At 41.4% G+C, this 144179-nt stretch overlaps 1 protein-coding gene across 1 annotated transcript; it reads right to left on the minus strand.

The window, feature by feature from the left end:
* Positions 1 to 38129: 38129 nt before the first annotated feature.
* LOC124553231 lies at positions 38130 to 82245 on the minus strand. Its single transcript, XM_047127121.1, has 5 exons — positions 82233 to 82245; positions 77100 to 77326; positions 59954 to 60095; positions 40355 to 40482; positions 38130 to 38323 (listed from the first exon to the last, which is right to left on the minus strand). Exons 1-5 carry the CDS (start codon positions 82243 to 82245, stop codon positions 38285 to 38287), a joined length of 549 nt encoding a protein of 182 aa, XP_046983077.1. The 3' UTR covers positions 38130 to 38284.
* Positions 82246 to 144179: the final 61934 nt, after the last annotated feature.

The raw sequence follows: 144179 nt of genomic DNA on the forward strand, positions 1-144179 counted from the left end.
GGCAGTAGCAGTGTTCATTTAGGAGAGGACCGAAGTAGCTGATCGTCAAGTCAATCATGAGATGCCCAGTGACTTCACCAATGTCTGTTTATTTTCCTTTACATTCAAAATAATTTTAGAATAAGGGTTTTATGTGCCCATTGGGGCACCTGTTGAGACATACGTTTTATCGTTATGAATTAGCAGGGCCAGTAACATAGGAAGAATTACCATTACTGAAGGAGTGGCGGTGGTGCATGGCAGTAGCTGTTAGCACGCACCAAGGCGTCGTGGCAGTCGCTGCTGGAGTACTCGTTGTTCTTCTTGCTAGTAAATTTGGATTAAAGTCAAAGTACACAAAATTTCGATTTTTTTAAAAAAAATGTATGTAACGTGAAACGAACTACTGAGACAAACTAATGAATCCATGGACCCTATATGTCAGCAAGGGCTGTTCAAGCTGGTGGTGGCTCTGTAAAGGTGTGGGGCGTGTGCAGTTGGAATGATGTGGGATCCCTGATGAGTCTAGATACAACTCTGACAGGTGGCATATACATAAGTATCTTGTCTGTTCATCTGCATCCATTCATGTCCATTGTGCATTCTGACAGACTTGAGCAAATCCAGTAGGACAGTGCGACATTCCTGAAGGTCATTGACATGTCCAAAAAAACAGATACCATCTTAGATAAGGCATACTGGCCAATAATATTCTTCAATGAGGATGCACTCGCATTGCTCAAACTCTTACTGAAATCAGTAGATCGATTGCTGCAAGTAATGAGTATAGTGGGCAGGGTCACTACAAATGTAGTGTGTGGACAGTAAGTGGGAATTGTGGGTCTCACGGGGAGCATCCCAGAGATAAGTTCCTGTAGTCGCATTATCGTCTGTGTCCACGATGGTTGTCAGATAGAGTGTCTGCCACGTAAGCAGGAGATCCCGGGTACAAGTACTGGTCACAGCACACGTTTCCAACTGTCCCCATTGATATTTATCAACACCTGCAAGCAGCTAATGGTCAGGATTTCATTGTAATCTCATTCTATGAGAGCTGCAAGATCAGCAGTGGTATCTGTTCTTTTGGACAGACACCATCTTCACATACTCATATTTTATACATAGGTTTATTGTGGTGGGAAAGGATGATGGAAATCCGAAAACAATGCATGATTTCATTGATGATGCCTACAGAAATCTCACAGAAGTAGAGACTGTGTCAGTACATATCATTCCCTACTATTTGTATCAGTGATGAAATGTTTAATTAATGTCAGTTAAAAAAACTGAAGAACTTGTACTCATAGTAGAGTGTTCTTTCATTATTAGTGTTACTAGAGAGCATCAACATCAATTAAAGGGTGCAAGTGGGTAGTAAGGAGTTCAGTCTGTCTTCTGCATCTGACTTCAAATGTAAAGCAATCTTTTCCATCACACTTGATGTCATTGGTCCGAGACACACAAATCATTTCTCTGTGATATTTTCCTGTTAGAGGCCATTGTGCTTGGACGTACAGTCCACTCCAATTTCATTGAAAACCTAGATTCTCAAAATCCATGCTTTGACACAAGTAAGTTGTTTGGCATGCCAAATATGGAAGAAGGCTGGTACTGACAATGGTCTGATCAATTGTTCTAAGGAGACTTGATGGTGACGAATTTGGGGAGAGGGATGCCTGTGATGTAATGGAATAGGTTATTCCCCACACGCAATCAGAGGACACCATTATCTGCAGGAAAGAAGTGAGATTATAATTTTCACAGAAGAAGTGTAAGGAAAAGCCCAGTCTGCCAGTGTAGGTCTTCATTTTCTAGTGCATTAACGGATTTGACATGGTTACTTTATGGGGTGGCCATATACCCTTCCAGATGGCACCCCATTACATGTGGAAGGGGATATATTTACTCAAATGTCTGCGTGTACTGTCGCTGATGTGTAAGTGAGCGAAAGTCTTCAAAATTATCGCGAAACGTGTAAGACTGAGATGTGACGTGTGTACTGCCTCGTATTCACCTATTGGGTTGGGGAAAACCGGCAGAAACTAGATCAAGACTGGCTGACACGTCGGGATACTATCCGCCAGGCGGTCGTGCACCAAGCGAATTTAATCTTGGGCAGCTGCACCTTCCCTTCCCAGAAGCGGCACTTTAACATCCATAGGTATGTGGGTAGGTAATTTGCCAGTGTAGTAGTCATCAATACTGATTGACTATGGAAGTCAACTTAGTCATGCTAGCAGTGGCACAAGAAGTGGGAAAGTCAACAAAAGACACAATAAATAATGCGATTTTCATTGATTATTTTCGCTATGGATGCCTTAGATAACCTTTTTACTCGTTAGAGGAAATTAGAGTTTCTAGAGGCTTTGTAAAATGCGCAAAGGCTACAAAAATCTTAAAGAATTGTCGTCTTTGTGCGAAGAATAGCTGCCTCAGAGATCAATGTGTAGTTCATAGTTCCGTCTTGTAGCGATGGAACCATTGTTATAGACATCCTTATGACTGCATTAAGGATGTGTCCTAGTGAACTTTATAGATGACAAATTGTAAACAGTGATACGAAAACTATAGAACGTACATGTAATGCTGCACTCCATGAACTGCAAAACTGGTGTCAAAGACCTGTCACTGTTAAAGTAGTTCAAAATTGCATCGACATTGAACAATCAACAACCTCAGTAACTTACGCCACCACCTCAATTCCCTCATAAATAGCCACCCACTGTTCCTGCACCCATAATCACTCGTCGTTCTGCGTCCCCTCAAATCTTTTACTAGTCGTAACTAGCTTTATTACCTTGCCATCCCCAAATGCTCCTGCGCCATCACCATTACCTACATCACCATGACTGTTATCACCTGTATCACTAGCACCATTGCTGGTGCCAGCTATTCCAATCCTATTCGCCAGTACTGAGCTAACATAGCAACTGTAAGGAACTCCTGTTAATGTCCCTACCTACAATCAGCTAATGCCACTTATTATCCCATAAATCCCATCCATGCAGCTACAGAACCACTAGCAAAATAGAACAGATAACCATCATCCTCATTTAAAAAAAGAAATCCAATCCAAAAATGACTGATCTGAATTCATGGATATGAAATCGGCATTCCTTTCAAATATCGACACCCAGTCTATCAACCGCTACCTTTCGATTCATCTCCCCATACAATTACACCTTCATGCTTTCCCACTCACATTCACTCTCTGCAGACCTCCTGTCTTCCGTTCCCACAGCAACCTCACATCCTGTCCCCATTTTTTCCCAGAAACAGCGATCTCCACATCATCTACATAAGAAATTTATGCTGAAATGGGTATCATATATTCGTGACATGGTGCAATGTGTCACAAGTCGTACAGTGTAGGCAGAAGTACATGTGGCAGTATCAGTGTGACGTCTTCCTTACATGGCATGGTGTCACTCAACTGCAAACAATGTCCTCTCTTATCAATGGCCAGGCAAGGTTCCACTGTATATAGTAGCACGAAATTCCCTTTTTTGTGACTGCCTAAAACAATTCAGCCAGAAGCTCTGTTGTGTCGACAGACTCTCTGAAGTCGTGGTTGTCAACGTCAATCTCGGAGAGAGGGGCATAGTAGATTGGCAGATCGGTGGTGGTTCTCGATAGTTGTTTGCTAAAATGGGTTGAACATTGCATTTAAACGACTTATCATAAGACTGGTGGGATAGTGTGGTTGCATAGGTGGGTCAGAACTAATCAAAAATTTAATCTGAGTCTAATTTAAGCAGGAGATCCCAGGTTCGAGTCCTGGTCGAGGCACACATTTTCAGCTGTCCTCATCGAGGTATCTGAACAACACCTGTCGGCAGATGAGGGCTTCAATTAATTATCATTTAATTTAAGAATTTCAGGAGTGAACAATATGCTTTACAGTACACGGAATGTTGTGATCACCACGCTATGGTCGGAAACCAGAGGAATGAATAAAAGACACCCTTTGAGAAAGAGTAACTGTGTGCTCTTTAGCACAAACTAGTTAAGGATTTTCTCTGATAATGACCACTACAGGGATACTTTTGCATGAGGTGATGCCCGAGTACTTCCACTGCCGCAGAGACACATGTTTAGAAGAATCAAGTTGAAGATTTTTCAGAAAACAATCGTTAGATGTGATGGACACACATATCTCCAACGATAAACAGTGTCTGTACAGGTACTCTGTTAAAACCAGAATTTGAGACCTATCTTGTTAACACAAGGGGAGTGCTTCATATGGCACCCCTTGGATTGATGGATGGGTTTTATACTGCTTCAACTCTGCATGATTGGACTGAACAGTGAACCGTGTTTGTGGATGAGGGGCGCTGAAGTAGGTTTTCAGCACAACGGTAAATTTATGACAGTGATAATATGTGGAACAGTGTCAGTGATTATATTTACTGTGACAATTACTAGGTGTTGTAAAGAGCACAGTGTATGATATATAACATTTGTAACTAGTGGAATGCAAAGAAAAAACTAAGATACTGACATTTAGTAAAATTTTGTGACAGTGAGTGATAGTATGTGTTGTCATAACTGTTGATAAGGCATGTGTAAAGGATAGTGATATTGGACGTAAAATCAGAGACTGACATGAAGAGCAAACAGCAGTGAGACTTCGCTACAGTGCCAATATATCGCTTTGTAGACCGACATGGCTAAGGAGCAGGTAGCCACCAGCAACAAAACGATGTGGACAGTGGAGCAGTTTTGTGGATGACAGAGTTGTAATGCAGTCTGAGCAGATGACCCTTTCCACAATAGGAGGTAGCCACTGGAAACCCAAAGTACCAGGCCACTCAGCACACGCAGCTTCAAGGATGGCTTTGCGTAGGAAAGTATGACACGTTGTCTGGTCCTACCACTTCAAACGGCCCAGCAGCTTAGTGTGGTGACAAACTATGGCAGCAGTGCAGATCAAGCACACATGTGCAGCGAGTAGTAAACAGATTCGGTTTAGCTGTAAGAAGTCAGTAACATTTTAAACAAGGGTGATAGTATGAAAGCTGTGATGTTAAAAATTTGAGAGGTACGTTGCTCTGCTAACAGAATAAGTGACGGGGATGAAATTTCATCACGTTGACATGAGGAACTGTCGGAATCAAATGACGGCAGCTCGTTACTGCAAAGCAGTTCAGGGCTAACGGAAGGTAGTTTCCTGATGCACACCATTCAAGTGCAGTCACAAGGCCATGTGTCTGACATGCGTGCACCAAGTGTGACTCGCCGCACTACATCAGCAGAAACAGTACCTGCTGACAGTGATGACAAATCGTCCAGTGTAAGCACTGATCTTGAAAATGGTGTAATGAGGCTCCTCAGGGATTGTGTCATAAAACTGACAATTCTAATAACTATTATAAACAAGCTAGTGAGAAGACAAATAAAATTTGGAAAGGCAAATCAAAAAATCGATGGCACAAATGCTTAAATTGGCGAGATCTAATATGAGACTTGCTTACAGACCTCATTTAAGGAATGGGATGAGAGGCAAAATTTAGTATTTGAGGCTGTAAAGGAAAATATTACGTAAGATTAGAGAGTGTTTGAGGCATACAAGCCTACAATAGCTTGTATAAATCTAATGTGGTGTAGTTACCGAATGAAGTTCACTTAGAAATTTCAGTTTGGCTTGTAGACACTGCATCAGCATTTCGTAGGAAATGACCAAAAACTGGTGGCTTTAGAAGTTAACGATGTTCAGTTAATTAAAAAACAAATGAAAAACGAGAACTGTCACATTTCACATAAGTAGCAGTGATTCACTGGATAAATTGTATGCAAATCTCTTTCTAGTATAAGAGATCTATTTGAAATCATACGTAATGGGGTTGCAGGCGAACTGTCTTTTGATCTAAGATTGCGGTGAAATAGAGATTAGGTAAGTTGAGGATATGGATTTGATAGCTATTTTCGCCAACCATCGTTAGGTAGCTATCTAAGGCATCCTGAAAAGCGAAGCATTCTGCACTTATGGAATAATGTAGAATTACTTGAAATTAAATTTACCTGACTCAGTCAAAAATTACACATGTCACACCACATGGAAAGACCAATGGAGACAGGAGGGTGATGGGTGACGTATCAGGTTCGTATGCAGTCCGATCATGTACATTAACAACTAAGGGATTGCAGAAATTAAAATTCTTGAAGGTACCAAGGAGAGTAAAACAGAAATGGTCCAAGAAAATAATGTGGGTTAACACATACGGAAACGAAACCAATCACCCATTTGAAAAGAACACAGACATCGTAAATACGTGTATGGAGATTGAATAAAGAAGTCTGCTAAATACAGGGAGGACACTAGTAATGTCTCATGTGACTGTGTTGCAAAAGAGGTATATTTCATGAATGTCGATCGTTTCAACAAGCCAAGAATGGATGCATTGAAAGATAAGTCGCTAAACATTGGCAATTCAGAAAATGATATTTATGAGAGAAGGGAGAAGTATAAATCAGATTATAAAGAAAGGACAAACGAGAAACCAAAGTAAAGTCTAAGTTACAGCGATCTGATACTTGATGAAGATAAAATGGATATATTTGATGAGAAAATGTATATATTAGAAACTAGTGATAAGTACAAAATTTAAACTGATCGCTGTAGTCGATAATAAGTAACCTCAGGGGACTCACAACTGTTCTGCAGCTATGAAATTCGCCATTATAGGGCCCATAGCTACGGTGGTGCTGTCTAGTTTATATCACAGTTCTGCGCTACTGCTAACTCTCCTATCAAAAGTACTCTTTAATTGTGGATCTAAGGGGGCTGAAGTAGAAGTAAGTGTGAAACTCAATTATGGAGTAAAAGACAATGTCGAGGAAAGAAAAACGAGATAGATTGAGTGTCAGCATTAAAAAATATCTCTGGCGCTGTGCAGCTATACAGAACATGCGGATAAGGAGCATAAGGGCTCAATTTCATGTTTGGTAATCTCTCCATTTAGGGTTTTTGTATGACAATGCGTTCTTCAAATATCCTGTCAATCTTTAAAGCATAAACCTAAATTCTTTTAACTATACCTAATAACAAAAATGCTAAACAAGTGGAAGTTATAGAACTCATGAACATAAAATGGATCAAGAGACACAATAGTCTTTGACAGGTGCATAGATGTGAAAATGTAAAGTCACATGGGTGGATAAGATGTACTCAGAAACATGCAAAATATATCCTGTAGTAATAACGACACAGCCCCTAAGAAATCACTACTACCCTATGGAGACGTAATTTACACTAAAGTTTGATTAGTATACAGAAATAAACGCGAAAGAATAAAGATTAGAAGTTAGGAGGCAAAAGAACAGGTAAGTGAAAAACGTTATAAGGCTAATAGATATCTGCGTAAATAAGTCAAAAAAGTAGGACTTGGGAGGAAACCAGCTGGAGCAGGCAGTTCAGATCATTAAAGTGTATAAAGGAGTCGAAAGTAACAGAACACTAAATAGCGGGAACAACTTGCAGTGGACTACAGATTAATAAGAAATGTGAAGGTGAAGGAAGTGAGAGAATATCCAATAATATAGACAACTGGCACCTGTTTAAAACGAATTCATTTTGTAGGTGTTCAGGTAAGCCTCGCCACCTCCCAAGTTAGTAAGAGGATATTGGGTAGGAGGAGTCATTCCCCATGTTGGTGTTGCAGTGGTCTTCAGTCTCAAGACTGGTTTGATGCATCTCTCTATGCTATTCTATCCTTTGCTAGCCTCTTCATGCCCGAGTAACTACTGCAACCTACACCGCTCTGAATCTGCTTGCTGAATTCATTCCTTAGTCTCCCTCTATGACTTTTATCCATCACGCTTCCTTCCAGTACTAAATTGGTGATCCCTTTATGCCTCAGAACGTGTCCTGCCAATCGATCACTTCTTCTAGTCAAGTTGTGCCACAGACTCCTCTTCTCCCCACTTCTGTTCAGTACTTCCTCTTTAGTTATGTGATCTACCCTACCTAACAATCACCTAACAATCACCACCCATATCTTTCTGAGTTGTCGTACACTATTTCCTTGCTCACTTTGATTAACCCTTCTACACCTGCATTATCGTTGTGGAGCTGTATATCCACAGCAGTTACCATGTTGACTGTAACTGGGGACAAATGATCTACATCCTTTCAGGAGGCGTAGCCCACCTCCTCAACTCTCCTATCACTGAATTGATTCTTCTGTCTACCTCCTCAGACGCATAACTGCAGGTATCCTTTATCTGATGGAAAGTGATGACGAGTTCATGCAAAAGTCAACCCTTATTCTCATTCCACGTCATATCCACCCCACAATAACCCACGTAAAATAATTGTAGAACAGTACCATAAAATCTAGGAGGTTTACGGGAAAGCTTGTACAAATTCAAATCAGAAGATACCTTGTCACTCTCCATATCCTGAAGGTATATCCGATACTAATTCCTTCCTGCAGCAAAGTTCAACCAAAGCCACTATCGCACACACACACACACACACACACACACACACACACACACACACACTCATCCCAGCTATCAGCCCCATTTGAATTCTCCATACTACTTGATCTCTTGAAATATTCAAAGAATCTCATAGGTACTACTGTTCCTTCTTCCTCACCAATGGCTTGAACACACTAACTCGCCACTGGGAATTAGATGCCACAGCAATATACTTCATACAAAAAGACGCCTGGACTGACGACAGACAAGCTCTGAGTATACCAACTATAAACTAAAGTACTGGCAAGCTTTCTATTGACTTATCAGCCATGATCCACTTAACATTACCGTCTCTTTCTCAACAATCAACCCCTGACTGACAGTCTAACAAGGACCCTCTTGAGTCCAAGATCACAACTTCAGTCTTTACTAAAGCTAATTTGAAAGCACTGTGTTAACAATTCTGACAGGAAGAACATTAGCTGCTAAAGACTCACCATGTGCATCAGGAGGGCGACAGAAAATAAGTGTCCAGGAGGTGCACAGATCATACTTCTATGGCACATATGTATTATACTTCACAGACAGACATCGTCGATATTCAAGACATGTTAAAAGCAAACCATGGAACTGCACTATGAACCCCAAATGAAAAATAGTGCGTCATAGTCATCAAAGAGGTGCCAACCATCAAGGTCCAAGGCGAACTTATTTGGGGTTACAAACCGTAAAGGACGTCCAACTGCATATCCACTCTTAAAGAGTGGGTGGTGAAAACAGATGGAATGTGATTCATCCACCCTAATGCAGAACAGCTCGCCGAAGAGCTTATTGTGAAACTGAAATCCTTGAAGACATAGCTCCTGAGAGTGCTATAATATGGTTTATAGGCGTGCAGAAAGCAAACATCCACAGGTTGAATTTGCACACTGGTTCCAGCAGGTGTGAAATGCAATGTCACACAATTTTTGGGAGGAATAGTTTGCTCTAAAGGAGCATGATTTTTATCTGGAGACGAGGAATCAAGCAAAAACAAGTTATATGGACCAGCGATTGGCCCAAACCACTGCTCTTAACATAGCTGTAGTTTTCTTACGTCACTATTCCGTTCTTGCTTGCTGTGACATAAATATATGTGACTGCCCTTGCAAGAGCACACACACGAAAAAGAGTCGTAGAAAGCCGAGCACCTTCAGCTTCTCGCAGCACAATAAATAATTTTATAGCCGATTTACCATCAAGTTAAGCAATCGGTATAATCGTATACTAATGTATTGAGGCATTGATTTTACTCTGACTCAACTCACACAACTCTCTTGGTACCTCTTATTTCCTGGATTCCTCTTAAATGCATTTCTTCCCCAAACAAATTCCTTACTGAAGGATAGAATAATCATCTACAAATTTTGGGGTCGATTCCACAGTTTACTGTGCATATCAAGTGGACACTCCGTTTGAAATGTCGTTATCTTATGCCTTCCAATTCTATAGCACTGTTTCAAGTTATGCTACCGTCTACTACGTCCCTTGAAATCACTGTAATCTACGTCACACACAATTTGATTTGCATAACGTAGTAGGTAACTATCATGCACATCCCATAAATCTTATCAAGAATCCTTGAAACGCGCGGACATCAGTTTTTGTAAAAAGTGCTTCTTGTTCTACCCTGAATATTTGTCCTTTTTCTTATGCAGAACACGGTCATACTGCTGTGGAATTATTCGAAATCTATTCATAGTTGCGTTATTCCTATGCTACGGATGATCTTCCATGTATGTTATTATGTTTAATACCCGCTCCTTGGACAACGATTGGTCTTTACTACGTTTCACTGGAGCCGGGATTTCTTACTCCCTGCCCTACAAGTATGATGAACTACATAGCTGGGACTTGTTTCAGCATCAGTTTCACTTGTTTAGAACATATTATCACCATTGCACTCGTTATTTATACCAGCTGTACAGTCAAACGTATACGATGCCACACATCCCACTGAATCATCTTGCAGAAACCTTAATATTTCATCTGCCACTTCTTTCTCACTCTGCAAAAATCCCTGTGTTTCTTTCTGAGTGAAGTGTTGTTGTAGATATATTCCAATGTTTGTTTCTTTACTGTTGCCATTGCTCTCCTTCATATCAGCACCACTAGCATTGTAGCACTATTGCGAGTTACTCGTTGACTAAGCAGTTCAGTTATGTTCCATAGCCACATGTCATACTCGCAGCTGGAGACCTCCAGTCCCACCCCTGTTGCCATTGGCAGTCAATATTGTAGTTGCATGATAGACAATATGTGGGGAGTCGAATGCCATAAACATCATTGGCCTTTTGCCACCTCGCACTCAAAGGGGTCGTCGTAAGTAAAGTTAAACTTTTCGGCCTCTACCTCTAAGACACACTCACCATCTTCGACAATCCTAAGTTGGCCACCCCGTGACCCCACATGCCCAGTGGTGCAGAGGCATATACGTTGTACCTCTCACTTCTCTCTTCCAGTGTTTATGCACTGTGCTATGAGCGGATTTAAAACTGCACGTCACAGTGTAAGACATGAAAACCAGGACCAATTACCACCCCACACCCTCCTGTCGACACCTCTTCATCTTTTGTTTCATTATTATCGCTGGTTAGCCCTTAGATTAATATAACTTTTGTACGCTCTTCTTTCCCTAATTGGTGCCATCATTTAGGCTAGACGTGGAAATACACGTTATTAACATGATTTTCCTCGATTAGACATATTGTTTTAGCCCTGTTTGACCTCTATACTAGGTTCATGTGTCAAGTACCACAAATTTTCCGAAGTTCTCACTGTTTCCATAAATTATGTAGACTTACGTAGTATCTGGCAGCAACGGTATTTGACTATTGTCAACTTGTCACATTTTCTGCTTAATCATCAATAAAATTATCGCAGCTGTTTACGTAACTGTAAAAAATTCGTACGAGGGGAAGGAATGGAATAAAAATTCATGAATCGTAATGAGTTCGACAGAAGTTACAAAGTATACACCCACTTGCTTTTACCTAAGTCCCAGGTCTGTTCTTGTGTTCTTCCACTTTGTAGTACGCCACCTGCTCGCTGACGGATTGCACATCATGAACCCAGCCGCTTAATTTCGTATGCAGCATGTCTCTCAGATGTTTCATGCTCTTAATCCATCCGTGGCGTTGCAGATCATTTGAGTGGATACCCCGAGACACACAGAAGGAGGTTCAAATTACTTACAATATTCACAATTAGCAGCCAACTTTAAGTTACACTTCTAGGTGCGACTATTGCATTATGCTTAAATTAATGCCAGCTTATGACTAAATATTCCGTTTTGTACAACATATTATAACATTAATGCAGAATGGGTTCTATTGATGTCTTATCAAACACACGATTCTCAACCTACAAAGTCAGTTGAGAGAATTGCAGTTATTCATACACAATGGAATCGAATTAATGTGCCCACTGCCTACGTTCGACGTTAACAGACACTAGCAATGGATGTGTATGGGTGGTTATAGATAAACTTTCCCTAAACAGATTATAAAATAGGAACTAAGTACCATAAGAGTATGAAACTTGGTAGCATTAATGTCCAGAATGCGGGGTGCATGATTTCCTTGCGTCACAGCACCACTGTCCAGTTCCAACTATGGCCACCAGGTGTGATCAGTCATCATGATTCATAGTCTCATACACCTGATTAGTCGCAGTGCAGTTGTTGAAGTGTCAAAATAAGCTTGGACAAAAGGAGCAGGGCATTATTGGTGAAGCTCTATTGTCAAAACAACAATAATGCTGTAGCTGCACTTTGAAAATATCGCCAGCTGAAAGGATTATGGAAGGATCCTCTTTCGCCACCTGCTGTGTGGTGCGTGATGAGGGAGTATGAATCAACTGAAGAACTGGGCGTCGCTCCAGGAAGTGGCTGACAACCGGTTGCACCAAAGGTGGTTGAAGAAATCGCTGTTGCAATGGCAGTCAAGGCTGCGAGCAACTCCCAATCGTCTGGCAGTGTGCAGACTATGCCACACCAGTTAAACATCCAACCAGCCAAGGTGGCCGAGCGGTTCTAGGCGCTACAGTCTGGAACCGCGCGACCACTACAGTCGCAGGTTCGAATCCTGCCTCAGGCATCGATGTGTGTGATGTACTTAGGTTAGGTAGGTTTAAGTAGTTCTAGGGGACTGATGACCTCAGAAGTTAAGTCCCATAGTGCTCAGAGACATTTGAACCAATTAAACATCCCATGGCCACAGTACAGAAGGGATTTCGAACCGTTTTCAACTGGTATCCATACAAGATACGTATCACACTGCAGCTTCCACCACAGAACACACATCGATGTGTTGACTTCTCTCTCCACTTTCTTGCAAGTATTGAAGTTAGTGAGAGCCATCCTATGGGACTATCCTATGGACAGACGTATCTCATTTTTCTCTGATGCGTGAGGTGAACATACAGAATAGCCGAGTGTGGGGATCTTCACCTCCAGTCATTGTGCATCATGTTTCTCTGTATGGTGAAAGTGTCGCCGTATGGTGTGGCTTCACGGCTATATTCATCATTCGTCCATTCTTTTTTGAACACGTTGGTGCTCAAGGACCAAAGATATGCAGTGTGGCTGGCCAGCACTACTGTGATACGCTTCGCCAGAATGTCATACCCGCCCTACAGGAGAGAGACGCATTGAACTCAACAGGTTGCTTGCAAGAGGGGGCCCCCGCCACACATCGCTCTTGATGCACGTGCTTCTCCGTAAAACATTTGGAAACGATCCAATTATCAGCCGATCGTTTCCAAATGCATGGCTGGCACAATCACCTCTTCTCACTCCCCGTGATTTCTGGCTGTGGGGCTACCTGAACGACAGGGAACATTCACACATCAGCAGATCTGAAGCGCAATATGTCAAGAGGTAGCCATCATACCTACAAACATGCTTTGTTCTGCTGTGTAGAATGAGATCCTGCGCCTTCAGATTCTTTTGGACACTGATGTCTTTCTTTATTTCTTTCGCTACTGCCTTTATCCCACATTTGGCGCAGGGTTGGCAGGGTTAAATACGGATTTGGCTTCGTTAAGGGGTGCCCAGATGCCCCTCCTGTCGCCACCCTATACCCCCCCGGGACAGAATTAGTGGACCCCAGCTCTCTGCATCTAGTGTAAATCGTGAAATGGTGTGAACTTGTTTCAAATGTCCGCGAGTCGTGTAACTGCGGCGGGACGTGGTGACCAGCCCAGTATTCACCTAGTAGGATGTGGGAAACCGCCTAAAAACCACATCCAGGCTGGCCATCACACTGGCCACCGTCGTTAATCCGCCAGGCAGATTCGATCCGGACCGGCGAGCCTACCCGAGTCCAGGAAGCAGCGCGTTAGAGCTCTCGGCTATCCTAGTGGGTCACGTTTTTTTTGGAGAAGTAATGATATGTAATGGTATGATGTACCTTAGCTGCAAATTAAAAGTGTTTCAATTGAACTGATTCTGCATTATTATTCTTCCCCATGTCCTTGACATTAATGCTACCAAATTTGGTACTCGTGTGGTAATCAGTTTCTGTGTTAATTTGTTAAATAGGGAAAGTACAATTATAATCATCCAGTACAAAGAGCGTCAGGTGCACGCAGACAGCAGTGGATTTAAGACCAAGGGTGGAAGCAACTTTGGTGAACAAAGTACATAGATGACAATGTGGAGATCAGTGTGCGCATATATGCATGCAACTGTTGAGCAATTGACTGCTGAGATGAACCAGTGGTCGACCAACAGTGTCTCCTCAATGATTGTTCAGCAAGCATTGCTGTGTATGAGCCACCAGAGCAGGCACCTCGTTCGACCATCTTCTCTGCTGTCCACTGGCAGTGATAGCTGGAATGTGCATACCAGTTCCACAACTGTACCTCCTTTTACTGGAAAAAAGTGACCTTTTCGAATGAATCACATCTAATGCAGCAGTGGGCAGATGGCCATTGGGATGTACAGCATGAAATGACTGAAAGCAAACACCCTGCAATAATCATCAGAAGGGTTAAGGTTGAAGGAGGGAACATAAAGGTTCAGAGAAAGTAATCTTGGCGTTCCCTGGGTGATATCCTCGTTCTGAAAAGAACAACAGATCCACACAAGGATTGCATCTATCCTTGGGAACCACATCCGTCCATATATGTAGGTTGTTTTTTCTCAGTAAAATTCCATCTACCAGCAAGACAATACAACGTGTCACACAGCTGGCAGTAAGTGTGCCTGGTTCAGAAAGCATGAGGAAGAGTTCATCGTTCTCTTCTGTACACAGAATTTAAACCCGATCGAGAGTCTGTAGGAACACCCCGATTGGGCTGTTCATGCCACGGATCCTCAACCAAGAAACTTGGAACAGCTGGCCATGTCACTATAGTCTGCCTGGCTATACATCCCAGTTGGTATCTTCCAGAGCAGCATTGACTCTCTGCCTGCACGTTCTGGAGCAGATATTCACAGTACCTATTTCTGGAAGTGTCATTACAAGCTCATAGCAATATATTGGGAAGTGATAGGTTCTATGAGTGCCTGTTTCGTCAAATTCCAAGATTTTTTATTATTTCGTCAAATTCACACTAGAGTCGAAACGTGTCATGACTGTTTGTGTAGGTAATGATGGGCAACAACCACGCCATCTCACAAAAATCGTCTGAATTTCTTGTGCTCATATTAAATGTCGGATTGACTATAGAAATTGTAGTATTAACCTGATGTATCTATAGTAGCTGCTGAAAATTTCCGTTTGTTCCCCAGCATTTGACGTTCAATGGCCTATTTCTTAATAGGTCTCGAATCTTTCAGATTTGAAGGCATGCAGATCATTTTCAGATCACACAAGTCTCAGATTCGAAAAATTGAGTCCATCCCAATGGTTGTTGATAAGATTACAACAGAAGTTGCTGTCATTAGTAGACAGCATACTTTTTGTCTGTGCCCCATATTCTATCTGCAAACAACTGAATTCCAAATCTATTCCATACAGACATCTGTATTTCGAAAAAGTAAGAGAAACTGAATTACATAAATATAAATAAATAAAATACCATAATCAATTTTATTTTAGTACAAAAATAAATAAAGATATCAGAGTAATCATAGCTTTTAGCTGAATACAAGAAAAAACGAAAACCAGTAAATCAAAATATTTTAAGCTAATTGGATACCTAATACATGATAAAAATTTAATTTTTTCGGATGAAATTTTAAAAATATAAATGTGTTTCTCATTTTTAGTTTTTGTAATACATTACTTTGAAACATATAAGAATAAAAATTAACAATTAATATTCTATTCTGAAAGATACAAAAATTAAAAATCGTTGAACATTCTTCTTCACAAAAGGTATCATTAGTAACTCTGTCATTAAAATTAGCACATAATTCAATAGTTGTTTCTCTGTGTTGCCATAATATTTCTTCTTTGAGTCATGTTTAAAACATTAACAGGATAATTTGTAATGAAATTATGTATATTTATATCAATATCTCCTTTTAATTATGTTATTCATTTAAAATAATGTAATGAATTGTATGGTTTTAAAAAATTATTTGAATAATCTAAGTTCCATATTTCTTGGGGAAAGATGTAGTCATCCACTTTTTTAAATAAATATTATGTAATTCAACATTATCAAATGAGGAAGAGTCAACTAGTTAATTATTTTTCCTCTTTGCTTGAAAGCAAAAAAATTAAAATAAGTTAAGTGATACTCTCCCAAATTATTACTAATTATATCTATTTCAAAATTATTTTTATTGCTCTATTCAGTGACTTCCGTAGTTTGTAATTCAAAGAAATATATTGGTATTTTATGTTTCTTAATCTTTCCAGTTCTAAATAAAGTTCATAATTGCAAAGACACTTAACAATAGGTACTTTAATCTCTATATTTTCAATAAAATTATTCCTTTGTTTGGTCATGTATCTTTTATCAAAGCCCTAACATTATTTATATCAGACCATCCACGAGTAGCTTAATTTTACCTTGATCTAAAAGTTATAATTACAGTTAACTCTCCTTCCCGTATTACATCTTTATAATATTATTAAAAAAACCATCGATTCTTATGGATAAAGTGCTTCATTTTCTTTACTTTTTATTCTACCATTATTAAGTTATAGTCTTTCCATACAAATTTTACTAGAAACAGACGAACTTCAATTTAATAAAAACAATGAAGAAATAAAAGGATGTTCTATTCTTCATAAAATATTAATCCCCCCTTTTTATTTACAAAATCAAATAATGTTGCAACAAAGTTACCAATTTTTATTAGATTTTCCATTACATGTAGGATAATCTGATCCATCAGAATCAATGATTTTAAAATTCATATGCAATTCAGCAAGGCCAGGATGAACCGAGCATTGTCTACACTCATATAAATTTCTACATCTCTCTCAGGAATATTAAATTACTTTTAGTTTTCTCATTCACTAGAAAAAAATGAAACTAAAAGCTTTCAGTTCTGTTCATTTACAAAGATTAAAATTTGTTACAAATTGTACTACAACTTCATTTCAATGATTCCAAAACCAAGCTATTTAATAAAAATTTATCATCTTTTTTATAACTTTATCAATTTGATGTGCATTAGATTATTTTGTTTTCTTTTAGTCCTTGTACATAAAAATTTCCTTTCACTTCTCCACTAAAATCTCTTAATTTGTATGTGACTAGATTAGAACAAATAACACTTAAATTTCCAAAATTTCTATTGTCCAGATAAGCTGTGTAGCCTATGCCAAAAATTTCTTTTAATATATTTATTGTTACTTTATCAGCTATTTGATATTTTGGCTTAGGATCTTCATAATTTGATGTAAAAACAGTCTGCAATAAAAAATTTCATCTTCTTACGTGTTTGCATGTTTTGGCTTCACTTCTATTGTTGATGTTTTGTATTATTACATTTATCAATTAATTTAGAGAATAACTCAGTCGATTTATAACTTTCTTGCAAGTAAAGTTTTCCCACTTCTTTCTTTTAATATATGTTAAAAATGATGTAATTTCTCCAGCTGTATTATGTTGTTGGTTTTATTGGCAACTAGTTTCAAAGTTGTTACATCATCTAGAAGCCCATACTTGTTGCCATTAACCGTATGTGTCTAACACTAGTAGTCAGTGGTGAGATAGGCCTGTTCCATGCAGAAAACAGGTAGTCTTCCTTTTAATGTTCTAGTACCTCTTTCAACAAAAGACAGTTTTAATTCTGTAGAAGTTGGACAGTGACTGATTTTAAATTTTTCAAAACTTCTTGAAAATCTTAGTTACAAAATTCATTACTGTCATCTGTTTGTAAATTTCTTTGACATCAGTCCTTTGAAAATTTTTCAAAAGTTTCTGAAATATTTTTAGTAGTTTTGTCTGTCACTGCGATGCCACAGGCATATTTTGAAGAAACTTCAATAACATTTAATAAATATTCTGTATCAAAACTTGATAGTGATTGACTAGCTTTTATTATTTTTTAAAAATATTTTTAATCCTATTCCTTTCTTTCCATTGCAAAATTATGTCTTTTAGTGTGTTGAAAACTTTATATTTTTCTTTTTTATTTATAGTTACTATACTAGCAGTAACTAAAAATGGTAGCACAAGCAACAGTATTGGTAAAAACCCAACTTCATGTTTTGTTAATCCAGAAATTGTTCTTTTCTAATAAGATGTTCAATAATTTTTTCCACCATTGGAATACTCAACATTATAAGGAAATTTTCAGCAAATTTTTTATCTTTGTACTATGTAATTGTTCATTATTTAGTTCAATTCTAATTGCATTAGTCTCAGTCTTACCACTTGGCAGCAAACGATAATGAATTGTAAAATTATTCATTTAAGTAGACCAAAATTTTAAAAACTTTTTGTTTATTGAATACAATTAAAATTATATAATAAAAAATTGTAAGTACGATTTAATGAGATATTTAAAATCTATCAAATTCTTGTGAATATTTATTGTAATATATTACTGAATGTTATTAATTTTTTCAAATTTTGATTGACAAATTTATGAAATTATTTTATTGAAAATAAATAAAAGTTAAACAAAATGGTTAGGAATGTTTAAAGACATTTAATTGAATGTCATAAAAAATTTATAAGCCCAGACACAATCATCATGGCCTGTCGCTAATTTTCGTTTCTCTGAGTGTTGTTGCTGCTAATTTTTCGCAAAATTATGTATCTTTGGCTTATATTCTTTTATTTTTTACAGTTAACTGATGCTCTATATCTACTTCATGTCTTGCTCCTAATTTTTTTTTCTTTGTTAAATATCATTCCTTTTAAAAGCTACATCTAATGGATCTTTTCCCTTATCACCTCTAGCTAATCTTTTTTCTAATTTTGTGTATAGATCACAATAATTATACCCATTAAGATGCATTTCAAAAGCTAATTTATTAATAAAAATATCAACTAACACTTTTCCATATTTCTCTGGATTCTAAGTTAAGTGAGGTAATTTATTCAAAAATCTACTTAAATAATGTTCATCTTTTGAATTATTAATAATAAAATCATTAAATTTATTTCATGTTATTTCAACTTTTTTATTATAAGAAATTGTATTATCAGCTAATACTTCTCCATTAATTACCTAGTCAATCAGTACATATACAATATGTACAACAACCAAGAGGGAATAATAAGAGTGGACAATGAAGAATGAAGTGCTAGTATTAAGAAGGGTGTAAGACAAGGCTGTAGCCATTCGCCCCTACTCTTCAATCTGTACATCGAGGAAGCAATGATGGAAATAAAAGAAAGGTTCTGGAGTGGAATTAAAATACAAGATGAAAGGATATCAATGATACGATTCGCTGATAACATTGTTATCCTGAGTGAAAGTGAAGAAGAATTAAATGATCTGCTGAACACAATGAACAGTCTAATGAGTACACAGTATGGTATGAGAGTATATCGGAGAAAGACGAAGGTAATGAGAAGTAGTAGAAATGAGAACAGCGAGAAACTTAACCTCAGGATTGATGGTCACGAAGTCAATGAAGTTAAGGAATTCTGCTACCTAGGCAGTAGAATAACCAATGACGGACAGAGCAAGGACGACATCAAAAGCAGACTCGCTACGGCAAAAAAGGCATTTCTGGCCAAGAGAAGTCTACTAATATCAAATACTGGCCTTAATTGGAGGAAGAAATGTCTGAGGATGTACTTCTGGAGTACAGCATTGTAAGTAGTGAAACATGGACTGTGGGAAAACAAGAACAGAAGAGAATCGAAGCATTTGAGATGTGGTGCTATAGACGAATGTTGTAAATTAGGTGGACTGATAAGGTAAGGAATGAGGAGGTTCTATGCAGAATCGGAGAGGAAAGGAATATGTGGAAAACACTGATAAGGAGAGGGGACAGGATGATAGGACATCTGCTAAGACGAGAGGGAATGACTTCCATGGTACTGGTGGGAGCTGTAGAGGGCAAAAACTCTAGAGGAAGACAGAGATTGGAATACATGAAGCAAATAACTGAGGATGTAGGTTGCAAGTGCTACTCTGAGATGAAGAGGTTAGCACAGGAAAGGAATTAGTGGCAGGCTGCATCAAACCAGTCATTAGACTGATGACCAAAAAAAAGTCTATCAGTTAATTGACATATGTAGTTAACCCATATACACTTGATTGGTTTTTCTGTAAACTTTTTAATTAAAGCTTGACCAATTTTTTCATCTAGATGTGAATGTGAATTCAAATCTACTGGTTATTTTTGCAAAAATTAACATAAACAATTCCTTCCTTTAGATATTTCTATATGCTTCACGCTGCTCTCCAATAATAAATTGGTGATCCCTTGATGCCTCAGATCATGTTCCCTCTTCAAGTTAATTTGTGCCACAAACTTCTCTTCTCCCCAATACTATTCACTACCTCCTCATTAGTTACGTGATCAATCCATATGATATTCATCATTCTTCTATAGCACCATATTTCGAAAGCTTCTATTGCCTTCTTGTCTAAACTATTTATTATCCATGTTTTTCCTCCATACATGGATACTCTCCATACCAATACTTTCAGAAACGACTTCATCACACTGAAATCTATATCCGATGTTAACAAATTTCTTCAGGAACGTTTTCCTTGCCATTGCCTGTCTACATTTTATATCCATTCGACTTCGACCATTATCAGTTACTTTGCTCCCCAAATATAAAAACTCGTCTACTACATGAAGCATCTCATTTACTAATCTAATACCTCAGCATCACATGATAAAATTCAACTTATTCGACTATATTCCATTATTTTTGTTTCTCTTTTGTTCATGTTCACCTTATATCCTCCCTTCAAGACTCCCCATTCCATTCAACTGCTCTTTCAGGTCTTTTGTTGTCTCAGACAGAATTACAATGTCATCGGCAAACCTGAAAGTTTTTATTTCTTCTCCATGATTTTAATTCCTACTCCAAATTTTTCTTTTGTTTCCTTTACTGCTAGCTCAACATACAGATTGAACAACATCGTGCGGGGGCTACAACCCTGTTTCACTCCATTTCCAACAACTGTTCCTTTTCATACCCCTCGACCCTTAGAACTGCCATCTGGCTTCTGTACAAACTGTAAATTGCCTTTCGGTCCATGTATTTCACCCTGCCCCCTTCAGAATTTGAATGAGAGTATTCCAGTCAACATTGTCAAAAGCTTTCACTAACTCTACAAATGCTACGAAAGTAGGTTTGCCTTTCATTAATCTAGCTTCTAAGATAAGTCGTAGGGTCAGTATTGCATTCCATGTTCCAGCATTTCTATAAATTCGAAACTCATGTTCTGCAAGGTCGTCTTCTACCAGTTTGTTAAACTGATAGTTGCGTAATTTTCGAATCTGTCAACACCTGCTTTCTTTGGGATTTGAATTAGTATATTCTTCTGGAGGTGTGAGTGCATTTCACCTGTCTCAAACATGTTGCTCACCAGATGGTAGAGTTTAGTCAGGGCTGATTCTCCCAAGGCTATTAGTAGTTCTAATGGAATATTGTCTACTCCTGGGGACTTGTTACGACTTAGGTCTTTCAGTGCACTGTCAAACTCTTCACACAGTATCACATTTTCCATTTCACCTTCTTCTATGCGCTCCTCCATTTCCATAATATTGTCCTCAAGTACATCGCACTTATATAGACCCTCTCTATACTCCTTCCATTTTTATGCTTTCCCTTCTTTGCGTAGAACTGGGTTTCCATCTGAGTTCTTGATATTCATGCAAGTGGCCCTCTATCCTCCAAAGGTCTATTCAATTTTCCTGTAGGCAGTATACATCTTACCCCTAGTGACACATGCCTCTACGTCTTTACATTTGTCCTATAGCCATCCATGCTTAAGCGTTTTACACTTCCTGTCGATCTCATTTTTGAGACCATTGTATTCCTTTTTACCTGCTTCATTTATTCAATTTTGTGTTTTCTCCTTTCATCAATTACATTCAACTTTTTTTCTGTTACCCTAGAATATCTACTAGCCTTCGTCCTTATACATACATGATCCTCTGCTTACTTCACTATTTCATCTCTCAAAGCTACCCATTCTTCTTCTACTGTCTTTCTGTCCCCCATTCTTGTCAATCTTTCCCTAATGCTTTCTCTAAAACTCTCTACAACCTCTGAATGTTTCAGTTTACCTAATTCCAATCTTCTTAAATTCCCTCCTTTTTGCAGTTTATTCAGTTTTAATCTACAGTTCTTAAACAACAGATTGTGGTCAGAGTCCACATCCGCCACCGGAAATAACTTACAACTTAAAACCTGGTCCTAAATCTGAAACCTTCCAAGAACTCCAGGCCTCTTGCATGTATACAACCTTCTTTCATGATTCTTGAACCAAGTGTTAGCTATGATTAAGTTATGCTCTGTGCAAAATTCTACCAGGTGGCTTCCTCTTTGATTCCTTATCCCCATTCCATATTCGCTTACTACTTTTCCTTCTCTCCCTTTTCCTGCTATCAATTTCCAGTCACCCATGGCTATTATATTTTCGTCTCCCTTCTCTATCTGGGTAATTTCTTTTATCTCATCATACATTTCATCGACCTCTTCATCATCTGTGGACCTAGTTGGCATATAAAACTTGTACTATTGTGGCCGATGTGGGCTTCATGTCTATCTTTTCTACAATAATGCGTTCACTATGCTATTCATAGTAGCTTAGTGCACTCCAATTTTTTATTCATTATTAAACCTACTCCTGCATTACCCCTATTAGATTTATAACCCTGTATTCACCTGACCAGAAGTCTTGTTCCTCCTGCCACCGAAATTCACTTATTCTCACTATATCTAACTTAAATCTATTCATTACACTTTTTAAATTTTCCAACCTAGCTGTCAAATTAATGGATTCCAAGCTCTGATCCACAGAACACCAGGTTTCTTTCTCCTGATAACGACGTTCTCCTGAGTAGTCTCCTCCCGAACATCGATAATGGGACTATTTTCCTCCAGACTATTTTACCCAAGAGGACGCCATCATAAGCTGCATGCTCTCGGGAAAAATTACGGCTGTAGTTTCCCCTTGCTTTCAGCCATTTGCTGTACCAGCACAGCATGACCGTTTTGGTTAATGTTACAAGGCCAGATCAGTCAATCAATAAGACTGTTGCCCCTGCAACTGCTGTAAAAGCTGCTGTCCCTCTTCAGAAACCACACGTTTGTTTGGCCTCTCAACAGATAACACTCCATTTAGGTTTCACATATGGTATAACTATCTGTATCACTGAGGCATGCAAGTCTCCCCACCAACGGCAAGGTCCATGGTTAAGGGGGGAATTACAATTCACCTTGATTACTTAGTATATCCTCATACATTAACAAAAGAACTGCATAAAATGTTTGACTTATATAATCCACTGTTATGTATTTTAATTTTAGGTTCCATCAATGAATTTGTTGCTTTGTATGTTTCATCATCAACTGTTAATTTATCACTATCAAATTTTACTGGTAATTTACCAGCAAATTTAAATATAATAACAGGTCTTAATCCAAAACTGTACCTTCAATATGGTTGTATATAGAATATTTCTTTTGCTTCCATTTTTTTTACCGTTTGATGATCATTTGTCATGTTTTAACTTTTTTATCTTTAATCTATTTTCCATATTTATTCAATAAATTTAGTATTTCTGATTCACTTGAAGTATCATATTTTTTTATTACTAGTGTATCTTTAAATTCATCTGCAGAATGTAGTTGATGATAAGGAACAATTAGTTTTTCAACTTCTGTATTTTCTTCAGTTGCTTTCAATACTTTATCACCAACGTCTTTAATTACATGAATAACAGGTGATCTCGTTTTTTTATATTTTTTATATTCAGTTTTAGATTCTTTTTTTCCATTTTTTAAAATCCTCTCTTAATTGTTCTTTTAAGGGGAGACCGAAGGCAAGTGGGCTTGAAAAATTCGATTCTTATATTTTAGAATTTTTGAAATGCGTTATCTTTCCTGTGTGAAACAGTTTTTGTTTTATATAAATCCGAATATTTTTTCGTGAGATAAGAATGTTTTCCTGACACTATGGGCAATCTGGCATTTAAATGCCACACCTTCCTTTTTGTTCCATGCAGAGATAATGCACAGCATTCTTTCACTCCGTGTGTATTATTTCATGCTTCTATTTTTTTATCGCTTCAATGTTTCCTACTCTGTATCTACTATCGATACTCGTTTTTCCGATCGTGTCTGTTATTGTTTTCGAGTTTTAGTGGTTGTACTTAGTGAAGTTTGTTGCGAGGGAAATACGTGTTGATTTGTATTTTCTTGGGTTCTGCTCATTGTCATAAAAATGCCATGAATAAGGAAATTCTCACCTAAATTAAAATTGAGAGGAAATAAATACGTAACGATAAATGAGGTTAGTGGGTCAAAGGACCCAAGAATGTTAGGCATAAAAAAAATCAGCACCTCAAGAAAGAAACTGCAGTCTCTTCATGGCATTTCCTCTCAGTCAGCTAGTGGAAGAGAACGTTCATTTGGAAATATTAGGGTGAACCATAGCATGCGCTGTGATTTCATTTCCTAAAATACTGTGCGCAGAATATGTGGTGCTGACGTATCTTTGGGTGAGAATCAGCGTCTTTGTAAAGGGATTGTGTCAAACCTGACATTGAGTTGTATAAAACGTGGTGCAGTTCCTACAACAATGTCATCAAAAATGGCAAATAATAATTTATATGAGAACAAGATAAGGCTAGTTCATGGTATCAGATATATGGTAAAGGGATTGAGGCAGGCAAACTCTTTTGGGTGTTACTTGACATTCCAAATCCTCCTGCAAAATGTATGACTTACAATAATGTTATCGGTACTGCTGTTGCCGAAGTTTGTGAGATCTCAATGAAGAAAGCAGCTGAAGAAGCACTCAAGGAAAGTGATGACAGTGAAAGTGGTGATATTTGTGCATGTTTTGATGGCAGCTGGCAGAAACGTGAACACACTTCATTATATAGTGTAGTGACAGCTACAATAATTTGATACTGTCGAGGTAATTGATGTAGAGATTGTAAGCAAGTACTGTAAAACTTGGGGCAGTGGAACTGAGAAAGAGGACGAACATTACTGTCATATTAATTATACTGGTCCAAGTGGAGGGATGGAAGTAGCAGGAGTTCTCAGGCTTTTTAATCGTTCAGTGACAAACAGAGGAGTCAGCTACATGTAGTATTTAGGGGATGGTGACAGCAAGTCTTCTGACTGAGTATGTGCTGAACAACCCTATGGTTCAAATGTCACAATTTCTAAATTAGAGTGCATTGGGTATGTCCAGAAGAGAATGGGGCCCATGTTGAGAAGATTATTGAAAGAAAAGTCAAAAATATTATTGGAAGATGGTAAGAAGATAGGTGGTAAACGTCGCCTGACGAATGTTGACATAGATAGATTACAGAATTATTATGGCTTGGCCATAAGAAGAAATGTAGGGCGTTTACAAAAAATGAAAAAAGCTATATAGGCTACCTTTTTCCATAAGTTTTCCACAAATGAAAATCCAGTGCACACTCTTTGCCTGAATTATTCTGGCACTTAATGCAAGTACAGAAGAAGTGCCAGATATGACCACAAACATACTTTACCTGCAACAGTAATGAATGAAATTAATTGTCGTCATGGGAAAATCCAAAATTTAAATGCATGTGTGACATTTGGAACTAGTTACCAAAAACTGTATTTGTTCAACTTACAGCCTTCAGATTTGGTGCTTATGATGCTATTTTATGCTTCAGTGATGATGTAATTAGAGAACTGGATGGTTTGGAATTATTGAGTATAAAATCTAGTGGATATACTGCAAAATCCTTGGTGCAAATAGATAAAGACAGAATCTACAAAGTAGATATTGCTAATTTAAAATGAACAAAAGAAGCCAGACAGAAAAAAGAGAGATCAAGAGAAGAAAAGAAGATCAGTATGATTCAGATAATGCTCGTTGTGGTGCAGGAAAATATTAGTGGTGAATAATTCTGATTAATAACTATACTAGAATTGCAATATTAAACTTTAAATGGATTTTTCTCAAAACCACATTTTTTTACTTTCAGGTACCATTATTTGATAAACTAATGGGGTTAGAAACATGGAATTTGGTCAATTTGTACTGCAGAAGATAATAAGTTATTACAAGTAAATTGAGTACCGCCAAATAATCGAAAATTCTTTTATAATAATTAATGTACAAAAAAAGTTAAATTTTACAACTAAATGAATGATTTTTTTCTCCAAAACCATAAGAGATATGAAGTTCATTTTACTTGTAAATTTAGGTATATATGTTATATACAGGGTGAATCACCTAAAATTACCGCTGGATATATTTCGTAAACCACATCAAATACTGACGAATCGATTCCACAGACCGAACTTGAGGAGAGAAGCTAGTGAAATTTCTTAATACAAACCATAAAATACTGCACGGAATTATGTTTTTTTAACACAAACCTACGTCTTTTAAAATGAAACCCTGTTAGTTTTGTTAGCAATCTGAACATATAAACAAATACGTAATCAGTGCCGTTTGTTGCATTGTAAAATGTTAATTACATCCGGAGATATTGTAACCTAAAGTTCGATCGTGTGAATCGGAGAGCACCGAATTACGTAGGGATCCAAAGGGAATTGTGATGGACCTTAGGTGCAGAAGCGACTGGAACAGCACATTACGTCCACATGCTAACACCTTTTTATTGGTCTTTTTCACTGACGCACATGTACATTACCATGAGAGGTGAGGTACACATACACACGTGGTTTCCGTTTTCAATTACGGAGTGGAATAGTGTGTGTCCCGCATGTCAGGCCAATAGATGTTCAATGTGGTGGCCATCATTTGCTGCACGCAATTGCAATCTCCGGCGTAATGAATGTCGTACACGCCACAGTATATCTGATGTAATGTCGCCGCAGGCTGCCATAATACGTTGTTTCATATCCTCTGGGGTTGTAGGCACATCACGGTACACATTCTCCTTTAATGTACCCCACAGAAAGAAGTAACGCCCATCGAACATCCTCTCAAGGGTCAGCGTAGTGTTAATTGAGGAATGTGCAGGTGCACCATCATGCTCATACCACATACCTCGACGCGTTTCCAGTGGGACATTTTCGAGCAATGTTGGCAGATCATTCTGTAGAAATGCGATGTATGTTGCAGCTGTTTGGGCCCCTGCAATGAAGTGAGGACCAATTAGGTGGTCGCCAATGATTCCACACCATACATTTACAGTCCACGGGCGCTGTCGCTCTACCTGTCTGAGCCAGCGAGGATTGTCCACAGACCAGTAATGCATGTTCCGTAGATTCACTGACCTGTGGTTTGTGAAACCCGCTTCATCGGTAAACAGGTAGAACTGCAACGCATTCTCTGTTAATGCCCATTGACAGAATTGCACTCGATGATTAAAGTCATCACCATGTAATTGCTCATGTAGCGACACATGAAATGGGTGAAAGCGGTGACGATGCAGTATGCGCATGACACTACTTTGACTCAGTCCACTGGCCCTCGCAATGTCCCGTGCACTCATGTGTGGGTTCATGGCAACAGCAGCTAACACACCAACTGCACCCGCTTCTCCTGTGACGGGCCTGTTACGGTCCCGTTTGCGTGCTACGACCATACCTGTTGCATACAGTTGGCGGTAGATGTTTTGCAATGTGCGGCACGTTGGATGCTCTCTGTCCAGGTACCATTCTACATACACCCTGCAGGCTTCAGCTGCATTTCGTCGACACTCGCCATAGATGAGTATCATATCCACCTTTTCAGAGTTCGAATACACCATGGTCACAGTTCCTACAACACTACACTGTCACAGACGTCTGGTAACATGGTGTACTACAGTTGGTCTGCATGCGGAGGCGAATGCAGAATGACAATAGCAGCAAGCGCTACATGCAGACACTGCGACAGCTAGACCAAACCACAACAGTGCAGTACAGCCACACTCGTAAATACGGTCGTCATCGTAAACATGTCCCTGCCGATGATGCTCGCCGACCGTGGCCCGTGTTTGTTACAACACGCAACTGAACGTCGGAGATTTCAAGTGTCAACTTTAGGTTACAATATCTCCGGATGTAATTAACATTTTACAATGCAACAAACGGCACTGATTACGTATTTGTTTATATGTTCAAATTTGCTAACAAAACTAACGTGGTTTCATTTAAAAAAACCTAGGTTTGTGTTAAAAAACATACTTCCGTGCATTTTTGTATGGTTTGCATCAAACAATTACACTAGCCCCTCTCCTCACGTCTGTGGAATCGGTTGGTCAGTATTTGATGTGGCTTACGAAATATATCCGGCGGTAACGTTAGGTGACTCACCCTGTATATGCAGTAAAAATTTCATTGTTTTATCACTTATAGTTCTTTTGAAAAATGTACCTATTCAAAGGGTAAAATAGGGAAAACGATAAAATAGGGATAAAATTGCTTCCGTCTTCCCTTAATAACAGGTTAATCTTTTTTTTATATTTTTCATATTCAATTATAGATAGTGTTTTTGAATTTTTTTAGTTTGATATCTAAATTGTTCCTTTATCTTCCTATTCCGTTTAGCTGCTTTAATAATCTTTGAGTCATATTTTTTTAAACATTTAATAGTGATAAACCATCAATAATTTGTTTTTTAACATTTTATGTCTAAAAATAATATTGCTCTTAAAAGTTAAAGAAAATTTAAAATTATTTAAAAATTAGCAATAAAATGTAATTTGTGTTGTGAATACAAAATGCAAATAGACAATGATGTTGAGGTATATCGGCATCAAACCCCAAATTATAGGATTACTGTAGAAAAAGTTATTCTCAAAACTTTAATAATGTGAAATAAGAAGTTTTAACAAAAACTGTTGATTTTCAAGTTTCAGTACTGGTTGGACATTAAACACAGTTTTTTTTTATTTATGAATTTGGCCAGCTATGGACCGCATACAACTTAAGACTTATGGTGTTTCTTTTTCTTCCGTTCTTCCCAGTACTTCTACATTTTCTCGCCAACTGCTCGTCTCTGCTCATTTGTCCACACTCTCTTGGGTCGAGGTTTTAGCGCATCTTCTTCATAGTTTGCGTTTTCTATAAGTAGCCTGAAGTTATTCCTGTGACGTATTATTTCTTCTGTAACACCTATTTTGTTGGCGTCTTTCTTTACTGCTTCCATCCATCCTATAGTTTTTTTTTCAGCTTACTAACGTAATTAAAATTTTTCTTTGTAATCCGTGTGTCTTCCATTCCTTTTAAATGTCCATTAAATTTTAGCCGTCTCTTCCTCATTGTTCTGTGATCTTTTCTGTATTTTTGTATAGGTCTTCATTTCTCCTTTTAATCCATCTATTTTCCTTGTTTTTCTCAGGACCTAGAATTTTTCTTAATATTTTTCTCTCTCTTTTTTCTAGTTCTCTTAATTCGAGTTTGTTATTCAATGTTAGGCATTCTGATCCGTATGTTTCTTGTGTCCTAATAACTGAATTATAATGTTTAATCTTTGCTTGTATGGATTTTGATTTCTTATTGTAGTAGTTTTGTGTTAATTTATATGCAAATTCCAACTTTTTTTATTCTTTCTTTATTTGATGTGTTATCCAGTCCATTGGCTTGGATCCACTCCACCAGGTGTTTGAATCTATCAACTCTTTTAATTTTCCCATACTTTGTCTTCATAAACTTCTCTGTATTATGTTTGTGTTCTATATACTCGGTTTTTTTGTAGGATATTTTTAGCCCAGTCTTTTCAGCAATCTCGTGTAACATATCAAGCATAACTCCATGTATGTTTTCCATTTTCTTTTTTAATTGTAGTGTCAAGAAAATTTATTTGATTTTCTTTTTCTTTTTCAAGTGTGAATTTTATGTTCTTATCAGCTTTGTTTATTTCTGAATGGAGTTCATGAACTCCATTCAGAAATAAACAAAGCTCATAAGAACATAAAATTCACACTTGAAAAAGAAAAAGAACATCAAATAAATTTTCTTGACATTACAATTAAAAAAGAAAATGGAAAACATACATTTAACATCTTTATAAAACCAACAACCAAAGACACAATAATACATTCCACATCCAACAACCCCCAAAGCCAGAAACTTGCAGCACTAAGACACATGTTACATAGATTAAACAGAATCCCGCTCAGCAAGAGAAACTATGAACAAGAAATGAACACGATCATACAAATAGCTAGGAACAACGGGTATGACACACATGTGGTACACAGGCTCAATCAAAAAATAAAAACACAAATAAAAAACAAACACAACATTTCCACAATACAAAAGAACTCACAAGCTGAAAACTTACAAACACACTCAACAAACACACACAATGACAACACCACACAGAAAAGAACCAGATGGTACACCATGACCTACACACATAAACTAACACACAGAGTTGCAAACATCCTAAAGAGACAGGGCTTCAAAATAGCATATAAGCCTGGGCAAACCCTTCAATCACACCTAAGCCAGCCAGCTACCAAGAGGGACAAATTCCAACAATCAGGAATATATAAACTTGAATGTCAAAGTTGTGATGCAGTATACATAGGCATGACATGCAGGAATTTTGAAACAAGATACAAAGAACATATCAGATGTTGGAAGTATGAAACAAACCATCCCACATTTGCAGAGCATTTAAAACACTACAACCATCATCCTACAAACATGGAACAAGAAATGAAAATAATGAGAATAAGCAACCATGACAAACATCTTATACAAATGCAAGAAAACTACCACATCCAGAAAGCCATAGCAGAAAACAAACATGTGATAAATGAACAAACACACATCGGCACAGGCTCCCTACTACACTTAATAAAGGAAATGATAACATAATATATATAACACCAAAATACAGACACACACACACACACACACACACACACACACACACACACACACACACACACACACACACAGCCCAAAAAAAAAATTCGTAACACCAAAATACAGACAGACACACACACACAGCACAAAAAAATACATAGCACACCAAAACACACACATACACAGGACAAAAACAAAAATAACTAACTAAATACAATAAAATTAAATGAAATTAAATTAATACCACACCAAAACACACACACATACACACACACACACACACACACACACACACAAACGCACACACAAATGCATACACAAACAGACCACAGATACTTCAATATTTACACTCATAAGTTTGGCAGTAATATTCGATCTTTGGCAAAAACATTTGACAGTCGGCAACAGAAACCAAAACATTGCATTAAAACATGCGTTCAGTGCATAGTGCTGTGGAATGTGGAAAAAACAGCAAACTGGCGCTCATAGGAAGAAGAACAACGCCAAAAATGCAACAGGAGCGTAATATGTGAGAAACTGTCTACGCAAGCTGTAAGTACAGTTCAAAACATTAATACTTAATAGGAAATACCAACCACCAGAACTGTTTATAACCTATAGGCACAGTGACAAAAATGTAAATAAAATAGCTAACATATGTACATATTCCAGGCCACTGATGATGCCTTGCAGAAAATAAAGGCGAAACGCGTATGGCACTAAAATTGTGTTTTATTCAGTTGCTATCAGGCGGTCCATAAGTGAAACTTATCAGTATACCGTAGTATTAATTCTTGATGTTGTATCTGTGAGCGTTCGTTCAACAAGTCTTCTGGTGTTTTCATCTAGCCCTGATTCATAAAGTATCTGGGATAGTGTTTGTCTGTCAACTGAGTCGTAGGCCTTCTTGAAGTCTACGAAAGTAACTACTGTATTTTTATTTTGTATAGCTCTCACTCTCAAAATTGTTTTTAAATTAAGAATCTGTTCTGCACATGATCTACCTTTTCTAAATCCTGCTTGATAATCTCCTATATTAGGTCCGCTTGTTCCTCTATTCTATTTAAAAGTGCTTTAGAAAGTATTTTGTATGTCACTGGTAACAAGGATATGCCCCTGTAGTTGTTGGTGTCTGTTTTATCTCCTTTTTTATGGAGAGGGTGGATCAGTGCTTGTTTCGAGTCACTGGGTATGATTCCTCTTTTCCAAATGTCTTTAATTACTTTGTGAATTTTCTGACATGCGGATAAGCCCCCTAGTTTCCACATTTCTGCCACTATCCCATCCTCACCTGGTGCTTTGTTATTCTTAAGTGCTTTGATAATCTTTTCTATTTCTTCTACTGTAGGTCGTTCCAACGGTTGGTTTTCATGTTGTGGTGTTTGAAATTGTAACCTGTCATTACGCTCCTCACAATTTAATAGATTTTCAAAGTATTCAGCTAAGATTTGGCAGTTCTCTTTATTGCTTAAAACCATTTTTCCATTTTTATCTTTAAAATGTAAACTTGGTGACTGGAATCTTGTTAAAACTTCTCTGAAAGTGTTATAGAAGTCTCTAGTGTTCTTCCTTTTGCAATCAGAATCCATTTCTTCTAATCTGTCTTTGTCATATTTTCTTTTCACTGATCTGATGATTTTTGCTGTATTTTTCCTTTCTTCTTTATACTCTTCCCAGTATTCGTGTTTCTTATTACTGTTCCATTTTTTCCATGCCTTTTGTCGATTGTCAATTGCTTCATCACACAGCTCGTCCTACCATCTGTGTTTTGGTATTCTTCGTGGCTGTCCCATTTCTTTAAGTGACACTATCATTGTTTCTTTAATTTCATCCCAATTATCCATTTTTCTTGTGTTTAGTATATGACAGAATTTGTCCTGCTTTTGCAGGAGAAATTTAGTGTTTGCTCTTGGAAATCTTCTTGGTTTTGGTTTAGGTTTGTTTGGTTGTAACATGGTCTTTATTTCTGTCAGATAATGATCTGAGTCTATGTCTACGCCCTTCCTCAGTCTGACATCCAAGATTTCCTTGTAGTTGCGAGTTGTTATTGCCACATGGTCCAACTGATATCCACCTTGACTTGGATTAGGTGATATCCACGTTTTTTTTCTTTCTTGCAAGTTTCCTGAAACATGTCGACATTAATTTTAGATTAAACTGTCTACAAAAATCTGTGAGTCTTTCCCCATTTCTGTTGGTTCTTGCATGTGCTGGATAATCTCCAACTACTGATTTAAATTTTATTTCTTTGCCAACTTGTGCATTAAAGTCTCCCACTAAAATTTTTATATGTTCTCTTGGTAATATGGATGTTTCGTGTTCAAGCATTTCCTAAAAATCTTCCACTTTGTTAACATTTGTTCCGTTATGTTGGTTAATAGGTGCATGTGCATTTATAATAGTGTAGCATTTATTGCCTGACTTGATCGTCAGGAATGAAATTCGTTCTGATGGGGAGCTAAAATTAGTTATTGATTCCATAAGTTGCTGTTTGACCATAAATGCGGTCCCTAATATAGTCGTATTACTGGAATTTTTGATGGCTGGTTTTCCTTTGTAGATCCTGTATCCACCTGATTCAAATGCATTTTCATCCAGATACCTTGTTTCTTGAAGAGCTAATATAAGTGTGTTGTGTTGATTGAGAGTGTCCGTTAGATGTTTTAGTTTTCCAACTTTCATAAGTGTGTTGATATTCAGAGTCCCCAGTAGATGTTTTTTCTTGGGTCTTATCTTTGAAGAAGTACTAGGAAGCTCCAACCCTTCCTTACATGATGTTCTAGGCTCTCCAGAATCCAAAGGCCTAGTTGCACCGCCGTGAATAGCGATGGAAGATTGATTACTTCCTGGAATAGTTTTCATTTTGAAATTTACTGTCATGTCTTACGTTAAAGTTTGGTTTGGGGAAAGTTAGTTGATCCTCTTGATGATAAAAATTCAAGCATTTAGCTTAGAATTATAAGTGAGGCCGCCACTAACATGTGGGACAGCCGCCTTTTGCAGCCGCCCACTGTGGGTCAGATGCTACAGTCTGGTGCTTTTATACGAAAGCTTGCCTCTTCCGCCAGTTCCGCCGTTCTGATGATCTTCATCGCCACCTTCACTGCCGTTGAGGTCTTCACCATTTCCCTGGCAAGGAACCCTCACGAGGTACTATCACCTGGGCCAGGTGAACCAAGGTTTTTAATGAGGTGTTACTCCTCCCTCTCCTCCTTTTTCAACTGGGCTTGGGACCGGCTTTGGCGGAGTTTAAACACAGTTTATGGAATACAGATATCAATAAATAGTTATATTCATTATGAGACTCATCTTATGCGAAATTACCAGAAAATTCTATGCTCTTGCAGATTTTCCAGTTCAATTAAGAATATAAGTACTCTGTGTGGTGTAGTTTTCACACCCACACATTTGGACCCACAAACAGTCAAATAAAGTGTGTTCACAAATATCTACATTGTTTGAAGTCTTGGAAGATTAACTAGGGTGATGAACTGTGTGGCTTATGTGCATATGCAAATAAACCTCTTGTCAGGCACTGTCATACCCAGACACTAAGGAGGGGAAATACACAACTTTTACTTAACGCTATTGGCCTCCAACCTAATGACAGCTGCCTTTGTTTTCTTATCTAGCAAGTGGGTGTGGAGGCATGCTATCACCATGTGTGTGTGATGACTGATAGGTGAACTGGTTAGAGAAGGCAGGAATATCTGCATTTTGGGCTGTCTTACTTGATATACCTGTTTTGAAATTTCCTTCAAATTTTAATAGGTTATTTGTCAAGTTAACCAATTTATTCTCTACAAACTCATAATGTGTAGTTCTGACATACAGATGAATATGGCTCAGTATATATAGGTTATACTTTTACATACATACATGAACCTCTTCACCTATCCCAGGGAGTAAGGATGTATCCTGCATAGTACAACCATAAGAAATACTCATCATAACTCTTCCTAATAATTTCTTCAGCCCTCACAGGTGTTCTGATGCATGAGTTGTGTAAACAATTATTCACACCACCTGAGACACTTATTACATTCACAATGCAATGCATGATCATGTTAGCCCCAGCCCCCCTCACACACAAGATTTTTATATATATATATATATATATATATATATATATATATATATATATATATATATATATGTGTGTGTGTGTGTGTGTGTGTGTGTGTGTATTTTCATTTTAATTCAAGACTTGAAATATCTCGAAAATCACGAATCAAATTAAAAAAGCTATAGTTCCAAATGTTTGTGTTGGAGGAGGACGTCCAACAAGAGCACACTGACCAGTGACTCCATCTTGTGCGTCGGTGGTAAGGGCAACTTTGAAATATCCAATGGGAACCACTATTTTTATTGTGGATTACTATGGTGTGACAAAATCTAAATATGCTTTTTCTCATGCATTTTCTTTATTTCACCAGGGGTGGCACTGTAATTGGAGGAATAGAAATGGGTGTACAACTGTAATTTACACTATACTACAGAATGACCCACGAATATCTTATGGCCTATGGGACCCTGTCCCCAAACTGTGAGGATACGATAGGTCAGTATTTTATAATTTATAATTGAAAACCTTACTGGCAACGTTACATTCCTCCAACATATCGAACAGGTGTAATCTCGATGCGTCATTGTGGATGTGGCTCGAGGCGAATGGTGATGTACTTTTCAAATTAGAATAAGTGTTCAGACGTAGTACTGTCAACTTCAATACACTTAGTGATTCATTTTTCTAATAGCTGTACACAGGGCAGAAGCATATCTGCGGGAAAGTCAGCACAGGTGTTTCTGATGTGGTCGGCTATGTCTAACTTGCTAGTACACCTTATCTTTTAAATATCCCCACAGAAAGAAATCTGGTGACGTGATATCCGGCGACCTAGCGGGTCAATTAATAGGACCACTTATGCCAATCCTTCGACCAGTGTAAACACGGTCTAATACCTCCCATGCTTCAGTGAGACATCTATAAGATTCTGCACTGGCTGTGCCAGAGAACTATCTTCCCTTTTAGCAGACGTTTGTCTTACATCGCAGGAGCAATGAAGGCTACCTAGCGACTAGGAAAACAGAGCAGGCTGCAGGCTGCAGAACAGATCCACATAATTACAGACCTGTACCGTTGGGGACAGTTCTAATAAAATAAATTTTGTGCTCACGTATTATAACGTTTCTGGGGAACGAAATACGTCTCCATAAAAGTGAACATGGATTCCGCAAACAGAGATCTTGCGAAATTGAATTCACTCTGTTCCTCCAGGAGATCCATAGCGCTGTACACAACGGCTGTCAGGTTGATTCCGTGTTCGTTGACTTCAGGAAGGAATTTGACACCATCCTGCACTGCTGTTTGGTGAAAAAATACGAGTATACCGAGTACTGCACCAGATTTGCGATTGGATACAGTACTTCCTAACATGTAGAACTCAACATGGTTCAAAGACCGGACTATTATTATTTCAAGTGTTCATCTGGTAGAAACCATTGGAAGCTCATCAAGACTGTTTGCAGATGATATATTTGTCCATAAGAAAGTAGCAACAGAAGAAGACAGTATCGATTTGCAGAATGATCTGCAGAGGATTCATGAATGGCGCTTTCTCTGGTAGCTGACCATGAACGTAGGTAAATGTAAGATACATACACAGAAAAAGAAATCCACTACTGTACAAATATACTATTGATGTCTAATTGCTCTAATCGCTGGAAACAGTGTGTACCATAAAATATGTAGGAGTAACTATTGAGAGCGACCTTAGGTGTAATGACCACATAAAACAAGTAGTAGGAGAAGCAGATGCCAAACGAAGATTCCGAGGAAGGATCTTCACGAAATATAAGGAAGTGGATTAAAACGCGTTTGTTCCACCGAGTCTTGAGTACCGTTTATCAATCTGGGATCCTTTACACTTAGGACTGATAGAAGAGATAGAGAAGATTCAGTGAAGAGCGACGCGTTGCGGCACAATATCCTTCAGTCCACGGGAGAGCGTTACAGAGATACTCAACAAACTCCATTGTCAGACGCAACAAGAGAGGCGTTGTGCGTCAAGGACAGGTTTTCTATTGAAATTTCGAGATACCACTTTCCGTGAAGAGTGTGAAAACATGTTAGTCCCTCCCTCGTACGTCTTGATAAATGACATCGACGAGATATTTCGAGGGATTAGAGCTAAGGGAGCGACTTACCGACAATCATTCTTTCCACGCGCCATTCGCGAGTTAAACAGATAAGGAAGGAAGGAAGGAGGTACGTTACTGGCACCGGAAGTAACCTCCACCACACACTGTTAGGTGGTTTCCGGAGTGTGACGTAGATGCAGATGAAGAGCAGAGGTATTTGAGCTCGAAAGAGGCATACAGACAGTAGTTTGTCCTCGCTCTCCTTGCTAGTGGAACAGAATGAGGAATGCCTAACAATTGAATTCTCCATCCAGCAGCGTATGGCTGCTTGCAGATGTGTAAATAGATGTTGATCTAGAACAAGAAACGTATTTGCAGTAACTAATGGAAAGTGGATATTGCGCATCTTTTGTTACAAACACGCTGATATGGGGCAACGAAACTTGCGTTGCAGCCATTTATCCCATGGGGCTGGTGCCCCAACATTCGTAGTAGAGGTACAGCTACGCGGAGTCTGCTGGCAAGTGTCCAGCTGCCACTTGAGGCGAGCGCTGGTGCCTCAGTAGAGAGCGTACTTCTCTTGGGAGGCAATCTGATCAGGTTTATATTCCTCTTTCACTAACATGTTCGACTTGTCACAAGTGATCATAGAGAGCACTGAAAGGAAAGCGTTGTCGGAAAAGTCATCGAAAGGGTCGTCTGTGATACAGGTTACACAGGCAGGAGGTTCAGCATGGTAATCTGTATGCAGATTCAGAAGATGGTTACCTACCAAAGACATCGTAATTTCCTGCGAATGAATACACTGCCGGAAATGGAAGATGTAGCACCATAGAGCACCACTCAAATACTGACAACGTTTTGAGGAAACGTTCGTCACATAGCAAATATTAAATAACTACAATTTCATTCCATTTACAACTAACACCCATCCTCATCAACAGTGTCAGGTATGACTCCGATAGACACGAATATAATCTTGCATTCCTTGCGACATGGAGACAAAAAGCCTCCGATTATCATCCTCATGGATTTTAGCTCCGTCTAAACTTCATGCTCTGTCAGTTTATGAAGATTGTTGTCTGGAAACTGTTGCGAAAGTGCACATCTCCTAATCACATTCCAGGCATATCCTGTGTGATACATAAAAGAACCTGCAGGCCAGTCAAACATTGTCTGTTCGTCAATGTATTTATGATTTGAACTGCAATGTGGAGATTTGCTTTATTCAGTTGTGATGTACTTTTTTGTACCCTGCTCATGAGGGGTTTAACAACAAGGTTTGCGATTACCAGATCAGTCCTGTTACCACACACAATAGCATCCCGAGCCACTGGCATGCATCTCGAAGATCGCTGCTTCCTGTGGCCCCTTACACAGGGTGGCATCCATCCGACCGCCACAGAAAGATCTGAGAGCAGAACACCAAAAAATTGCACTATACAACTTTGTACACAATGAAAAGGAGGGTTGGGCTATAGAGATAGCAGCAACTGTCGTTTTTGGAAAGCTGTGGAGGAGCAGAAATGCTTAGCAAACAGTAAATGGAAGGTTTACTTATATTTCTGCAAGCAAAGGAAGACCGATTACAAATAATGCTATCACAATGTCAACCAGCATGAGGCTCAGACAAAGATATGGTAGCATACTGGCTAGAGGCACAAGCTGGCTGAGTTGCCGCCGCTGGCTGTCCCACATTGCGGCAGCAGAGGGTACTCGTGGTGCAGAGTCACTGGACATGTGGCTTAATGGGCGCGCGCCACTGGGACTGTGAGATGCAGAGCGAGCGCTGTGAGTGCCTAATGCGAACCTGCAATTCCTTTCAAATGGCTCTGAGCTCTATGGGACTTAACGTCTGAGGTCATCAGTACCCCAGAACGTAGAACTAATTAAACCTAACTAACCTAAGGACATCACACACATCCATGCCCGAGGCAGGATTCGAAGCTGCGACCGTAGCGGTCGATCGGTTCCAGACTGAAGCACCTAGAAGCGCTCGCCCTTTGCGGCCGGCTGCAATTCCTTTCCCAACAACTCAGTGCACATACGGTGGCATCGATATGTGGTACCACAACATGACACAAAGTCCCAGCTGACTCTCGTTCTACACAATGCAAGTCTCTGTCATATGATGGCAGTGGAAATGACACAAGGCATTTAGAGATAACTTAGCTTCCAGTAATCTGTTCCCAATGATTTGTTGGCAGTAGTGTATCTGTAACCTCCACCTGAATTTCCTGTGTACTCATCGACATATTTCTCAAAGTCACTAGAACATTCCTACAACGTTGTTGGAAGGAGAATTATCCCACTACAGCCGACTACTGTCTGTGCCATCTGTCGGTATGATGTTCCATGTCCTTCATACTCAATCTACTATAGTTGTCAACAGGTTGCATGTACACGTCCACTGAGCACGAGTGTTACTCCCCTCCATGTGGAAAGTTCGAGTAACATTACACGAACCCATTCCGTGCTGAAAAATTCAAAATACACTGCAGTGACAAAAGTCATGGGATACTTCCTATCGTGTAGCGCCTCCTTCGCCTGACGTAGTACAGCAACTTGACGTGGAATGAACTAACCAAGTCTTTAAAAGATCCCTGCTGAAACATTCAGTCACGCTGCCCCTATCCGTCAATAACTGCGAAAGTGTTGTCAGTGCCGGATATTGTGCTCTAATTGACCATTCTATTATGCCCAATAAACGTTGAATGGCATTCATGCGGGTTGATGTGGGTGACCCAACCATAGGCTCGAATTTTTCACAATGTTCTTCAGATAAATCGCAAACAATTGTGACCTGGTGGCATGGCCCATTATCTTCCATAGAAATTTCATCGTTGTTGGGGAACATGAAGTCCATTAACGGCTGCAAATTATCTCCAGGTAGCCAAACATAAGCATTTCCAGTGAATGATCGGTTCAGTTGTATGGGATTCCATGTAAACACAACCCACCCCATCACCAAGCTACCACCAGCCCTACTGAAATCGGGACTCAGCTGACTAGGCCACGGTTTTCCAGTCCTCTAGGCCACAACCGATATGATCACGAGCCGAGGAGAGTCTCTGTAGGTCTCACTGTTAGCAAAGCCACTCACGTCGGTCGTCTGCTGCCATGACACACTAAAGCAAATTGCGCAGCACTCATCTAATAGATACGTTCGTCATACGCCCCGCTTTGCATTCTGCCGTTATTTCACGCAGTGCTGGTTGTCTGTCAGCAGTGACAGCTGTAATAAAACGCCGCTGCTGTCGACCGTCAAGTGAAGGGTGTCAGCCACTGCGTCGTCTCTGGTGAGAGGCAATCCCTTAAATTTCGTATTCTCGGCACTGTCTCACAGTCTTTATACTGTGGATAGCAGGATATTGAATTGGTGCATGTCACTTTCTCATACCACATACATATCTCTAAAAAGAGAAAAGCAAACTCTACTTACCATGTGTTCGAAAGCGAGGGGGACGAGCAGCTGAGAGAAATGTTTCACACCCAGTGAGAGCAGCTGCGCCGAGTCCCGCCAGTAGTCAGAGAGGTGCTCCAAGAAGACCGGTATCTCGGCCTGGAATTCTGGACAAGAAGACAGACGACAAAGTGGTGAAGAAGTCAGTGGATCAGATTTCTATGCAAGCACAACATTCGCTTTATGCATTCACGAGGATAAAGAGGATATGAAAGTAGAATTTACTAAATATATATACACTGTCAGACTACAGTCACACTACAGTATGGACACCTTTTTCGAACCCAAGCGATACACAAGTAGTATATCTATGCCTGTAGCATATGTTGATGGAAATGCCATCTCTTTGTAAGCTTACTTTTAGCATTTTAAACACTGGCGTCACCAGCACTAAATTCCCGTGGGAGGCCGTGGGGCGGGGGGTAGTGGGGTGGGGAGGAAGGGGGACCAAATAGGCAGGGTTACATCACAAAAGACACTAAATGGGAGATCTCCTTGAAGAAAGTACAAAAACTAGGAGCTAAAATCATGTTTTGGAGCGTTGCTAAGGTCTCAGACCATATAAACTGACGAAAGAAAAACAAAAAAAAACGCAACACCAAGAAAGAATTGTGTGACATAAACGAAAGTAGGAGTGTTTCTATATCTTAATGATGGCGCCTATTTCAATTTCGCGCCAGTCGCCTATGACGATACAAATTACATTTATTTAAATACACACTGTAACGGTTGTGATGGTCAGTTACCTTTGAGACTGGATGTGGCAGATTGACGTTAGTCAAGAATATCTTCAAGGCGACAGACACACTACTATCAACACCTCACTGAGTTTGTAATAGGGCAATGGGAACCTGGATGTTCCTTTGTGATATTGCAGAAAGACTTGACAGGTAGGTAGGTAGCCACTGTACACGACTGCTGGCCACGGTGGGCACGAGGATGCACGGTCTCGAGAAGACTGTGATCCGGACGACCACGTGGCTCTATGGAGAGGGAAAACCATCGTGTTCAGCAGATGGCTGAAGGAAAGTGAGCAGCAGTTGGAACAACGGAAACTCAATGACCTGTTACAAACTGGTTACTTCAAGGACTGCTCCGAGCAAAATTCCCTGTACTGTGCCCTATCCTCACCCCAAACCACCGCCATTTGCGACTTCAGTGCTGACAAGAGAGAGCTGACTGGGGACAGGGTGAAGATCTGTCGTGTTTTCTGATGAGAGTTGGTTCTGCCTCGGTGCCAGTGACGGCCGTGTGTCATTTGGAAGGAGGCCAGTCAGAGGCAGCTTGTCTGTGTGCTACACACATTCAGCCTACACCTGGAGTTATGGTAGGAGGTGCGATTTCGTATAACAGCAGGAACATCCTCGTGGTTATCACATGCCTCTGACGCAAATTTGTACGTCAGTCTGATGACTCGACCTGTTGTACTGCCATTCACGAACAGCATCCTAAAGGGTGTTTTCCAACAGGATAACGCTCGCTGTAGTGACCCCAACATGCTCTACAGAGTGTCGACATGTTGCTTGTTGCTGTTCGACCATCAGATTTCCGATCGAGCACGTATGAGACATCATCAGACGACGATTCCAGTGTCATCCACCTCAAGCGTTAACCGTCCCTGTATTGAGTGACCACGTGCAACAGGCACGAAACTCCATACGACAAACTGAAATCTGGCACCTCTACAACACAACGGATGCTCGTTTGCATGCCTGCATTCTAAATTTCGGGAGTTACACGTTTACAAATGTGCCAGCATTTCACATTTGGAATGGCTTTCGCCATGCTTGCATTAAGCTGAGATCTACCAGCGCTAATCATCTAAATATGGTACCTAGACATATATATTCCCGAAATTTAGTTAGTCTACATTAATTTCGTTTTTGTGTTGCAATTTTTTCCGTCACTTTATTTCAGTAGCTTTTTAAACTTCTACAGCTCTCCAATTTAAGCCCAGATTCAAACTTGTTTTGCTATTACCTAGTATAAAAACATATATGATATTAACATATGCACTTTTGAGGCTGTGCGTATGAGTAAAGTGTATTACCTCCTGAACCAACGAGAAAACCATTTCAGAGTTTACCATTTTTCAAAGCAAATAAAAGATTCGTTCGTCCACGATTTCGTCTCAGTAAGAGGTGGAGACCACATTTTTAAATACTGTATTAGTTTCATTATTAAAACCAGCTTAAGAAAGTGAAAATAACCCGTCAGAAAAGACAATGTACTTCATAGTTTCAAGTACAGACCTATGCATTAAAAGCATGGAGATCGCTGAAGACCTGTTATTTTACAAGAATATCTTTTTTCTGTGTAAGACGGACGAAGCTGCAATATGTAAAGCGCTAGTTTATTATAAACTTTCTTCTAGGGAACATTCAAGGAATGATAATATGTACAAATGTAATTTTCAATACGTTGTCTTTCAGTCACTTTAAAAATAAATTCCTACAAGCTTGGTAGTCATTCCCTTGCCTTTCAGGAAAGGAAGTAGCAATCAGTTGCTTGTAACACTCTTCATAGCAATTGCTTTTGACACAAGCAGTAACTACATCATTATTATTATACAAACATCAGGCTGTAAATGATTGTTGCATGGAATTCAGCTGGGTGCCTCCTTGCCACCCCTTCGAAAAAGCTTTCAGCAAAACCAATCAGTTTCACGTTCATCTACCCTCATCATTCACCCCACGTAGTCATACTAACACAGCTCGAAATATTTTCTTTTTATTGCATAATATAAGAGGATTTGCTTACTGACACGTTAGTCAATCCTACAAACCATTACTAATCACTGCATAAGAGCTTTCGATATGTGTAATTCGTTAGAGTTTGGAAATATTCGTTCAACGACGTCATTCTTTCTTTGTCAGCTAACAAGGAGACGTCTACAGCGGTGTCATGGACTTTCAGAAATCTTCTCTACGGTGATAACATGCTGTGCAGTGTAACGGTGAAGCTACAGGCGTCAAGTGCTGGCGTTGGTGGAGAGGCTTGCGTGACTCAGCGATACAGGTAGCCGCACCATAGGTGCAACCGCAACAGAGGGGTATCTGCTGAGAGTCCCCTCCTGAAGAGGGGTTACCAGCATATTAACCCATTTTATTCCACTGTTCCATTTTTGGAACAAAAGTACGTAATTTTTTTGTGTACAGTGATTTTAGTTTCTGGTAAGTTTGTTGCACTGCTGGCCTTCTACATGCTCCTTGCTTTTACACAAAACTGCCGGTTGCACTGCGAGCATCTGTGTAGGAACAGTGTTGGTGCTGTAGTAATTGCTATTCATGGAAAAATGGCTACAAGGAAAGGGCAAGTAAGTTTTACTATATTTGACAGTGATTACGACATTATAGTTTATAAATATGACGTATAAATACAATAATGATAGTCTGTGTGTGTTTTATTTGTTCATATCTGTTCTCAACAATGGGTTATAATGCATTACAGCTGAGTGTTACATTTTTGGAAAAGTAGGATTGAGTGGTTGCATTGAAATAACAGTAAAACACTTGCATTTTAGGTTGACTGCCGATGAAATTATAGCATTATTGGAAGACGATATTGATTTTGGTGATGCAGATTTGTACATAAATTCCCCTGATGACCCACGGCGGTCAGATGAAGATTCAGGTGACGAGTGTGAAATTGATATAAATCATAGTGGCAACCAGCTAGAATCTGTTGCAGAAGCAAAACTTGCAAAGTATTGTGAATGGGAAATTGTTACCCCAGAGGTAAATATTAGACAGTACTATGAATTGAAGACTTTGATTAGGAAATACGCTTATTAGAATCTTCTACGTTATTTATCTGTAACTATTTAAATATTCTTTATAGTTTCTAGAAAGTTGATGTTTTATTTTACAGGTAGGTCATAGGGAGTCTAATGAGCCATCATGTTCAGCTTCTGGTGCTGCCCATGTTGATAGTGTTCTGAGTCCCGAATGTTCTACATCAAATACTGTTCCTGTTACTGGCAGAAGAAAGAGGGCTGCTACTGCTACTTTCAAAAGTACAGCTCATGAGAATCACCTGCCCATCCAGTGCGAAATCCGAAAGCCTTACATAAAAGGGTGCTCAATGATGTACGCTATGATGGACAAGATCATCTGATTGTACCACTAGGCAAACAACTAAGATGTGGCCAGTGCAAGAAGAACACAGCAAAACAATGTAAGAAATGTAAAATTCCTTAGCATGCAAATTGTTTTGAGCAGTTGCATACAAACTGAAGTTGAAACTGAACTCAGTAAAACACAGTTTAATTTTGTTTATTTCTTATTTGGTTATACATCCACATTTTGGATAATCTGTAAATGAGCTGTATCAATTATGTAGTGAAAAAAATAAACGTAAATATGAAAAATTTACATACGTTTCTCACAGTTCACACTGTTCCATTTCGGGAACGTCAATTTTTTTATACTAAATATGTTTTTAAAATCATGAAAGTGGTATTTATGGTTTATCTACACTGGAAACATAAGATTTAAATAGGAATTCGTAAGAGATTTGAATGGAAAACCTTCTTGGGATCAAACAGATTAAGTAGTTGCAGGGGCAACAGTCTGGATGATTCACTGATTTGGCCTTGTAACATTACTGAAAATGGCCTTGCTGTTCTGGTACTGCGAATGGCTGAAAGCAAGGGAAAACTACAGCTGTAATTTTTCCTCTGTGAATGCAGCTTTACTGTATGGTTAAATGATGGTGGCGACCTCTTGGATAAAATATTCCGGAGGTAAAATAGTCCCCCATTTGGATCTCCAGGCTGGGACTACTCAGTAGGATGTCGTTATGAGGAGAAAGAAAACGCATTCTGCGGATTGGAGCGTGGAATGTCAGATCCCTTAATCGAGCAGGCACGTTATAAAATTTAAAGAGGGAAATGGATAGGTCGAAGTTAGATATAGTGGAAATTAGTGAAGTTCTGTGGCAGGAGGAACTTTTGGTCAGGTGGATACAGGAGTATAAATACAATAAAATACGTGTAATGACTAGGTTTAATAATAATGTATAAAAATAGGAGTACAGTTAATCTATTATGAACAACATAGTGAACGCATTATTGTAGCCAAGATAGACACGAAGCCCATGCCTATGACAGTAGTACAAGTTTATATACCAAATAGCTGAGCAGATGACGAAGAAATTGAAGAGATGTATGATGACATAAGAGATATGATTCAGATAGTGAGGGGACACGATAATTTAATAGTCATGGGAGACTAGAATTAGATAGTAGGAGAAGGAAGAGAAGGAAAAATATTGTAAGTCAATTTGGAATGTGGTGAAGGAATGAAAGAGGAAGCCGCCTGGTAGAATTTTGCACAGAGCATGACTTGATCATAGCTAACAATTGGTTCAAGAATCATGGAAGAAGGTTGTACATGTGGGAGAGGCCTGGAGACACTGGAAGATTTCAGATAGATCATACAATGGTAAGAGAGAGATTTAGTAACCAGATTTTAAATTGTAAGACATTTCCAGTGGCAGATGTGGACTTTGACCACAATCTATGGGTTATGCACTATAGATTAAAACTGAAGAAACAGCAAAAAGGTGGAAATTTAAGAGGTTGGTACCTGGATAAATTGAAAGAACCAAAGGTTGTAGAGAGTTTCAGAGACAGCATTAGGGAACGATTGACAAGAATGGGGGAAAGAAATACAGTACAAGATAAAATGAGTAGCTCTGAGAGAGGAAATAGTGTAGGCAGCAGCAGATGAAATAGGTAAAAAGACGAGGGCTAGTAGACATCCTTGGTTAACAGATGAGATATCGATTTTAACTGATGAAAGGAGAAAATGCAGTAAATGAAGCAGCCGAAAAGGAATACAAACGTCTCAAAAATGAGATCAAAGGGAAGTGCAAAATGGCAAAGCAGGGATGACTAGAGGACAAATGTAAGGATGAAGAGGCATATATCACTAGGGATAAGATACGAGGCCTGTTCAGAAAGTAAGCTCCGATTGATTGCCAAATTGAAACCACAGTGAACATCAGAAATGTTTTACTTGTAACAATTAGCTACACCTTTCAGCTACTTCTCTACGTAGTCGCCGTTCTGACTTAGACTTTTGTCATAGCGTTGTACCAACTTTTCAATAGCCTCATCATAGAAGGCAGCCGCCAGTGCTTTCCGCCAATTCTCCACGCTGGCCTACACCTCGTTGTCTGTGTCAAAATGTTGTCTTCAAAGACAGCGGTTCATGTGACCAGAGATGAAACTCAGGGGGAGACAATTGCGGACTGTATTGTGGGTAATCTAACATTTCCATTTGAAAACGATGCAGGAGCATCTTCATTCCCCCTGCAGAATGCGGCTGAGAATTGTCGTGAAGACGAAACAGCACGACAGTTAAGTAATGTTAGCTGCATAGCTTCAGGCGAAATTTCTCACCAGGCCCTCGTACTTGGCGGCAGACACTATTTTCTAGACATCTTTACGCACTCACTGCGAGCTCAGAAATGAGAAGAGCGACGTGATGCTAACTGGGGTTATACTAGAGACACTACCCAACACATCTGTGCAAAGCTTTATCGGATTTTTATAGTCGTTTCCATTTCGCGACCGATCGGAGCTTACTTTCTGAACGCCCCTCGTGGATGCTGCCTAAAGGTAAATTAAAGAGACCTTTGGAGAAAGGAGCACCACTTGTATGAATACCAAGAGCTCAGATGGAAGGAGTATATAGAGGATCTATATAAGTGCGGTGTACTGGAGGGTAATGTTATTGAAATGGAAGAGGACGTAGGTGAAGATGAAATGGGAGGTTATACTGTGTGAAGAATTTGACAGGAGACTAGAAGGTATAAGTCGAAACAAGGTCCTGGCAGTATACAGCATTCCATTAACTCCTTAAAGCCTTGGGAGAGCTGGCCCTGACAAAACTCTACCAGCTGGTGAGCAAGATGTATCAGACAGGTGAAATACCCTCAGACTTCAAGAAAAATATAATAATTCCAATCCCAAAGAAAGCAGGTGTTGACAAGTGTGAAAATCATCGAACTATCAGTTTAACAAGTCACAGCTGCAAAATACTAACACGAATTCTTTACAGACGAATGGAAAAACTGGTAGAAGCCAGCGTTGGGGAAGATCAGTTAGGATTCCGTAGAATTGATGGAACACGTGAGGCAATACTGACCCTATGACTTATCTTAGAAAATAGATTAAGGAAAGGCAAACCTACTTTTTCAGCATTTGTAGACACAGGGAAGACTTTTGACATTGTGGGTGGTATACTCTCTTTCAAATTCTGAAGATGGCAGGGGCCAAATACAGGGAACGAAAGGCTATTTACAATTTGTACAAAAACCAGATGGCCGTTATAAGAGTCGAGGGACATGAAAGGGAAGCAGTGGTTGGGAAGGGAGTGAGACATGGTTGTAGCCTATCCCCTTTGTTATTCAATCTGTATATTGAGCAAACAGTAAAGGAAACAAAAGAAAACTCTGGAGTAGCAATTAAAATCCATGGAGAAGAAATAAAACCGTTGATGATTGCCAATGACATTGTAATTCTGTCAGAGACAGCAGAGGACCAGGAAGAGCAGTTGAATGCAATGGACAGTGTCTTGAAAGAACGATATAAGATGAACATCAACAAAAGCAAAACGAGGATAATGGAATGCATAATTAAATCAGGTGATGCCGAGGGAATTAGATTAGTAAATGAGAAGCTTAAAGTAATAGATGAGTTGCTGTTTTATTAGCGAAATATTTGATGATGGTCGATAGAGAAAGTATATAAAATGTAGACTGACAATGGCCAGGAATGCGTTCCTGAAGCAGCGAAATTTGTTAACATCGAGCATTGATTTAAGCGTCAGGAAGTGTTTTCTGAAAGTATTTGTACAGAGTGTAGCCATGCATGGAAGTGAAACATGGACGATAAATGTTTTATACAAGAAGAGGCTTTTGAAATGGTGGTACAAAATAATGCTGAAAACTAGATGGATAGATCACGTAACTAATGAAGATGTACTGAACAGAAATGCCGAGAAGAGGAGCAAGATGACTAGAAGAAGGGATCGGTTGGTAGAACACGTTCTGAGGCATCGAGGGATCACCAAGTTAGTATTGGAGGGCAGGGTGGAGGGTAAAAATCGTAGAGGGAGACCAAAAGGTAAGTACAGTAAGCAGATTCAGAAGGATGTAGGTTGCAGTAGCTACTTGGAGATGAAGAAGCTTGTGCAGGATAGAGTAACATGGAGAGCTGCATCAAACCAGTCTCTGGACTGAAGACCACAACAACAACAACACATCAACATTTACAATTTGTCTCATTCTTTGTCTTTTTTACGTTCTTTTTCCAACTGGAATCATTTCGCAAGTGTTTTCATTATTTTTATTTATCACTCATAATGTTTAAACATTTGAAACAACGGATGAATCGTTTAAAAACAAAAGACGAAATAGTCTCTTTACACAGGCTGTGCATTTGTGCCAAAAATGTATATTTCTATTTAAGATGTTCCTTATTTGGATGGTTCATGTCATACAAACATTTAAAAAATTTATTCTTTTTCCAACTGGGATCATTTCGCAAGTGTTTTCATTATTTTTATTTATCACTCATAATGTTTAAACATTTGAAACAACGGATGAATCGTTTAAAAACAAAAGACGAAATAGTCTCTTTACACTGGCTGTGCATTTGTGCCAAAAATGTATATTTCTATTTAAGATGTTCTTTCTTTGGATGGCTCATGTCATAAAAACATTTAAAAAATTTATTCTTATTCCACTAGGGACTAAGTAACGCAGATGGTGATTTAAACAAAAGAAGGGATTATAAATAAAACGAAATCTAAGCCAAATGTGGAATGGAAATAATGAATGCAATAACATGGAGAGAAACGTAGAATGATAAAGAAGAAGAATTTGAGTCGAAATTAATACACAAAAATAATAAAATGAAATGTAAATACACTCCTGGAAATTGAAATAAGAACACCGTGAATTCATTGTCCCAGGAAGGGAAAATTTTATTGACACATTCCTGGGGTCAGATACATCACATGATCACACTGACAGAACCACAGGCACATAGACACAGGCAACAGAGCATGCACAATGTCGGCACTAGTACGGTGTATATCCACCTTTCGCAGCAATGCAGGCTGCTATTCTCCCATGGAGACGATCGTAGAGATGCTGGATGTAGTCCTGTGGAACGGCTTGCCATGCCATTTCCACCTGGCGCCTCAGTTGGACCAGCGTTCGTGCTGGACGTGCAGACCGCGTGAGACGACGCTTCATCCAGTCCCAAACATGCTCAATGGGGGACAGATCCGGAGATCTTGCTGGCCAGGGTAGTTGACTTACACCTTCTAGAGCACGTTGGGTGGCATGGGATACATGCGGACGTGCATTGTCCTGTTGGAACAGCAAGTTCCCTTGCCGGTCTAGGAATGGTAGAACGATGGGTTCGTTGACGGTTTGGATGTACCGTGCACTATTCAGTGTCCCCTCGACGATCACCAGTGGTGTACGGCCAGTGTAGGAGATCGCTCCCCACACCATGATGCCGGTGTTGGCCCTGTGTGCCTCGGTCGTATGCAGTCCGGATTGTGGCGCTCACCTGCACGGCGCCAAACACGCATACGACCATCATTGGCACCAAGGCAGAAGCGACTCTCATCGCTGAAGACGACACGTCTCCATTCGTCCCTCCATTCACGCCTGTCGCGACACCACTGGAGGCGGGCTGCGCGATGTTGGGGCGTGAGCGGAAGACGGCCTAACGGTGTGCGGGACCGTAGCCCAGCATCATGGAGACGGTTGCGAATAGTCCTCGCTGATACCCCAGGAGCAACAGTGTCCCTAATTTGCTGGGACGTGGCGGTGCGGTCCCCTACGGCACTGTGTAGGATCCTACAGTCTTGGCGTGCATCCGTGCGTCGCTGCGGTCCGGTCCCAGGTCGGCTGGCACGTGCACCTTCCGCCGACCAATGGCGACAACATCGATGTACTGTGGAGACCTCACGCCCCACGTGTTGAGCAATTCGGCGGTACGTCCACCCGACCTCCCGCATGCCCACTATACGCCCTCGCTCAAAGTCCGTCAACTGCACATACGGTTCAGGTCCACGCTGTCGCGGCATGCTACCAGTGTTAAAGACTGCGATGGAGCTCCGTATGCCACGGCAAACTGGCTGACACTGACGGCGGAGGTGCACAAATGCTGCGCAGCTAGCGCCATTCGACGGCCAACACCGCGGTTCCTGGTGTGTCCGCTGTGCCGTGCGTGTGATCATTGCTTGTACAGCCCTCTCGCAGTGTCCGGAGCAAGTATGGTGGGTCTGACACACCGGTGTCAATGTGTTCTTTTTTCCATTTCCAGGAGTGTAAATTCCAAGTTCAAAACGCATCAGAATAAGTGAGAGCAATTTTAAAAATATATTGATTAAAATGATGTTACAAAGGAATGGAAATAAAGAAATAGAACCCAATTAATTTGGCAAAAATAATGATTAAAAGTCATTTCAAAAAACGTTTAAAAATAAAAAAAATGTTATCTACCTGACTAGTTCTGAACTCTTAATTTCCTACATGTGAGGCCTGTATCTTAACAAATACGCTGTGCAACCAGTCTGTTTAAAAGTGTCTTCTTTAAAGTTGAAGATTATTAGGCGAAATTCCGAATTGTTTTCGTCGGTTACTCGTAAATGAATGCCTGTGATGGTGAATGGCTGCAGCGTCTGAAACTTGAGATCTTGACGTATATCACTGTGTAAATGATTTCAGAAAGTCGATCCCATCGCTGGGGATCTCTCCTCGTGAGACTCAAAAACTTGAAATTGCTTTTGAAGAAACCTTTGCCGACATGTCCCCATTGTCGCCCCCTCTCCCCACAATCGGTGGTGACACCCATGATTTTAAATAAAGAAAAATTAATTTTCCCAGCAGTTGAAAACTATGATGCGATAGGATGACATAAATTCATACCAACTTCCAGCCAAAAATACGTATGAAATGCCATATTATATATTTTAAGCATGGCAATAAGTTCTTCAAGAGGACATTTGGAGCGCGTTTATGATGATGGACACTAGTTCCGAATAAACCGAATGTTTAACACCTTAATACCGATTAATGATAAACATTTGCGCAAAGTTAAGCAAAAATGTAACTGGTGTTTTACGGTAACATTTTCCATTTGCGACACTGTATGTCCACATAGTGGCGAAACGTTCACTCTAACTCCTTCTATCACTGATCAGTTAATCGCTTCTCGAGATTCAGTTCTTTCCATGCTGGTGCCTAGCCGTTCTATTAGTTTGCAGTAAATTAGATTTGGTACAAAAGTGTAAGTCGCACAGTGTATGGGTATGCTGGGCCTCTTTCATTACATTATACGTATGTTCTAGATCACTTTCTTTACATCATGTGACCCACGCCATAATCTAAGATAGCGGCAGCCACGCCCCCTTGTCTATCAAGTGACAACCCACGCCCTTTCCCCCGCTTCTCCCCTCCCACCACCGTCTCATCAGCCTCTCCAAACAGCCACACCGTGGTATTAAAATCAAGCATAATGATGTCACTAAGTTCAAAGTTGTGCAGTACAGAATTACGTAACATTAACTTGAACGGGCACCAATGTGAGATACGGGCATCATTTGCTTGACAGTAATACTTCGTTCACAAACACACACATTTCTCTGTATTTAATAACTCTATTGTGTAAATCACGCGCAAAAATGGTGTCAAGCTGCATTATTTCCATAACTTTCGACTGAAGTCAAAGTTAGTTAAGTAAGACATTTTTGTACACAAACACTCGAACTATCTCTCTCTCTCTCTCTCTCTCTCTCTCTCTCTGTCTCTCTCCAGTGCCATAATCATGCCTAAATAGTTTCAACTTGGTCTAACTTGGTCTAACTTGACCCGGCTCATAATGCAGAATATACATCTTACGTAAAATATCATGCTAAGCAGACAAACTCACAAATAGACAGTCTGAATTACTAGAAGATTGTAATTAATTAGACATGTACTTGATCTAAGTTACAATACACAAGCAGACCATCTTTCCTGTTTACACCTAACACGACCATGGAAGCTGTGAGAGATGATACATCACCAAAGATGATTCAATATTTCTAAGTAAAATCGTTGATGATATTATTTATGATTTATCGAGTACAAAAACACATGCAGGTGATTTATAATCAATATGTATTGGAGAAGTAAGTGCATAATATGTGTGTCCCTGAAACTCATAAACGAGTCCCAGTACAATTAAGGGAGTTGTATGGTGCGGCAGTTATCCATCCCCCGTCCATGAAGGTTCCCATTTTTACCTGAAGGGCATGCTTTTGAAGATACATTGAAGAACCAATAAAAGCTGGTACACCTGCCTAATGTCATGTAGAGCCCCCGCGAGCACGCAGAAGTGCGACAACACGTCGTGGTACAGACTCGACTACTGTCTGAAGTGGTGCTGGAGAGAACTGACACCATGAATCCTGTAGGGCTGTCCATAAATCCGTAACAGTACGAGGGGATGGAGATCTCTTCTGAGTAGCACGTTGCAAGGCATCCCAGATATGCTCAACAACATTCATGACTGGAGACTTTGGTGGTCAGAGTAAGTGTTTAACCTCAGAAGAGCATTCCTGCAGCCACTCCGTAGCAATTCTGGACGTGTAGGATGTCGCATTGTCCTGGTGGAATTGTCCAAGTCCGTTGGAATGCAGAATGGGCACGAATGGATGCAAGTGATCAAACAGGATGCTTAAGCACGTGTCACCTGTCACAGCCGCATCTAGACGTATCAGGGGTCACGTATCACTCCAGCTGCACACGCCCCACATCGTCACAGAGGCTCCACCAGCTTGAACAGTCCACTGTTGACAGGCAGGGTCAATGAATTCATGGGGTCGTCTCCTACCCGTACACGTCCATCCGCTCGATACAATTTGAAACAGGACTCTTCCGACCAGGCATCATGTTTCCAGTCATCAACAGTCCAATGTCGGTGTTGACAGGACCAGGCGAGGGGTAAGGCTTTATGTTGTGCGGTTATCGTCTCCGAAAGCCCATCTAACAACTGCACCAGGCACTTGTTGTCTTATGAAGGCGCTCCCGACCGGAGCGCCGTATTCTGATTGTTTACATATATCTGCATTTGAATACGTGAGCCTATACCAGTTTCTTTGGCGCTTCAGTGTAGCTCATAATAAGTTGAGCCACACTATAATAGAATTACAAATATTAGGAGCCATTGTGTACTGAACATAAAATTCAGTCTGTGTATCTAGTTTCATGTAAACAGTGAGAAGAGCTTAGGCAAGTGTTAGTCAAGCATAACAATGTGTTTTCAAATGTATGGAAACATATTACTAACGCAATTTAAATGTAAGAAGTTGGAAATATTTTTCAAGAAACCATGTCCAATGACGACCAGTTGCCAAGAACCTCTTAAAAAACGATTCAACGAACGTTAGACTGAAGAACACTGGAACACGCAATACATATTTTCAAAAATCCACTGGCAGTAGCACTGAAATGTGATAGAATTGTAAGGCTGGTACTGAATGCTCATAGTTTAAACAAAATTTAATGAGGGACAGCGCACAAAATACACAAAGTTATTGCAATAATTCTGAGGAGCTACTTGTTTCACATGAATGGTTGGATATAATTTGTGGTTACTGGAATTTTCCATTGGCAAAAAGACTGAAGAAATTATGTGTCCCGTATATATAATGGATTTTCTCATAGGTATAGAGTATTTCCCTCTGTCTGTAATATATCGGTCTTTGCCATTTTAAGATCTATGGCGCTGTTACAGAGACAGGAAGCATTAGGGCAAGTGACATTTTAAGTAGACAACATGAAGTTGCATGTCCTACTTGGGAAGAGTATTTTAGTTTTCTGGACAATGTATGAGATGAAGTAGGACAAGGTGGCACAAAACTGAATTAAGAAAGTATGGCATGCACTAAGAACCAATTGTATTTCTTGCTCCATGTATTTAACGGAGAACGTATTTTAGCAAAACCATCCAGGTTCTCAGTGACTGAGCTGTTTGAAACGTCAAAGAAAAGGCAACAACGTAAAGCCATGTTTGACTTGTTTATGTCTTATGTTTTGTAGGAGTCATTCAACGCTCCTTACACACATCAATTGTTAAAAGCGGATAGCCCCTGGGTTCAGACTGAAGAACATCAGCCCACATTTTAAAAGCTAAAAAATCATTTCGTAAATAACCCGCTGCTGAATCACTCACATTTTGAGAAGACTTCTTTTATTTTATTGAACTCTGGTGCATATGGTAAAAGAGTGTAGGTGTTTAAAATAAAAAGAAGGGGATACTGAAGTGCGTAAGATGATAGCTTTTACCACTTAATCACTGCAATCAGTGGAGCATAATAAAGGAGTATCAGAGCTAGACGCACTGGCCATCGTATTTGGAATGAAGAAATCTGAGCATTCTTTGTTGAATCACCAAGTAATAATATGCAATGATTTTAAAGCGCTAACATTTTTGCAAACTTGTCAGCTAAAACATACCAGGTGAGCAATGTTCCTGCAACAGTTCGATCATGAAATTAAAAACATGTGAAGAAAGCGTACTTTGGCGGCCAACAGGTTGACAGAGTAACTTTAGAAAATATGCGTTTTGAGTTAAATAGAAGATTAGTAAATAGCATGTGCAAGGGAATATGCAATCCCTTGAACACAGTGGAATTATTAGCAGTAGATCATTTTCGACCTACGTCTAGTTCTAGAGGAGCGTGCTTTGGTCTACTTCAGTGGATTCAGTAAATACATTAAGCTATTTCCAGACAGAAGAGCTAATGCCACAACATCGACAGAAAAGCTGGGTGACAACAATTTTGTTGATTTAGGTAGGCCTGAGAATGTTGTGGTGAGTAATGGTAAACGGTTTCCAAAAAATGGTTCAAATGGCTCTGAGCACTATGGGGCTTAACTGCTGTGGCCATCAGTCCCCTAGAACTTAGAACTACTGAAACCTAACTAACCTAAGGACATCACACACATACATGACCGAGGCAGGATTCGAACCTGCGACCGTAGCGGTCGCGCGGTTCCAGACTGTAACGCCTAGGAACGCTCGGCCACTCTGGTCAGCGGTAAACGGTTTGATGCTAAAAAATTGAAGAAATGTTGTCAGGATAGGATACATTATTATCTTAGGATTTTCCCTTGGATAAATATGAGTGATAAGGTTATAGGGGACTTAGCAGAAGATTTGGAGGAAACATTCAACATGGGGTTATAATATTAAGTATTTAGAAGGTATCATTAACAACCACAAGCCTGATGCAACAGTATTTTCATCATACAAATTAATATGTAACCATAAACCAGAGCTGTCTGACTTTCTTGTTTTATTCGATTTCTCATTAGGCAACAATCAAGCACAAGAAAGAGTAAACATAGGGGAAAGAATGTTAGATGCGAAATGGTGATATGATATAAAATCTGTAACCCCATCTAATTTCAAAGTAGGATAACTGGTACTAGTAAAGACTAATGAATAAAGCAGAATGGAACAAACTAAAATGGATATACAGGTATATCATCAACCATTCAGAATTGTACGAAACCTCACTTGAATATCTCTCGAATATCTGAAATTTTGTAAGGAATTGAGACTCAGGAACATTACAGCCCTGAAATAAATTGTAAATAACACTAACTAAGAGTCTGTTGGGAAGGTACTGCTGCATCGTAGTTACACTGCTTGGCGAACTAAGAGGCCTGAACAGGATGGAACTTTATTTCCAAATTCAAGTATCGTACTTCGGTTTATCTTTAGTTCTTATTAATTATGTGTTATTTGTCTTTATTTTTGACTATCTTGACAAGAATGGCGCAGCTGAAACAATTAGCTCATACTGACCACTTTGAATCAAGACAGAAATCTGAAACGAGAGTTTGCATCTGAGAACATCGTAAACAAATATATATACATTTATATCTGATGTAGATAGTAGAGAATGTGATGTGTATGGAGACACAGAGCCATATTATCTCATATCTATGTACGTTGCATGGAATATGAAGCTAGTAAAAGCCTAAAGATTCAACTAAGTGTAGTTATTAGGTATTACGTAAAAGAACTCAAGACTTAATGAAGTAGACGTCCCTGTATGTTGAAAGGGGTCAGCATAATAATGATGTTTGGAGTAATATTGAATAAAAAGAGTATAAAATGTCGTGTATATTGAGGAGAAAAAGAGGTTCTCGGAAATGTCTCAGGAAAACGGAGATAATTGCAGTGTTGCAAGAGGTGCTGCAGACAAATAGAGGGCAAGTACAGGAAGAAATAATGTCTGATTTATATCAGGTGCGATCAAAAAGTTTCCTTTCATTTACGTCTATGGTCACAAACTTTTTGTTAACAGATTATCGGTTTCGGTCTTTAATGACCATCATTAGATCTGCAGCAAAAATGGGAAAAACATAAATTCACTCGCAAACTATATACAGCTTAAGAACAACACACAGACCATAATGAAAAGTAGTGCTGACAAAATTTACATTTGTGTGCTTTGAATATGAAGAGGCGTACCTGTTTCATAAAAACAAATTCCTAATGTACTGCAGTCATAGTGGCATCGTCAAATGTTAAATGCGGAGTCAGCACCAGCATCGTCAAATACATATAAATAACATCACATGCACGAGTCATTTTGTCAGTAATACTACTGTATAAACAAGTTGCCGTACAGTAGCCACAAGACGTTTGTGTTGTAAGTCGCTAATGTCGGCATACACTAGTTTTCAATAATTAATTGAAACAGCGAAAATAAAGGGCTGGTGCAAAAGTTGAAGTCTGTAATAAGCTTATAACGTATAACAGGCATTACATTAATAAAAAGCAATAAAAAGAAGAACACGACAAAATTAATATTGCTAAAAGGGGGGGAAGACTTAAAAAACAGTGGTCGACGTGCTCTAGTGCCAATATTCTAGATAATGACATAAATATTAAACACCGTTGATAGTGTACCGAGTAGTATTAAACAACCATAAAACAAATCGCTAAAGGAGCCACATATGAAAGAAAACACACTGATGCACATAATCAGCGCCCTCTGTTAGCGTTAACGCCAGAATTCCTCACAGGCGGGAAGTGGCTGGAGGAACGTTACCGGCAGAGGACCCCTCCTACCCAGCGGTGCTCCGTTGCAAGAAAAGAATGATAAAATTCCGTAACAGTGGATGATCTACATCATCTGATTAATGTAGTCTATGAAATGAATAGAGAAGGAACAAGAACACACTAGAGTCACGCGTAAAACGTATGAAAACGAAGTAAATATGTGATGCACTCAATACCAGGTGAACGTGTCAACACACTATATATAACAGAGGCGTGAAGTGATTAGAGTAAAACATTTTCAAATAAAGCAATGTAGGTATTGGGCGGAAAGTCATTTTGCCAGTTAAGCAGTTTAGTTGGTTCTCTATTTTTTGCTTCATAAATATCAAGCTGCTCTAACAAATTAAGAGCACGGCTTTTTCCCAATCAGTGAAGAATACGCATGCAACTCTCAATGCTCCCTATGGAATGACCAGTATCAAATAAACGCTGTCCCAAAGCCGTTTTGTTTCTGTGAGTGTCCTTTAAACCATAATTTAAAAGAGTGGCCTGTTTGACCGATATAATATTTGACACAATTACTGGTCAATCCTTTATACTCCAGAGCAATCAAATTTATCATAGTTCCCTTTTAGTTTATGTTTTATTCGTTGTTTTATGGTGTTATTAATCTGAAAGCCACATCTGACATCAGACTTTGTGAAACATTATTCTATTTGCAAAAATTTTCCATCTGAAAGGTCTTGCTACAGCATATCTGCAATGAAGCATGACTCTGAGGCGGGTATACAAGCACCGACATGTAGGCAAGGGGCTAGTGTACCATTCATGTCACTTCGAGGAGTGTGCGGCAAACACAGCCCCATAATCTATGTGTTTTGTATCTTAGACAAGATTTACGTCCTAACATAACTTAAAGGGCACATTCCGCTTCATTTGACAACTATCTTAGCACCCACTGCTTCTCTTGTGTGGAATGTATGGTCTACACCGGTTATTTCTTTATCGAATTTTTACGTCGTTCAGAAATCGCTACATCTTCTAAAGTTTTCACGCTAATTAAGGGCGTAGAAGTATGGTCTTTTCCGAATGCACTTCCGACCAGAAATCAATTCTGGTAGCTGGAGTCAGAGATCCTCGTTAATCCACCCTTTTGAGTTATTTCGGTGACATTTACTTTCATCAAAATTTTCATTCCCTAACGCATATTTCTTTACAAGTCAAATACCAATTTTCATAGATTTAACTTTAAATATGTTTTAATATAAAGAAATTTTTTGTAAAAACTAACGTCCCCTATTTCATCCCCTTAGGGTTTGCATTTACAGAAAACATTTAAACGTCAATTTCTTTACGTCTAACCAAGAAGCCAAGTACAAACTTTCAACATTTTATTTGAAAAATTCTTTCGCAATCAAATATTTCGAGAACCATTTTCATTCCTAATTTTACCTCCTTAGCAGCTGAATTTCCAGAAACACCGAAACACATAATTTTTTAAATTTCCAACCAAGAACACAAATACAAATTTTCTTCAGTTTACCTATAGAAAGGATTACTTAATGAAATAGTTTCATAAAAATTTTCATCGTCTGTTTCACCCCCTTAGCGACTACAATACCAAAAACATCGAAACACATACTTTTTAATTACTAACGAAGAAGTCCTATGCCATTTTTCAGAGATACATCTTTAAAAATGCTTTATTAGTACTGTAATAATGATTTATTTTCAAAATAAACTTTCACCCACTATTTTAACCCCTTAGTAATTGAATTTTCAAAAATACTGAAGCATGTATTTTTTTATTTCTGATTTAGAAACCAAATTCCGGTTTTCAAGCTCTAGCATCACAATTAAGATAAGAGTGACATGTCTTCAAAAAACATTTCAGCCCCTACTTCACCCTCTTAGGGATGGAATTTCGAACAATGCCTCACTAAATGGTGTTAACAGTATAAGACCAGCGCCAATTCTAGTAGTTCAAGTTTCTCATTAGCAGTTTGTGCTAGTGAATGATGAGTCACACACTAGTTCATTCACTTAGTGGCTGAATTCCCAAAAACACCGAAACACGTATTTCTTGTTTCTAATCGAGAATCCAAATACAAATTTTAATTAATTTAGCTTTAAAATGCTTTCATAATGAAATAATTTCATAAAACATTTTACTGCTTATTCCAAAAACGTTGAAAACCTTATTTCTTTTTATTTCTAAGCAAAAATTCAAGTAACATAGATGTAACTTCAATAATTGTTTTAACAGTTCTTTAATAAAGATTTATTTTTAAAAAGAGACAGTCACACACTATTTCTCCCCCCACAGGAATTCAATTCCTATAAGTGCTGAAACACTGTTTCTTTACTCTCTCCAAATTTCGAATTTCTATCCTTGGTGGTTAAGGCTGGATTGTGACGAGTGAGTCACTCAGGACATTGCCCTTAATATATAGAGATAACAAACTGTCAAAGGAGATGCTCACCAGTTTTGCTGATGTTGTGGTCATTATGAAGAAATTCCCAATTATAATCCAAGACAAGGCGATTCCTGTGGTTTATGGCTCTTGTGATCTGCTGTACAGCGTGCAGTAACTTGGTGAGGATCGCACTCCTCAGCCGATCCGTCTGCAGTGTCTCCAGGTTTCATTCCATGTTATCCAACCTTAAACAATAAAATGCGGTCACCTGATGTAACAAGTGACATTTTTATACTGGACCGTCTTTTCTTGAACAGAGCAATGAATCCAAAATCAGCCAGGCACTTCTCAAGTTTTTAGGTCGCCCTTCGACACTGACTTCCAAGTAATTAGGTATGAATAAAGATATTAGATTGAGTTATTCCAGCGTGAATTGTGAATGGTATGCGAGTCTATTGACACGTTTTGGTAAAGTGAGCGGTCTTTGTTGAAATACAAGAATACTTGTGCACAAGTTCATCCAATACAATGATAGAACAAGTACCGGCTCTACTATAGGTAGATCATTACTAACGTACTGCTTATATAATATACAAACATATACATTGTGTTCATTGGTGAATGTTCAAATTTCATAATCATACCATAGCACTCGGTGTCACTTGACACAAGTCTTTCAGGCTAAGTTTCGGAACATGGCGTTGACAGTTCTCTACAAGTATTTGTTCCTCCACAGCACAGCCACATGCAACACTTTCACTATAAAGGCACCACTTCATCAAGAGGTGGCCATATCTCCCTTGCGCCATTCGAGTGCAGATGAGTCATGAGCATTCACCACAACGCAGATCAGACTCTGCACGCTTCACCGTTGGTTTCTGAATAAGATGCGCCTTTTGGGTGTTCATTCCCATATTCTTTCTACATCTCGGTGACATCGAAGATAGATACGAAAATAAACACAAAGTGGCCTGTGTGACTTTCTTCAGGTGTGCAATCAGTGGATTTATGGAATACGGTATTTAGAACTGAGTTCATACGGTGCTTCAGAATTTGCACCTTGGTCGGTTTAGATATCAGGTGAGCAGGAGCAATGTTGGATAGGACAGGCAACCATTGTGTGGCACTTGATCTGGCAGTGCCACTAACGGTTCTGAAGGCCTCGTTGTGCATAATGGTCACTACACTTTCATGCTGGGGCATTGCGTAGCATATCTGCATTTAATCCCCAGTCATTTCCAGAAAATTTGTGCAATTGATTTACTGTTGAGCCAAACTTTGTCAGGTTCAATAAGTGCAGCACAAATGACAGAGACAGATAAGGGAGACGCCTACAGTAGATGTTTAGAGAAGCAGTTATTTTATTTGGGTTTGGCCACAGTCAGCGCACTGGTCAATCAAAGCACTATGACGACCAAACTACTATCGATATGAAACCGTCCAGACTGTAGCAGCGTTACCTGGCGAGGAACGTGTGCTAATCACACACACACACACGTTTCATGCGGTATCAGTGAGCGAGCTGTCTGTGTGTAGAATGGGAAGGCACGCAGTCCATCTGAGTTCCTCCAAGGGCGGATTGTGATGGCCCAGAGGCTCGGCACGAGCATTTCAGAAACTGCACGACTCGACGGATGTTCCGGGAGTGCTGCGGGAGTGTCTTCAATGCGAGGCGACACTAAGGCGAAACCACATCCTGACATCCTACAACTCCAGCACCTGATCAAACCAGAGTAACTCCCTGCAGATGATCTTACCGCCCTCAATTAAACGGAAAAGTATAAAATTAAAAAGACTGAAAATCGAACGAGATATGAATAATGAAACAAACGTCTTTGCCACACCAAGAAATGGAGGAACACAGGGCTGCTGGCCTGGATGATATCTGCAATACAGGAATAAAGCATTTTGGTACTACAGCATTAAAATGTAATGTACGGTTAATGAATAGCTGTATCACTAGCATGCACATTCCGAAACTCTAGAGGAAAGCCAGAGTGGTAGCCCTGCTAAAAACCCTACAGATACTCAAACTTGTCGCCTTTGTCACATTTGTGTCATCTCTATGGGGCCATTGAAAAAATACGTTTTGGAAGACTTTTTGTAGCATTAGAGACCAAATTCATACCAGAACCAGTAGGATTTATGCTTGGTGGTTGTGGTAAAATACTCAGTCTCATTCAACATATAGAGGACGACCTCTGACAGAAACAGATAATGGGACTCGCATTTACAGAACTCTCGGCTGGCTATGATACGGTCAGTCACCAACAGCTGCTCGATAAATTTTATAACAAGGACTTCCGAATGACAAAATTAGAGGAACAACTATTTCAAAATAGACTTTTTATGTGACGCTACAAACAAGAAATAGGCACAGGACAAGGCGAAAAAATGACACACATACAAAATTGGCTCAAATGGCTCTGAGCATTATGGGACAACAACTTAAATCTAACTAACCTTAGGACGTCACACACATCCATGCCCGAGGCAGAATTCGAACCTGCGACCGTAGCTGTCGCTCGGTTCCAAACTGTAGCGCCAAGAACGGCTCGGCCACTTCGGCCGGTCTACACAGACACACACACACAAACACATACATACATACATATATATATATATATATATATATATATATATATATATATATATATATATATATATATATCGACGATATTGCCATGGGCTCACAAGGAAAATCGTTTGTGGTGTGAATTCTCAAAGACATACTATGGAGAATAGTTCTGCACATTAAATCCCAGTAGAACTCTGATGTGTGCCTTTCACTTTAGAAATAAAGACGCACATACACAATTTAAAGTGGCGAGGCTCGGTCAGGAACTAAACCGAGATGAACTGCTGAAATATTTGGGTATTCGACTTGACAACAATGTGACATTTTGGACGTTAAGGGAAAGTGTGTGCGAGTAATAACATCATCCAAGAATTCAGCGGCATGAAATGGGGAGTCCATCCTCAAATTCTGAGAACATCAGCTCTCGTCCTATGTTTCTCTGCAGCTGAGAATGCGACAAATGCCTGGTACCACTCTGCAGTTGCCACATACGCCGACGTGGCAAACAATGAGAGAGAGCGCGTAGTGTCTGGCTCCTAAAATCAACGCTAGTTCGGCAAATTTACCCAACTTTCGACATAGCTCGACCCATAAACAGAAGGTAAGTTGCAGTCCGATTATCACCGGCACCATTTATACGGTTACAAAATACAGCACAGGCTACTGATATCCCAGTGGAGTTTAATAAGAAGGACTAATTCTGTCAACGAGCCTCCTGAAATAGGATGAAAAATTTATTGCGAAACTGTACTGATCAGATGCTCATAAAGCCTGAAGAACCACTGGCTGCTGCGAATCATCTGTTGTTTCCGACATGGGAGGTGCTTCACCACTTAAGAACTACCATCACACACTGCAATACCAATCTGGGAAAATGGAGGTGTAACAAGAACAACTCCTGGGAATGTGTTGCAACGCAAGACCTAACGATATGCCCAAAAACAGGCAAAACGATCGTAGTGGCATACTTTATGGTGGCAAATGACAAAGCCACCCATGTGTCTCAGTACTGGAAATTCATTTATCAGCCGGAACATTATGACTACCTACTTTATAGCCTGTACGTTCACGTTTGGCATGGATAATAGTGGAGCCTTATCATGGTATGAAAGCAGTGAGGCCTTTGTAGGCCGCTGAACGGAGTTGGAACTACATCTGCACACACAAATCCCCAATTCCCATAAATTCCGGGGACGAGGGCCATAAGCTGCGACGCCACGTTGAATCGCATCCCAGATGTGTTCGATCAGGTTCAGATCTGGTGAGTTGGAGGGCCAGCAAACCAATTGGGACTTGTCACTGTGTTGCTTGAACCATTCCGTCAGTATCCTGGCCATGTGACATAGTGCATTATCTAGCTGAAAAAAAGCTGTCAGGAAACATTATCGTTGTGCAGGGGTGTATGTGGTCTGCAAACCAGTATACTATTCTCCTCGGCGGTCATGGTGCCTTACACGAGCTCCATTGGACCCACGGATCTCCATGTAAGTGTTCGCTGAAGCATAATGGAGCCGCCATCAGTCTGTCTCCACCCCACAGTACACGTGTCAAGGAACTGTTCCCCTGGAAGACGACGGATTGGGGCCCTTCCAGCGGAGTGATGAAGAAGGTATCGGGATGCACAGATCATGCCACAATATACCACTGCGCCAAGTTCCAGAGTCGATGATAGTGTGCCCATTTCAGTCGGAGTTGCTGACGTCGTTAACATTTGCAGAGACACAGGCTCTCAGCTGCAGAGGCCTGTCATTAGGAGTGTTTGGTGCAGTGTGTGTCTAGACACACTTGAACTCTGGCCAGCACTAAAGTTTGATGTTAGTTCCGCCACAGTTCGCTGCCTGTCCTGGTTCACCAGTCTGCACAGCCTACGACGTACGACATCTGTAATGATGGGTGGCCACCCAACCCCACGACGTGTGGATGTGTTTTCACTTTGGTGTCGCCACATGTTGAACACACTCACCACTGCAGTCCCAGAACACCCGACAAGTCGCGCAGTTTCCGAGCTGGACCTCCGGGCCATCACACTCTGTCCTCGGTCACACTCAGGTATATCACGTGCCTTCCACATTATAAACATGGACAGAATACTCACTGATACTAGAGATGCACCGTGCATGTGTCGACTGGCAATTATTCCTCACAGGGTGACAGTTCCATTGCCTGGGTGGGTTTATATCATTGGTAGGTCAGTGGTCATAATGTTCTGGCTGATCGGGTCTCTAGTACTGTTACCAATCTGGACACATAAGGTAAGCAAGTATTGACATAAAGCCTGAGATTATTGTAATTATGCTCCCAGGTCGTTAATACCAAACATGGTCAACAAGGGCCCTAACACGCTTCTGTGGGACACATTGCTAGTGACTCTTGGCATGCTGTCTGCAAAGTGGATGATTCATCGCCGCCCAGGCCTACCACACTTTTCCATGGAGGCATTCCTGACAGCATCGAAGGAGTATGCAGAGAGTTCTCGTGATGGTGGACCCACACTTTCACCATGTCTAAAGCATGCTCAACCTGGTTCATGTAACAGCTGGAATGGTAGTTTTATGCCTGTGTGGATCAATGTTTTAAGGATGTTGTACATGTCATTGTTTTACAGCTTGAAGACAACAAACATAAGTCTTACGATTCTTATGGACAGACATTTAGATATCTGCACATCTAGTTTGACAAGAAGGGGCAGTTAGTCAGCCGGGACCTCATAGCAGAAACCATATGGGGACACAGAATACTGAAGTTAGAATATCTGGGTGGTGAATAGAGCAGACTGGTGGTGTACTGTCCGTTCATCTCTTAGCAACAGACCTGCATACTCTACGTACACAATATCAACTGCAATCAACAGTATGACGATGATGTTAGGTTTTAATTTCATGTACCATAACTTCCCATTGGCTTGCCGGAAAATACTGAGCTAACATCCCTCCACAATGAGTGAGATATTAGGCTCAGAGGCATGTCAGTATTTTCCAGTACAGAACTTTGAGATGAAGTTTTCCATAAAAACAAAATGCAGATCGAAAATGTGCTGTTATATGACTGTGGTGTGTTATTATTATTTACTTGTGTTACATTGTTAGGAAACCTTTGTGTTATCAAGTAATCCTTCACTGTATAGAACTTACTGCTTAACAGGTGGTTATTAATTGCCTCTGTAAATATTTTCGTTTATAGTCTCTTTTGTCTTCTTAAGTAATCTATTGGACATTTTTATTCCTTGGTACATACCCATGTTCATGAACACAGCAATTCCTGCTCTTATTAACTGGCTGATAAATGTACTCACTACTGTTCTGGCTTCATGTTAATGATCTATTATTTTACTGGCATCAGCAGACAGAATTAGTGATGTTCACAGGTGATACATGCATTATTGTGGAGGCTAGTTAAAAATCATCAGCAGAAAAAATAGTAAATTGCGCTTTTGTAAAAGTTACTTACTTGTTGCCACTAATGGGCTACCTGTAATATTTGAAAACACTCTCTCTCTCACACACACACACACACACACACACACACACACCAACTAGTTTTGTACTGTCAAAAGCATCCTACCACTTATTAACCGAAAATACAGACCAGAAATAATTAACAGTGTAGAAGTTATAAATAGTTGAGTGCCCATACTGATGAAAAGTTCAACTGGAAAACCCATTGAGTAGACTTGCTAAAATGTTTAGCTTTGTTTACTGTTGCAAACTCTGGAGATATAGAAGTCAGTAAGTTGATATACTTTCCATATTTCCATTCACTGATGAAAAGTTCAACTGGAAAACCCGTTGAGTAGACTTGCTAAAATGTTTAGCTTTGTTTACTGTTGCAAACTCTGGAGATATAGAAGTCAGTAAGTTGATATACTTTCCATATTTCCATTCACTGATGTCTTAATGGAAAATATTCTTGCCTAAGCTCTCACAGAGGCAAAACGTATTCATTTCCCCAAAGAAATTAATTACAATTATGTGAGTGGTCCTCACACATACGTCCAGCAAGTATCCCTCTAATAACCCGAGAATATTAATCAAAGCCTCGTAATTCATTTATGAACTTTAAAATTTGTTACAATCAGTGAATCCGAGTTTGAAAGTAACAGAGATATTCATAACACTACAAGCATTTGCTTTGCCCTTCATGCAACCTTGGCACAGAAAAACTGAAATATACACCATCTGAAAAAAAATTTCAGATCATAGAAGAGTTTTTCAATGTAGATTCAACATGTGTCTCCTTAACAATCCCTTTTATTCCATGGAGGAATTCTTCAAGTGCATAGCACGTAGTCATGTGAATAGTATATTTTGGTTTAAAAAACTGTGTCTTATTTTTCTTCGAATGAGACAGTTCACATCAAAACTTTTATTTATTTATCTATCGTGACTATGATGTGTGGAACACGTCACTAAGTAACTTGACATGCTAGAGCCGTTTCATTTTCTAATATACCTTAATGACAATGTAACAGCTGCAGCAGATGACTCTGGACACGTTTTTCTTGTGTATGGGATAGACACTATCTTTACACACTCGAATTAGCAACTGAATAAATTATATTCTGGAGGAAGTAGCTTTTAGTTTATAGGGGACATGCTGATTAAATTGAAGTAGGAACATGCACTTTCTTGTGAATGAACATGTCTTTTCTGGTGTTCAACTCTTACAATGGTGGTGTGAGTAATGCATCAGGACACAGTGTGTTCTCGTGTCTGGTGGTATACTATATTCTTAAACGACAGGCACTTTTTTTTAAGCCACCAGGTTTCTGACTAGTTTGAAGCACCTCACCATGAGTTCCTCTCCTGTGCTAATCTCTCCATTTTAGAGTAGTACTTCCAACATTTGTCTTTAATTATTTGCTGGATGTACTCCAATCTCTGCATCTCTTTATACGAGGGCAGTTCAATAAGTAATGCAACATATTTTTTTTATGAGACAGGATTTGTTTTATTCAGCATTGAAATACACCAGGTTATTCCCCAATCTTTTAGCTACACAACATTATTTTTCAACGTAATCTCCATTCAATGCTGCGGCCTTACACCACCTTGAAATGAGGGCCTGTATGCCTGCACGGTACCATTCCACTGGTCGATGTCGGAGCCAACGTCGTACTGCATCAATAACTTCTTCATCATCCGCGTAGTGCCTCCCACGAATTGCGTCCTTCATTGGGCCAAACATATGGAAATCCGACGGTGCGAGATCGGGGCTGTAGGGTGCATGAGGAAGAACAGTGCACTGAAGTTTTGTGAGCTCCTCTCGGGTGCGAAGACTTGTGTGAGGTCTTGCGTTGTCATGAAGAAGGAGAAGTTCGTTCAGATTTTTGTGCCTACGAACACGCTGAAGTCGTTTCTTCAATTTCTGAAGAGTAGCACAATACACTTCCGAGTTGATCGTTTGACCATGGGGAAGGACATCGAACAGAATAACCCCTTCAGCGTCCCAGAAGACTGTAACCATGACTTTACCGGCTGAGGGTATGGCTTTAAACTTTTTCTTGGTAGGGGAGTGGGTGTGGCGCCACTCGATTGATTGCCGTTTTGTTTCTGGTTCGAAGTGATGAACCCAGGTTTCATCGCCTGTAACAATCTTTGACAAAAAATTGTCACCCTCAGCCACATGACGAGCAAGCAATTCCGCACAGATGGTTCTCCTTTGCTCTTCATGGTGTTCGGTTAGACAACGAGGGACCCAGCGGGAACAAACCTTTGAATATCGCAACTGGTGAACAATTGTGACAGCACTACCAACAGAGATGTCAAGTTGAGCACTGAGTTGTTTGATGGTGATCCATCGATCATCTCGAACGAGTGTGTTCGCACGCTCCGCCATTGCATGAGTCACAGCTGTGCACAGCCGGCCCGCACGCGGGAGATCAGACAGTCTTGCTTGACCTTGCGGCGATGATGACACACGCTTTGCCCAACGACTCACCGTGCTTTTGTCCACTGCCATATCACCGTAGACATTCTGCAAGCGCCTATGAATATCTGAGATGCCCTCGTTTTCCGCCAAAAGAAACTCGATCACTGCCCGTTGTTTGCAACGCACATCCGCTACAGACGCCATTTTAACAGCTCCATACAGCGCTGCCACCTGTCGGAAGTCAATGAAACTATGCGAGACGAAGCGGGAATGTTTGAAAATATTTCACAAGAAATTTCCGGTTTTTTCAACCAAAATTGGCCGAGAAAAAAAATGTGTTGCATTACTCATTGAACTGCCCTCGTAATTTCTACCGTCGACAGCTCCCTCTAGTACCATAGAAGCTATTCCCCAATATCTTAAAAGATGTCCTACAGTCTTGTCTCCTCTTCCTGTCAGTGCTCGAATATATTCCTCTCCTAACCGACTCACCAGAGAACCACCTCATTCCTTACCTCATCAACCTAATTTTCAGCAGTCTTCTGTAGCACCACATTTCAAATGCTTCGATACTCTTCTTTTCCGGTTTTCCGAAAGTCCGTGTTTCACTTGCCATACAATCCTATGCTCCGAACGTACATTTTCAGAAATATCTTTCACAAATTATGGCCTATGTCTGATACTGACACACTCCTCTTGGGAAGAAATGCTCTTTTCGCCTATGCTAGTCTGCTTTTTTTGTCCTTTTTTGCTCCGTCTGTCATGGGTTATTTTTCTGCCTAGGTAACAGAATTCCTTAATTTGACCGCCAATTTTGATGTTAAGTTCGTCGCTGTTCTCATTTCTGCTACTTTCGTCTTTCTTCAATTTACTCTCAGTCCATATTCTGCACTCATTACACTGTTCATTCCACTCAGAAAATCCTGTAAAACTTGATCACTTTCACTGAAGACAGAAAGGTCATCAGCAAATGTTATTTTTGATATCCTTTCGCCTTTAATTTTAATTTCACTCTTTAACCTTTCTCTTATTTCCATCACTGCTTTTACGAAGAATAGATTCAGCAGTAGGGGCGAAAGAGTACATCCCTGTCTTCCACTCTCATTGTTCCCTGTTGATCCTTGTACATGTCGTATACTACCCGCTCTTCACTATAGCTTACCCTTATTTTACTCAGAATTTCGGACATCTTACACCATTTGACCTCGTCGAACGCTTTTTCCAGGTCAACAAATCCAATGAAAGTGTCTTGACTTTTTCTTCCTTGCTTCCATTATCAACCGCAACGTCAGAATTGCCTCTCTAGTGGTTTACCTTTCCTAAAGCCAAGGTGACAGTCATCTAATGGATCCTCCATTTTAATTTTGTTTCTTCTGAATATTATTCTAGTCAGAAATTTGGATTATCAGATGTTAAGATGATTGTGCGATAATTCTCGCACTTGTCGGGTCTTGCAATCTTCAGAATTATGTTGATGATGCTTCTTCAAAAGTCAGATAGAATGTCCTCAAACTCATACATTCTACACACCAACGTGAATAATCGTTTACTTTCGACTTCCCCAATGATTTTAAAAATTTCGATGGAGTGTTATCTATCCCCTTTTGCTTTATTTGATCTTAAGTCTTCCCAAACTCTTTAAATTCCGATAATAATACTGGATCCCGTATCTCTTCTATACTGATTCCTGTTTTTTCTTTTTTAGGTTAGAGGGTCTTTTTTAGGTTAGAGGGTCTCAGGAAACCACAGAAAAGGAGTTTGTCTAAAAACGGGCAGGTAAAACACAGTAAGGCAATTCTGGCAACAGTTGGTATTGTAGTTGCAAATTGTCGTAGCTGTTTTGGGAAAGAACCAGAAAGCCCTAATAGAAAGCGTTGAAGCTGAAATAGTGCGGAAAGCTGGCTAAAGCCGGAAATAAGTTCAGCCGAAAATTTTTCAATCGACCTTTCAAAAAGGATAGATTAAACACAGTTGGTAGTGAAGTATTTATCGGAGTCAGAAGTAGTTTGCCTTGTGGCGAAATTGAAGTAGATAGTTCCTGCGAAATAGTATGGGTAGAGGTTGTACTTGACAATCGGACTAAACTATTAATAGGATCGTTTTACCTACCCCCGACTCAGAAGATATAGTTGCTGAACAGTTCAAAGAAAACTTGAGTCTCATTTCCAATAAGCACCCCACTCATAAAATTATAGTCGGTGGTGACTTTAATCTAGCCTCGATATGCTGGAAAAATTATACGATTAAAGCCTGCTGCAGACATAAAACGTCATCCGAAATTTTACTGAATGCTTTCACAAATAATTATTTTGAACAATTAGTTAATGAGCCCACTCGAAGAGTAAATTGTTTCGAAAGCATACTTGACCTGTTAGCAACAAATCCTGCACAAATAGTGTCATGTCGAAACAGGGATTAGCGACCACAAGGTAGTTGCTGCTAGGCTGAATACCGTAACACCTACAACCATCAAAAAGAAACGCAAAGTATACCTATTTAAAAAACCTGATAAAAAAGCTCTTAACGTCTTTTAAAGAGACAGTCTCCAGTCCTTCCCATCTGATTATGTAAGCGTAGAAAAGATGTGGAATGATATCAAACATAGTACCGACGGCAACTGAGAGATATATAACACATAAATTAATAAGTGATAGTACTGATCCCCCATGGTACACAAAACGGGTCAGATCGTTGTTGCAGACGCAACGGTAAAAGCATGCCAAATTTAAAAGAACGCAAAATCCCCAAGACTGGCGAAGTCTTACAGAAGTTCGAAATATAGCGCGTACTTCAATGCGAGATGCTTTTAATAATTTCCACAACGAAACTCTGTCTCGGAATCTGGCAGAAAACCCGAAGAGATTTTAGTCATACATAAAGCACACCAGTGGCAAGACGCAACCAGTACCTTCACTGCGCTATAAAAACGGTGTATACACTGATGACTGTGCCACTAAAGCAGAGTTTCCGAAACTCCTTCACCAAAGAGGACGAAGTAAATATTCCTGAATTCCAATCAAGAACAACTGCCGAGATGAGAAACATAGAAGTAGATATCCTCGGTGTAACGAAGCAGCTTAACTCACTTAAAAAAGGCAAGGCCTCCAGACCAGACTGAATACCAGTCAAGTTCCTTTCAGAGTAAGCTGATACAATAGCCCCATATTTAGCTCATAGAAAGATCTGTACCTAAAGACTGGAAAATTGCTCAAGTAGCACCAATACCCAAAAAGGGAAATAGGATTAATCAGCTCAATACAGGCCCTTATCACTAACGTCGATTTGAAGTTGGGTCTCGGAACATATACTGTATTAGAAAATTACGAATTACCTCGAAGAAAACGATTTATTGACACATAGCACGGCTTCAGAAAATATCGTTCTTGTGAAACACAACTGGATTCGTGATTTCCTGTCAGAAAGGTCAGTTAGTAGTAACAGACGGAAAGTAATAGAGTAAAACAGAAGTAATATCCGGCGTTCCCCAAGTAAGTGTTACAGGCCCTCTACTGTTCCTGATCTATATTAACGACATAGGAGACAATCTGAGTAGTCCTCTTAGTGTGTCTGCAGATGATCCAGTCATTTCCCGTCTTGTAAAGTCGTCAAATGACCAAAACGAACTGCAAAATTAAGTAGATATGATATATGTGTGGTGCGAAAAGTGGCTGTTGACCCTGAATAAATAAAAGTGTGGAGCTATTCACACGAGTAATAAAAGAACTCGTCTAAATTTCGATTACGCGATAAGTCAAACAAATCTGAAGAATTTCGATTACGCGATAAGTCACACAAATCTGAAGGCTGCAAATTCAACTAAATACTTAGGGATTACAATTGCAAAGAAGCTAAATTGGAACAATCACATAGATAATGTTGTGAGTAGAGCAAACCAAACACGGCGATTCATTGGCAGAACGCTTAGAAGGTGCGACAGGTCGAGTAAAGAGACTGCTTACACCACGCTTGTCCGCCCTATTCTGGAGTACTGCTGTCGGTGTGGGGTCAGCATCAGGTGGGACTGACGGATGACGTCGAAAAAGTACAAAGAAGGGCAGCTCGTTTTGTATTATCGCGAAATAGGGGAGATAGTGTCACAGACATCATACGTCAATTGGAGTGGCAATCATTAAAATAAAGGCGTCCTTCGCTGGGACGGGATGTTCTCCTGAAATTTCAATCAACAGTTCTCTCCGTCGATTGCGGAAACGTTCTGTTGTCACACACCTACATAGGGAGAAACGATCATCAGTATAAGGTAAGAGAAATCAGGGCTCGCACAGAAGAATTTAAGTGCTCGTTTTTCTCGCGCACCGTTCGAGAATGGGACGGTAGAGAAGCAGCTTGAAGGTGGTTCATTGAAGCCTCTGCCCGGCACGTTATTGTGAATAGCGGAGTAATCACATAGATGTAGATCTACCTCTTCCGAGCTCAGTAATTTTACTGTCCAAGTATCAGAAGTCGTCAGCTACTTCTAGTGACTCATTTCCTAATTTAGTTACACCTTTAAATTTCACAGTTCAGACTGATTTGTTCACTTAATAACCTAAGGACAGGTAACTTTGTTTTCTAGGATTTAATATCGTTGAGATATAAGACCATTTGAAAGGAAAGAAAATGAATTAACGATACTCAGTGTTTGACAGAACACGACAGGAAAATCGTACTGCAAACACTTTCTTGGTGTTTATTTAATCACAATCCGGCTCTCAGTTTGTAGGTCAGCGTCACGTTGACACTTGACGATGAGTTAAGGAGCTAAAAGCCAGTTTGTGATTAAGCTAAAAACAGCTGCCGAACATCAGGAAGGTGTTTCCTTTATGATTTTAGAATAAAATTATGTCCGAATGGGGAACTAAGGCACGAGATTTATAAATATTCGGTGAGCAGTTGTCGTAGCCTCACTCATATATGAATGTCACTAGCAGTATGAATAAACTTACGCTAACAAACTCTGGGCTCTTGTCCTGGCGCCCCAGTGGGGACAGAGCAGTCGCCGCGTCATCTTCTGCCAGTGGCGTCGTGGGAGGGGCATGGAGGAGTGTGCGACCGCCACACCGCTCTCCAGCACACTGTCGACATCCAGGATCTGGAGCCGGTCTTTCGGACGCAATCAGCTCGTGAAATGACATCACGAGGCTGACGGCACCCCATTCCAATCCTCCGAGGTAAAATACTTCGCAGTACTTGGAAACGAACACAGACCCCTTCTATACCAGGTCTACAAACTGAGCATTGATCTGCTTTGGTCTTTGTAGAAAGAAATTAACCTGTTGATAACTTTTCTGAGTGAAATTAAAAACAAAGTGGGCAATCACAACGTGATTTCTAACACGATGCTCACTATTAGCCAAAATAGGTGTACTAAAAATGTTGCAGGACTGGTACCATGCAGTCACGTGACCCTCCGCCACTGACCTCAGCCACAACACTGAGGTGGTAATCGCGGTGTGGTCGTGCAGGTCGCTTGTGACAGATCAGTAGATTAAGATGGGTCGACGTGTAGATCTTACGGAATGGCAGAAGTCATCTATCATTTTTGCACATGCACATTAACAGACCATGAATGAAGTTACCCAAGGTACTGGTTTGTCAACGCTCACTGTGCATGTGTCTGGAGGGAACGATGTGGCAGTCATAGCGACAAAAGTCAGCGTAACAGTACTGTTCTTAAAGAGACTCTAACCGCCAGGACTGAGAACGACTGTCACTCTGAGTGAATGATGAGTCGTTTCACACCTGCTGCTGTCAGTGAATGTCATACATGTGATGCGTCATCTTACTACACACGTTCTATTCACTGTGATTAAGTTTGCAAATTAAAATAATGGTTAAGAGTAGGAAGGAGAGGAAACCTACACTATATGATCAAAAGTATTCGGACACCTTGCTGAAAATGACTTACAAGTTCGTGGCGCCCTCCACCAGTAATGCTGGAATTCAATATGGTGTTGCCCCAACCTTAGCCTTTATGACAGCTTCCACTATCGCAGGTATACGATCAATCAGGTGCTGGAAGGTTTCTTTGGGAATGGCAGCCCGTTCTTCACGGAGTGCTGCTCTCAGAGAGGTATCGGTGTCGGTCGGTGAGGCCTGGGACGAAGTCGGCGTTCCAAAACATCCGAAAAGTGTTCTGTAGGATTCAGATCAGGACTCTGTGCAGACCAGTCCATTACGGGGATGTTATTGTCGTTTAACCACTTCGCCAGAGGCCGTGCATTATGAACAGATGCTCGATCGTGTTGAAAGATACAGTAGCCATCACCGAATTGCTCTTCAACAGTGGGAAGCGAGAAGGTGCTTAAAACATCAATGTAGGCCTGTGATGTGATAGTGCCAAGCAAAACAACAAGCTGTCCATGAAAAACACGACCACACCACAACACCAACGCCTCAGAATTTCACTGTTAGCACTACACACGCTGGCAGATGACGTTCACTGGGCATTCGCCATCCCACACACTGCCATCGGATCGCCACATTGTGTACCGTGGTTTGTCTCTCTCACTGTTCAACTGTCCAATGTTTACGCTTCTTACCCCAAGCGAGGCGTCGTTTGGCATTTACTGGTGTGATGTGTGGCTTATGAGCAGTCTCTCGACAATGAAATCCTCCTGCCAAACTGTCATAGTACTTGCAGTGGATCCTGATGCAGTTTGGAATTCCTGTGTGATGGTCTGGATAGATGTCTGCCTATTACACATTACGATCCTCTTCAACTGTCGGCAGTCAGAAGAAGTCGGCCTGTACGCTTTTGTGCTGTACGTGCCCACTTCCCATTCCCACTTCACTATCAAATTGTAAACAGTGGTCATAGAGATCTTTAGGAGTGTGGAAATCTCGCGTACAGACGTATGACGCAAGTGACACCCAACGACCTGACCAGGTTCCAAATCCCTGAGTTCCGCAGAGCGCTCCATTCTTCTCTCTCACGCTGTCTAATTACTACTGAGTTTGCTGATATTGAGTACCCGGCAGTAGGTGGCAGCATAATGCACGTAACATGAATAACGTTTGTTTTTGGGGGTGTCCCGATACATTTGATCACATAGTGTATGTAGATGGATGTAAACTTTTATTAAAGAGAGGTTAGCGAAAACTACATCATGATCCAAACCTGGGATCAAGAGGGATTAGAATTTTGTTTCTAACTGCCTAATTTTCAGAATATGACAGCTACAAGAAATCATTGAAGCGCAGGAGGAAGACAGTGCCCACAAAAATCCCAAGTCATCGTGGCAGTAGTTTGGCTTGTCGTGTCAGGTGAAAAAATAGTGTGTAGTTTGCAGAGACAGATACCCCCTGAGGTGCTAACAGGAGAAACAGTCACAGACAGTGTAGAATTGAAAGGAAAAACAGTCCCTCATAGAATTACACGTTGTCAGCGTTGGGAGGTATAAAAAATTATTTAATGGATGGTCAGGAGAGTGTTTCAGTGGGGCCATCGAATTAGGCCATTATAGTATGAAAAGCATTATTTGTCCTTCAGTGAACTGTCTGACGTCACTGCAGCCAAAAAATGGAGCAGAGAGGATGGCAACGTTCTTCAGTGAGACCGCGCCAGGTATGACAAGAAACTGGACAGGCAAAAAATTGGTGCTTCACCTCTATGGCATAACAAGCTTTTCTTGCTCATTCCCAGTTAACAAACTGCCATGAAATACAGTTTCATAGGAAGTGAGTCTGTTTGACATTCATGAAGTATATTTTGTTTTGTGACAATCTACACAGACTTAAAAGATGATACATAATAAGCAAAGCTAACGCAGTGCAATACATCATCACCCCAACTCGAAATGGTAAGTGGGACGATGGAGGGTGCCAAGTTTTCGACTGGTTGAATGTTGTGACTAATCATCGTGCGTGGCCTCTTGTCATGATGACAGTTCGTGTCATGTTATTACTTACCAGCAGATCCAAAATCATGTGTACTTTGTGGACTTGTCCCATTCGGTGGACCACTCAGTACAGAAGTATTGTTGCAAGGTAGAACTGTAAATTCATCTACACACATATGACTAACACTGTGTCTGATGGGAGAAGCAATCCGTGAGTGTTGGTAGTAAGGAGGAGGGTGGGGAAGGAGGAAGGATAGCAAGATAGCGGTGGGGGAGGGTGCTGTGTCGCTTGTGGGAACACGCAGGAATATGATGGGGACATGACAAAAAACAAGCTGTCAGTTCGCAGCTGGACACCCATTTGCTGAATATGCTGCCTAATACATTAGACCTCAGTTCAGTGACTGCTTCACAGCCTGGACCATCTGGATCCTTACTAACAGCACCAGCTTTTTCCTAACTGAGCTGGTGGGAATTCTCCTGCAATTATCTTACCTTCCCATAAGCCCCCTGGCTGAGACTTTGCTATTCCTTTTGCTCCACACTCCTATCCCATTCCTGCTCCCACTCCAGCTCTACACAGCCTTCTGTTTCATCAATGCCTTTGCTACTCTGATTCCTCTCTTCTCCCTTTGCTATTCCCCACCTGCTCAACTGGTAACTTTATGGGAAGTTCAGCTCCGTATGGCAAATTTGAAGAGTCTTATGAACTCCAGCGGTCATTATCAAGTTCTCAGCCGGTGTCACAAGGTGTTACCTTGATGTCTCCTACATGACCAAAGATTCGTCCCGTCTACTCACTAACTAATATTAGTCTCGGAAAATAGAGGTAGTAAACATAGCTTAGAGAACAAATATGAGAACTGGAGAAGAGGATTACACGTACGACTATGGGTTGGTTCTTTCAGTGGCGTACGTACCCTTGTACAGAGCAAGAGCGAATGCAGTCGGCAGCGACGCCGCGAATGAGGCCCCTGGTGAGTTCCCTGGAGCTGTCCTCCGTGAGGTGGCGAACCTCCGCGAGGGCGCGGCCGCACTCCTCGTCCTCCGCGGGCGGCGGCTCGTGGCCTCTGCGCGGCACCAGCCGTGTGGCGGCCGGCACCGCGACGGACGGCGCCTCCAGGTTCTCGCACGTTTCGAACAGATAATAATTTCCTGCGAAACGATTTCCAGTACCCATTAGGCTGGCACACTGACTGATCAGACAGGTTCTTGTTGACTACTACTGTCTAGACGGCCACTAGCAGCCATTGAAATTGCAACACAAAAAAAATCGACTCCACCGAGACCGAAGGTTGACAGGTTGAACTGGTCGCTCTCATATATCTCCGGCACCTGGTGTCTTCGTACGCGGAGCCATTTGCTACACAGTAAATGGCTGAAAACTTTCACAACAATCGTTAAATTTCTGACATGTTAAGACTGGTCAGTGTTCTCTATCTTCGAGACCTGCATCATTCTGCCTCCAGCAAAATATTAAGTTCCTGACAGATGAAAATCGTGTGCCGGACGAACTCGGGATCTTTGAATTCGGGGGCAAGTCCTCAATTGGTAGAGCACTTGCCCACGAAAGCCAAAGGTCCCGAGTTCGAGTCCCAGTCGGGCACACCGATTTTATCTGCAAGGAAGTTTCAGGTCCAGAGTTCGAGTCTCAATCAGGCACATAGTTTTAATCTGCCAGGAAGTTTCATATCTGAGCACACTCTGCTGCAGAGTGAAAATCTCATTCTATGTTACCCATGCTCTCCAAACGTACATCAATACAGAGAGTGTTGGGCACGTCCTGCAGATCTCTCACCCATTGAAAGCACCTTGTCACGTGTTGCTAAGAAACGAGCACGTCAAAACTCACCAGCCATTGAACTCTGGTACAAATTTGGAGAGGGGTATGATGTAACTATACCTGTCAGCTAAGCTTTAGTTCGACTCAACGTCCAGTCAGATCACAGCCAGTGTTGGTGGCACAACTGGAGGCTCTGTGTACTACAGCTTGTACCCTGCATAGTCATCAATCAGCTAACAACGTAATCATATAATCTGCCTGTATTCAGAATACACACGGAAAGTACAAATTAGTTATTTTCTATACCTTCTGGTGTTACGAATCTAGTAACCAAATGTGGGCTTCCACATCCATAATTTAGCGACCACTTTGGTGTACAGCAAACCAGCTACTTGGAATTTCCTGAAGGAATGATACTGCGAGCCCGACCAGGACTCGAACTCAGGAACTTTACTTTTTGCTCTCCGGACTGAGCCACCCAAGCACGACCCCTCCTCACAGCTTTACCTCCACCAGTACTTCATAGAAGTTTTTCTGCTGCTAAACTTACGGGATTAGCACTCCTGCTTCATCCAGTTTTCTGATTTTGCACATTTTCTGCAGTTTGTGAGGTGTGACAGGAATCACTCGTCTTTTTTAAACAAAAATCTTGTTCAATACTGCAGCATTTTCAAGAACAGTCTCAAATGTCATTCGTTAAAACACTTCAGCGTCGATTCAGTACCATACCTTTTATCTCCGACACATTACGCTTCAGCTTAGTGAAGCATTATACACTTAAGCGCCAAAGAAACTGGTATAGGTATGCGTATTCAAATGCAGAAATATGTAAACAGGCAGAATACGGCGCTGTGGTCGGCTATATAAACAAAAAGTGTCTCACGCAGTTGTTAGGTCGGTTACTGCTGCTACAATGTCAGTTAATCAAGACGGGTTTGAATGTGGCGTTACAGTCGGCGCTCGAGCGATGGGACACAGCATCTCCGAGATACCGATGAAGTGGGGATTTTTCCGTACGACCATTTCACTAGTGTACCGTGAATATCTGGAATCTGGGAAAAGTCAAATCTCCGACACCGCTGCGAACGGAAAAAGATCCTGGAAGAACGGGACCAACGACGACTGAAGAGAATAGTTCAACGTGACAGAAGCCCCACCCTTCTGCAAATTGCTGCAGATTTCAATTCTGCGCCATCGACAAGTGTCAGTGTGCGAATCATTCAACGAAACGTCATCGATATGGGCCTTCGGAGCGAGCGCCCATTCGTGTACCCTCGTCACCGCACGATACAAAGCTTGACGCCTCGCCTGAGCCCGTCAAAACCTGCACAGGACTGCTGATGACGGGAAACATGTTGCCTGGTCGGACGAGCCTCGTTTCAAATTGTATCGATCGGATGGACGGGTGAGTGTGTGGAGACAACCTCATGAATCTATGGACCTTTGCTTGTCAGTAGGGGACTGTTCAAGCTGTTGGAGAACCTGTAACGTGGGGGGTGTGCAGTTGGAGTGATATGTGACCCCTGATACGTCTAGATACGACTCTGGCAGGTGACACGTACATAAGCATCCTGTCTGATCACACGCACCCCATTCGTGTCCATTGTGCATTCCGACGGCTTTGGGCAATTCCAGCAGGACAATGCGACACCCCACATGCCCACAATTTTACAGAGCGGCTCCAGGAACACTTCTGAATTAAAACACTTCCGTTAGCCACCAGACTCCGCAGACATGAACATAATTGAACATATCTGGGATGCCCTGCAACGTGCTGTTCAGAAGAGATCTTCACGCCGTAGTACTCTTTCAGATTTATGTTCAGCCCTGCAGGATTCATGGTGTCAATTCCCTTCAGTGACATCAGTCGAGTCCATACGACGTCATGTTGCGGCACTTCTGTGTGCTCGCGGGGGCCCTACACGATATTAGGTAGGTGTACCAGTTTCTTTGGCTCTTAAGTGTAAAAGAAATGAGATCTTGTGGTTGGCATTGTTGTGGATAGGGAACTGTTGGCGGCGTTTTCTATGTTCATTTTCGTAACGTCTTTTTATAATCTACATTGTTGTATGTGTGGTCAGCTAACATTTTGGGAGAGAGAACCTATATCCATGTTGAAGCAGTAACGAAAGAAGCGATCAGTGAAATACCTAGAAGCAGCGCTGCAAAGCGATGTGCAATGCAGCGAGCTCGTAAGGACGGTAACAGGTAGTAAGGCGAATGGTCGACTTCGGTTACAGGAACGTGTAGCTCATCTGCAAAGGAGGCCGCGTATAGAAGAATTGTGCGGTCCATTCTTGAGTACTGGTCGCGTGTGTGGTACGTCCGCCAAGTCGAACTGTAGGAAGATGTCTAGGCAAATCAGAGGATTGCTCCTGAAATTGTTACCGGTAGGTTCGATAAACAAGCGAGTGTTGCTAAGATGCTTGGTGACGTCAAACTGGAACTCATGGAATGAAGACGATGTTCTGTTCGCGAAACCCTGCTGAGAAAATTCACGAGTGGAACGGAAATGACTAGCAGTGGCGGACTGAACCCTCCTGCATTCACCGTGTGTTGGCCAGGGCAGTGCGTACGTAGATGTAGATGGAATGCTTGTTACAGGCTGCTTTCCCTTGTACTACACACGAGGGGTTCCTCAATGCTTTGCGTATTGCACACGGGAAGAATGAAATACGTATGTGGCTCTAGTTTAATCTCTCATTCCAAACTTTTTCACTGGACCGTCACACTATATAGATAGGCTATCGAGTAATAGCGGACACTAGTTTGGCCTTTACAGCGTTCCCCTGATGCTCTTACGCGACTCAGAGAAGCCTGTGGCCTTTGGAACTGCTCTCTTCGTTGTTGTTGTTGTGTTCTTCAGTCTGAAGACTGGTTCGATGCAGCTCTCCATGCTACTTCTGTGCAAAACTTTTCGCCGGCCGGAGTGGCCGTGCGGTTCTAGGCGCTACAGTCTGGAACCGAGCGACCGCTACGGTCGCAGGTTCGAATCCTCCCTCGGGCATGGATGTGTGTGATGTCCTTAGGTTAATGAACTTTAATTAGTTCTAAGCTCTAGGCGACTGATGACCTCAGAAGTTAAGTCGCATAGTGCTCAGAGCCATGTGAACCTAATCTAATTTCCTCAGCGTCACCTGAGTTAATTCGACTACATTCCGTTACGCCCGTTTTGCTTTTGTTGATGTTCATCTTATACCCTCCTTTGCTCTCTTCGCCTACCTTCGGTATCCCCACTTAATGGTTTTTGGTATGAATCCCATTCATTTGACCAGTAAGCAGGGCTGGGTTGCACGACCGTTTTGTAAGGAAGCTCCCGTATAGACTAATTAGTCGTTACACGCAGCTGTACTCCCATACCCGTGGTTATGTTGTGATGAATAACGGAGCAGTATACCGACTTTACAGTTCAGCCCTCGGTGCATGGACATGGTGAATCACTTCTTTGTAATCTCCTCCTGGCATTTTCTCCAATGCAGTTTAAAATTGGTAATTAGGTGATTGTGTTCATGCAACATTCTCTTTTTTCCACGCCTCGGATATATTTGTCCCTACAGGCTGCTTCATTGGTCCCATTCTCCATTATGTCTGTCTGTAGGGACTGATGGTGATGATTACATGGAGGACGAGAAGAGGCAATTACGGTAATTTTGACCTTGAATCGTAGGAGTAGGTGAAAACCTGGCATTTTTACCTCCGTACCCGTAGCAAATGAAGTCATCTCAAAGCATGCATTGTATTTCCCAATTATATTTTAACAACACATCGATTCATTACATTCCGTCAAAAATGCAGTTTTTAGGGGTTCCTCTGGCTTTCCTAGGAATGTAAGCGACATCTCGTCTCCAGAACAAAACAGACCAACCTATTCTTCCTACTATTTCAACACTTTACGATGTTTACATTTTTGATGTATCCTCCCTAAGATGACTAATCGATGATTAACGTAGTCAGTTGAATGATTCATAATTAAATGCAACTCACTAAATGCTTCCCACATTTTACATGTAGAGGTACGTAGTCTCTCTGTTTCTTATATCGCATTTAAATAACGCCGTCGCTCAGAGTGTTCAGGTGTCTCGGAAGCTGTAAGACACCTGCGATACTCAGTGTCTTAAATGCAGCGTGTCAGTGACTGGTCTGTCTCTGCAGCTGTTACTGCCGCGTGATGTTCTGCAAGTAACGGCCGACGGCTCTGGGACTGCTTCGAGGCTTGTTTAGTTCCAGAAACTTTCGCAGACCGAGCTATCTTAGAAAAATACTCTAAATCAGACTTACCTTTACGAAGCATAGCTTGAAATAATTAAAAATCGGTGTGCATGTGGCAGCACGCGTACCTAATACGAGGGTGAGTCAAATGAAAACCTTAAATTTGTAATAACAAATCGAAATTTCGCGCCGTTATCCTGTAAATTGGTAAGCGTGCTACAAACAGCGTGCATAATGGCCTGTATTTGGCAGCATAGTGCAGATGCACACATACCGTCGCAGTATCAGTATAAAGATGGTCGCCCCACTTGCGACTTGCACGAGGGAAAAACAGCGTTCAGTTATTCGGTTTTTGCGTAGTGAAGGTGTGAAACCTATTGTAATTCATCGACGAATGAAGGTTCCGTACGGTAATGCACGTTTGTTGCAACAGCAAGTCTACGAATGGAGTAGGAAGTTCGCAAATGGTGTGACTTCGGTGGAAGATGCTCCTCGTCCAGGTCAGGCACAACGAGTAGTGACTCCACAGAACATTGCAGCAGCTGAAGCCATAGTGAAGGAAAACCGCCGAGTGACACTGAATGACTTCGCACCATGTTTACAGATTAGTCGTGGGTCAGCACAAGACATTGTGCATAATGTGCTCCAGTTTCATTAAGTGTCTGCAAGATGGGTGCCACGGCAGTTGACTCCTGAAATGAGAGAACGACGTGTTGATACTTGTGAAGAACTTCTTCGGAGCTTTGAACGAGAAGGTGATGGCTTCCTTGCAAGAATCGTTACTGGGAACGAAACCTGGGTTCACTTCCACGAACCGGAAACGAAGACAGCGAACAAGGAATGGCGCCATTCCTCGTCACCAAAACCAAAGAAGTTTCGAACAGAACCATCAGCAGGGAAGATTATGCTGACTCTCTTTTGGGACGAAAAAGGCGTCATTTTGGAGCATTACGTGTCTAGAGGGACCACTGTCACCAGTACATCATACACATATTTCCTAAAAAATCATCTGCGGCCTGCAATCAAATCAAATCGATGTGGATTGCTGCCAACAGGTGCCCTTTTACAACATGACAATGCAAGGCCCCACACTGCCCATACAACAGTTGCAACAATCACAGACTTGCATTTTGAGTGTCTTCCTCATCCACCATACTCACCAGACCTTTCCATATGTTTGGACCACTCAAAGACGCAATGATGAAGAGGTACGCCACGCGGTGCGTGAGTGGTTGCGCGGACTACCAAAAGAATTTTTTTCTAAAGGAATTTATGCACTTTTAAACCGCTGGAGGACTTGCATTGAGCGTGGGGGAGATTATGTTGTAAAGTGATACAGCTTTGTACCACTTCTGCACAATAAATAACATTTAAAAAAATATTTAGAGTTCTCATTTAACTCACCAAATGGTTCAAATGGCTCTGAGCGCTATGGGACTTAACATCTGAGGTCATCAGTCCCCTAGGACTTAGAACTACTTAAACCTAACTAACCTAAGGACATCACACACATCCATGCCCGAGGCAGGATTCGAACCTGCGACCGTAGCGGTCACGCGGATCAAGACTGAAGTGCCTAGAACCGCACGGCCACACCAGCCGGCTTTGACTCACCCTCGTATATTCCAAATCTCTGCGTATAAAAACAGGACCTTAATGTTCTCGTACCTGAGGCTATGTTGATGATAAAAAGGTAGGGCCCAGTGTTGTGGATGGTCCATGGGCAAGAGGCCAATTGTATAGTGAGCCGTAGTAAAAATTGCTGTTTTGAAAAGCGCGCCGCAGCGTGTAGTGTAAAGCAGTCGCTTTCCGTTTCTGGCGGTGGCGCCGCTGTGGTAATCGCAGCTTTGGCGTCTCCCTCCGGTGGGAAAGGGGAAAGGTTGCCTGTTCACGTGCATTTAAGGGGCGCTACGAGCTTGCAGTCGGTGAGTCGGTCAGTCGAGGCGAGTCTAGTCAGTTGGTCAGCTGGCTCAGTGTGGGGCACTGAGTGTCTGTCTGTCGTCGGAGTGCGAGTATTTCTGTCGCTTGGATCGAACTTTAAGCCAGAAAAAGAGAGTCTAGCCACTCCGCCAGTAACAGAACTCAGCTAGTGGTCGCCCGGTCGGTGCTGAGTTCCTGCATTCGAGTCTGCGCGTTAGGCCGCCAGTCTGCTCGAGTTGCTCGGGCAACGGTCATTGGCGGTTGGATCGGTCGGTTGGTCTGTCGCGCACTGAGACACGAGATGACTTGTCCGCCTTGAGCGTCGGCGCATGTGAGGTCCCCACGTGAGACCAGTGCGCAGCGCCGTATAGAAAGGGGTAATGGCTTCGCGGTTCACACGAGAGCAACAGGAGCGAAACCACGACATCGCTCTGGCCGGTGCGAGCTGCGACGCCGTGAGACGGGAGATCGGCGCGCCTTCCTGCGTCCGTTGAAGCGGCTGGCAGCGGACGGTTCGGAAGAGCGTGGGGGGTGCTGCGCCAGGTCTTCGTCAGAAATTGTAGTTTATTAATAGTTAAGTGATTGGAGATATGTTGTTTCATTTACTTGTTAAATTCTACTTGTTTTCTTGGTGACGTCACCAGCCGCTTTGTTTTGAGATCGTCCCACCATTCTTCTCCGTTTGGCCACCTGCTGGAAGGTGGTTATTGTGAATTGGGTGGTCCATTTTTCCCTTGTGGAATTGGGGAGGTCTAGAGCAATCTGCGGTTCGCGTTGTTTAGTAAACATCCCCCCCCCCCCTCCTCTCAATCTGCCGTACGTTAATAGCTGCCTCTCTCATGTTTGTCGGATTCGGTGTTAACGACTTTATTGCTTAAAGGCCGAATTCTTGAAATATGTTTCTATCTTGCTTACCATCTTGCGGGGTGGTATATGTGTAATGTAGAGCATGTTGTACATTTTATATAAGTCTGCATTTTATGGTTTTATTTAAACAGTCATTTTAGGTTATAAGCTTGCCACCCTTCCAACGTAAGGGTACTTAAAAAAATGCACTTTCGGTGGCAAATAATTTGAGGGTTGTGCCATTTCCATTCCTCTTACGGGGTGCATAGTTTACATGTTTGTATGAGTTGTTGATACTTTTTAGTTTAAAGTAATCTGGTGTGTTGCAGATCTGCACCAATGCACACTTTCAGAGGTTGTTGTGAGCGGTCATGGCTACGGCTGTGTTGAAAGGGAAAGGGCAAGTTTCTCAGCCCAAAGGCCCCTACTGTTAATATTGTTCTTGCCTCTAAATAAAACTCTAATTTGATATTTCGAGTGTGCTTTTCTCCTTATAATTTAAATCTGTTTTGAAAAGGCTTTTGGGAATAAAATTCACATTTGTTAAATTGTGACTTGATATTTCGAGTGTGCTTTTCTGCATATAATTTTAAATCTGTTTTGAAAAAGCTTTTAGGAATAAATTCACATTTGTTAAAGGTAATTTTCCATCAGTTACTTCCTGGCAACTACTTCCACGCTCACCTAATGTGATAAAATTTGTCAATGTTCTTGATGAATCGCTAGTAAATAAAGTAAATTCTTTAAGAAAAGATTTTGAAAGTAAATTTACGGTTCACATAGCCAACAGAAGGATCCTCTCAGTGCCACTATCCTACAGTACAGGATAAAAGTACGAATATTGCACACTTCACCCTGCTTAGGCAAATGGAGCAATTTGCATTTGACGTGGTTTGGGCAACGACCTTGCCGCAGTGGATACACCGGTTCCCGTCAGATCACCGAAGTTAATCAATGTCGGGCGTGGCCGGCACTTGGATGGGTGACCATCCGGACCGTCATTTTTCGGGGTGTACTCTGCCTCGTGATTCCAATTGAGGAGCTACACGACCGAATAGGAGCGGCTCCGGTCAAAGAAAACCACCGTAACGACTGGGAGAGCGGTGTGCTCACCATACGCCCCTCCTATCCGTATCCTCAGTGAGGGTGACACGGCGGTCGGATGGTAGCGATGGGGCACTTGTGGCCTGATAACGGAGTGATTATAATGTGTTTGATGAAAATGATGGAGGAACCGTTAGTTTATAAGCAGTTCCTTGGAAAACCATACAAAAAAGGCTTTTTACCATATTTTCGCCTGCACTGGCTTACCAGCCGAGGATTCCAAGACAGCGATGCACAGCAAATATCCCAAAGATCTCGGTCTCGAACAACCCTGAAAATTGTTTTCATAACAGGGAGGTTAAAAGATATCCTACTTGTACACGCAAAATACGCACTTACAATCCGGTTTGAGACGAAGCCATGATACATAAAGTGACGTAACAAGAAGAAATATGTTGTAAGGTGTCTCCGTTATCATCCGGGAACTTCATGTTCTAAAACTAAGGCACATGAAAAATCCATTTGCTCCTAAAAATCAGGTCTGAAGGCGAAACTCAGTTTTGCGTTATTTCAGTTTCACATACCCTACGTATCGAAATTATCCGGACACCTGGTTGAAAATGACTTACAAGTTCGTCGCGCTCTTCATCGGTAATACTAGAATTCAATATGGTATCGGCCCACCTTTAGCCTTGATGACAGGTCCCACTCTCGCACACATACGTTTAATGAGGGGCCTTTGGGAATGGCAGCCCATTCTTCACGGAATGCAGTACTGAGGTATTGATGTCTGTTGGTGAGGTCTACCACGAAGTCGGCGTTCCAAACTATCCCAAAGGTGTTCTATAAGAATCAGGTCAGGACTCTGTGCAGACCAGTCTATTACAGAGGTGCTATTCTCAGGTAACTACTCCGCCACAGACGGTGCATTATGAACAATGCTCGATCGTGTTGAAAGATACAGTCGCCATCCCCGAATTACTTTTCAACAGTGGGAAGCAAGAAGGTGCCTAAAACATCAATGTAGTCCTGTGCTGTGACAGTGCCACCCAAAACAACAAGGGGTGCAAGCCCCTTCCATGAAAAACACGACCACACCGCAACACCACCGTCTCCGAATTTTACTATCGGCACCACACACGCTGGCAGATGACATTCACCGGGCATTCGCCATTCCCACACACTGCCATCGGATCGCCACATTGTGTACTGTCATTCGTCACTAAACACAACATTTTTCCGCTGGTTAGTCGTCCAGTGTTTATGCTCCTTACACCTATCCAAGGATCGTTTGGCATTTACCGGCCTCATGAGTGGCTTATGAGCAGCCTCTCGACCATGAAATCCTCCCGCCTAACTCTCGTAGTACTTGCAGTGGATCTTGATGCAGTTTGCAATCCCTGTGTAAGGGTCTGGATAGACGTATGCCTATTACACGTTACGAGCCTCTTCAACTGTCAGCGGTCTCTGTCAGTCAACAGACGAGGTCGGCCTGTACGATTTTGTGCTGTACGTATCCCTTCACGTTTCCACTTCACTATCACATCGGAAACAGTAGACCTAGGGACGTTAAGAGTGTGGAAATCTCGCGTACAGATTCATGACACAAATGACCCTCAATCACCTGACCACGTTCAAAGTCCGTGAGTCCCGCAGAGGGCCCCATTCTGCTCTCTCACGATGTCTAATGACTACTGAGGTCGCTGATATGGAGTACCTGGTGGTAGATGGCAGCACAATGCACCTAATATAAAAAACGTATGGTTTCCGGGTGTCCCGATACTTTTGATCACGTAGTGTAAGTAAAGTATCTATATTTTATTGGCCAATAACTTTCTTTTCATATAAGTTACATGCCCTGTTGCAGCAGGGAAAGGAAAGAAAACAACTGAGAAATGTTCGTATCGGACAGAAAAAATGCGAATATGTCCCTGTTTAATTAAAAGACTCTTGACTGAAAACTGAGTGCTATCTGCCCCACTCTACGTTCCTCAGCACCTCTAAAGATGTTGACATGCAAACATACTCACGCTCTTTTATGCTGAGAGAGAAGAGAGTGGCAGTGGCGAAGAGACAGAAAAGTAATAAATACTGAAGGATGGTAGATAGTCGTTGTGCTATAGAAAAGACAGACGGGACAGTGGCAGTGTGGGGGGAACAGAGGAACTCAGTGCCAGTGGAGCATAGTTGAGAGTGACATAACAGTTCCCGGGTGGGGGGGGGGGGGGGGGGGGGAGTGGAGGAGAGCCAGCGATATTAAGAGGCAGAGTGAATGAAGTGTATGACAACGACAACAAAGAAGAGACACAATCAGTGGGGAGGAAGAAATAGTATATTAGCAATAAGAAAGAGCAAGAGGGAGACTGAGACAGTGACAGAAGGGCGTAGTAGTAAGACAGAATGAAGGGGAGTGTGGCTGTGAGACATTAGAGAATGACAGAGATACACAAAGTTATAATAGAGATGATGGGCTGAATGGGTGGATGACGGAGGACATCTGGAAGTGGATAAGTATTAGCCGTTTACAGGGGTGGACTACTGGATGTGAGCGAGTTACAAGTAGTGGAACTTTTGGAAGTCTGCATGTCAAACAAAAAGAGCGAATGTGTTCGCATACCTATATTTTTGAGTAAAAATTTACAGGTGCAGAAGAAAGTAGCTGCTAACCCACTTTTGAGTGAGAGTCTATTAAGGAAAGCATATTTTGTACTCCGATAGTAGCGATTTTTCCACTGGTAGTGGTATGTTTCTTATAGCTTCCCCAGCGTAATAGCCGGCCGGTGTGGCTGATCGGTTCTAGGCGCTTCAGTCTGGAACCCCGCGACCGCTATGGTCGCGGGTTCGAATCCTGCCTCGGGCATGGATGTGTGTGATGTCCTTAGGTTAGTTAAGTTTAAGTAGTTCTACGTCTAGGGGGCTCAGATGTTAAGTCCCATAGTGCTCAGAGCCATTTGAACCATGTGAACCTGAGTAATAGTTTTAAACACGGTTCTCGGGCCTACCTTAGCATTTTATCATTGCGTCTCCACAATATTACGCCATAAAAAGCGTACGGCTTCACCAGGTGGTGTAGCAACTATTTTCAAAACTGCAGAGACCACACACACGAGTAGACCTCGGTTTTGCACTGTAACGGTTTAATCTATAAACACTTGTAGTCGTCGACATCTGCTGGGGTGTCGTCTGCGTGATACTCACGTATACCATGTTAAAAACTGTGCATAACACTTATAAAGATAATACAACTACCCAGCTTAAGAAAAAGATCGAAAAGATGTTTTACAAATAGGAGTAGATAATATTGAAAATATTTTAGAAACTGAAAAAAAAGATAGTGTTAGAGAAACAAAGAAACATTAGGTGCTGAACAGTTACTCAATTTAACAGGATTTTTTTTCTTCTTCCCTGAGTTTTCCACGTTTTCCTTCGGGGTCCAAGCTATCTCCATACCAGATTTTATCCAAATTGGTTCAGCGATTTAGTCATGACAATGTAACACACTGAGTTACTTGCACATTTGTAATATTTGTACGGGTTGTATGTTCCCTGTACTGTACCAGTTAACCGTTGTTTACCACCGTTTTGGCGTACGACTGAGCACATGTGACCATTCCAATATGTTTACAAGTTGTAACACCTAGATATTTCTACGACATGAGTGATTGCTATGTGTGAAGTGCACGATTTTATACTTCTGAACGTTTAATGCAAGTTGCCATTCTTTGTACCAGTTTGAAATCATATCGATTTTCAACATATGGTTAGACGTTCGTGCCAGTTCATTCGGGTAGCACTTCATTATAGATAACTGCGTCATGGGAGGTTAATATCAATATTTTCCACTGCGTAATCAACATTCAATACGAACATAAATTTCTCAAAGTACACTCTAACACAAAGAAGAAACGACGCACCACGAAGAAATTATACGAATCGGTAGATGTGGTGTACAGATATAAACAAATAAGTGATGACAAGTGAAGAAAAAGACTGATAAATTTTTCCAGAGAATGAGCTTCACAAATTGAGCAAGTCAGTAACGTGCTGGTAAAACTCTGCCCCTTATGCCAGCAGTTTTCGGCTTAGCATTGATTGACAGAGATGTTGGATGGGCTGCTGAGGGACATCATGCGAAATTCTATTCAGCTGGCAAATTAAATTACATTCCCAAAGCCTCGAGACGGTGGGAGGGCTCTTTCCACAATGCTCCTTACGTTGTTTATTGGGGAGAGATCCGGCGACATTGCTGCCCAAGGTGGAGTTTGGCAAGCAGGAATACGAGCAGTAGAAATCCTCGCCGTCTGCGGGAGAGCATTATCTTGCTGAAATATAAGCCCAGGATGGTCTGCCATGAAAGGCAACAAAAGGGGGCGTAGAAAATCGTCGACGTACTACTGTGCAGTAAAGGCGGTGAAGATGGCTACCAAAGAGTTCTTGCTACGAGGAGAAAAGAAGCGCCACACCAGACCACTCCTGGGTGCCGCGCCACGTGGCGGGCGACATTCTGGTTGGTGCCCCGCCATTGCGCGGGACGGCTGTAGACACGTCTTTGGTCTGAAAGCTCAGTGACTGGAGTAGAATCGTCTTCATTGCTGAATTCTGCTTCGAACTGAGCCCCGATGGCCAGTGGAGAGGTGTCTGGAGGCGCCCCAGACAGTGGTAAGGTAAGCCAAACAACTGCTTCCATATGGCCAGAGGTTGATCAACGTGTTACAGACTTGCTCAACTTGTGAAGTTATTTTTTTTTTCAATAAATCATCCAATTTTTCTTGAACTACAATTACGTGTTTGTCTGTCCATGTACATCACATCTACCGATTTCCGTCCCATTTGCATAATTCTTCGTGCGTCGTATTTATTTTGTAGTGTAGTTCGCTATGATTACCTCTGTCGAATTAGTCTCAGTTCTAGCTGCGTTATTGCAGCCTGAATGATACCCCATCACGGTACTCCTTTTAGTAAATTTTGGTTTGATGACTACTCAAATTTATTTTAAGATAAGTAAATATCCTACCTGATATCCTGGGCCGTAGCCTTTGAGTTGACACATATATAAAGATTTAGTCTGTTCATGCATGTCCCACATATTTCAGATTCTTTGCTGGTTGACGTAAAGAAATTCACTTTGTTCATAAACAGAATGATCTTTAGGGAACATTACCACGAGCCTTACTGTACAAACTATATGTTGATTACCCATTAGAAAATATTAACAGTAGGCACAGGTGATGCAGTCAGCTACACTAATCAGCCAGAACACTGTGATCACCTAGCTAATAGCCGGTATGTCCACCTTTGGCAAAGATAACAGCGGCGACACATCGCAGCATGGAAGCAGTGTGGCCTTCGTAGGTCACTGGACTGAGTTGGCACCACATCTGCGCGCACAAGTCACCTAATTCGCATAAATTCCGGGGAGTGGGGTGATGGGCTCTGACTCCACATTCGGTCACATCGCAGATGTGTGTAATTGTGTTCAGATCTGGTGGCATGGGGACCAGTGCATCAACTGGAACTCGCCACTCTGTTTCCCGCACCACTCAATCATACTCCGGGCCTTGTGACATCGAGCATTATCTTGCTGGACAATGCCACTAGTGTTGGGAAACATGATCGTGTACATGGTCTGTAACCAGTTACGATACTCCTTGGGTGTCACGGTGCCTTGCCCGAGCTCCACTGGACCCACAGATTCCCACGTGAACGTCCCCGAGAGCAAAACATACCCGCTGCCAGCTTGTCTCCGTCCCACAGTACAAAAGTCAAGGAGCTGTCCCCCAGAAGATGACGGATTCGCGCCCTGCCATCGGCATGATGAAGAAGGTATCGGGAGTCATGAGACCGTGCAACGCTCTGCCATTGTGGCAACCTCCAGTGCCAGTGGCCATGTGCCCATTTCAGTCATAGCTGCCGATGTCACGGTGTTAACATTGGCACGTGTATGGGTTGTCGGCTACAGAGGCACATTGGTAGAAGTGTTCAGTGTACTGTGTGTTCAGACATTCTTGTACTCTTCTTTTTGGGGGGTGGGGGGGGTGAGGGTTGTCACTCTTCTGACCGATTTGTTGCGGCCCGCCACGAATTCCTCTGCTGTGCTAACTTCTTGATCTCAGAGTAGCACTTGCAACCTGTGTCCTCTATTATTTGCTGTATGTATTCCTATCTCTGTCTTATACAATGTCCTATCATCCTGTCCCCTTACCACTTTTTTCCCACATATTCCTTTCCGATTCTGCACAGAAGTTCCTCATTCCTCATCTTATATGTCCACCTAATTTTCAACTTTCGTCTGTAGCACTACATCTCAAATGCTTCGATTCTCTTATGTTCCTGTTTTGGGAGGAAATAGAAGCAATTCAGAGGCGGGCTGCTAGATTTTTTACTGGTAGGTTTGATCATCACGCGAGTGTTACGGAAGTGCTTCAGGAACTCGGGTGGGAGTCTCTACAGGAAAGGAGGCGTTCTTTTCGTGAATCGCTACTGAGGAAATTTAGAGAACCAGCATTTGAGGCTGACTGCAGTACAATTTTACTGCCACGGAGAGACCACAAAGATAAGAGAGATTGGGGCTCGTACAGAGGCACATAGGCAGTCATTTTTCCCTCGTTCTGTTTGGGAGTGGAACAGGGAGAGAAGATGCTAGTTGTGGTACGAGGTACCCTCCGTCACGCACCGTATGGTGAATTGTGGAGTGTGTATGTAGATGTAGATATAACTTCTGTTCACGGCACATCGGTGAAATATTTATCATGTGCTCATACGATGATGTTATCGGGGAACCTTGAAATTTTTTTCGATATCACTATCCGATACCGATATCAAGAGATTCAAGTGTTTGCATGCAGAATATGCAGGTAATATTTGCTCTGAGGTGTAAATGTAGTTTTAACTGAGGTAGCGTACACACGGTAAGGGTTCTAGGGTCATCGAAAGTGTTCTGAGGTCACAAAACCATGTTTTCCGTCGACATTTCTTCGCCAATAAAGCTGCGTGACGCGTAGCCTGTATACTAGACAATCCACACCTTTACAAATTTGCCCAAAGTGGTACTACAGTGCCCAAAAATGAGCTAAAAGGGTCTTAACATGTCTGGAAAGAACTGCAAATGACTGACAAAAATTATCTGAAGCTGGAGAGACTGCAAATTCAGTGAAATATTCCTATTAATATTTTTATCCTTTTAAGATATAAATCACAAGCAAGTGAATTGCGATCGGTGAGCAAAGTATCTAGAAAAAAACCTTAGGCAAACTGTTTTGAATTAACCTTATATTACGCTTACGTATTTGTTGTTTATATGCATCAAAGTATACAAATATGTCTAAGTATATAAAGAAATTGTCAACATTTTACTGAGCTGTAAAATTCGTTTTAAAGCAACACATCCTGCTGTTGCGCGGAATAGAAGGGAAAAAGCGGAAAACTGCTCCTATGGAGGCCCAAAAAAGGCAAATATATTCCTATTCCAAATGGTTCAAATGGCTCTGAGCACTATGGAACTTAACAGCTGTGGTCATCAGTCCCCTAGAACTTAGAACTACTTAAACCTAACTAACCTAAGGACATCACACACATCCATGCCCGAGGCTGGATTCGAAACTGCGACCGTAGCAGTCGCGCGGTTCCGGACTGCGCGCCTAGAACCGCGAGACCACCGCGGCCGGCTTCTTATTCCAAACACTCTGACAGAAGAGGGGGCAACCTGCTGGCTGAATCCTCATTCTGCCTTGCTCACCAAAAATTTTGGCATGTGAACATACTCGCGCCTTTTTGTGCTGAAAGAGAGTAACACAGAGACAACGGTTGTGGGAGAGAGGGAAGACAGTGCCAATGAGCGAGAAAGAGAGAGGAGACAGTGATGGTCAGTGAGAGACAGAAACTGGCACTGAAACAGAAGCAGAGGTGGAAAACAGTGGGAGCCAAAGAGAGAGGAGATAGTGATGGTTAGTGAGAGTGAGAGACAGTGGAAGTAAAAGAGAAAGAGAGATGGATGGAGAGAGAAGCAGTGGGAGCAGGAGAGAGGAGACACTGGGAAATAACAACACAGGTAAGTGGAGACCATCCACAGGCTTGGAGATCTGTACTCTCCCAGACTGGCCAACTTTAACGCATAGGTATAGGGGAGATCGCATTTTGCACCGAAATTTTACACCTGTGGGCATAGGGGAAAAAATAAGTTGGATCCACAGAATGTTTTAAGCGGTGAAGTATCGAGGAGATGGCGGCAGTGGGGAAAAAAGACGAAAGGAGACAGTGTAAATGAGGGAGGAGATTATGGCAGCGGAGTATACTGTGAATTAATGGGAGAAAAAGCGGAGAGTGCATGAGAGACATATATAGACAATGTCAATCAGGGGGAGATGCTGAGTATGAACGTTTAACTATGAGAGACTGGGTAGAACGATTTATAATGTTCAGTTTCAAATGAGTGAGAATGTGTGTGTGTGTGCCAGAACTTTTGGTGAGGGAGGTGGAGCGGGGATCGAGGCAGCTGGTTTCTCGCTTTTCTGTCAACGTCTTTTAAAGAGGAACATATTCGCCTGTTTGTGCTCCGACAGGAGCATTTCTCCGCTGGTGAAATACCATCTGAAGAAAGATGTAGAAAATTCAGTTATATCTGAATAAGATTTTAAAGTGGTGCAAACATTGCTAACTAGCTTTGATCATACAGAAACGTAAAGTTGTGCATTTTATAAAGCACAGAAAAGTTATCTCCTAAGACTACAACGTCAATGAGTCGCACCTGGAATCATTCAAATCACACAAATACTCAGATGCAAGAATTTGGCAGGATATGAAATGACAAGACCCTGGCAGGGTCGAAATTTTTTCTCCCCCATGAACCACGGACCATGCTCTTGCTGGGGAGGCTTGCATGCCTCAGCGATACAGATAGCCTTACCGTAGGTGCGACCACAATGGAGGGGAATCTGTTGAGAGGCCAGACAAACGTGTGGTTCGTGAAGAGGGGCAGCAGCCTTTTCAGTAGTTGCAGGGGCAACAGTCTGGATGATTGACTGATCTGGCTTTGTAACATCAACAAAAACGGCCTTGCAGTGCTGGTACCGTGAACGGCTGAAAGGAAGGGGAAACTACAGTAGGGCATGCAACTTTACTGTATCGTTAAATGATAATGGCAGCCTCTTGAGTAAAATATTCTGGAGATACAATAGTTCCCCTATTTGGATCTCTGGGTGGGGACTACTCAGGAGGACGTTGTTATCAGGAGAAACAAAACTGGCGTTCTATGAATCAGAGTGTGGAATGTCAGATCCCCTAATCGGCCAGATAGGTTCGAAAATTTTAAAAGGTAAATGAATAGGTAAAAGTTAGATATAGTGAGAATTAGTGTTCAGTGGTAGGACGAACAGGATTTCTGGTCAGGTGAATACAGGACTCTAAATACAAAATCAAATAGGGGTAATGCAGGAGTAGGGTTAATAATGAGTAAAAAATAGGAGCACGGGTAAGCTATTATTGTAGCCAAGATAGACACGAAGCCCACACCCATCACAGTAGTACAGGTTTATATGCCAACTAGCTCCGCAAATGAGGAGGAGATTGGGCAAATGTGTGTTGAGATAAAGAAATTATTCAGATAGTTAAGGGAGCCGAAAATTTAATGGGGGACTGGAACTCCGTAGTAGGCAATCGAAGCGAAGGAAAGTAGTAGGTGAATATGGCCTGGGGGAAAGGAGTGAAAGAGGAAGTCGTCTGGCAGAATTTTGAATGGAACATAATTTAATCATAGTTGACACTTAGTTTAAGAATCACGAGAGAAGGTTGTATACGTCGAAGAAATCTGGAGATGCTGGAAGATTTGAGATTGATTATATAATTATTAGAGAGAGATTTAGGTACCAGATTTTAAAGTGTAAGACACTTTCATGGGCAGATGTGGCCTCTGACCACATTTTACTGGTTATGAACTGCAGATTAAAACTGAAGAAACTGCAAAAAGGTGGGAATTTAAGGAGTTGGCACCTGGATAAACTGAAAGAACCGGAGATTGTAGAGGCTTTCAGATGTAGCGGTTGACAAGAACCAGGGAAAGGAATACAGTAGAAAAAGAATGGGTAGATCTGAGAGATGAAATAGTGAAGGCAGCAGAGGATCAAGCAGGTAAAAAGACTCAAGCCAGTATCAATCATTGGGTAACACAAGAGATATTGAATTTAATCGCTGGAAGAACAAAATATAAAAAGGGATTAAATGTAACATTCCAAAGGGAATACAAACGCCTAAAAAATGAGATCGATAGGAAGTACAATACGGCTAAGCAGAAATGGCTATAAGACAAATATAAGGATGTAGAAGCATATATCACCAGGGGTGGGATAGATACTGCCTACAGGAAAATGAAGGAGACCTTGATGGATATCAAGAGCTCAGATGGAAAACCTGTCCTATGCAAAGAAGAGAAACCAGAAAGGTGGAAGGGGTATATAGAGGGAATATACAAGGGAGACGTACCTGAGATATTATGGAAATGAAAGAGGATGTACAGGAAGATGAGAAGGGAGATACGATACTGCATTAAGAATTTGACAAAGCATTGAAACTTAAGGCAAAACAAGGCCCTGGGAGAGGTCAACACCCTGTTAGAACTGCTAATAGCCTTGGGAGAGCCAGCCATGACGAAACTCTTCCATCTGGTGAACAAGTTGTATGAGAAAGGCGAAATACCCTCAGACTTCAAGAAGAATATAATAATTCCAATTCCAAAAAAGCAGGTGCCGACAGGTGTTAAAATTACCGAACTATCAGTTTAATAAGTCACGGCTGCAAAACACTAACATGAATCATTTACAGAAGAATGGAAAAACTGTTAGATACCAACCTCGGGGAAGATTAGTTTGGATTCCGGAGAAATATAGCGACATGCAAGGCGATACTGACCCTACGACTTCTCACAGAAGATAGGTTAAGGAAAGGCAACTCTACGTTTATGGTATTTGTAGACTTAGAGAAAGCATTCGACAATGTTGACTGGAATACTCTCTTTCAAATTCTAAAGGTGGCAGAGGTAAAATACAGGGAGCGAATGGCTATTTACAATTTGCACAGAAAGCAGATGGCAGTTGTAAGAGTCGAGGGGTATGAAAGGGAAGCAGTGGTTGGGAAGGGAGTGAGACAGGGTTGTAGCGTCTACCTGATGTTATTCAATATGTATATTGAGCTAGCAGTAAAGGAAACAAAAGGAAAATTTGGAGTACGAATTAAAATCCACGGAGAAGAAATAACAACTCTGAAGTTTGCCGATGACATCGTAATTCTGTCAGAGATAGCAAAGGACCTGGAAGAGCAGTTGAACGGAATTGACAATGTCTTGAATGGAGGGTATAAGATGAACATCAACAAAAGCAAAACGAGGATAATTGAATGTAGTTGAATTAAATCAAGTGATGCTGAGGGAATTAGATTAGGAAATGAGACACTTAAAGTAGTAAAGGAGTTTTGGTATTTGGGATGCAAAATAACTAATGATGGTCGAAGTAGTGAGGATATAAAATGTAGACTGGCAATGCTAAAAACAGAATTCCTGAAAAAGAGAAGTTTGTTAACATTGGATATAGATTTAAGTGTCAGGAAGTCCTTTCTGAAAGTATTTGTATTGGGTGTATCCATGTATGGAAGTAAAAAATGGACGATAAACAGTTTAGAGAAAAAGACAGTAGAAACTTTTGAAATTTGTTGCTACAGAGAAATGCTGAAGATTATATGGTTAGATCGCATAACTAATGAGGAGGTACTGAATAGAATTGGGGAGAAGAGGAATTTGTGGCACAACTTGACTAGAAGAAGGGATCGGTTGGTAGGATATATTCTGAGGCATCGAGGGATCACCAATTTAGTTCTGGAGGGAAGCTGGGGGTAAAAATCGTAGAGGGAGACCAAGAGATGAATACACTAAGCAGATTCAGAAGGATGTAGGCCGCAGTAGGTACTCAGAGATGAAGAGGCTTGCACAGGATAGAGTAGCAAGGAAAGCTGCATCCAGCCAATCTTTGGACTGAAGACCTCAACAACAACAACATTAAATGAAATTATCACACAGGCTCGAGGACAGGTAAGGCAGGTGCTGGAGTTTGGTTCATAGGTAGGATACTGGGAAAATGCAGTCACTCTACAAAGGAGAGTACTTACGAATCACTTACATACCACATCTTAGAATACTGCCCAACTGCATGAGTCCTGTAGCGAATATATGATTCAGTCACATCAGTGTGATTATCGTCTATGTTCGACGTCAGAGTGCAATAACAGACCCAAAAGGCAGGTAAAAGCATTAGTGGGGAGTTATCTGGCACTCAAAAATATTTGGTCACTGGCTTTCAGGCCAAAGATAAAACTATTTTCGAAACAGCTAAGTTTGTAAAGTGTTTGTATGCTGCCATGGTTAAAGTATATTGGATATGGCAAAATGGCGGTATCCAAAATCGTCGTCAAGGCGCCTGCAGTGTGCTACAGGTGAAGGATGGCGGCCGGCCGGTGTGGCTGAGCGGCTCTAGGCGCTTCAGTCAGGAACCGCGCGACTGCTACGGTCGCAGGTTCGAATCCTGCCTGGGGCATGGATGTGTGTGATGTCCTTAGGTTAGTTAGGTTTAAGTAGTTCTAAGTTCCAGGTGACTGATGACCTCAGCTGTTAAGTCCCATAGTGCTCAGAGCCAATTGAACCATTTTGAAGAATGGCTGCAGAGATGAATAAGGGCGAACAGACGTGAAACCGTTGAACAGATGACTGCCCAGATGAACCAAGGGGCTACCAACAATTTTTACCTCAACGACTGTATAGAAAACGTTGCTGTGTATGAGCCTCTGCAGCAAGCGACTGGTTCAGGCTGGAGAAGGCAGTGTTATGGAATGTGGTATGTTTTCTTTGCGTTCCCCAGGTAATCTCGTCATTTTGTAAGGCACGCTGGATCAACACAAGTATATAATTGTCCTTGAGGATCATGTCCACCCCAAAATGCAGTTTGTTTTTCCTTGGCACTATGGCACGTACCAGCAGTACAATGCGACATGTCACACAGCAGGTAGTGTATGTGCGTCGTTCGAAAAGCGCTAGGATGAGTTTGCCATAGTCCTGTAGCCCCCCAGAGTTAGACCCAATCGAGAGCCTGTCGGACTACCTCGATTGGGCTGCTCACACCATGGATCCTCAATCGAGAAACCCAGCTCAGCTGCCCACGGCACTGGAATCGGTCTGCCTCTGGTACCTTCTAGATCTGCACTGACTCTCTTCCTGCGTGTCTTGCTGTGGTCAACGCTCCAAAAGGTGGGTTTTCCGTTTTCTGACAGGTGGTGGATTGCACTTCTTTCTGCAGATGTAAGGTTAGTTTGCTTGTTGAGGTATTTGGGGAAAGATGGTAAGGCAAGGATCAAGGTTAAGAAAGTCTGGGAAGTTAACTGGGTCTGATTTGGGGGTAGTGGGGGTTGATCACAGTTGGATGGAGGAGTGAACTGAGTCAGGCAGGGTTCAATGGTCTTTGATTGAGCCTGATTGGTATGGTTGGTGGCGAGAAAGTGCTACAAATATAGGGACTGGAAGAAGGCCACATGGCCTCTAATAAGTCTTGAAAGACTGAATTTGAGTGGGGCAAAAGGTGAGGCTTAGAAAGGACATTCTCCTGCAGGGCTAAGGCTTTTGGAGGAAAGGTTCATGACTCTTTTTTGGGTCTGTTTAGGTTCTGGATTCTGTATCGTGGTGGGAGTAAGTTTTGAGGGTGGGGTAAATGTAGTAGGTCTGCAAGCCAGTGTTTGTTGGCTATGAGGGGCTGTGGGGGAAATTTGGAGGCATTTGTTGAATTGGTGGTTAGTGGCAGTCCAAGGCATTTGACGTGACCAGGATATACAGTTTTTTGGCGTAGCGTCGCGCATGTTTCTCTAGTTCCTGGAGTGCAAGAGATCCAATGTGTGTTATGGGTCCCAGGAATTTGAGATTTTACAACAGGAGAATTTTACCGATGGACAGAAGGTACTGCAAGGAGGTTTGCGCTTGGTTGATATGGTTTTGCAGGACAATTTTGGTGGAGTCCGAATAGATAAAAGTGATTGTGGAAGGAAGGGTAGAGCCCAGAGATGGGTAATTTGATGGAAATTTTTGGGGATTCCATGTGTCAAGCAACAACTCAGGAGAAGTATGTGGGACTGGGTTCTGGCTAGAATATATATAAAAGAAATAGTTGGTTCTGTGGCTGCATTTCTACAAATAAATGACTGTGTTTTACGTTTTTGCTGTTTGTTAAGGGTAAAGATACAAGCAGGATCAGATCTAACACTGAGTCATCTAACAGAGAAAGTTGCACGTGAAATTCACTGCACATAAGAATACTCATTTACATTTATAATTCCTCAGAAAAACAGAAATTAGGCAACAGCTTAGCTCATATTTCAAACATAGTATTTTTACAAAGATGCAATGGCAGCTTAAAGTAAATTGGTTATGTTATTTCCAAAGTAACTTGACTGGGGTCAGTTTGAACTTACGCGATCGTTATGAAACAACAAAATTTAACAATCCCAGAGTATTCAGAGAACTAATAAATTACTCTTCAGCTTGAGATGCAGTTGAAAAAAAAGCAAATGAACAATACTATCGTTTTTAACGGTGCATCCAAAGATATACGCAATGATTTACTAAAGTGAGGTACGCTTATAGCGGTACTCGAAATTACGCTAAACGCATTCTGTCAAAATTATTTCGAGTATTTAGCTCATGAGTGCACTCGAATAGTAAACGGGTGTGAAAACGCAGTTGGTCTCTTAGCAACGAATAATCTTGAGGTGGTAACGAACATATATCTGCTCAAAAAATCAGATAAAAATTCGCTTGACCCCTTACTGAGAGACAATTTCCACTCCTTCAAGATTAACAATGTAAAGTGTACCAGATGTGACTTGAATTCAGAGAAACAATATCGACAGCAATTCAGAGATTTATACCAAATAAATAAAAAAAACGACGAAGCTGATACCCGTGGTACACAAAACGGGTCAGAACACCATTGCAGAAACAAGGAAAAAAGCATGCGAAATTCAAAGCAATCCAAAATTCCCATGTTTGGCGATCTTTTGCAGAAGCTCGAAATTTTTAGCACGGACTTCAATGGGAGATGCTTGTAATTGACGAAAAGTCATTGAGTAAAACAAAAGGGTTCCCCGAGGCTCACTGTTCTTCCTTCTCTATGTAAATGATTTAGTAGACAGTATGAGCAGCCGTCTTAGGTTGTTTCCAGGTGACGGTGTCGTTTGTCGGCTAGTGAGCTCACCAGAGTATAAAAACTAATTGCAAATCGATATCTGAATGGTGCGAACATTGGCAAATGACCCTAAATAATGAAAAGTGTGAGGTCATCTATATGAGTGCTAAAAGGAATCCGATTAACTTCGGTAAAGGATAAATCAATCGAATCTAAAGGCTGTTAATTCAGCTAGATACGTAGGAATTACAATTAGGAACGAAACAAAAAGGAAAGGACACATAGAAATTGTTGTGGAGAAGGCGAATCAAACACTGCGTTTTATTGGAGGGACACTTAGATGATGAAACAGATCTGCTAAAGAGGATGCCTACACTACGGTTATCCGTCCTCTTTTGCAGCACTGCTACGTTTTGTGAGGTCCTTACTAGACAGGATTAGTGGAGTACATCGAGGAAGTTCAAAGAAGAGCAACATCTTTTATATTATCGAGAAATAGGGCAGAGTGTGTCACGAACATGATACAGGATTTTTCTTGGACATCATTAAAACAAAGGCGTTTCTCGCTGTGGCGGGATCTTCTCAAGAAGTTTCGATCACCAACTTTCTCTTTCGAATGAGAAAATATTTTGTTGATGCTATCGTACTCAGGGACAAATGATCATCATAATAAAATAAGGGAAATCAGAGGTCGCACGGAAAGATGTAGGTGTTCATTTCCTCCAAGACCTGTTCGAGATAGGAATAACAGAGAATTATTGTGAAGGTATTTCGATGAACCCTCTGCCAGGCACTTAAGATGCAAGTGCTTGCCGACCATCACAAACACCCGTGTAACAAAATTCGTTACAGTTTTCCCAGTGAGCCGGCCGCGGTGGCCGTGCGGTTCTAGGCGCTACAGTCCGGAACCGCGGGACTGCTACGGTCGCAGGTTCGAATCCTGCCTCGGGCGTGGATGTGTGTGCTGTCCTTAGGTTAGTTAGGTTTAAGTAGTTCTAAGTTCTAGGGGACTGATGATCTCAGCTGTTAAGTCCCATAGTGCTCAGAGCCATTTGAACCGTTTTTGAACCATTTGAACCAGTTTTTTTTCCAGTGACGAAGCATTCAGGAAACCTTTGACAGTCTCTTTCAGAAGGGAGAATTTCAAGCCTAAAGACTGCACAAACTCCACGGCAACCGTGTTTCAAAATCCTTGCATTGGGTGACAGTTGGGTCTCCAGATCAACGAACGGCGACGATTTTTGACAAGACATAATTTTAATTTTTACATCATTATACGAGTGTCCTCTACAAGTTACGTTTCTTGATAGGTTACACTTCTTATCACGATACTGTGGCGCTATCTGTACTGGAATAAGCAGAAATAATAGCATCTTATTCTGCGTGAACACCGTAAATTATGGATGTAGCATAATAAAGCGTACCACACGAATTGCAGAGAAAATCACCAGAAAAGTGTATGCTTGCTGCTAAACCGATATTTGGTCTTCTCCTCTTGTGGAAACGTTCAGCTAAGTGAGTCATAGTCCACCATGAACAGGAGTTCATCGAATCACTAAACGTTTTCTGTCGTTCCACCTAGCCAACGAAAGAAGGATAGCCATCGCATTAACAATGCGAGTTTTGGGGAACTTACGTTAAGTCAGTTATTACATGGGTAACATTAGAACAACAAGGAGACCAGTTGTTGAAATCAGTACTTGATACCAGCTATAGATGAGATACGACTGTGTCGAAAAGAATTTGATTCAGATGTCAACACGGCAGGGAGAGTGAAATGCACCGCTTATATCGGTATGGTCCAAGGTATGAAACGTAGTGTGTGTCCAAAGTTTTACTCAGACCAATGAGCAGCATATAACGCATTCAATGGAATGGAAAATAAAACTTTGGTAGCCTTCGTTCTCGCGCCCGGCGCTGGCCAGGAACACGAGGAAAGAATGTGGATGGCGCAAGTTTGTTTATCTTATTTTCTACCGCCTTTTCAGTCAAATAATGTTTGATTCGAATGTCGTCTATCTCCTCACATCTGCAGTGTGTGAAGGTCCTCGACAGATAATTTCTTTTTATCTGTTGCCAGATAAGAATTGAATCTGTCGAAACAGGGAAACAACAGCTGGACACATTGTCACGAAATGAAACAGTGTCCCACGCTGGGTTTAAATTACGCGTCGATACAAAGCGGATGACGCCATCAATATCTTGATTGCAGCGTCACACTCGATGGCTAGTGACAAAGTGTGTGTTATTCGTACAAATGTAATTAAGATTTCGCCTTGACTCGACAGGAATCTTTCTAAGTATTTCTGTTATGAGTCTTCATAACCGGGGAATGTGAAAGCGTTACACCTCTTACCGCACAACTCGTGTGATCCAGGTGAGCATAACAATAATATCACACTCTTTAATCGGCGCGGATATAAATGTTTTGATGGTATCCATTGACGATTTGTACACATGCGTTTTGGAATGTTTTCTCACACAATCTCCTCCTCCTCAGGAGTATAGGTAAACATCAACTGGAGGCCTCTGTAACAGAGGGCCAAGGCTACCCATGAATGTGTGGAGTGCGAAACGAAAGAGCACTCTCCGGACGCGTTAAAATGGTGCAACTGGCCAGGAACTAGGAATGTGATCCACACGTAGGAAGGGGCACGCATCTTGTTAATGGCGGCCTACGCGAGGTTCTGCTGTGGGCAGATTTTAAAAAAAGTGTTCTCGTCTTCATTTACAGCCGTCCCTCGCGAGAGAGTTAAACCGCTAACATTTCGGAGCGCTTGCAGCAGCAATTACTCGGTAAGGCAGTGACAAAAGTGTGTAGGGCACCATAAAAACTCGGTATTAATGAAAAGGAGTAGTATGCATCTTTAGTCAACTGCCAAAGTACTGAAAATGAAACAAAACTTTTAACTGTGTTGGTCAAATTTTTCCCATCATAGTGAGTAATGACGAAATACTTTTACAGCGTCTGTGATTTGGAGTGACGTCTTAGAGACTATCAAAAATAGTGAAATTAACTCCTGTTGGTATCTCGATATGTGTCTAAAATACATGGACAATGATCTGCGTTTCCAAGTAACTCTTGTTTTTTCTCCCGAACAGAGGCAAACACTGTTCTACTTATTAACGGTTTCGACTGTACTGAAAGGTGGTAAATTTCACCTCAAGGTCTTCATCAAGGTGGGCTAATAGACTTTAATACTTGCTACGAGTTTCCAAGTATTTACTGAGCAGGCGAGGCGACGGTACGACAGGTACGATGTTTACACGGGACACAACATTCGTATGACGAAAATTTCGGAAACCGTTCTTCTTTAGTCATATTTGCATGAGATTCATAATTTTCAAACGCGTGTTCTCTGCATGACATGTGATGAGACTGCACATAAAAGGATGTTCAACAAAAGTATTATCCACGTCTGTTAAAGCGGTGGAAGCTGTTTTATTGAGCGACCGAAACTACGCTCGTTGTGGAAAGTAAAGAGGGACGCCATGTTCCACCCAAATGTTTAGGTGTTTAGGGATGGCCAGAAAACTTCTGATCGAATAAAGACTCATTCATACCGCTGTGCACAGTTAGGGGATGCTTTGCGTGTGACAAGTTACAATTTACAGCCCTCAAGCGGAAGAGAGCTGCAGATGTGTGGACTTGAAGAGTAAAGACGTAGAATGCTAATAACGTTTGTTTAATTTAGCACTTTCCAGCAACTCCCACTCAAGGAATCTTGAGTCACAGTGGGAAAAGGCTCTGAGCACTATGGGACTTAACATCTGTGGTCATCAGTCCCCTAGAACTAGAACTAATTAAACCTAACTAACCTAAGGACATCACACACATCCATGCCCGAGGCAGGATTCGAACCTGCGACCGTAGCAGTCACGCGGCTCCGAACTGAGCGCCTAGAACCGCGAGACACAGTGGGAAACACGGAGATGTGGAGTCCTCTTGGTGTCTTCTTATATACCTACGGCACAAGAACAGTAAAATATGGAAACAAATATCCATCATGTATTTCTCCTGGCCAGAGTCTAAGTTTATAACATATATTTACAATTTTAGCTACACTGCCTCACATCCTCCACGTAGGTCAACAGCTAGAATTTGATAGGCTACCAGCTGCAAGTTTCCATGTTCATACTGAGGCACCGGTATGGACATACAACAAACCCTGCGTTTACATGAGGCACAAAAGTGGCAATAATAAATTTTGAAAATCCTTTTTTCGCTGTACTGGTTACATGTCAGACCGGTATCGATTTTGTCATAAGGTTGTTTCGAGCGCCAATTAGTGTTACACGCTTAAAAAACAGCTGCTCCTGTCCAAACGAACTCAGCAGTACTTCCGTAATATTTTTTTTTTTTTAGAGCGGCATATTTCCTGTTGCACGACAGTGGACTCTTGTCGCGGTGGAGCAGACTCCACAAGAAGAGATGTCTAAAACTGACAAATACATCAGTCGATGCATTCGAAGCCGATTTATTAACGCCCCATCACTAAAGCACCCTGATTCGTGCGGTTCTGAAGAAATAAATTATTTTTTACTTGTTTATTTATTTATTTTTACATTTCGTTAAGTCTCATTTTTGTTCTGATATATTCCTAACACACTTTGAAAATGTGAACGGCGGACATCTTTCCGAGCAGTTTTAACACTGCTGGTTATAGCTGCCAACTATATAATTGTAAATCACCTTATATTGTGATTCAGCAAAAGGATCACGCGACCTCTGTAGACGACCTCTTGTCAAGTATCCCTTTCCATCCTGGCCTGCGTGATCTTTCGGGTTCGATTTTAAATGTTTAGTGGGTCAACTACATCAACTTTCTTCATCAATCTATGCTGCAACGATTGGATTCCACGCAGCAGCAGTTTTGTTTGATATTGTTGCCACCGGGCCGAAATAGATCGTTTTAGACTTCCAACGACGAGACAACGCCTTGCGTCACTGAGAGAATTCGAAAGTAAAATTCTATGTACCGACTTGACAGAAAATCCTAGGAAGTTCTGGTCTTACGTTAAATCAGTAAGTGGCTCGAAACAGCATATCCAGACACTCCGGAATGATGGTGGCATTGAAACAGAGGATGACACGCGTAAAGCTGAAACACTAAACACCTTTTTCCAAAGCTGTTTCACAGAGGAAGACCGCACTGCAGCTCCTTCTCTAAATCCTCGCACAAACGAAAAAATGGCTGACATCGAAATAAGTGTCCAAGGAATAGAAAAGCAACTGGAATCACCCAACAGAGGAAAGTCCACTGGAACTGACGGGATACCAATTCGAATCTACACAGAGTACGCGAAAGAACTTGCCCCCCTTCTAACAGCCGTGTACCGCAAGTCTCTAGAGGAAAAGAGCACACGTAGTCCCAGTCTTCAAGACGGGTCGTCGAGCAGATGTGCAAAACTATAGACCTATATCTCTGACGTCGATCTGTTGTAGAATTTTAGAACATGTTTTTAGCTCGCGTATCATGTCGTTTTTGGAAACCCAGAATCTACTCTGTAGGAATCAACATGGATTCCGGAAACAGCGATCGTGTGAGACCCAACTCGCTTTATTTGTCCACGAGACCCAGAAAATATTAGATACAGGCTGCCAGGTAGATGCTATTTTCCTTGACTTCCGGAAGGCGTTCGATACAGTTCCGCACTGTCGCCTGATAAACAAAGTAAGAGCCTACGGAATATCAGACCAGCTGTGTGGCTGGATTGAAGAGTTTTTAGCAAACAGAACACAGCATGTTGTTACCAATGGAGAGACGTCTCCAGACGTTAAAGTAACCTCTGGCGTGCCACAGGGGAGTGTTATGGGACCATTGCTTTTCACAATATATATAAAAGACCTAGTAGATAGTGTCGGAAGCTCCATGCGGCTTTTCGCGGATGATGCTGTAGTACACAGAGAAGTTGCAGCATTAGAAAATTGTAGCGAAATGCAGGAAGATCTGCAGCGGATAGGCACTCGGTGCAGGGAGTGGCAACTGACCCTTAACATAGACAAATGTAATGAATTGCGAATACATAGAAAGAAGGATCCTTTATTGTATGATTATATGATAGCGGAACAAACACTGGTAGCAGTTACTTCCGTAAAATATCTGGGAGTATGCGTGCGGAACGATTTGAAGTGGAATGATCATATAAAATTAATTGTTGGTAAGGCGGGTACCAGGTTGATATTCATTGGGAGAGTCCTTAGAAAATGTAGTCCATCAACAAAGGAGGTGGCTTACAAAACACTTGTTCGACCTATACTCGAGTATTGCTCATCAGTGTGGGATCCGTACCAAGTCGGGTTGACGGAAGAGATAGAGAAGATCCAAAGAAGAGCGGCGCGTTTCGTCACAGGGTCATTTGGTAAGCGTGATAGCGTTACGGAGATGTTTAGCAAACTCAAGTGGCAGACTCTGCAAGAGAGGCGCTCTGCATCGCGGTGTAGCTTGCTGTCCAGGTTTCGAGAGGGTGCGTTTCTGGATGAGGTATCGAATATATTGCTTTCCCCTACTTATACCTCCAGAGGAGATCACGAATGTAAAATTAGAGAGATTCGAGCGCGCACGGAGGCTTTCAGACAGTCGTTCTTTCCGCGAACCGTACGCGACTGGAACAGGAAAGGGAGGTAATGACAGTGGCACGTAAAGTGCCCTCCGCCACACACCGTTGGGTGGCTTGCGGAGTATAAATGTAGATGTAGATGTAGAAATATAATATGTTTTCCTACATTTGGTTAGTTTATGGCCGTCCTTGTATTTTAGACTGAGAATGTTTCGTTTGATGTACATACGGTGTTTAAACACTTGCACGAGGCGCCAGTTGGATTTTATACGTGTTTGTATTATGAGCAGCACAATAATGCTTGTGATTTCTCAAGGGGGGAGGACGTCAAACGGGCCGACTTCGAGAAGGAGAGTCACCACAGGACATTTTAATTTGCACTGTCTATACTTTTACAAATAAATTCATACAACTTTGTCAGCACGACCAGGAAGGATTCAGGATTCATACTCATAGGAGCGGAAATTCAAAACACGAAAAAATAATATTTTTTAAAAGTGAAATTTCATTATTTTTTCACTTACTATTGGCTGCATTTGTTGCTATAGGTACACTTTTCTTCATAAGTAAGCGAGATTCTTCGATGAATTTTGCACAGCTTACAAACCGCACTTACAGGTGTATGAAACTCTAGAATTTATTTAACCTATGGAAAAATGAATGGGTTGTTACGTTTTAAACTTCATGTTTAGAGAAAACTCGAATTTTATAGTTAATTATCTCAATTTCTACCACAGTTTTTAACAGATTTGGGAAATTCTAGAGTTTCATACACCTGTAAGTATGGTTTGTATGCTGTGCAAAATTCACCGAAGAATGTCTCTTAGTTATGGAGAAAAGAGTACCTACAGCAACAAATGCAGCCAATACCAAGTGAAAAAATGGTGAAATTTCACATGTAAAAAAATTTGTTTTGTCATGTTTCTGAACTTCCTCTGCTGTGAGTGTGAATCCTGAATCCTTCCTGATCACGCTAACAAAGTTTTATGAATTTATTTGTAAAAGTACAGACAGTGGAAATTAAAGTGTCCTGTGGTGCCTCTCCTGCTCCAAGCCGGCCCGTTTCACGTCCTACCCCCCTTAAACAAACTGCCATCCTGCGAATATTTTCAGCATTTTTACCAGCACACAATGTATTGAAATTGGTACAACTTAGATAAAAGTTTTAGAAATTTACAAAAAAAAAAAAATAGCTCTGAGCACTATGCGACTTAACTTCTGAGGTCATCATTCGCCTAGAACTTAGAACTAATTAAACCTAACTAACCTAAGTACATCACACACATCCAAGGCCGAGGCAGGATTCGAACCTGCTCCATAATGTAGCACCTAGAACCGCACGGCCACTCCGACCGGTAGAAATTTACACTCAGAGTTGAAAGGGAAGTGTGATCTCATGTGTCTCATGAGGAAAGTAATGCATGAAGCCAGATTTTGTGTCTCTGATAGCAGGTGAAAGTTCTGATGTATGTTCTATATTTCAGTTAGTTGAAGTATTTCGTTATCTATTGTCCATTAGAGAGCCTGTTCAGGGATTTTAGACATTATTAAATCCATCTCGTAACGATGTTTCCTCCTTACACCTTTCTTTAAAATTATCCTCGCCGATGTTGTCCAAGAACGAAACGAAAAAGTAACATCTCAGATTTATGATGGTGCTTGTGTATGCGTGGCCAATATACAGAGGTGCAAACAGTTGTAATACGAACGTATCATTTCGCGCATATGTGCATTGCTATGCACACCAACTGAACTTAATGCTTTCCAAAGCTACATGTCAAAATAAACAAGTGAAACTGGTTTCCAGTGCTGATGCAGAGCTACCAATATTCTTCTCTCATTCACCTCAAAGAGTGGTTGTTCAAGATGTAAGTGTGAAACGAAGAGTCCCTAGTGGATCAGCCACAGCGTGGAACTTTAAACTGAGAAAAGTCTATTCCAGAATGGCTTCAACACATTGAGGATACTAGCAACCAGACTGCAACAGTGAATGAAGTACATGGTCAAAGGCTGAACCAGGATCTGTTAAAATTTTCCTTTTGGTTAGAGGCATTGTACAAAATAATGTCCCATGTCGATATCTTGTACAACCATTGTAAAAGCTCACTACTGCCACCACCTCAATAACGCAAGCAATAGTGTCATTCGAAAGCGACATTTTGGAAAAACATTTATAATATCATAATCAAGGAATAATCAAACGTAGCAAAAAGAAGATGTAATGATATATATGTATGTATGAAAGTAAAAAAAAAAAAAGAGAGAGAGAGAGAAATACTAAGAAAAATTCTAGGTCCTGAGAAAAACAAGGAAAATAGGTGGATTAAAAGGAGAAATTAATATACAAAAATACAGAGAAGATCACAGATACAATGAGCAAGGGACGGCTAAAATTTTATGGAAAGTTAAAAAGAATGGAAGAAACACGGATTACAAAGAAAATTTCCAGTTACGTTAGTAAGCTGAAAAAAACTGCAGGATGGATAGAAGCAGGAAAGAAAGACGCTAACAAAATAGGTGCTGCAGAAGAAATAATACGTGACAGGAATTACTTCACGCTATTGATAGAAAACGCAAACTGTGAAGAAGATGAGCCAAAACCTCGACCCAAGAGAGTGTGGACAGATGAGCAGAGACGAGCAGTTGGCGAGAAAATGAAGAAGTACTGGGAAGAACGGAAGAAAAAGAAACACCATAAGTCTTAAGTTGTATGCCGTCCATAGCTGGCCAAATTCATAAATAAAAAAAATGAATGTAGCAGTAAAGGAAGTATTTGACATAATAATTCGGCAGAGCAAACAGAGATCTAAATTCTCCAGAAACTTACTAGCCTCTAATTTATTTAACCAGCAATTTTTCCTTGCTCTCAAAAATGAATTTCCTGAAAAATTCTTTGTGGTGTTACGCAGTCCTATTCTTTTTTAAATAAAGTTAAGTTAAAAACAGAACTACTAATCATTTATTCTCGAAGTGATTTTCAAGAAATGAAAAGTGCAATAGCCCTTCTGAAGTTTTTAATAACCTGCAAGATCTTTACGTTGACGTTGTGAAATGGATGAAATTAATAGCTGCTATCCCAAAGACAACTTGTGTAGCACACAGATGTTTATTTCATCATAGAGCAAAACGATTCTTAGAAGTGTCATGGGTGAAGATAGGCTGTCTGCTCTTTCTATGCTATGTATTGAAAAGGAAATAATCCACAGGTTTCCAGAGTTCAGTGAGAGAGTCATTGACAGATTTTCCGCGAAAAAGAAAAGAAGGATGAACCTTCTCTACCTCTGCAGGGCATTCAATTGCGTGAATGTCGTCACGCTCTTTTTAAGATTGTTTCAGAGCTACAAGTACATTTTAAGTAAAATAGTTGAAAAGTCACCATCGCTTCAATACCGTTTACTAGATGACCAGTTTCAGCACTCTGAAGGTGGCATCATCGGATCTGTGAATGTATAACATAACAGCTTTGAGGGAGGGCTTACATGAGTTAACTATATACATTACAATTATTACAGAACCACACACCTGAAACGTGTATTAACATTTATAAAACCATGCCGGCCTTAGTGGCTGTGCGGTTCTAGGCGCTGCAGTCTGGAACTGCGAGACCGCTACGGTCGCAGGTTCGAATCCTGCCTCGGACATGGATGTGTGTGATGTCTTTAGATTAGTTAGGTTTAAGTAGTTCTAAGTTCTAAGGGACTGATGACCTCAGAAGTTGAGTCCCAAAGTGCTCAGAGCCATTTGAACCATTTTATAAAACCATATGGACATCATGACAGAGCAAAACTGTCTGTGCCCTTCGGTTTGCTTCTGACCTGGCATTACCTAATTCCATGTGCCTATGCAGGTTCTCGTAGTTGATTCGTACCTTGCTCATAGCGAATGTATAGATGGTGAGAGACTTTATAGCAAGTTAATACGTTCCTCTTTAGCGCCGACAACACCTAAGACCATAGTGCCTAGACAGGTAAAGCCCGGCATACAGGTTATAATCGCTCGCCACATTGTACCTAAGTCATGTTATGAACAGCTTTCTGTGTGCATATTCCTGATGTACGAAAAAAGGTAAATTATAATACATAGTATTGTAAGGCGCTAATGGTTCATGTCTGTACCTCAGATGCTTTTACTTTCTAATTGACGTACTTTATAGCGATTATAGTATGTACAGGAAATGTATTTGCAAATGTGGACTTTGCATGGGTATGTGACAAGCAGTTACAGTATAGTTGTGTTTTAGTGGTAATGAGTAGTTGTACCGTGGGACTGTGTATGCGCTGCTTGGACAGCGCTATCTGGTGGCCGGTTGTGAACCGCTAGAGTCACAGCAGGTGAGCCTGCGCGGAATAGGGCAGTGGTGATGCCGACCGGTGTTAGGCGAGCAGTGGTAATTTCATCTGGTGACTTCAGTTTTACATTTTATGGAAAGAACGACCACAAGAGCAGTTTTTTATTATTTTTTATTGGTTGTGACCATGATTTTTATCAGATGCTCTGCCTCATGTGCCATGATGTCCATATTGTTTTATAAATGTTAATCCACGTTTCAGGTATGTGGTTCTGTAATAATTGTAATGTATACAGGGTGTTACAAAAAGGTACGGCCAAGCTTTCAGGAAACATTCCTCACTCATAAAGAAAGAAAATATGTTATGTAGACATGTGTCTGGAAACGCTTACTTTCCATGTTAGAGCTCATTTTATTACTTCTCTTCACATTAATCATGGAATGGAAACACACAGCAACAGAACGTACCAGCGTGACTCCAAACACTTTGTTACAGGAAATGTTCAAAATGTCCTCCGTTAGCGAGGATACATGCATCCACCCTCCGTCGCATGGAATCCTTGATGCGCTGGTGCAGCCCTGGAGAATGGCGTATTGTATCACAGCTGTCCACAATACGAGGACGAAGAGTCTCTACATTTGGTACTGGGGTTGCGTAGGCAAGAGCTTTCAAATGCCCCCATAAATGGAAGTCAAGAGGGTTGAGGTCAGGAGAGCGTGGAGGCCACGGAATTGGTCCGCCTCTACCAATCCATCGGTCACCGAATCTGTTGTTGAGAAGCGTACGAACACTTCGACTGAAATGTGCAGGAACTCCATCGTGCATGAACCACATGTTGTGTCGTACTTGTAAAGGCACATGTTCTAGCAGCACAGGTAGAGTATCCCGTATGAAATCATGATAACGTGCTCCATTGAGCGTAGGTGGAAGAACGTGGGGCTCAATCGAGACATCACCAACAATGCCTGCTCAAACGTTCACAGAAAATCTGTGTTGATGACGTGATTGCACAATTACGTGCGGATTCTCGTCAGCCCACACATGTTGATTGTGAAAATTTACAATTTGATCACGTTGGAATGAAGCCTCATCCGTAAGAACATTTGCACTGAAATGAGGATTGACACAGTGAGTCGCATGTCAACACAAGCACCGAAGTCAACATTACCTTCCTTCGATTGGGCCAACTGGCGGTGAATCGAGAAAGTACAGTACATACTGACGAAACTAAAATGAGCTCTAGCATGGAAATTAAGCGTTTCCGGACACATGTCCACATAAGATCTTTTGTTTCTTTGAGTGTGAGGAATGTTTCCTGAAAGTTTGGCCGTACCTTTTTGTAACACCCTGTATAGTTAACTCATGTAAGCCCTCCCTCAAACCTGTTATGTTACACCTTCACAGATCCGATGGTGGCGCCTTCAGAGTGCTGAAACCGGTCATCTATTAAACGATATTGAAGCGATCGCGGCTTTTCAATTATTTTAAAAACAGAGTGATTGCCCCACGACACACCATGTGTTCACTCCAAAATATTTTAAGTAATTTAGAAAATTAAATTATTCAGAAAGACAGATTGCATAATACAGTAAAAGTAATGAACCCCCAGTCATTTTACGCACCATCCATCACTGTTGACAATGAAACGTCGTGTGTTCCCAGGTGCACTACCCCCTAGTACAACACTCCCCCCCAATAACACAAAACCGAGGGAGAAAACAGGAAAATCAAAACAACTGTAGCGGCAACACGCACCTTGCAGTGACAGCTGTGTCCTCGGGTTGGTGAAACGTGCAGACACGCCCAGTACGTGCTGTAGGCTGACAATTCTCCAACTCGCAAGTGTTTGTCTGCTCGCTGCTTATATACCGAGAGGCAGCCATGTTGCGCGTGACGTCAGCTGTCTCCAGATAGGCCGCCTGCCGCCTCTTGTCTGTTCAGCTCCGACAGCCACAATCACGAGCTGCCCCTTTGGAGGGTCTGGTGAACCGGACCTAGAGAACACCACTGTGGTACCTCCCTAAAAACTGTGCCTCATTTCTTATCTTGTACTTGCCGTACCAAATCATCATTCCACTACTTGGACACCTACAAGGAGCGGGCAAAACTAATCAAACACAAAAATCACAGCACATTACCACGCCCAACTCGGTGTAGGAGAACATTCAAAACAGCTTCCAGTCCTCTCGGAATGCGTAAATACAGGCACTGTGTGTTTTTCAAGGCAATCTTATACCATTCCTCCAGCAAAATGGTGCCAACATCATGTGACAATGATGAACATCAATACTGATCAAACATCCTTATCTACAAAGCAGACTACGAAGAGCCGGCCGGTGTGGCCAAATGGTTCTAGGTGCTTCAGTACGGAACCGCGCTGCTGCTACGGTCGCAGGTTCGAATCCTGCCTCGGGCATGGATGTGTGTGTTGTCCTTAGGTTAGTTAGGTTTAAGTAGTTTTAAGTCTAGGGGACTGATGACCTCAGATAGTGCTTAGCGCCATTTGAACCATTTTTGAGACCACTGAGGCAAATAATACAGGGTGTACATAAAGTCCAGAAACACTTCCAACTATTTATTGCACAAGAACGAAACATTTTACAGATATTATACATATGTCATTTTGAAGACAACCCCTAAAAGTTTTTTCATGTAGTTTGGTAATTTGCCGATAGTCAGTGCTAGTCGCAAACATGGCTAGTTCATGTGCGGAGTGAGCTTTCTGTGTGTAAGACATCGACAGCCGGTGTGACCGAGCGGTTCTAGGCGCTTCAGTCGGGAACGCGTTGCTGCTACGGTCTCAGGTTTGAATCCTGCCTCGGGCATGGATGTGTGTGATGTCCTTAGGTTAGTTAGGTTTAAGAAGTTCTAAGTTCTAGAGGACTGATGACCTCAGATGTTAAGTCCCTTAGTGCTCAGAGCCATTTTTGAACCATTTTTTTTGTTAGAGTTCGACAAAAATAAATGTGCTACAGCTGTTCAACGGTTGTTTAGAACCAAGTACGGTAAGAAACGACCAACAAGGAAGGCTATTTACCACTGGCACAACAAATACGTCACGACAGGTTGCTTGTACCCGCCAAAGAGAAGCGAACGTCCCAGTGTGAGTGAAGTGAATACGGAGCGCGTACGAGAGACATTCGCAAGAAGTTCAAAGAATTCTGTGCGTCCTGCATCCCGTGAACTTGAAATGGCGGCAATGACGGTGTGGAAAGTCCTGCGACAGAAGCTGTCTGTGAAACCAATCAAATTAGAGCTAGTGCAGGAGCTCAATGACGACGACAAAGACAAGCGTTTTGACTTTTATTCACGTTTGCAACAAGTGAATCAGAATGGGGATGGCATTGTTGGCCGCTTAATTTTTAGCGACGAAGCCATTTTTTACACTAATGGGAAAGTGAACAGGCATAATTGTCGAATCTGTGGTACAAAGCATCAACACGAATGCATTGAATTTGAAGGTGATTTCCCCAACGTAAACGTTTTTTGTGCCTTGTCACGCCGAAAACTGTACGGGCCATTCTTCTTCGCCAACAGCACTGTCACTGGATGTTCCTACTTGGACATGTTGCAGCAATGGGTGATGCCTGAAATGCAATTGGACTCTTCGTTCATCTTTCAGCAGGATGGGGCTCCACCCCATTTTCATCGTGAAGTTCGTGGGCACCTGAACATGGAGCTGCCGCATCGATGGATCGGCCGTGCTACAGAAGGGGGCAGCTGTTTCGTGAAATGGCCTCCCTGATCAACACATCTCAACCTGTGTGACTTTTTTTTCTGTGGGGCCACATGAAAGATCTGGTGTATGTACAGCCTCTACCACATGATTTAGCAGAGCTCCGCGAGACAATACCGAAAGTGACTGCGACAGTAGACGATGCCATGCTGGAACGGGTATGCCAAGATTTCGATTACCGTATCGACGTCTGCCTGGTTACTCATGGTTCATACATCGAATGATTGTTTAAAAAAAAAAAAAAAAAAAAAAAAAAAAAAAAGAGGTCAGAGTTTCTGAGAATGCAATATGCATGACATCTGTACAATGCTTAGTTCTTGTGCAAGAAATAATTGAAAATGTTCCTGGACTTTATGTACACCCTGTATAAGAGATCAAGTCACTGTGGCAGACAGGGGAGATGCAACAATTCATCCTTATGCTCACAAAAAAACAACTCCTGGACAATGCGAACAGTGTGAACATGGGCCCTGTCATCTTGGAACACTGAATCGCTGTTGTATCATGTGATGGATCTGTTGTTGTTGTTGTTGTTGTTGCGGTCTTCAGTCCTGAGACTGGTTTGATGCAGCTCTCGATGCTACTCTATCCTGTGCAAGCTTCTTCATCTCCCAGTACCTACTGCAGCCAACATCCTTCTGAATCTGCTTAGTGTATTCATGTCTTGGTCTCCCTCTACGATTTTTACCCTCCACGCTGCCCTCCAATACTAAATTGGTGATCCCTCGATGTCTTATTATAACATGTCCTACCAACCGATCCCTTCTTCTACTTAAGTTGTGCCACAAGCTCCTCTTCTCCCCAATCCTATTCAATACCTCCTCATTAGTTATGTGATCTACCCATCTAATCTTCAGCATTCTTCTGTAGCACCACATTTCGAAAGCTTCTATTCTCTTCTTGTCTAAACCATTTATCGTCCACGTTTCACTTCCATACATGCCTACACTCCATACAAATACTTTCAGAAACGACTTCCTGACACTTAAATCTATACTCGATGTTAACAAATTTTTCTTCATCAGAAACGCTTTCCTTCGCATTGCCAGTCTTCGTTTTATATCCTCTCTACTTCGACCATCATCAGTTATTTTGCTCCCCAAATAGCAAAACTCCTTTACTACTTTAAGTGTCTCATTTTCTAATCTAATTCCCTCAGCATCACCCGACTTAATTCGATTACATTCTATTATGCTCGTTTTGCTTTTGTTGATGTTCATCTTATGCCCTCTTTTCAAGACACTGTCCATTCCGTTCAACTGCTCTTCCATGTCCTTTGCTGTCTCTGACAGAATTACAATGTCATCGGCGAACCTCAAAGTTTTTATTTCTTCTCCATGGATTTTAATACCTACTCCGAATTTTTCTTTTGTTTCCTTTATTGCTTGCTCAATATACAGATTGAATAACATCGGGGATAGGCTACAACCCTGTGTCACACCCTTCCCAACGACTGCTTGCCTTTCATACCCCTCGACTCTTATAACTGCCACCTGGTTTCTGTACAAATCGTAAATAGCCTATCGCTCCCTGTATTTTACCCCTGCCACCCTCAGAACTTGAAAGAGAGTATTCCAATCAACATTGTCAAAAGCTTTCTCTAAGTCGTGATGGACCTAATAAGCCAAAATGGTTGAGTCGCGTGGGGCGGATACGCGGTCTGGGCGTCTTCTCACGGTCAGCGCAGCTCCCCCCCCCCCCGCCCCCCCCCCCCCGTGGGAAGTTCGAGTCTTCAAAAAAATGGTTCAAATGGCTCTGAGCACTATGGGACTCAACTGCTGAGGTCATAAGTCCCCTAGTACTTAGAGCTACTTAAACCTAACTAACCTAAGGACATCACACACATCCATGCCCGAGGCAGGATTCGAACCCGCGACCGTAGCGGTCGCGCGGTTCCGGACTGTAGCGCCTAGAACCGATTGGCCACTCCGTCCAGCTTCGAGTCTTCCTTCGGGCATAGGGATGTGTGTTGCCCAGAGCGTAAGTTCAAGTAGTGTGTAAGCTTAGGGATTGATGAGCTAAGAAGTACGGTCCCATAAGATCTTACCACAAATTTACCAAAATGGTTACATAATCCTTGGCAGCCTTGCAGAGTATCCGTGGGGCTGCACAAACCATCACCGAATACCTGCGATGTTTCAGTATTGGGATGTGACCTCGGATAGAAGTTTGAAACAAGACTCCAACTCGGGACCTGCGCCTATCGCGGAAAAATGCTCTGCCGGCTGAGCCACCCAAGCACGACTCACGACCCGCCCCCACAGCCTCAGTTCTGCCGGCACCTCGTCTCCAAACCTCACAGAAGCTCTCCTGCGAAACTTGCAGCACTAGCACTCGTGGAAGAAACGATATGGCTTAGCCACAGCCTGGGGGATGTTTCCAGAATGGGATTTTCACCCTGCAGCAGAGTGTGCGCTGTTATGAAACTTCGTGTCAGATTAAAACTGTGCGCCGGACCGAGACTCGAACTCGGGACCTTTACCTACACGTGAAGTACTCTTTCCTAAAATTCTTCCAATAAACCGAAGTCGACCATTTGCCTTCCCTACCGTAGTTCTCAAATGCTCGTTCTACCTCGTATCACTTTCCAACCTGATGCCCAGATATTTAAAAGACTTGACCGTGTCAAGCAGGACACTAGTAATACTGTATCCCAACATTACAGGTTTCACAAGCTGAGACATTGTCGCGAATAAAACAGTGACCCGTATATAAAAAAAGGTTACCTGTAATTTACGTCTATGGTCACAAACATTTTGTTAACAGGTTACCGGTTTCGGTCTACAATGACCATCATCAGATCTGTTTTATAAAAACAGAGTCCTAATGTACTGCAGTCATAGTGGCACTGCCAAGTGTTAAATGCAAAATCAGCACCACCGGCCGCTGTGGGCGAGCGGTTCTAGGCGCTTCAGTCGGGAACCGCACTGCTGCTACGGTCTCAAGTTCGAATCCTGTCTCGGGCATGGATGTGTGTGATGTCATTATGTTAGTTACGTTTAAGCAGTTCTAAGTCTAAACTGATGACCTCAGATGTTACATCTACATCTACATCTATACTCCGCGAGCCACCTTACGGTGTGTGGCGGAGGGTACTTATTGTACCACTATCTGATCCCCCCTTCCCTGTTCCATTCACGAATTGTGCGTGGGAAGAACGACTGCTTGTAAGTCTCCGTATTTGCTCTAATTTCTCGGATCTTTTCGTTGTGATCATTACGCGAGATATATGTGGGCGGTAGTAATATGTTGCCCATCTCTTCCCGGAATGTGCTCTCTCGTAATTTCGATAATAAACCTCTCCGTATTGCGTAACGCCTTTCTTGAAGTGTCCGCCACTGGAGCTTGTTCAGCATCTCCGTAACGCTCTCGCGCTGACTAAATGTCCCCATGACGAATCGCGCTGCTTTTCGCTGGATCATGTCTATCTCTTCTATTAATCCAACCTGGTAAGGGTCCCATACTGATGAGCAATACTCAAGAATCGGACGAACAAGCGTTTTGTAAGCTACTTCTTTCGTCGTTGAGTCACATTTTCTTAGAATTCTTCCTATGAATCTCAACCTGGCGCCTGCTTTTCCCACTATTTGTTTTATGTGATCATTCCACTTCAGATCGCTCCGGATAGTAACTCCTAAGTATTTTACGGTCGTTACCGCTTCCAATGATTTACCACCTATGGCATAATCGTACTGGAATGGATTTCTGCCCCTATGTATGCGCATTATATTACATTTATCTACGTTTAGGGAAAGCTGCCAGCTGTCGCACCATGCATTAATCCTCTGCAGGTCTTCCTGGAGTACGTACGAGTCTTCTGATGTTGCTACTTTCTTGTAGACAACCGTGTCATCTGCAAATAGCCTCACGGAGCTACCGATGTTGTCAACTAAGTCATTTATGTATATTGTAAACAATAAAGGTCCTATCACGCTTCCTTGCGGTACTCCCGAAATTACCTCTACATCTGCAGATTTTGAACCGTTAAGAATGACATGTTGTGTTCTTTCTTCTAGGAAATCCTGAATCCAATCACAAACCTGGTCCGATATTCCGTAAGCTCGTATTTTTTTCACTAAACGTAAGTGCGGAACCGTATCAAATGCCTTCCTGAAGTCCAGCATCAGCACCGGCATCGTCAAATATATATAAATAACATCATATGCACGAGTCATGTTGTCAGTATCACTACTGTTCAAAACCTTTAATTTACGTCTATGGTCACAAACGTTTTGTTAACAGATTACCGGTTTCGGTCTACAATGACCATCACCAGATCTGTTTTATAAAAATAAAGTCCTAATGTAATGCAGTCATAGTGGAACCGCCAAATGTTAAATGCAAAGTCAGCACCACCGGCCGCTGTGGCGGAGCGATTCTAGGCGCTTCAGTCGGGAACCGCGCTGCTGCTACGGTCGCAGGTTCGAATCCTGCCTCGGGCATGGATGTGTGTGATGTCCTTAGGTTAGTTAGGTTTAAGTAGTTTTAAGTTCTAGGGGACTGATGACCTCAGATGTTAAGTCGCATAGTACTCAGAGCCATTTGAACCGTTTGATTCACAAACCGTGAAATGCCTCTCCCATCCCTCTCAGTCGGGACCTTTTCCCGGCCACATTTCTGACATCATGTTTCGTGGCCACGTGTGTTGCACCACCGCTTGTCGACACGTTGAACGAACCACCACGAAATCCAAAAACTGCACACACCGCATGGCCACAGGCGAGGCCAAACACGATTGCTCCTTTTTAACATTCTGTCACGTCCTTACATTTACCACGTTTATGAACAACGTCTGCTTGAAATACGGGGTGTTCAAAAAGTCTCTCCGCAGTGCCGTATGATTGATCGCCTGCCTTTGTTACTTCCATAGAGTAAATATCTTTGGAGTGAGCATTGCGTTCTGAGCATGTTGTCAACTTTAAATCAGGATTGTCACGTGTTTTCGGGACTTCGCTGTGCGTGTGTGCTTCCCGCAGAGTTTGAAGTTTATAATATCAAGAGTTTTTGTTAATGTTTTTGCCGTTTGTTGATAGTGCAATAGCGATGGTGAATTACTGTTGTTGCTACGGACGCAAAAATAATTGAAAGGAGGGACAGTAACTTTTCACGGGTACTATGTTTAAAATTTTCGAGAAGCATTATAATTAAGACTTGATTCTATAGACCTATTTTTCTACGATTTTATGACTATATAATAGATATTACGGCTCGTACAAAAGCTTACAAACAATCGCTTCCTCTCGTAAATTTGCTAGTGGAACAGGAAAGGGAATGGTTAGTTGTTTCAGCAAATACTATCCTCCATGCATTTATCAGTGACTTGTCGATTATGTATATAGATTTGAAAGACGGGAGACAGATAAATTCAATAGAGTGGGAGTCTGTAATTGTCTTCGTATAATCTGTGTGACCAAACCATTTTGTTTACTATAAAGTTACAGTAGGAGACCATGCTAAGTGTGTCTAAGACATGGAGAATGATTATGTGTGATCTATATTTTAGTTAACCGAAGGATGAACAACGAGAAAAGATGTGGCTCCAGAAAATGTTGCTGTGGTCTTCAGTCCTGAGACTAGTTTGATGCAGCTCTCCTGTGCAAGCTTCTTCATCTCCCAGTACCTACTGCAACCTAAATGCTTCTGAATCTGCTTAGTGTATTCATGTCTTGGTCTCCCTCTACGATTTTTACCCTCCACGCTGCCCTCTAATACTAAATTTGTGATCCCTTGATGCCTCAGAACATGTCCTACCAACCGATCCCTTCTTCTAGTCAAGGGGTGCCACAAACTTCTCTTCTCCCCAATCCTATTCAATACCTCCTCAATAGTTATATGATCAACCCATCTAATCTTCAGCATTCTTCTGTAGCACCACATTTCGAAAGCTTCTATTCTCTTCTTGTCTAAACTATTTACAATCCATGTTTCACTTCCATACGTGGCTACACTCCATACAAATACTTTCAGAAACGACTTCCTGACACTTAAATCTATACTCGATGTTAACAAATTTCTCTTCTTCAGAAACGCTTTCCTTGCCATTGCCAGTCTACATTTTATATCCTCTCTACTTCGACCATCATCAGTTATTTTGCTCCCCAAATAGTAAAACTCCTTTACTACTTTAAGTATCTCATTTCCTGATCTAATTTCCTCAGCATCACCCGACATAATTAAACTACATTCCATTATCCTCGTTTTGCTTTTGTTGATGTTCATCTTATATCCTCCTTTCAAGACACTGTCCATTCCGTTCAACTGCTCTTCCAAGTCCTTTGCTGTCTCTGACAGAACTGCAATGTCATCGGCGAACCTCAAAGTTTTTATTTCTTCTCCATGAATTTTAATACCTACTCCGAATTTTTCTTTTGTTTCCTTCACTGCTTGCTCAATATACAGATTGAATAACATCGGTGAGAGGCTACAAACCTGTCTCACTCCCTTCCCAACCACTGCTTCCCTTTCGTGTCCCTCGACTCTTATAACTGCCATTTGGTTTCTATACAAATTGTAAATAGCCTTTCGCTCCCTGTATTTTATCCCTGCCACCTTCAGAATTTGAAAGAGAGTATTCCAGTCAACATTGTCAAAAGCTTTTTCTAAGTCTACAAATGCTAGAAACGTAGGTTTGCCTTTCCTTAATCTAGCTTCTAATATAAGTCGTAGGGTCAGTATTGCCTCACGTGTTTAAATATTTCTACGGAATCCAAACTGATTTTCCCCTAGGTCGGCTTCTGCTAGTTTTTCCGTTCGTCTGTAAAGAATTCGCGTTAGTATTTTGCAGCCGTGACTTATTAAACTGATAGTTCGGTAATTTTCACTTCTGTCAACACCTGCTTTCTTTGGGATTGGAATTATTATATTATTCTTGAAGTCTGAGGGTATTTAGCCTGTCTCATACATCTTGCTCACCAGATGGAAGAGTTTTGTCAGGACTGGCTCTCCCAAGGCCGTCAGTAGTTCTAATGGAATATTGTCTACTCCCGGGGCCTTCTTTCGACTCAGGTCTTTCAGTGCTCTGTCAAACTCTTCACACAGTATCATATCTCCCATTTCATCTTCATCTAAATCCTCTTCCATTTCCATAATACTGTCCTCAAGTACATCGCCCTTGTATAGACCCTCTATATACTCCTTCCACCTTTCTGCTTTCCCTTCTTTGCTTAGAACTGGGTTTCCATCTGAGCTCTTAATATTCATACAAGTGGTTCTCTTTTCTCCAAAGGTCTCTTTACTTTTCCGGCACTTATGCAGTTTAGCAGGTACGGAAAACATTTTTCATTTTTTTCCAAAATTTGATCGATTATAGTCAAATGTGATACGCTGATTACGAATACGATATTTATTTTCGCCCCAGTCAATTATTTACATCAAAAAAATTGTTTTAAATTTTTTTAAAATTTTTTTATTTTTTTTATTTTTCAATATTTTGTCGATTACAGTATACGTTCATTTTAACGGAACGGTAGGTACGTATTTTTACTAATTAGCCACAATCAAACGCCAGTGCAAAATTAACAAACTTTTAATAAACTCCCCCCCACTCTATATTTACACATCTGTAGCGTAGCCCACTTGAGGTTAGGTTGGGAGTTTTTTTTTTTGGAATGCGGCCGCGGCAGCGGCCGCCTATGATTCGAAAATATTGAACTGTTGGCAACTGCATGTAAACATTATATATGCCAAGTATGAAACGATTTGGATGACTAAAAAATGAAAAATTTTTTCCGTACCTGCTAAACTGCATAAGTGCCACTTTTCCTGTAGGCAGTATCTATCTTACTGCTAGTGAGATAAGCCTCTAAATTCTTACATTTATCCTCTAGCCATGCCTGCTTAGCCATTTTGCACTTCCTGTCGATCTCATTTTTGAGACGTTTGTAGTCCTTTTTGCCTGCTTCATTTACTGCATTTTTATATTATCTCCTTTCATCAATTAAATTCAGTATTTCTTCTGTTACCCAAGGATTTCTACTAGCCCTCTTTTACATACTTGATCCTCTGCTGCCTTCACTACTTCATCCCTGAAAGCTACCCATTCTTCTTCTACTGTATTTCTTTCCCCCATTCCTGCCATTTGTTCCCTTACGCTCTCCCTGAAACCCTGTACAACCTCTGGTTTAGTCAGTTTATCCAGATCCCATTTCCTTAAATTCCCACCTTTTTGCAGTTTCTTCAGTTTTAGTCCAGAAAATAAGGAGGAGTAATTTTGTCCCTACAAAATATTCCAAAGTATGTTCAAAACACTTTGAAGAGGAATGTTTAGACAGAGGAAAATTTGGACTTGTGTGGCCGAAGGTAGATGCTACACCAACTATTTTTAATTTTCCACAGCACTTATTACCAATTTCTGCATTCAGCTTAAATAAATTTTCTGCACAAATCAAATAAAAAAACACAATAGTGTAGCTAATCAAAGTATACATTCATCATCTTTGGTGTATTTTGCCTTCAATTTATTTTCTTCACCATTTGTTTAAGAATCGCAAAATATTCGTAAACATGTCCCCAAACTCTTTCATTTGTGTCACTTTCCACTTCCCTTAATGGTGATATGGGTTGACTGTTACATGACCAACTGTATTTGCTTTATAGTACATTTTCCGCCGATCGCCTTTTTTCCCCCCTTATTACTCTGTGTACTATTTATTTAATAAACTGGGAGCAAGTACGCAAAATGCGTTAAATAAACAATTCAAAGTGTCACCAGTAAGAAAAATTGTGCTTTAGGTCGCAAAAACGAGAAAATAAATACGCAGAAATAGCAGAAAAAAAGGACGAATTAGCAGGGATATAATCGCTAATGTGAGGCCAATTCGGTGTTTTTCGGACACTTGCAAAAGTACTAGCGTACTGTCAAGTCGTTTTGCAAGACTATGACTGCAAAAATGTACGTCAGGCTCTGTAATACTATAAAGTGTGGTATCATACCGAAAACTACAAAAAATTGAGTGCATCTGAAGAGTGACACCTACCGCAAAGAAGCAGAATGCAATATCACTTGCTCTTAAAAGTTACGTAGCTGGTTCATTCCCGGCATCAAATGGATACTGTCAAAATGTCTGCGTAACATATATAAATAATCCACGACACGTATGAAAAGAATGAGTCTGTACTAGGGATGTAGTGACATTGAAATATACAGGGCGCTATACGGACAAACACACGACGTCCCGAGAACACCACACAAAATTTGTTCTGCGCATGTGAATGCTCACTCCAGAGATATTTACTCTATGGCTACTTCCCGTCGAAGTTATTTCCCTTCAAGTGGACTCTCCCAACATTCCACTGCTTCGTTATCTCAGCCAGCGTCAGTAGTATCGTTGTTGTGTGTCGTTACGTGTTGACGTGATCGTTTAAGTTCATTTCCTTTGTTCGTTTGTTTCGTTTTTGTCACTGTTAAAATGCTAACCATTGAAGAACGTGTGGTTTTAGTCGAACAAGTGTTCAAAGCTGACGGTAAATACACAGTTTCAGTTGGGCAAACATTTAATTCAGTTTTTCCGGAGACAACACTCACACACCGCGACACTGTGCGAGGTTTGATTAACAAATTTCGAAGTACGGGTGCAGTGACACATGCACCGAGAAGTGGTCGTCCTAGCGTTTTGTCTGAGGATAAACTACTCGATATTTCCGATAAAATGTCCACGAGTCCGAACAAGTCAGTAAGAAAACTCGTCCATAAAATTGATGTTAGCGTCGGAACTGCCCACACTGCTGTAAGGAAAGAATTAGAACTTTTCCCATACAAGGTGACAGTCTAGCAAGAACTGAAAAATACTGATCATGGCAACAGACAGCATTATTGTCAAAGGTTCAAAAATTTCGTTCCATAAAATGGAAGGGATGTTCTTTTTCACTGATGAGGCGTGGTTTCTTTTATCCGGGTGTATGAACTCGCAAAATTCTCGTATGTGGAGTACTGCAAATCCATTACGTATTCATGAGGAACCACTTCATTCTGTGAAAATAGGAGTTTGGATTGCAATTTCTATACGTCGGATTGTGGGTCCCATGTTTTTCAACGAGACAAAAAAAAAAAAAAAAAAAAAAAAAAAAAAAAAAAAAAAAAGGTTCAAATGGCTCTGAGCACTATGGGACTCAACATCTTAGGTCATCAGTCCCCTAGAACTTAGAACTACTTAAACCTAACTAACCTAATCACATCACACACATCCATGCCCGAGGCAGGATTCGAACTTGCGACCGTAACAGTCCCGCGGTTCTGGACTGCAGCGCCTAGAAGGCGCCCAGAGGCTTTCAACGACACAATAAACGCACAACGATACTGCAGTGGTATTTTGTACCCATTCACAGGAGAACTTGTGTTAAGTGAAACAGTGAACGGTTATTTTCAACAAGATGGTGCAACCGCGCATGCAGCTCGCGTTTCAATGTCACTGCTTGCTGATGTTTTTGGTGATCGCATAATTTCACAGGGACTTTGGCATCCACGATCGTCTGACCTAACACCACTTCACTTTTTCTTCTGGGGTGCAGCGAAAGTAACTGGCTATAAAAACCGTCCAAAATCCATCGATCAATTGAAATTGCAATATCCACTTTCACTGCTTCTGTTACAGAAGAAATGTTACAGCTTGCGTTTGGAAACATGATTAGACGAATTGAATTGTGTATTCAACAACGGGGGGAGGGGGGACACTTTCAACATTTAATCTGAAAATTTGTAAGTAAAAATGAATATTCAATAAATTAATAACTTGTATTTCAATGAGTTTCATTTCGGTATATTCACCGCGGCATACGGCACGGGCCGCTACCAATCATACGGCACTGTGGAGAGCCTTTTGGAACACTCGTTATAAATGAACGACTTTCTGGTCCATATCGGCTGCTCGAAGTGCGAGCGCTTTCGTACCTGCGTGTAAATCGGCAATCAACGACATTGCGAGTGTGCCAGTGACAATGATCTACAGATTGTGGAGTTCTAAACTTCCGAGTATGCCGCACAGTGCGTATGCCCAGAGGCGAGGAACTGTGGCTGCGTCTGCTAACACAGACAGCTGTAGCCTGTTCTAGTCGAGCTCACGCGTATTATAGGAATGGATTTACTCTGTTGTTTGTTTTCGTGGTACACTGAAAAGTTGCATGAGGTCCTGGTATTTTTTTCTAGTAGTGTTCTAGACGATATATGTAAAAACAGAAAGTATTTCTGTTTTGCAGAGAAAGGACGTGTACTATGCAAAAATAAGAAAATAAACAGATAAACGTGTTTTAAAGAAAATTGTTTTGACAGTGAAAAGTCAGATTTATTGTAAGAGAGAAATAATTATCGTTTTTATTTGGCACTTAGCAACAAAGCAACCATGGATGAAGGGTATCAGACGGATGCCATATTCCTTGACTTCCGGAAAGTGTTTGACTCGGTGCCCCACTGCAGACTCCTAACTAAGGTACGAGCATATGGGATTGGTTCCCAAATATGTGAGTGGCTCGAAGAGTTCTTAAGTAATAGAACCCAGTACGTTGTCCTCGATGGTGAGTGTTCATCGGAGGTGAGGGTATCGTCTGGAGTGCCCCAGGGAAGTGTGGTAGGTCCGCTGTTGTTTTCTATCTACATAAATGATCTTTTGGATAGGGTGGATAGCAACGTGCGGCTGTTTGCTGATGATGCTGTGGTGTTCGGGAAGGTGTCGTCGTTGAGTGACTGTAGGAGGATACAAGATAACTTGGACAGGATTTGTGATTGGTGTAAAGAATGGCAGCTAACTCTAAATATAGGAAAAACAATATTTGAATACTGCATTAGCAGTGTAGCGCTTGACACAGTCACGTCGATTAAATATTTGGGCGTAACATTGCAGAGCAATATGAAGTGGGACAAGCATGTAATGGCAGTTGTGGGGAAGGCGGATAGACGTCTTCGGTTGATTGGTAGAATTTTGGGAAGATGTGGTTCATCTGTAAAGGAGACCGCTTATAAAGCACTAATACGACCTATTCTGGAGTACTGCTCGAGCGTTTGGAATCCCTATCAGGTTGGGTTGAGGGAGGACATAGCAGCAATTCAGAGGCGGGCTGCTAGATTTGTTACTGGTAGGTTTGATCATCACGCCAGTGTTACGGGAATGCCTCAGGAACTCAGGTGGGAGTCTCTAGAAGAAAGGAGGCTTAGAGACCCAGCATTTGAGTCTGACTGCAGTACAATTTTACTGCCGCCAACTTATATTTCACGGAAAGACCACAAAGATAAGAGAAAAGAGATTAGGTCTCGTACAGAGGCATATAGGCAGTCATTTTTCCCTCGTTCTGTTTGGGGGTGGAACAGGGAGAGAAGGTGTTAGTTGTGGTACGAGGTACCCTCCGCCACGCACCGTATGGCGGATTGCGGAGTATGTATGTAGATGTAGATGTACAAAGGGCAATAACAGATCTTTTAAGGAAAAAGACAAATTATTTATGGAATAAATTTGGCGAGTAGTGGCAAGGAATTAATTTTAAATACATGTGATAAGCGTAAGATATAATATCTTTATATATATAATTCTACTGTACATGTGTATGTCACTGAGGACAGAAGCTTGAGATGGAAAACATGTTGTCAATAATGTGGCGAATAAATGACGAATTTGGTGAGGAGAGGAACTCAATGGTGCATCTGCAAGTGTAATATCCCAATGGTTGTCATCTTCCAGCAAATGTAATGCGCGACACGCATCATGATATGTGTCGTACAAAATGCCATTGACTGTTCGCAAGTATTGGAAGGACGTCGGTCCAGGAAATTATGCAAAAATAAACGCAAGAAGCAACATTCGAATTGCTTTGGATGGACTGCGTATAATCGGCCTAATGTATTTCCCATAAATATGTCGTTGTGTCCTTCAACCAGAACACCTCGCTTTCGTGGTTCCCACTTTCTTGACTGTTTGTTCCATGTGAAACATCGTGGCACATCTGTATACATTAATGTCTTTGCGAATTGACCGGGAATAGTTCGATAAACTCAGTTAATGTGGTTTTTAGGGCAATTGATGCACATTGTAGAACAGTCTCTTTCGTGAAATAAACACACTGTCCATTTTGAAGGTGCAGGGCAAACGTTTAACAGTAAGGTCTCTTTCGTGCTTCAGAAAACCCAAAATACACCAAACTGCTTCATTGTTGCTGATGTATTGGCCCATTTGGTACCGTGTTATTTCATCGTTTTCGTTAACATTGTGAACAGCAAGTACAGCCATATCACTGTCCTTATGGACATATTTGCATGTACATTTTATGGGCTTCATCGAACTGCAGAGTTCAATGTTTGTGTGTGCTTTATACAGGGTGTTACAAAAAGGTACGGCCAAACTTTCAGGAAACACTCCTCACACACAAAGAAAGAAAATATGTTATGTAGACATGTGTCCGGAAACGCTTACTTTCCATGTTAGAGCTCATTTTATTACTTCTCTTCAAATCACATTAATCATGGAATGGAAACACACAGCAACAGAACGTACCAGCGTGACTTCAAACACTTTATTACAGGAAATGTTCAAAAAGTCATCCGTTAGCGAGGATACGTGCATCCACCCTCCGTTGTATGGAATCCCTGATGCGCTGATGCAGCCCTGGAGAATGGCGTATTGTATCACAGCCATCCACAATACGAGCACGAAGAGTCTCTACATTTGGTACCGGGGTTGCGTAGACAAGAGCTTTCAAATGCCCCCATAAATGAAAGTCAAGAAGGTTGAGGTCAGGAGAGCGTGGAGGTCATGGAATTGGTCCGCCTCTACCAATCCGTCGGTCACCGAATCTGTTGTTGAGAAGCGTACGAACACTTCGACTGAAATGTGCAGGAGCTCCATCGTGCATGAACCACATGTTGTGTCGTACTTGTAAAGGCACATGCTCTAGCAGCACAGGTAGAGTATCCCGAATGAAATCATGGCGGTGAATCGAGGAAGTACAGTACATACTGACGAAACTAAAATGAGCTCTAACGTGGAAATTAAGCGTTTCCGGACACATGTCCACATAACATATTTTCTTTATTTGTGTGTGAGGAATGTTTCCCGAAAGTTTGGCCGTACCTTTTTGTAACACCCTGTATATTTTACACAGGAATGGTGAATACGGAAGCACCCAGTGACTGTCAGTGTCAGCTGTTGTACCGTTTGACATGCGTAACTGACGCGATTGGCCACCGTGGTCAGTGTCTCTACGACGATACATTGGATAACTATCGATATTAGTGATTGTATCATTTATAGAATTTGTTGGAAAACGTTTCTTACATTTTCCATTGTCCATGCACCGCGCCGTCATGTTTATAGCACCGCATGGACCATGGATCATGTCAGCAGTAACAATCTCATACAGTTCTTGATCGATATTCCGATCCGGATTTTCTGCTGAGATAATTTTATCAATTTCTTCAGACTGTATTTTGTCGACCAACCATATCTAGATATGCGCATGTGGCAAACCTCATTTTTGCCATTCAACAGAATACAGCCAGCAACGCGTTTTGCCAAATGCAGAGGAATGTATAATCAAGTTCATCAACGATTTTAACTTTTATCCGAAGGCACGTGCAGTGATATCGTGCCGATCTATTGCAGTTTGACCTGGCAATAACGCAATTTTAATTTCATCCCATTTTGGATTACACGTAATTGTAATGAACAAATCTGATCGTCCGTACGCGCGCACAAAGTCATGGCGTCTTGAATATTTTCTTGCATATGACGTGGGCTACCAATATATGACGATGGACGAATATATGAAGTACCGATATCGTTGATATTAGTTATTCCATCTACGTTACCAACAAGAGCATCACGCAAATGAATATATTCCTCAGCTCGATTATACCTGATGTATAGTAATCGCTCGCTTTCAGTTTTCAAATGGTTCAAATGGCTCTGAGCACTATGCGACTTAACTGCTGAGGTCATCAGTCGCCTAGAACTTAGAACTAATTAAACTTAACTAACCTAAGAACATCACACACATCCATGCCCGAGGCAGGATTCGAACCTGCGACCGTAGCGGTCGCTCGGTTCCAGACTGTAGCGCCCAGAGCCGCACGGCCACTCCGGCCGGCCTTTCAGTTTTCGCATACATATCAACGATATATTGATGAAACTGTGGTGTCACCGCCAGACACCACACTTGCTAGGTGGTAGCTTTAAATCGGCCGCGGTCCATTAGTACATGTCGGACCCGCGTGTCGCCACTGTCAGTGATTGCAGACCGAGCGCCACCACACGGCAGGTCTAGAGAGACGTACTAGCACTCGCCCAGTTGTACGGACGACTTTGCTAGCGACTACACTGACGAAGCCTCGCTCCTTGGCCGAGCAGATAGAATAGCCTTCAGCTAAGTTCATGGCTACGACCTAGCAAGGCGCCATAGCAATTGATAGTTATCGTATGAAGCATGTCTCATCAAGAACGATGTATACAAATGATGGATTAAAGTTAAGTATTCCAGAAGCTACGTACTTCTCTTTATAGCATTCATTACGTATCCTGTTTCAGACCTCACGCCATCCTGCGTGAGCTTATAGCGTGCATTTCGGTCTCCTCAAAACACACTGTGTCGGCACTTCTGTCGCCACATCAGAAACAGCTGGCGGCATCGGAGAATATTTTGTCTTCATTGGCACGAATCATCAACCGATATGCGTAGAAGTTCATCGCTCCCACTTTCTTGCTGGTTTCTGCATCTGCAAAGTAAAAAACAATTAAGACAAAAAGAAATTAATCGTGCATAAAAATAAAATATTAGGTAATGACATGTGTGGATTGTACCTGTTGCTGGATTTCTTTGTTTGATATTTAAATGATATCCATCTTCTTCCCAAAATACCAATGGATACTGCAAAGCGTCGTAAGAGCGATGACTGTCTTCAGTAGTATGCACTGTGTTATCTCTGCGTTGAATTCGTATATCTCGACGTTCAAATGCGTCGCCAAGCATAACAACGGCAACTTTGTCAATGGTCGGTGCACTATACCGGCCCACGTGCTGCCCAGGTGGTACTTTGTCTGCTGTGATGACGATCGTATAGTTGTCGTTTTGCAGTCTGTTTGAGACGGTGTTGAACAACTGGACCAACTGGTTGTGAGGCTGTAAAAATCGTTCTAAAATACCCACGATTTCTCGCTCCTCCATCTGCTCGATATGGATGTACTGGCAGCGTGCGTTTATTTGCTGCTCCGCATCGCCCGTGAAGTAGATTTGCACAAATTTTGAATCGGTATCAGGCATCGGCATTAAAGAACCAATTTGATGATACACTTGGCCCTGAATCTGAAACGGTGATTAAAAATTGCGACCGTACTCATTCTGAACGATTTTTGTTGCTCCAAATGATGTCATTTGAAAGCACGAGTTGAATTTGCGAATTTTATGCAAAAACAATTTAGATTGAGATGTAGCTCCACCCAATAGTGTTTTCAATGGTTCTGGCGGCGAATTCAATGGTGGCAATACAACTTTTCCAGACGTGCAGCAGAAAGCGGCCGATTCACCTTTGTATTTGAGTGCATGACAGTGTCGGCATTGTTTGCTCATAGCACCGATTACAATTTGTGAATGTGGCGAATAGTCGATGTCCGACTCATATTCAAACTCAAGGCGAAGAAGTGATGCACGTGTCAATGCGCGATACACTCGCAAACGCTGTTGTTCACGTGTTCTGAACGTGTCGGTGTCTCAGTGCATTAGCTCGAAGGCGTTCTCTGCGTTATTCTTGACTTTCATTAGCACCTCTGACTCCAGCCTGGTTTCTCAAATTTTCATTGTGCGTCAATTGATCTTTTGCCGATCTATTTAACCGACGGTTCTGGACTAATTGTGAATTCCGAGTCCGTCGACCAATATTTTCTCCTCGTCCACGAAGACGTGGCATTGTTTTATGTACGTACCTTATATATGAATATAATACAGTTAATATTCACTGAAATGCGACACATGAAATATCAAGAGACACCGTACAAAGAAATTAAAATGTCAAAATAACGAAACACACATAATATGATACACTCAAATTAAAATGTCGAAAAATAAACGAAATCCTATGCACGTAACTTCTATCTGAATATAATACTCTCAATATTGCACACAAAAATGCAACGCCACCTACCGTGCTGATTTAAGAATGTAAATTTTCCAGGTCCCCACTTGAATGCATACACAAAAATTCATTCAAGTCGATCCAGCCGTTTAGTTGCAGTATAGATAAACAACCTAGATATCGATTGCAGCGGTATCTGCCGGGCTGATTTGTGAATCTAAACCATTCAGGGTGCCACCCAAAGGCACACAAAAAATTCGTTCAAATCGATTTAATTAATTTGTCAATTGCAGCAGAACAAGGTGGATTCTGTTTTTTGGACGCACCAGGTGGCACTGGAAAAACGTTTCTCATCTCACTAAACTTGAGCGCATTCGATCACAAAATCATATTGCGTTATTGCATTTGCTTCATGGTAGACGGACTGCACATTCAGCACTCAAGTTGCCGTTGAACTTTCACACAAATCCAGATGCACTGTGCAACATAAAAAAGCATTCCGGTACGGCTAAAATTTTGCAAAAATGCAAAATTATTATCTGGGATGAATGCACTATGGCCCACAAGCATTCACTTGAAGCTCTCGATAGAATGATGAAAGATCTAAATAATAACTCCAGGCTTTTCGGTGGTGCCTTACGGCTGCTGTGCGGTGATTTTAGACGGACGCTGCCGGTCATTCCACGCGCTACATATGCGGATGAAATTAACGCACGTATAAAACAATCTTATCTATGGCGAAATGTCAGTACATTACGTCTTAACACAAACATACATGTTCAACTGCAAAACGATCCATTGGCACTATCATTCTCCGGGCAATTGCTCAACATTGGAAATGGAACAATGCCACTGCATGGAGACACACAATGCATCAAATTGCCAGACAGTTTCTGCAACACGGTAAATACGAAAGTTGCTTTGATTGAAAGCATATTTCCAGATTTACAAGCTAATTATATTAATCATGCTTCGTGAATGAGCTATTTTAGCCGAAAAAATATCGATGTTGACGCTATTAACTTCAAAATACAACAGTCATTGCCCCGAAATGAGATATTGTTCAAATAGATCGACACTGTTACCGATCCTGACGAAGCAGTCAACTATCCTGTTGAATTTTTGAATTCACTGGATTTACAAGGAATGCCACCACATAACTTGCGATTAAAAATTTGCTCACCCATCATTTTGCTTGGGAATTTAAATACACCTAAGCTATGCAACGGTACAAGATTAGTCATAAAAAATTATGGGCAATGTTCTTGACGCTACAATTTTGAACGGCAAATTTGAAGATGAAGTTGTTTTGCAACGAATCCCAATGATCCCTTCAGAATCAAGCATACCATTCAGACGTCTGCAATTTCCAATTCGCTTGGCATTTGCCATGACTATCAGTAAGTCACAAGGTCAAACGATGTCGATTTGTGGGCTGGATCTAGAAAATCCAGTCTTTTCACATGGCCAATTATATGTGGTGTGTTCTGGCGTTGGAAAACCGTCAAGTTTATTCATTTATACTCCTCAGGAATTGACTACAAATATTGTTCATCAACTCGCATTAAGATAAAATTAAACAAACATTATTGGTTGTAACGAATTGTTTTTAGGAAAATTGATGTTATTTGAAAATAAAGAATAATGAAATTATTATATTATTTGTGTTTCATTTCATACTTTGTTTAACAGCCTAATCGCTTGAAATACCATGCAGGACAACGTCTGTCGGGTCTGCTAGTCTCATAAAATTTCATTTCTAAAACAAAAGACAAAAACTTCAATTATTCTTCTTCTGTTGTGTCTATTAGAGTTTTGAGAGCAACCTCTTAGCGTAATCTACTAGACGCTGTACAATTATTTAGTTAATAAAGTAAGTTGCTGGCCATTGTGGCCTAGCGGTTCTAGGCGCTACAGTCTGGAACCGCGTGACCGCTACGGTCGCAGGTTCGAATCCTGCCTTGGGCATGGATGTGTGTGATGTCCTCAGGTTAATTAGGTTTAAGTAGTTCTAAGTTATAGGGGACTGATGACCTCTGAAGTTAAGTCCCATAGTGCGCAGAGCCATTTGAACCATTTTGAAAGTAAGTTATCAAAAGTATCAGTGTTTTATTTTAAATGACAGTATAGCGAACCTAACTGCTTTTGCCATACCCAATTTGCATTCGTGTAGTAATATTTTGCAGCAATCCGTGCGGAGATAATTGATGAAGCATAATGCCCCTTGATTATTATTTTATTAGTGGACTCGAATCTTAATATGTCGAAGTGTGATGTATCCTTGTGGGCCGACTGTAGAAATTCTATTTCAGAGACCACAACTCCGACCTGTAATACGAATATTTATGTCATTCTATCGATAAAACAACCATTAGGACAAAGCAAAACGGCACTATTTACTGCGTTCTACGTATTGTCTGATATGTTTGCAAGTACATATTTTCTCGAGGAAATATATGCTTGTGTTCTGAAATATTTGGATGACACTTTTCCTATTTTTTCAGTTCTTGGGAACCCAGTGAGCTTACTACATGACCGTTGATAAGAACTTCCACAGTGAATTCTGCTTTGTTCGTTAATAAACAATATTGCCATTGCTTGTTCCTACATTTTGTTACTATACGAGGTTTGTTCGGAAAATACGTATAGAAGTTGAATAATGTCTTCATGTTACAGGTTGCAGTCACCGCCAGGTGGGACTACTGCTGTACATCAATCCCATCAGCGCTCAGTTCGAGTCGGAGCACTCTGCGTGAAGGTGGGAGTGTGCGGCAGCTTGTTGACAGTTACCTTTTTTCGCCTGCCGTCGGCATGGAGCTCTCTCTGATTGAGGAACAGCGCGTCAACATCAAGTTTCTTGCAAAGCTAGGCAAGAATGGATGTAAGATTTTTGAGTGTTTGAAACAGGTTTACGGAGACAATTCTCTGAAGGAACCGACCGTGAACAAGTGGTTAAAAAGGTTCCGGGATGGCAGAGAAGAAGTGAACGGTGGCCCTCGCCCAGGACGCCCGTCGACATCGAGTTCCGATGCAAATGTTGAACGAATTCGGGCTCGTGTTCTTAAAGACCGTAGATTGACAGTCAGAATGATTGTTGACGAGCTGTCAATCCCTAAAATAATCGTTCACGAAATCATGACACAAAAACTTGAAATGAAGAAATTGTGTGCGAAAATCGTACAAGCTCTTGACGTCAGAACAGAAACAGAGAGGGTCGAGTGCTGTGAGGATTGGTTGGAAGCAGAGGAACGAGGGGACTTTCTCAACCGAGTCATCACTGGAGACAAGTCCTGGTTTTACGAATTCGATGTGGAGCTCAAATCTCAAAGCAAGAAATGGAAACTAGCAGGCGAACCGAGAACAAAAAAGTCGCGAAAATCGAGGTCCAATGTGAAGACAATGTTGATTGTTTTCTTTGATTCTAGGGGCCTTGTTCACAAGGAATTTGTCCCTCCCGGCCAGAGAGTGAACGGAAATTTTTACGTTGAAGTTCTGACACGTCTCAGAGCTCGTGTGGCCCGAGTTCGACCGGAGTTGGCAAAAGGAGGCAGGTGGATCCTTCATCACGACAATGCGCCCGCTCACACGTCGCTCGTTGTGCGCGAGTTTTTGGCCCGAAGCTCAATCACCGTGACAGACCACCCGCCTTATTCACCCGATTTAGCCCCGTGTGACTTCTTCACGTTCCCGAAATGCAAAATGGTGCTTCGGGGGTGGCACTTGGGAGATGTGGAAACGACACAGCAACTAAACAACATCACAACTGAAGACTTTCAGCAACGTTATCGACAGTGGAAACGGCGTTGGCAGAAGTGTATCGCGTCTCAGGGCAAGTACTTTGAAGGAGACCGTATTGTAATACCTGAATAACTGAAAAATAAAGTTATTATTCAACTTTTATACGTATTATCCGTACAAACCTCGTATTTCGATTTTTCTGTAAATAGTACAGTCCTTCATAACCTCACTTTCACCATTCAGATGCAAAACTACAGAGGAGAGAGGTCTCACAACACCAACAATTTTGACGCTGACATGGAAATGAAATGGACCACTCAAAATAGACGAGACTCAGTATTGGGATAAAACGCCAGGGGCGCTGCACTAGACGCACTTGTTTGGAGTAGACAGTCGAGACAGGAAAGTCGATCGTGTAAAAGGGTCTTGACACCGACGTAGAGGCAGTGCGTGCGAGGGCTGAGCACGTGACGCGATCGCTGCGCCATCTGTAAAGGCTTAGTGATTCCCCTGTGCGTGCACTCTGGGGTGACTGAATTATTGTGTGGTGAGCTTATCTCGGTAATGTAGGAAGACACAGTGTACCTTTTCATTTGCAGTTACTGTTTGTAAGATAATATGTGTCAAAAATGTACTGTGTTTGTAATATTCCTTCTTTTTTGTGTGTGTTATTTACTGTCCTGATATGTAGAACCAGATGTAATACCTGCATGTACAGGGTTATTACAAATGATTGAAGCGATTTCACAGCTCTACAATAACTTTATTATTTGAGATATTTTCACAATGCTTTGCACACACATAAAAAAACTCAAAAAGTTTTTTTAGGCATTCACAAATTTTCGATATCTGCCCCTTTAGTGATTCGGCAGACATCAAGCCGATAATCAAGTTCCTCCCACACTCGGTGCAGCATGTCCCCATCAATGAGTTCGAAAGCATTGTTGATGCGAGCTCGCAGTTCTGGCACGTTTCTTGGTAGAGGAGGTTTAAACACTGAATCTTTCACATCACTATGCGTGAAACTTGCCCACACGCGTTCAACCGTTTCTTCGCTCACTGCAGGCCGACCCGTTGATTTCCCGTTACAGAGGCATCCAGAAGCTTTAAACTGCGCATACCATCGCCGAATGGAGTTAGCAGTTGGTGGATCTTTGTTGAACTTCGTCCTGAAGTGTCGTTGCACTGTTATGACTGACTGATGTGAGTGCATTTGAAGCACGAAATACGCTTTCTCGGCTCCTGTCGCCATTTTGTCTCACTGCGCTCTCGAGCGCTCTGGCGGCAGAAACCTGAAGTGCGGCTTCAGCCGAACAAAACTTTATGAGTTTTTCTACGTATCTGTAGTGTGTCGTGACCATATGTCAATGAATGGAGCTACAGTGAATTTATGAAATCGCTTCAATCATTTGTAATAGCCCTGTATTTTGTATTCTCTGAATTTGTTTACAGAACATACTGTCATGCAAAGTCAACTGTAATGTTCTTATATTATACTGTTAATAATAAGCAATGTAACAAACGGAAATACAGTTAACTATATGGACAGCAAAACCACAAAAACAAGTAGTGTGTGTTAACCTAAGGAATAAGCATCACACTTTAACTCTTTTCTTCAAATAAGTCATTAGTTCAGAGGTACGGCAAATAACAGTAGCTAGACTACTATTCTGCAGTGATAACAATATACGTGGTTGGTGGTACACTATTATTCGCCAGTTTAATTAGGCACACATAATGAAGCTAAGTAGGACAGCAGAAAAGATTGCGACTCCCTACTTACCTAACAGACTTCACTTTACATTTAGATAAAAGATGGTTCAGCAATACAAGAAAAGTTTAGCCGCTCGAAATAAAACTACAGCACCCAGTTGCTTAAGCAAACAGACTGATTTCATGAAAGCAAAAGTAAATTTGGGCGGGGGGGGGTTTCTACATCAGCATATTTGGTACTCAACATTTCATTGATTCACTGTAAACTGTTTAACGTTAGTGTTCATCACCATTAATCATCAACTTAGTATTTCCTTTCAGACTGATTTCATGAAAGCAAAAGTAAATTTGGGCAGGGGGGGGGGGGGGGGAGGTTTCTACATCAGCATATTTGGTACTCAACATTTCATTGATTCGCTATAAACTGTTTAACGTTAGTGTTTATCACCATTAATCATCAACTTAGTATTTCCTTTCAGACTGATTTCATGAGAGCAAAAGTAAATTTGGGCAGGGGGGGGGGGGGGTTCTACATCAGCATATTTGGTACTCAACATTTCATTGATTCACTATAAACTGTTTAACGTTAGTGTTTATCACCATTAATCATCAACTTAGTATTTCCTTTCAGACTGATTTCATGAAAGCAAAAGTAAATTTGGTCAGGGGGGGGGGGGGGGGGTTTCCACATCAGCATATTTGGTACTCAACATTTCATTGATTCCCTATGGACTGTTTAACGTTACTGTTTATCACCATTAATCATCAACTTAGTATTTCCTTTCATTAATACATAATATGAAAGCAGCAAACAATTTATCCAATGTAGTCTCTGAATCTGGCATAACCTTACGTAATCATTTTAACACAGAAAATAATAGCAATGTTAATCATGAACTGCTCAGTTATTCTTTCCATCAATTATTTCACTGATTTGCCAATAATATGTTAAATATTTCACAGTCTTGGCTGAATACAAGTCACTCGGAATTTTCATTTACCAGGTTAGGATCCTGCTTGGTTTATGAGCGGGATAAATTACCAGGTGGACACAATTGTTAATTTGGATGATGGTTATTATTCTTAAAGCACATTTCAACTTCCTGGCACACACTATAATACATAGCTAAAATGTCGTACCCTGTAAGCTGTGATCAGCGACGGTGGCGTTGGTGGCAACAACTGCATTAATATGAAACTTCCTGGCAGATTAATACTGTGTGCCGGACCGAGACTCGAAGTCGGGACCTTTGCCTTTCGCGAGCAAGTGCTCTACCATCTGAGCTACCCAAGGACGACTCACGGCCCGCCCTCACAGCTTTACTTCTGCCAGTACTTCATCTCCAACCTTCTCAACTTTACAGAAGCTCAGGAGACGAGGTACTGGCAGAAGTAAAGCTGTGAGGACGGGGCGTGAGTCGTCCTTGGGTAGCTCAGATGGTAGAGCACTTGCCCGCGAAAGGCAAAGGTCCCGAGTGCGAGTCTCGGTCCGGCACACAGTTTTAATCTGCCAGGAAGTTTCATATCAGCACACACTCCGCTGCAGAGTGAAAATCTCATTCTGGAAACATCCCCCAGGCTCTGGCTAAGCCATGTCTCCGCAATATCCTTTCTTTCAGGAGTGCTAGTTCTGCAAGGTTCACAGGAGAGCTTCTGTGGAAGGTACGTGACGAGGTACTGCTGTGAGGACGGGGCGTGAGTCGTGCTTGGGTAGCTCAGTTGGTAGAGCACTTGCCCGCGAACGATTCGGGAGAGCGATTTGGGGGTGCTGCGCCAGGTCTTCTCGAGAAATCGCAGTTTATTAGAAGCTAAGTGATTCGTGATATGTTGTTTCATTTACTTGTTAAATTCTACTTGTTTTCTTGGTCAGTCTCTCGTCCCCAGCTTGCTTGTCTGTCTCCCGTCCGCATTTGTTAGGCAGTTAGTGTCTGTCTGTCTGTCGGTATGCCGTACGTTGCGTATACTCTGTCATGTTTGTCGGATTCGGTGTTAACGAATTTATAGAATTAAGGTGTAAAGGCTGAATTCCTGAGATATGTTTTTATCTTGCCTATCATCTCGCCAGGCGGCATATGTGTAATGTAGAGCACGCTTGTATATTTTATGTAAGTCTGAAATTCATGGGTTTTATTCAAATAGTCATTTTTATAAAGTTGCCACTCTTCCACCGTCCTTTTAAAAACAAATTGCACTTGCGGTGGCAAATAATTTCTTAGTGTGAATGTTTGTACCATTTCCATCCCTCTTGCTGGGTGCACAGTAAATGTGTTTGTGTGAGTTGTTAAAATTTTTTGTTTAAAGTAATCTGGTGTGTTGCAGATTTGCAGAAAGGGAGCGGCAAGCTTCTCAACCCAAAGGCTCATACTGTCAATATTGTTCTTTCTGCCTCTAAATAAAATTGTAGCTTGATATTTCGAGGGTGCTTTTCTGCTTATAAATTTTAAATCTGTTTTTGAAAAGGCTTTTATGAATAAAATTCAAATTTGTTAAAGTTAATTTCATTTTCATCAGTTTCTCCCTGGCAAGTTCTTCCACGCTTAAATGTGTTAATGTTCTTGATGAATCGCTAGTAAATAAAGTAAATTATTTAAGAAAAGATTTTGAAAGTAAATTCACGGTTCAGTTGGCCTGATCTGAGAACAGAGCAGCAGGTAACAATGAGCAGAAATTTTGATGGTGGAAGCGTTTGGTTTCGGCAGCCTGCTGCGCCAGTCACGCATTGCTTGGCTAAACACTAGAACGAACTGTAACATGCACACTGTAATGCTTAGAGACAGAATAGATTAGAATGTATGATGATCTAGGGGACGAAACCTAATGCATTTGTGTCTGTTTCTACTACAACCAAAAAGTAGTTTGAAGGCAATGGTTTCGATGGTTCGCCATGGCCTACATCTACCACGGATTTGAAACCGTCGGAAAAACTTTGTGGAATAGTTGCAAAGGATTGTTTATAGCAATAGAAGGCAATTTGAGGCCGTATGTGAGCTGAAAAGAAGAGTGGGTGACAATTTCGTTTCTGGAACAAGTAACTCTAACGAAATCAACGCCGAAGAAAATTTTTGAGGTGATTAGGAGGAACGGAGGTTGGGCAAAGGAATAACAGTGCAACAACTCAACAGGGCAGTGAGTGTCTTTATACCAGTCTCCACTCAGGAAATGCAAGCGACTTATTGTGTTTCTCGAGGTGGGAAAGAAACTATGTAATTCCATCACGACTGTTTGTCTTATACGTATCTACCACTCATAGTAAACTGGAAAAATGCACAGGCATTGTGCTACTACTTCCGTAGGAATCCTCCGTTTATACAGATTTCCACTAGTGTAGTCCGGAACTCGATCCCCATTACGTACTTAATATGCCACCTGACCTCTCAGGTCATTAATCATTTTCTCAAGCTGTGTAAAGTGACCCTGATTCTTCTTGTAGACCGACTGTTGTTGTTGTTGTTGTGGTCTTCAGTCCTGAGACTGGTTTGATGTAGGTCTCCATGCTACTCTATCCTGTGCAAGCTTCATCTCCCAGTACCTACTGTAACCTACATCCTTCTGAATTTGTTTAGTCTATTCATCTCTTGGTCTCCCTCTACGATTTTTGCCCTCCACGCTGTCCTCCACTACTAAATTAGTGATTCCCTGATGCCTCAGCATATATCCTACTAACCGATCCCTTCTTCTAGTCAAGTTGTGCCACAAATTTCTCTTCTTCCCAATCCTATTCAATAATTCCTCATTAGTTACGTGATCTACCCATCTAATCTTCAGCATTCTTCTGTAGCACCACATTTCGAAAGCTTCTATTCTCTTCTTGTCCAAACTATTTATCGTCCGCATTTCACTTCCATACATGGCTACACTCCATACAAATACTTTCAGAAACGACTTCCTGACACTTAAATCCATACTCGATGTTAACAAATTTCTCTTCTTAAGAAACGCTTTCCTTGCCGTTGCCAGTCTACATTTTATATCCTCTCTACTTCGACCATCATCAGTTATTTTGAAACTTCCTGGCAGATTAAAACTGTGTGCCCGACCGAGACTCGAAATCGGGACCTTTGCCTTTCGCGGGCAAGTGCTCTACCTTTCTTTCAGGAGTGCTAGTTCTGCAAGGTTCGCAGGAGAGCTTCTGTAAAGTTTGGAAGGCAGGAGACGAGATACTGGCAGAAGTAAAGCTGTGAGGACGGGGCGTGAGTCGTGCTTCGGTAGTTCATCCAGTCAGATTCTCAGGAAGTATCCGGCATGGAGTGGCATGAAATGATAGACTAGCGGGAAAAAGGTCACCCCCCTATGTTACAGTCATATACGATTACCACGTTAAACATTAATAGAATACAGTCGGATGTTAAAATAGCTGCTCTGAAACAGTTTCTGTATGAGTCAGCGACGGATATTGCTCTCCTACAGGAAGTGGTATTCCCACAATTAAATTTTTCCAATTACGTTGATTTTTACAATATTTCCACTGAAACGAATGTTGGCACGGCCATTTTAGTTAGAGAAGGCATCCCCGTACATGACGTTGATAAATTAGAATCGGGGCGAGGTATTGGAATAAATGTAGCAGGAGTTACTATAGTCAATTTATATGCTCCTTCTGGCACCAGTAATAGAGCTGCAAGAGCCACATTCTTTAATGAAAGCGTAATTTATTTACTGAGGAAAAACCCCCTCCAACTTATAATAGGGGGAGATTTTAATTGTGTATTGAGTCGAAAGGATCAAACCCCCAACTTCAATTACTCACCTGACTTGAGACGTCTTGTTGTTGATTTAAAATTAAAAGATGCGTGGGAAATAAAATACCCAACAATGGTGAACTTCACTCATATTGTTACGAATTCCTGTAGTAGAATTGACAGAATTTACGTATCGTAAAATTTAGCAGATAAAGTACTGAAAGCAGAAACTGTTCCCGTTAGTTTTTCCGATCACAGTGCGTTGCTGACCTGCGTAAATTTAACACCACAACCTACCCGAAGAGTAAGAAGCCAGTGGAATCTAAATATATCGTTATTATCAGAAGAAGACTTAGAAGATGCCCTAACCAGAGCTTGGGAAATGTGTCTCCGTTCACTGAACAACTTTCCAAGCGTGATAGAATGGTGGACCCAACGAGCGAAACCGAAGCTAAGGAAAGTTTTAATATCTTTTAGTATAGATATGGCCAGAGAAAGGAAACAGACTGTAGAATTCTACTACAGCGTGCTCAGGGACCTCTACGATCAGACAGACGCAATTCCTACAAGATTAAAAGACATCAAGAAAATAAAAGCAAAGTTAATAAGTCTGAAACGTAAGGAACTGGAGGGACTTAAAATAAAATCCAAAGCAAAGTCAGTCACTGAAGATGAGACTGCTGCATTGTACCACCTTGTCAGACACGCCAAAAATAGAAGAAGAAGTTTCATGGATGAACTTCAAATAGATGATGGTACCATAATCACCACCAAGAAGGAAATAATTAACGAGATCTCAGCGTACTATGAACGTATGTATGCGTCAGGGGAAACAAATGAAGAAGAATACGATGACCTCTTTGGGACATATCTTCCACGAATATCGCGAGATGGTGATGAGAACATTTCTTCGGACATCACCAAGGAAGATGTATTAGAAATCGTGTGCAGCTCCCCTGCTAAAAAATCTCCAGGACCTGACGGACTGCCCATTGAATTCTATAAACGATTTTGGACCCTAATAGGAGAAAAGTTCACCGAAATTGTCAATGAAGTCTTACAAGGAAAGCCAGTGCCTGCAGAGTTCAAACAATGCAAAATCGTGTTGATCCCGAAGAACAGAGGCTGCAAAAAAATAAACAACCTACGGCCGATTTCGCTTTTAAATTCAGATTATAAAATTATAGCTCGAGTAATTAACAAGCGCTTTACACCATGCACTGCTGACATCATAGGCCAACAGCAG

Source organism: Schistocerca americana, chromosome 11 (assembly GCF_021461395.2).
Source record: "Schistocerca americana isolate TAMUIC-IGC-003095 chromosome 11, iqSchAmer2.1, whole genome shotgun sequence".
Classification (NCBI taxonomy): Eukaryota; Metazoa; Arthropoda; class Insecta; order Orthoptera; family Acrididae; genus Schistocerca; species Schistocerca americana.

What these genes read in the sequence shown, in the direction of transcription:
- LOC124553231 (XM_047127121.1), bottom strand. An exon ending in ACTGCATTCGCTCTTGCTCT is followed by an intron (nt 60,096 to 77,099) that starts GTACAAGGGTAC and finishes GAGACACTGCAG; the next exon opens with ACGGATCGGCTGAGGAGTGC. An exon ending in CCCTCGCTTTCGAACACATG is followed by an intron (nt 38,324 to 40,354) that starts GTAAGTAGAGTT and finishes TTCTGCTCTCAG; the next exon opens with ATCTTTCTGTGGCGGTCGGA.